The sequence below is a fragment of the Idiotropiscis lumnitzeri genome, chromosome 10 (genome assembly GCF_059441095.1).
Source record: "Idiotropiscis lumnitzeri isolate Australia: NSW breed Sydney's pygmy pipehorse chromosome 10, RoL_Ilum_1.0, whole genome shotgun sequence".
NCBI classification, from domain to species: domain Eukaryota; kingdom Metazoa; phylum Chordata; class Actinopteri; order Syngnathiformes; family Syngnathidae; genus Idiotropiscis; species Idiotropiscis lumnitzeri.
In genome coordinates, this window is record NC_142400.1 from 17,577,060 (window position 1) to 17,721,238 (window position 144,179).

The 144,179-nt window shown below is 40.0% G+C and overlaps 4 protein-coding genes across 8 annotated transcripts; 2 read left to right on the forward strand and 2 right to left on the reverse strand.

Annotated features, from left to right (window-relative positions):
- Positions 1-14,233: 14,233 nt before the first annotated feature.
- On the forward strand, positions 14,234-21,707 carry prss35 (serine protease 35). Its single transcript, XM_088307818.1, has 2 exons — positions 14,234-14,590; positions 19,397-21,707. The coding sequence occupies exon 2, from the start codon at positions 19,415-19,417 to the stop codon at positions 20,684-20,686; it is 1,272 nt and encodes a 423-aa protein (XP_088163944.1). The 5' UTR covers positions 14,234-14,590; positions 19,397-19,414; the 3' UTR covers positions 20,687-21,707.
- An 877-nt stretch (positions 21,708-22,584) lies between these two features.
- On the reverse strand, positions 22,585-63,270 carry snap91a (synaptosome associated protein 91a). The gene is made up of 28 exons (XM_088306466.1): positions 62,485-63,270; positions 44,728-44,870; positions 44,203-44,278; positions 43,773-43,875; positions 43,009-43,102; positions 42,751-42,862; positions 42,389-42,495; positions 42,260-42,301; positions 41,746-41,807; positions 40,471-40,483; positions 40,220-40,389; positions 39,906-40,000; positions 39,351-39,365; positions 38,963-39,157; positions 36,091-36,168; positions 32,961-33,203; positions 31,893-31,976; positions 31,528-31,596; positions 31,094-31,258; positions 29,688-29,750; positions 28,603-28,824; positions 27,240-27,437; positions 27,133-27,151; positions 26,541-26,631; positions 26,341-26,427; positions 25,067-25,204; positions 24,551-24,647; positions 22,585-24,237 (listed from the first exon to the last, which is right to left on the reverse strand). The coding sequence occupies exons 1-27, from the start codon at positions 62,612-62,614 to the stop codon at positions 24,567-24,569; spliced, it is 2,895 nt and encodes a 964-aa protein (XP_088162592.1). The 5' UTR covers positions 62,615-63,270; the 3' UTR covers positions 22,585-24,237; positions 24,551-24,566.
- Positions 63,271-64,886: 1,616 nt separating this feature from the next.
- Positions 64,887-100,525, reverse strand: dop1a (DOP1 leucine zipper like protein A). 4 transcript variants are annotated; one of them, XM_088306468.1, is made up of 38 exons: positions 100,380-100,525; positions 99,203-99,398; positions 95,921-96,102; positions 95,666-95,836; positions 92,517-92,706; positions 91,988-92,086; positions 90,635-90,734; positions 87,542-87,651; positions 86,794-86,908; positions 86,576-86,696; positions 86,378-86,497; positions 85,861-85,978; positions 85,057-85,086; positions 83,955-84,209; positions 81,437-81,965; positions 80,761-81,044; positions 80,537-80,689; positions 80,355-80,455; positions 80,005-80,270; positions 77,757-79,881; positions 77,291-77,402; positions 76,927-77,109; positions 75,867-75,992; positions 71,493-71,627; positions 71,249-71,304; positions 71,034-71,138; positions 70,685-70,751; positions 70,140-70,284; positions 69,811-69,890; positions 68,607-68,716; positions 68,179-68,328; positions 67,719-67,780; positions 67,185-67,337; positions 66,954-67,090; positions 66,793-66,848; positions 66,313-66,477; positions 65,881-66,010; positions 64,887-65,470 (listed from the first exon to the last, which is right to left on the reverse strand). In XM_088306468.1, the coding sequence occupies exons 2-38, from the start codon at positions 99,338-99,340 to the stop codon at positions 65,174-65,176; spliced, it is 7,476 nt and encodes a 2,491-aa protein (XP_088162594.1). In that variant the 5' UTR covers positions 99,341-99,398; positions 100,380-100,525; the 3' UTR covers positions 64,887-65,173. The 4 variants fall into 4 exon arrangements, with proteins under 4 accessions (XP_088162594.1, XP_088162595.1, XP_088162593.1 ...); XM_088306469.1 differs by having other exon boundaries at positions 87,542-87,624; positions 100,191-100,525; XM_088306467.1 differs by having other exon boundaries at positions 100,191-100,525.
- Positions 100,526-100,799: 274 nt separating this feature from the next.
- On the forward strand, positions 100,800-118,235 carry ube3d (ubiquitin protein ligase E3D). Of its 2 annotated transcripts, XM_088306856.1 has the most exons (10): positions 100,800-101,053; positions 102,584-102,795; positions 103,155-103,242; positions 105,725-105,947; positions 106,726-106,798; positions 106,879-106,957; positions 107,421-107,529; positions 108,823-108,971; positions 112,328-112,466; positions 117,579-118,235. In XM_088306856.1, the coding sequence occupies exons 1-10, from the start codon at positions 100,944-100,946 to the stop codon at positions 117,597-117,599; spliced, it is 1,203 nt and encodes a 400-aa protein (XP_088162982.1). In that variant the 5' UTR covers positions 100,800-100,943; the 3' UTR covers positions 117,600-118,235. The 2 variants fall into 2 exon arrangements, with proteins under 2 accessions (XP_088162982.1, XP_088162983.1); XM_088306857.1 differs by lacking the exons at positions 112,328-112,466; positions 117,579-118,235 and adding an exon at positions 111,857-112,295.
- The last annotated feature ends 25,944 nt before the right edge of the window (positions 118,236-144,179 follow it).

The window sequence follows — 144,179 nt, forward strand, 5'->3', positions numbered from 1 at the left end:
TGCAATATGCGATTAAATTGGTGGGACTCAATGTGATATTTTTTCCCTCGGGCCCTTAACGCCTGGTGTCCCTGCTGACATGTACAAACAACAAATTGTGTTATACACTGTTGCTTCTTTAACCGTTAATGTACAGTCGGTCATCTTGAAAATCCTAATGTGACGGAACCACTTTAATTCACTCATTATGTAACATTATTACCTTTGTTGGGTCGAATGCAAAAGTGTTTTCACTGATTGCCTTCCTGCTACAGTATATGGTGTTGTCATATGTTCAGAGATATTATATCCTGACATATTTACGGTTAGAAAATGTATTGAAACATTTCTTCAGGTCACTCAGATGATGCTGGAGGAAAACCTTTGAATTAATTAAACAGTATGTGTTGTTTTTACGAGGTTTTATAATCGTGTACACTTTTGATCTTTCTAACGTTCTCACTACTAGTTGTTCTTGCAAAGAAGACATTTGACAAAAATAAATGACAATTTAAAACAGTTGTTTGTGCTTTCATTATAATGCAATGGAAACGCACATATTTTGGTTTTGCATTTGGAAATAATCCTCTTGCCAGTTTTTTTTAGGGCAATTCATCCTCCAAAATGTGCCGCTGCAGCAAACACGGCATCTGGTTGTGCATTTTTGTGTTTATCTATGATGTCATGCAGTAGGGCTAGTCTTGTCGGTCCGCTTTAGGAAGTAACCCGCCACCATGACCACAACACTGAACTCCCTTTGTAGATAAAAAAGTCTGCACTTTACCATAAGCACTTCAACGAGTGTCAAGCAGCATTTCTCTATCGTCTGAATGTCTGGAAACACACTCTGCGGCTGGATGACTGAGTCAAGCATGTTGTTAGTAGTTTGCAGCGATAGCCTTTAGCTCAACATTTAGCCTGCCTCTCTTGCCGCATTATGCTACCTTGAATAGCACTTCTTCAGTACTTAGTCCATTACGGCTCATTGCTTTAACGGTACGAAAAGTTCTTATTTGACAGTGCTGGAGCTGCTTCTGGAACGCAAACAAGTTAAAAAAGTCTAAGACGGCTCCGCCAAGTTACTGATAGTAATCCAACGTCGAAAAAAAAACACTCCACTATCATGTTATCTTTGAGATTGTGGTGCAATACTGGTATGCTTTTATTTTGGAGGTCTAACTTTACCCACTAAAAGACGTTTCATATCATTGACAATCGGAGGGTCGTGTGCCTTGAGTTCACCTTCATACTCAATTACTACAAAGCACAGGCAATGAGATACTCATCATGGCAGTCGGAAAAACACGAACGTTAGACTTCATGACTGCAGCCCGATTTTGTCGGGGACAAAAGGAGTGTCTCAAAGTCGATATTGAGTTGTCTTGACGCATTTTAACCCGTGAATTGTGACATACTTAACGGTTGGTCGTTTGACATCTGGGATGCTTCACAACCACCACAGCGAAAGTCTGGCATTTCAGAAATTGTGTTCGTCTTGTCGCATAGTGTGAGATGTCCTACATCATCCTTTGATCGTTTTTTCGGCATCGACCAATAAAAAGACAGAGAGCCGTTCTACTTACGACAAGAGACTGGATGTGGCGTGGACATACATACTATCAAAATGGCAAAAACAGGAATGGACAGTAGGGAGGAATTATTGGAAAGTATAGCGAGGTCATAATGCCACCCCACAATGGAACTCTGCTTCTCGTTTGAATCCCTAGAAAATTGAGTGAGTAACAAAATAACAAAAATAAAATTATTGAGAACCATATGAGCCTTAAGCACATGGTTGCCCCTCCTAGTTCCAGCTGCCTCTACTGCCTACTGAACAAAAAAAGAACCTGAGCAAACTTTGTACATTCTAGTTGATGCTGATGAAAAGGATTCATTAACATCTCATTAGACATAATCACAGCCAGATTCTGTTTACATGTAGCCTAACCCCTGGAAAAGTTGAATGGCGGTTAGTACTTGTTAAAGGGGATAGGCTGGCAGGCAAATAGGTCAAATCCTATGAATTATAATAGGATTAAAAAATTTGGGGGGGAATATTATTTATTTATTTATTTTAATCAGTGAATAAGACCAGACCGCAAACACAAGGGGGTTCACTGTTCTGAATATGCAGGTTATAGCAGTAGGGTAATGGGTAATCTTAAAAGCCAAGTATAATCTTTATGACTTTCTGATAAGATGGAAGGAGCTTGTCAGCACAAAACGACAATGAACAGTAACCACATGGTTAAGGTTACCTGGGTCATGAGATTTATTTAAAATATATTTTTTGTCATGACTGAACAATATGCATTAACCATTGTTTTCTGATATTTGAGAAGAATTTGAAGTTATCAATTAATAATTTCAGGAAAAAAAGATGAAAAGACTAACTAGATTATCCAGATAGATAGATAGATATAATCTATGTATTGTTGTATGGATTGTTTGTATAAATCTTCACACACAAACACAAATGATCGGTGTGGAAGGTCATCTCCAAGTGTCAACTTCGCAGATCTGCGATCTCACTGGCCAACTTTACGTCGTCCGCCCGAGTAGTAGTTGTTCATGTAAGTTGTCATGGAAAAGGCGTGTAAAGCAAAAGGAGAAAAATCCATCCATCCATTATCTGTACCGCTTCTCCACACGAGGGTCGCGGGGGGGTGCTGGAGCCTATCCCAGCTATCTTCGGGCAGTAGGCGGGGGACACCCTGAACTGGTTGCCAGCCAATTGCAGGGCACACCTTAAACGAAATTAGCATCTTCAAAAAACAAATCACTGAACTTAATTTGGGACACATAACCGTAAAGACAAAAAACAATTTTGAATGCATCAAAAATCATTGTCTGTGAGTTCAAATGCTTACCAAGCAAAGCCAAAGCCATATACCAACATACACCCAGAAACTTCTCCGGGCCCGAGCTCATCTGAGAACGACTAACGCAAAGTAGAAAAGTGTGCTGTGGTCTGGCAAGTCCAAATTTCAAACAGTTTGTGGAAATCATGGACATTGTGTCCTCCAGGCCAAAGAGGATACGGACAATTCTGTTATTGGCACAAAGTTCAAAAGCCAGCATTTGTGGTTGTAGGGGGGGGGTGTAATTTGAAAGAATTCCACCTACAAAGCTTCAACAATTAGTGTCCTCAGTTTCCAAATGCTTCTTGAGTTTTGTTAAAGGAAAAGAGATGTGTGAGCACAATACAAACACATGCGTTCCAGGCGTCAAATTTAGTGCAAACAAACAATAACGTTTTTTTAATCTGATCATTAAATAGCTTGTCTTTGTTGTGTTTTCAATTGCACAGGAATTTTAATTTAATTGTTTTCTGTTTCCTTTTTGTTTTACACAACTCCCCAACTTCATTGGATTTGAGTGACTTTGTGCATTAACATGACATTTACGCAAAGACTGCAAGTATTAGGTATGTTTATTTTTAACGCAATGAACAGGAGTGAACAAAATGCTGATTACAGACCTTTTTGTTTTTTTTTAACAGCTTGAAATAATGTTCCAGGATGGGCATGAATGGATTCATAAAAAAAATGTTCAACAAAATCCAAATGAAATGCTTGTAAGACACAAGCACAATTTAATGCTATGCCCATGTAATGTGTCTTTTACTCTTGCTTTTGTGATATATTGAAAAATAGAATCAGTGACGAATTAAAAGCTCTGTTGATGATATTGATGACTGTGCAGTCAAAGGTGATGAGGGAATAAAGATTAAAGTACAAGGCAATAAGATGAGTTACATTAAAACAGTTTTGGCAAGTACTCAACTTTTGGCAAACTCTTTGACCTACCAATTTCTGAAATGATTTTTAGAGTGTGCAGCACAAAACTAAAATGGTTTACCTTCATTTGGATTCCCCAGAACAACCTTAAAAACCATTTGATTCATTCCTAGTGGGGGTCAGAAACAAATGGCAATGTTGACCAAACCAACATTTCATCGCACAGAATTCTTTTATTGAGCCAAAGCTTTTGTTATTTGGTCCTTATACAGAGCGGACTCAAAAAGGTGCGGCACATGCTTCGGACCTACAGTGGCCTACAAGCAGAGGAAAGGGTGGCTGGATTTTGTGCTGGATTCTGCAAGTCTGCTGTCACACTTTCTTTCTTTCTTGCTTTGCTCAAGGTCCTTCCAGGACCTTCCCCCAACCACCCAAATCAATGAGCTCTTTCATTGATGTCTGGTCATAATGTCCCACTGTTTGAGCCCACGGATATTTGGCAAGGTTGGAAAAATAGAGAAGTTTAAGCTGCAGCTTTCCTGTCTTGCATTATTAGAGAAAGCCGAGTTGACATGTAGTGTGAGAAGGAGCTTGACCAGAATGGATCAAGCTTATTCCAGGAAAACCTGAACACGTCCTTTGGACAAGCCTAAACCTTTGGGCAAGCCCATTTCGACCATTTTAGAAAACTAAATTCAATCAGTTGACATAGCTTACACAATAATACAATAAGGTTGATGTTTATTTATATAGCACTTTCACAACAGCTGCAACTATAATAAAACGCTTGCTCTAAAACAATGTAAGAAGAAATTGATGTCCTCCTGGGTGTTGCTCAAGCATTTGAAATATTGTCTCGGTCAGGTCACAAACTTGCTTGCTCACATGCTGCATTGCTTTTGTTGTTGTTGTTGACTTGTCAATGTCATCTAGTCATGTTTGGCAAAATGTAAACACATCTGGGATGTGAACAATTCTTAAAATAAAAAATAAGTATCTTTATAAGGAGAAACCACCCATGGAAACATTTTTACTGTGTGCAGGATTGCCCTCGTTCCATCAATCTGTCGGGAGGGGTGCGGATTTATGGCCTGTGTTGCCAAAAAACACATGACACACAACTTAGGATTAGTTATTATTATTATTATCATATATATATATATATATATATATATATATATATATATATATATATATATATATATATATTATAAAAATATATTAAATATATTATAAAAATAAAAAAATCAAATATATTGTAAAAAAATCGAGTATTATAATAATGGTTCAGTATTCTAGGAGGTGCATCTTGCCCCCGCGTCTGTCTGTTCCATTCATGTTGGAATACGTCAGTATGATTTGGACACTTTTAATAATAATTGTGTCCACAAATCAAGGTGTGTCACACAGAATGAAGACAGGATGAAATCACCGTGTTGTGAGCAGGGGAGGTTTTGCAAAACAGAACCAAAACACAGTTTGAACCTCAGTGGGCCTCAGTTAGACCAGAGAAAAAGATAATCTTCTCAACATAGTCACATTTTAAGGATTACTAAAGCATCAAAAAGGTGGGACAGTACTGCAGGAAATTTCCTGTTTTCTCCAGGAAATAGGAAAGATGAAGTTAGTTGTAAAATGTGTTTACTTCATCTTTTTGACCCCAAAGATGGTGTGTCTAAACCGTCCACCGAAGGCCACAGACAATGCTGGGTTATTTATATCCAGCGCATTGAGTCAAGATTTTGATTTAACACGGGGTAAAAACTAACCCTATTGATGAGATAACTCTACTATGAAATGAGTTACCAGGTCAGGCTTGTCTTTCTGATTTTCCAGTTTTGTTTGTGCTATAAAAGATTTTGCTATCACACAACTTCTTGCACAGTATTTACCTGTCCCCTTGTGATTCCGGTGACGTTGAATGAATGGTTTGAAGTGAAATCAGAACGACTATGAAGCAGCACCAATGTATCTGAAGCGGGAATTCTTCTTTGATTAGATCAGTTAGCCATCTCTTCTACCTAAATCTATCTGCACCTTCCTATTCTCTCGTGTCTCAAGTTTTGGCAGGGTAAAGTGAATTGAAAACACCTTGACTTTCCAAATCCTCTCTATAAACAATCAGGGATACATGTCGTATTTTGCTTGTCTAAACAGTTCTCAGGTCTCAGTGCAGACATGCTGCAGATCTGTTAAACATGGCTTAGGAAGAGACATGAATTCAGGATAAAATGTGACTTTGCTTCACCGACTGCAACTCCCCTTTAAATGCTTGTTCGAAGTGAAGGTTCATTCAAGAGTAAAAACGGCTTGCATCTTGGTTGCAACCAACATCTTTTAAGCTTTGCCACAATTTGGGAGGGAAAAAGCTTCTAAAGTTGTACTCGACATCAGTGCACTATGTCACGTCTTGCATAACATCAAGCATTAAGGATGAACTCTGTTTTCCTTTTGCTTTTGCGTCAATTGGAGTATTCCATTCGAAGGACAAGAATGTGGAGACCTCAACATCACCATCCTCTCCACTCTATGCTAAACCTCATTGTTTTGCCTTCAAGAGCTACAGTACTTCTGGAATCATCCATCACCTGCTACTCTACCATGGAGCCTCCACATTATTCAACCTCACGAGGAAGACGAGAAGCTTCTGGGGGAAGCCAAAGTGGTGCAGACCCTCAGCAAGACCTTCCCTGAGCCAAGACAGACTGTTGTCTTCTGCGAAAACTTCTTCCCTAGTTACAGCCTGCTCAAAGATGTGGAATCCAATCTGCATCGGCACAGCTTGTGAAAACTGCACTAGTGGAACTGCCTTGATGAAGGACTATGAGATGAACAAGAAAAGGTGAAGAGAATTAGACGACAGATCTTCAGAGGGGACTGTCGCGATCAAATTGTTCCAGGTTGCTCACTGTTTCTTGAATGTCAAGAAAAGAACAAAATTTGATCGACCTCCTTCCTTCTCACCACCACCACTGAAGAGAAAATGTCTGAACGCAGTCGCTCGTCCACTGCAGGATGTCCGTTATGACAACATGGGGCTTTTGACTACAGTGATGTCAGAGGTCATGTCTGTTATGTGTCAAGGGTCAGAGCAGATGCAAGTGCGTGAAATGCACTATCTTTTTCTGTCTGAAGGCAAGCAATCCAGCTTTGCAGCTTACTACTAAAGGACACCTGATGTGGCTTAAATCATGGCACAGGTGTTCAAACTATTGCATTTTATGACAAATTTCTTTGCCTATTTCTTGATTGTGGCCAACTGAGCATGCTTCGTGTGAAAATTGATTTGGAAATTGCCAATAAATATTCCAAAAACAAGATTCAACACAACTTGCCATATTTTCTAACCAAAATGCATTTTGTCACAGTTTGGCCAGCGAAGCCGCTTGTAACAGGTTTATAAAAACTTCAATTTCAGGTATTTTTGTTATGAATGTGCATGTTTTTTATATTATTTATGTCCATAATAATAACCAGGAAATGCAAGGAACAAATTCAATGAGACTTTCTTAGTCCGGCCATTAAAGGGTTAAGATACTCTGAGGGTTTCAGACGCAAATGACAAGCTCATCAGTCATGAGGAGAACCCCGCATCCACAGATATCTGGAGCGTGAAAAAAGCAAACAGGTAGTTTGCTGAGTTGCTGGTTATTCTCAATGTAAAAAGGATCTGTGGTGAATATTTCAGATGCAAGCAGGCGTGTGATGTGGTGTGGTATTTTTATGTTTTTATTGCCACAGAAAAAGAAAATATTGGCAGTCAGTGTAAATACGCACACACATAAACGCAGCCTCCCAATTTGAAGTCAAAAATACTAATTTACATGTCAAAGCACTCTCACACTTTTTAGACACTTTTGAACTTATACCTTTGCTTCAAAGGTTAGCGTCTTTTTAGCTCAAATGCTTCTGCCATTGTGTCACAGATAAAAGGCAAGTAGAGGTGGAGTGAGCTTTGTTGGAGGCACAGATTTGCATTATCTTATCAGTTTATTAACTTTAAATTCTAATGAGTAGCCATTAGGCCAAAAAAAATCAGTTTTGCTATTTTTGTCATAATAAACAAAAGGCTGACAGTGTCCTGTTATGACATCTTAGCTCCGGATGTTGCAGTATCATACTTAGGTGTGCAATGATCACAATTTACCAGCTAATCACAATCCCGGATCTTTACAAAGTCTGGGCTGCCAATCCATTTTTTTCCCAATCACAATTTTTTTCCATAACATACACTTTCAATTTTCCAATATTGTTATGCATGAGGTAATTCTCTCCAATAAAAACGAAAAGCCTCTTAGTCAACTCAACAGAGGACAGTGGTTAACTTTTTAAGACCACTGTGGAGGGCGATGAGATCGGTGTACAAGATTGGTTTTATTTTAAGGGATTGGTCGCTCACCAATCGATCGTAGCACCTTTAATAAAATTGCATAGTCCCCACTTTACCACGGCGATCCTTTTCGATACTGCCCTCGATCTCACAGGTTCATCTGTAAAATAAATTCTCAATGTTCACTGACTGACTATTCACACTATTTTGCTCATTCAATCACGGTTTGCAAGCTGCTTTACCTCAATGACTCCTCGGTTGTCATGGTCCGTTCCGTCATGTCTTGTTTTTGTTTACGTTTTCTCAACGGGCGTGGGGGCGTTCCCTTCCAGCGCGTGTCGTGTTGGCTGGAGAGATGCGCCCACCAGCTACGCACCTGATGCTCGTTGACTCATTTACATTAGCCTACTTAAACGGCCGGCGCTGACTGCTCGGCGTCGGTGCATTAAACTTTTGATGTCACGGCTGCTCTTTGTCTCTCGGTCACGCTCAGCGCGCATTAATCTCTGTCATTGTCGCTTGCTCCAGTCCCTGTATCCAAGTCATGTTTTGTTCTGTCTTGTCGCGTCTTGTTTGTCTTCGTTATTTTGCACTTTGTTACGTTTGTTTCTCCCACTACCTTGTTTGCCCTACCCTTTCATTAATTAAATTCCCTTCAAGTTACCCTCGCCTGGCTTCCCTGCATTTTGGGTCCTCTCCTACCTCCTCCACCCGCGGAGCCTAACATCAGTTTTGAAGTGAATTTCAAACTAAACACCTGGACTGATGTCGAATAGATTTATACTGTATATAAATGTTTAACTTGTTGTAAGTGTAAAACTGCCTTTATTTTGCTTATCAGCTCCATTATTTTGGTAACACTCAGGCGCACTGTGGAGCACTTCATGAAAAATCTGCTTGACATCAGTGTGTCCGCAATGTGATTCTAGATATGATATAAACATTTAGATGAGATATTTTAGATTTACAATAGATAACTCAATATGCATACTTACTGAATCAATAGACTTTAGATGTTTATTATAAATGTGAAAGCTAAGTCAGACTTTCTTGTGTTTCCTTTATAGTGTAAGACAAAAGCAACATATCCCATCAGGCTGTGCTTCTATAGAACGAGGCTTGGCTCGTAACATGGGCCTTCAAGATCTATGGGAGACTAAAACAATACCATCAGTTGAGCATAAAAAATGGACACAAAAAAGCTTCCAGATCAAGTACAATAGCAGAGACTAGTACATTCAGAAAAGATACAACTAATTACTGCTGAATAATCTCAGAAAATTATGCGATTGCTTTGATTATTTGTGTGTGTGTGCATGCGTGGGTATGTGCATGTGCATGTGGGTGCGCGCGCACGTGTGTGTGCGTGTAAGGTAAGGAGTTCCGTCATATCAATGGTGGTCTGTTTTGAGCAAAGCAGTGCTGAGAGTTGCTAAAAGACCTTTCAGTTGTCAAACTTGAGCCAGTGGAAGGGAACTGTAGCCCACTGCAGGCTTCTGAGTGAGTTTATTAGAGGGGTCTGTGCAAGGTGGATGGCCTTTAACGTCTATGCTATGCGAAGAAAAGGGTGTGCTTATCATTTTAATGAGAAAAAAATAGACTCTTTTAAAAGTTGTGTTCATACAAAATGTACAACAATGAAATGGCAAAGAGGATTGGGTGAGTGTCACGATTTTCTGCAGCTCACTATGTCTCCGATAATTAGGTATCGCCCACACCTGAGCGCAAAGCGAGCACTTCCCATGAGGGTGTGACACCGGGCACAAAAGACCCTCTATCCTCAGTACACAGGCCCGACCTCTCAACCAAAAATATTACTCACTGCTTTTCTCACAACCAAAGGCTGCAAGCAGAGACTTGACCCCCTCTTGTTCTCTTGCTACCTTTGACTTTGAATTGAGGTGAAAATGGAAAAACAGGATGTGAAAATGTTTTTTCACAGTAATGCTCACAGTCTTTGTAAGGATATTGCTAATTAAAATTCTCACTATTAGTAAACACAACTGAAAAAAAACACCAATCTATTGAATTGCATACAAAATCCATCAACATTCTTATGAAGATAATCTTGTGATTCTTACAAAGCAGACATCACAAACATTTGGAAATGAATGAAATATTGTTTTGAAAAAAACTATAAAGTTTACTTTACTTTGATCAAATATTTAAATTACCTATTAGTGATTATTATCAATCGACTCACTTTCTGCCGGTGCCTAGCTACAAAAATACCAAAAGAAAGAAAACTACGCATGAGCGCAGTTAGACTGTGCTTTGCGCTAAATTTGCTCTGGGCACAAAAATAGTGTCCCTAAGTTTGCAATACTTGAATGAATAACTAATTGCAACACCGCTCTAACTGAACCACAATAACATTAAAGAGGTGTGACACCACAGTCACATGTGTTAATTATAACTGCAACAAAGTCTGCTGACAACGCCTCCGCCAATTCTATAATAGCAATTTGTTGTTTGAGAGTACTATGTTAACAATTTAACTCATTCAATACCATCGACGGATAAATACGTCAAAATCCTTTTTTTTTTTTACTGGGCTGGTCGTGAATGAGTTAAGTGCACTAACTATAACATTCTTGCATGAGACGTTTAGTTCATGTAATTTGCACATGCAATGGCACATGTTGCTCAGAGGCACATTGCTAGCATAATCATAGTCTGTTTTCACCGCAATATTTCGTTATGTTTTGTGAGACCTTCTCTAATGGAGGCCTACCTGTTGCGATGTGACAATTGTTATGAGTCTCTCTCTCTTTCTTTCTTTCTCACTCTCTCTCTCCCCCAACAGCCAATCAGTACGTTTAATCGTAACTTAAGGAAGTCCATCACCAACACAAAATGTTTTTTGGTTTTTTTCCCCTACTTTAAAAATCAATATATTTTCTAATTGCCATTCAATCCCTTATTAATTATATAATAATGTCTACAGTCGGAGTAGAAAAAGTTGCTATCGAGAGTTGAAATAACATTGCCAACAACTCTGACACCAATTCAGGAATAGATACTTTATCTAAAACTTACAAGGTCCTGGTGTTCTGCTCTATCACATGTCCTCCCTCGCTTCTGATGATCTGCAGCAGTTGGGATAAATGCTTGTCCAAAGGAGACAACAACTATGTCTCCAAGGGGACTGCTGGAAGTCATGCATACTCAACTTTGCTCTAGGGGAAAACAACAATAATTAGAAAAAAGAGAGCTTACAGAAAGAATTTAAAAAAATGTGTGAAGATAATTTCTCTAACAAAAAAAATGTGATCAAACTTCCATGTTTAATGAATTTCTAATGAATGATTTTAAAAGTTAAAATCGACAGGCCATCTTGATTTTTCTGTATATTCTAGCTCGGATTTTGATTTTTTTTCCTTTTGTTCTGACAAAATCTAAATTCTGCCATGAAAAGAAAACAAGATGAACCCCATCGCGATATTTCCCAGCTGTTATCCATACAGTGAAACATTTGCTCACATGTAATGAACTTGCATGACACAAACTTCTATTTTTGTGAATAGCGTGTGCAAGTTGAAGTTTGATTAAAACGTATATTTTCAGTTTAATTGCCAGAATCAAATATACATTGAAGTAAAGAAAAAATAAATACGGAAATGGTCTTTCACACGTATCGTGCTTTTTCGCCTTTAAGGCACTCAAATACAACACACTGACTTCCACTTGAGCCCCTGATGACGCAGCAGCTGGAGGTTCACTATATTGCTCAGGGACACTTCAACATGGTCAAAGATGAAACTAACTACCATGCCATACCTAAATAAATAAATAGAATAAAGAAGATTGAACCATCTACATGAATTAAAATGAATATTTTAAGTAAAAAAATCATTAAATGAATAGCAGCTTCCTTATACTTGGACAGAAGACTTGTTACATTCAAGTGAAATTCTACTAGTTCACATCTAGAACGTGACTGGTTGTACTAGTAGTGTACAAATGTCACCTAGAGCACAGTTTAGCTTCACTGATAACAGAACAAAGTATGTGGCTGTTCAACCGGGGTGCACTAGTCGATCTACTTGTGCGCTGAAATGTCACAAATGCATGAAAATTAGCAACAAAAATGCAAATAGCGAGCTTGAAGAATATATTAGCACAGGATTGTGCAGTGTAGCACCTCCACACGGGGAGTAGCATCATGAGTTTTAACAAGCTACATCAGGTGGGCATGGCCACCCAAGTCTTCCTGACCGCTTACTTCCCCTCCCAAGCATTTGCGCACGCACAGAAGCACTCACACTATCATCAGGGGTAGAATATTATAAACAGATGGCTTTGAAGAACAGAGCCAAGTAAAGGATTCTATATAGGTCACTTTCTAAATGACATCATAGGAGCCTAATTATGTCTCATGCCAGATGTACCACATCGCGTGCATTTTTCTCCCCCTGAATGAAACAGTTCGCGTTACATACAGCAAATCAAAGCAATGCTGGTGCATCTGAAGTTGGAGAGCAACAAGATCCTCATATTCACTCAACGCAGACTAAAACAGATGTACTGCTCAATGTCAGTCATACATGTGTGCTTCATCTGGTAAAATGCCACAAAATACTTTTTCCAGATCCCCACAACATTTCAGTGCACCTGCTCCCCTTCCCACATATATCATCACATACATTAGGGGTGTATATTTAAATTGTGGGTGCATACATATTTATGAATACACATATATAGTTCACAGCTGCATGGAAACAAAAAATAGAGACCCCCTACTCTTTCATATGAAAAAAAAAGCTTGTAGACGGACGGATACTGAAGAAATTGTGATAATGTTTGTCTTAAAAATATTTTAATGTCACTCCCGTTACCTGTCACTATAGTGGAGGGTGGGATGGGCTGGGGGGTCTCCAATTGCCAATGTCACATGGGCGACCAATTACTGCATTCGAAAGGGAGGAATTTACCTGTTAATGTCATGCACGAATTCCTGCTAGTCAATTTTTGTTTCCGCAATGTCAAGTACAAAGCGCAGTCGTTCGTTCTGCGTCTCCAACCAACCTGATTTCGATGCAAATGAAGGATGCCACTCGGAAAAGACTATTTCCATCCCACAATGGCGCACAGAGGGTCAAACGCTACGGTACGCCCAATTCTACCAGCGCAAAGTCTAGCAAAATATCAAAATAAAGAAAATTCCACCCATGTGCACCGTTAGACTTCAATTTGCGCTAGACCTGTGCTAGAAATGAAAATATAGCCCCTTAGCTTTCATTTTCCATCAATTTACCTCAACAACATGATAAAACGTTCATTAGGGTTAAACTCACCAATCCCACTCAGCAATGTCTACGTCACCAAGGTGACAGAACGCAAAACACAAAAAAAGAACTCCTCCACAGTTCAAATATAACTTTAGATAACTCAGTTTGCCTTTGTTTTCTCTTTTTTCTTAACAGTGTAGCACCTCACAGCTTGCTGTGCACCTTCATATTTCATGAGCAAGAATGGGTAAAAAAAAAAAGGGGGGGGCGTAATTCTGGTCACAAGGGTCATCCATTCTTCAATTTTAACAAACACAAACACAAAAATATTAACAGCATAATGAATTTGCAAGTTTTTCTACTTGCTTTTAAACCATATTGATTTGATTTTTTGTTTTTGCAGTGAATGTATTTTTGTATTAACTGTTCTATTCAACACGCTCTTACTTTATAAAAGCCTATTTTGATCACAGTGATAATATTATATGGTTTGGTTTAATACTTTTGTGTATATGCAATGATTAATTCTTTTCCCTTTTATGTGTCACTTTTAGAGTAAATTTCAACTGTGAGTGCCAAATCGCTTATAGCAAACACGCTTTACCTCTTATTTGGAGAATTGCAGAGTAAGAGCGAGCGAGAGAGAGAGAGAGAGAACAGAATTACTTTAAAAGTTACTCTGTACCCTTCTTCAGCAATTTGTGCAGACTTATTTCATAATATGGATGGATGCGTCATTGTAGACTGAATGCGAGTGTTTCTGTCCACACAATTGTATCACTTCATTTAGGGGGGAAAGAGTAGCAGATGTTGAGAATGTAGGAATTCAAGTCCATAGCGCCCCACACTATTGTTGTGAGACCAGTGGAACTAATTCCTCCAGCCAGAATGAGGCTTCAATATGCTCCTGTTTTGTGCCTCGCTGTGCAAACCGCACACCATCACATCTCCTCTCCTGCTGAATACAACGCCGTGGCTTGCTTGGACCACTTGCTCTTGCCCCACCCGTATGTGAGCAGAAGGCTTTGTCACCGGAGAGAGGGAAGGAAGAAAAAAGTATTTTTCAGATTGTGCTTGCCTCAACCCCCCCTCCGTCCCAGCCTCCCTCCTCAGCATCAAGTGCTTTCAACTTTCTCTGCAGCCACTTAGAAGGAGCAATGAGGAGAGAGGAACTGTCGCCCCGCTGATGCCAGGACGTCTGGGATGAAGTAACAAACGCTTGCTTTTAAAAGGACGTCCTGTGTGCATCTTTTAGGAAAAACAAACAAGATATTGCGGATTTGTCATAGCCATCAATCGGATGCAAGAAGGTAGGGCCAGTATCTAATTTTACTCCTTGTGACGGAACAATCCATCTTGTTTGTTGGGATATTACTTTTAAAATCATTTATTCTTTCATTTGAACAACGTTCGTGTAATTACAGTTGTTTCTGTTTCCATTGAATGGGTAGTTGTTCCCCGACAGATCTGCACCTATTAGAAGTGTAATACTTTTTAAATATTTATTCACACTTTTCATGTATTGTTATTACATTATAATGACCATTCGACATTTAATCAGAGTTGCGTGCATAGTCAATTTTCATACATTTGGCAATAAAAAAACTTGCAAATGCTGCAGGTTTTTATTTGACTTATAAAATATTTTTTAAAATATTTTTTATTTTACCCATTGTGTAAAAGTTCAATATCCTCTTAAATGTTTTAGTTGGGATAAGTGGTCACGTCGGGTAAAGTCTATTGCAATAACTTGCATGTTGACACGCGCTTTGACCAGTCTGTGTAGAATTACGCCCTCTGTCGGTCATTAAGTGTACACGACGCCTGGCATGATTGCGGATGGAGAGAGGGCACACAAAGCCGCTCAGCTTACTTGGGTGGAAAAAAATTGAACTCCAATGTGAGGGCTTTGTGTGACTAAGAGTCATGGTGGCAGCATATCAGTCACTTTCCACCCTGGTGAGTTATTGCAGACTTTCCAGCGATTTTTTTTTCTGGTGATGTCTGAATCTGGCTGAGGGAGTGTGAAGTTGAACAGACACCAAAGGTCATTTTAGTCTCAATTATCAAAGCTATTGTGCAACTCTCCGGGGCTGGTTTTATTATCCTTTGTTTTTGGCTGGTTATCTTGGCTTTTACATTAAAGAGCTGTGTGCTTCATGTCAGCCAATTCTTCAAGATGAAGCAGTTTTATTGGTACTGTGTTCAAGTTTTCTGCGTTTTTTGGGGGGGATTTGGTCTATGCCTGGAATTTCAGGGACTTAAATCAAAGTGGTGACAGTATTAAAAATAACTTAAGAAGTTATTGTTGAAAGTGGTACAGAAACTTGTCATCCCTGGTGTGATTTATAGTTTTTTTTATTTAAATGTAGTACATATTTTTGCAGCTTTAACTGTCAAAATGCACTCCCGTCCGTATCTGTACAGTCTTTATGAGTGTTATGATAGTGAATATAAAACCCTAAAACAGGTTCAATAATTTTCCAGTTTTGTTATGGGGGAAAAAATAATTGGACATCCAAAACACATTTGAGCTTCTGTACTTTTGAACAATTTTAACCCTGGAAAGAAACTTTAAGGTGTTTGGGTTGGTGAGTTCATTGCATCTCATCAATGAACATGAGGCACTGATGCTGACTTGCAGCTCATCGGAATACTGCACTTCCATAAAACTGAAAAGGAATGTGTATTTGGAAACTGCCTGGTCCTGCCCCCATCCCCCAACCTACCCCAACTCACACCACACCGCACACCATCGGAGGTTTATCCTCCAGCTGGAAAGTGCAGATATCAGTTGCCTGCAGCAACATCCAAACGACTTTCTCCTCATGCGTTTGGAAGTTGTCTGTGTGACTTCATGACCACAGCGGCGCTGACGAAATGACATTTTCCAACTTTGCAGTTAAACTGCTGGATGGAGTTAACAGTACCATGGATCCAAAGCAGCATTTCCTTTCTTGGGTTATCAGGAGGAATATAGTTGTATCAGTGCCATACCACGAGCAATAAACGCGTATGCTGCACATGTGTCCTGTCATTTATTGACACGGGAGAAGAGTGGTGCTGAGGAAACCAGACGTGGTCATAACGAAAAGAGAAGGTTAACCATTGTGGCAAACCTCCAAGCCACTGTCTTGAGCTCATTCTGAGAATCATGGTTCATTCTTACCTCAATGTTAACCACAGCTGTGACTCAAACTCCATATAAATCTCTTAACCATAGAGCTGATGCAACAACTTAGCAAGTGGCCAGTGTATCCATTATGCTACCAATTATTTTGTGCAGACTTGCAGAAGGCTGGGAGAGATAGTGTGCTGCGGAACTCCAGGATCATATCGTCGATGTGCGTAAACTGGAGGCTGTGTAGAACTCTGGTACACACCGCCCCCTCCTGGCCAGAGATGGAACTCTGTTAAAGGCCGCCAAATTCCAAAGAAACCTTGTTATTCTCCCACGTTCTGGGAAACTAAATTAAATTAAACGATATATTTTTTGGGCAACTCAGGTGTAGTTGCAAAATACAAATGATAAAAACTAGAACAAAAATAAGTGTCAAATATCAACACAAATTTCAAATTGATGGTAAAAGCGATGGATAGACAAAATCTGTAGGATTCATTGACAACATTTCAGTGCAACATGTATGTGAATGTGAACATGTCCAGGGTATGCAACAACTCTCAGATGGGATGGGGTACACCGGCATGTGTCATGTCATGTGTCATTATCCACACCACTTATCCTGTACAGGGTGGCGCGAGTGTGCTGGAGCCTATCTCAGCTGACTACAGACGAAAGGCGCACTACACCCTGAACTGGTCGCCAGCCAGTCACAGGGTAGACATAGACACCGTCACTGAGTGGGAACTGAACCCACGCTGCCCGCACACAACTCGGGCGCGTGTACCACTACACCATCAGTGACTTACACCTGCATGAAAATACAGGCACAGCTTCAGCACTGCACTGTGAGGCCATGCTAACCAGTCGCCCACCGTGCTGCCCGCGTGATATATTATAAATATATTTTGAAATCAAATAAAATGCTGGAGGGGCTTACCTGGAGCACCCCAGATTTGTGACTGGGCTATAGCACTCCCTAGCGCCAACACTGAGAAAATGGATGGATTTAAATAAGGCATTTTAAACGGCACAAAATGACAAAAGTGAGGTGACAACACGGAAACAGTATATTTTTCTGAAAATGAAAGTATTTTTATGACTAACATGCTGTGAAGGACGCTTGTCCTTGACAGCACCCCATCGGGCTGCAAGCATTCTGTCGACCCTTACCACAATCTGTGTCCAACTTTCAATATGTTCGGATTTCCAATTAATGGTCTCCATATGACATACTGGAAATATAATATTTAGACAGTTGCGTTTTGACTTAAGAGTTTATTTTGTTCCGCCACCATGCTGATAATTCAGATTACTTCTATGGCAAGTCAACTTTCACCACTGAAATGCCAGCTATCTTTTCCAACCCCTGAAAAAAAACAATGTCTTATGTTTTTTTTGCTATATGTTTTGAACAAAATAAAAACACTGTGTGAGAGAAAGAACACGTGACACGTGACAATTTGTGAAACCTAGCAATATTCGTGTTTGTGATATGTTGGTGATCAGATGTTCTTCCTGTATTAATTGCTCAATTTCTTTCACTTCTTTGGAGTGGTGGATTGTTTAATGTTAGCAGTTCAAAGAAAAGGAGCAAAGTACTTGAAAAAGACTTTGAATGAAATCGTTTTTCAGATGGGAGATGGATGAAATGAGGGTGAGCGAAATGTTTAGCTGAACATTTTGACAGAAGTGATCGAAACGTCCATTTTGACATCCATTCTGGGTGAACGGGGGTCATAAAGCCACGGTAGCACGTCCAGTGTATTCAGGGGACCTGAAAATGATCGAATTGACGTTGAGTGTCTCAGCCACAGATGTCTCAAACTCTGGTCCTCGATGGTCGCTCTCCTGCATGATTTAGATGTTTACCTCCTTCAACACCACAGTTTCAAATTACCAGGATACTTATCAGTCACCCGCAAAACTTTCTGATGAGCTGATCATCGGAGTTTGACACCTGTGGTCAAGGTCATTGAGTGCGAAAGTTGTGGTCAAATGATGTCCTTCGCATAGAAATCAGTGGGAAGGTGCAGTACCACATGTTCCCAGAAGAGGGACTCCTTGGATGGTTAACAGTATTTGGGTTTGGGTCAGTCGATAGAAGATTGTGGACGGCTAAGGGTATGTTTCAGGGTTAGGGGGAAGTTGATAGAAAGCAAAAATAGGATGCAGCTAGACGAGACTTACTCCAGCCAAAAATAGGCTAGACATGCCTATGACCAAGCTCACTATTTTTGATTTTGTTTGGAGCAGATTTTACTTTAATTTTGCAGTCAATTTTCACTCGTTTGACCACACACAATTTCAGTTCTGAGTGTCAAAGTGTACACAAAGTGTGGTAGTAACTCCAATTACAAGTTTAATTTCTTCCGTCCCTGAGCTCCTAACGCAATTTACGATCATATTATATCACCTATTGAAATGAATTGAAATTCCTTTTATCTGTTCAAGCCTGAAATTAAAAAAAAACGATTTAATGAACACAATTAGCACTGTATTGTATTAAAAACCACACACGACAATAAAACTCAATAAACTTAATAAATAAAACTCAATAAACATGTTTAAGCTGTTGTTAAAGCTGTCTGGAACGTGTTACGACCAAAATGTGAGATTTGGCCTTCTGTAGCTGATTTTGAGTTGATAGGAAGAATTGTTTAACACGTGATCACTTGCTGATGCATTTTTATTTCCAACTGTAATTAATTATGAAACCGTAATATTAAATGCTCTATTCTTTGAAAACGTTAAACAAACAATGTGCCAAACTCACGGCCAAAAAAAGTAGAGTGCTCTTTCTGTCTACTTGCAGACCTGCAAACTGATGACTTCACCTTACTTTGTATTAATATACAGATGCAATGGGACACTTAACGATGAACTTGGTGACTTATATGTACGTACATGTGATGCTACTTTTTTTGTTTTTGTTTTGACCGACATGTTGGAATCTTCCAACACTGTAACATTCTCCCCTTTGTTTCAATTTCAGAGCCAGGCCCAATTCACAATGGGCCCTCTACACCTATGTGTGCTGCTCCCAGTGACGGCGTTGGTTGTGGCGGCTGTCGCTGCCGAACTGCCCGCAACTGTTGACGACGAGTACACTTGGCCTCAATGGAATTTGCCTCTGGTAAGGAAGAGGCGCACTCTGCCTCTGAGCAGCCCCCACTTCTCAGCTCATCCTAAATCGGAGGTGAGCGGAACGTGCGGGATCGAGTGTCAGCGTGGTCTCCCCTCACCGTCCCTGGATGACCTGGAGCAGCTCCTATCCTACGAGACGGTTTATGAGAATGGCACACGCACGTATACCTCAGTGTCTGTACAAGGTCTCAACGAGGTGACGGATCGGTCCAGAAATGACACCTCTCGCTCCCGTAACAAAAGAGAGGTGTACGGCACAGACACCCGCTTCACTATTTCTGATAAGCAGTTCTCCACTAAGTATCCCTTCTCCACTACTGTCAAGATCTCCACGGGATGCTCTGGAGTTCTGGTGTCACCCAAACACGTGTTGACCGCTGCCCACTGCATCCATGATGGAAAGGATTATTTGGATGGCGTTCAGAAGCTTCGTGTCGGTATTCTTAAGGAGAAATCCAGAAAGGGGAAAGGAGGCAAAGGGAGAGGAGGGCGAGGGAAAGGCAAAAAACGAAAGGGCGATGGCGCTAAAGAAGAAGTAAAGCAAGTGGAAGAAAAGGGAGGCAGTCGTAAAGGAAAGGAAGGAAAGGGTAGAAAGAGCCGGAGTCGCCGCAGTGCGGAAGTGGAGAAACCCTCGTTTAGGTGGACCAGGGTCAAGAAAACCCAAGTGCCCAAGGGTTGGTTCAAAGGTGTGTCTGATGGACTGACTGCAGATTACGACTATGCAGTTCTGGAGCTGAAGCGAGCGCCCAAAGTTAAGCACATGGACCTGGGTGTGATCCCCTCAGTCAAGAAGCTCCCTGCAGGAAGAATCCACTTCTCTGGTTTTGATGATGACCGGCCGGGGAACCTGGTCTACAGGTTCTGTTCTGTGTCTGAGGAGTCCAATGATTTGTTGTACCAGTACTGCGATGCCAAGCCTGGCTCCAGTGGTTCTGGAGTTTACATCCGTCTCAAAGAGCCAGGCAAGAAGAAGTGGAAGAGAAAGATCATTGGGGTCTTCTCTGGTCATCAGTGGGTGGATGTTAACGGGAATGGGCTGACACAGGATTACAACGTTGCGGTGAGGATAACACCTCTTAAATATGCCCAAATCTGCTACTGGGTCCACGGGGACTCAAGCGAGTGCCAGGTGTCCTAAGACAACACAAGAGTCCACCACCCAAATCCACTTCCTTGAAACCAAAGGTTACCCAGTGTTCTCGGACCCCCCCAGCTTTTGTAACCAACATGGTGCCGGTCTCGCTTCCTGCCTGTGCCTCCCCCCACACTCATCTACAAACACACCAACACCGCCATAAGGACTCAGTGTTGACAACAACAGGAACTCCGTAACGCATAAAGAGAACTGTGGCTTTTCTAATTTATTAAAAAAAAAAAAACTGAGAAAAACATATGTCTTTGAATTGTTTACAGATCAGTCCGATCTGCAGTTTTGCTTTAGAATTTGTTGTCAATTTTTCACTTTTCACTTTCCAAAAAGTGTATCAGCTTGTCTAAATGTCTTTTTTTTTTTCAAACAAGGCTCTGAGAGAGACTTGTCGTTTGGAAGTTCTCACTGGAGAGATGGTGATTGGCTTCGACAAGACCCAGAGCAGAAATTTATGTAAACTATATTCCACAAACAAACTACAACATAGAAGTAATGAATAAATGGATGAGGAACTTTTAACAAGCTGGTGTTTTGCAATGTGTATGTCTAAAAGTTGTTGTACGTCTGTAGCATTCTATCACTTTCTGTCCGAACAGAGCTCGTTCTAATGGACCTTAAATTGAAACTGACACGCCAGCTTTTAGTAGCAGTGAAATGTTTTTTTTTTTTAATTGGTGTGCACATTATTGTATTGGTGCTAATCCAAAATACATGGTGCTAATTTATCGAACTATAAGCTTTTTTTTTTCCAAGGGAAAATGGAGCCTACTACTGTAACTATGATTTTGAGGCTGTTGTGCTAAAATTGGACTGAGAATTTCAATAATTTACTTGATAATTTAATTGATGATTGATATCTTACCCAAAGAGTTTAATTTGACCACAGACATTAGAATATTGTTTAATACTTATTACAGCAAATTGTAAAATGAAATGAAATGTTTTTTTAAATGTTGCTGATGTTCCCATTTTTTGCAAAAACTAATAAATACCAAATTCCTATTACTAATGAGGCAGATTGATGGACCAATAATTTAATCCGTGTTATTATGTGTGTGTGTTTGTGTTCTTGGCGATAAAAAAAAATCTTCTCACTGATATATGATATATAAGTGCACATAATTGGGCATGGGTAGGCGCACATTGACAATTACAATTTCATGAAAAAATTAAATCCAGCAGTCAGCATGGCAGACCTCACATGTTTGTTGGGTTTGTGGTTGAGCCTCACACACCCCTGAATGAGAACAGTACATAGAAATAATGTGTCACAGAATCTATATTTTAAACCCAAACTGCGAGTTTTCCCTTTCAACGTGGGCCAAACGGTCAACCAGCACGTTCACATCATTCATTGAGGTGAGAGTTGTGGCAGAACCATGTCCTGAGCCTCTGACACTTCCTGGCTGAGAAGAACACCATTGTGTTGGAGCGAACCCCGACTGACACGGCCTGGCGCCGTGTGATTTTTTTACCCCCATTTTTCCTAAGCTCAAGGGGCTCATCGAGGGGGATGGATCAAGATGGTACTGCAGAGGATCTCTGAAGAATCCTTCCAGGAGTGTATGAAGCCTTGTCGGAGAAGGAGGGGAAAGACTTGAGAAGGATTTCTTTGAACGAGAAAACTTCCTTGGATTTGAAACATATTTTTTGGAAAAACAGCCCTACAATCTTTCTTGACATACATCATACGCCTAACACTACCGTATTGATGGTACAATTTGATTTGAATAGCATATCATTGTACAAGTAGTGTATTGAAACTTTTATAGCTTCCAGCTGTTGAAACCCAATACTCCCTCAAAACAACCTCCCTAAAGCGGCTCTTTCAAAAATCACGTAAGATGCATAAGTATGCTAATGAGACAGCAATGAAGGGAGAAAGATGCAGTTCAATCCGTCGTTTATTGCATCTCAGAGGGCTTACATGCACTGGGAAGGGACATCTTACACAAAATAAATTAAACAAAAATAAAACTCTTATAACTTATCCATGAAAATGTTTAGTCTGATATCTTTTGTACAACCTTACGCTTGAAAATGTCAACTCAAATGACAGGGGGGATAGTTGACTATTTCGAATTGCAAATAGAATGTAGTCCAAATCCATGTCAATACACACACACGCACACGCACGCGCACAAACCACAATAACAAAAGATAACATTGGTCAAAACGTTGTCGACTATTCTGCCCTGCTCACATTATCAAGATATCTTACAACGGAACTACAAATCCTTGATGCCAAAGAAAATCATTGAACAAATTGCAATAACTGTTTCAAAACAGTTGTTTATATCCAGAGAGTTGGAAATTGGGCTGTCAAATACAAAGGCAGATCACTTGTTTAAATGTAAATTGTTCCATTATATGAGACTGGCCAGAGTTTGGATATATGCAAAACATTGTTTTTTTTTAAAAACTAAACCAAACAAAATAGAAAACAAAACATACAAAAAAAATTAGGTTTTATTTCGCTCCTAATTTATTGGTCTCCAAAAAGATTTGATAGGGATTCAAAATAAATAAATAAATGAATAAATAAATAAAATAAAATAAAAAAGCACACAAGCAATAAAAAGTGGAATTGTTTCATTGATGGGCAGTTTAAACAACTTCAATGATAAATAAATAATGCCTTTTCACTGGAAATTTGATTTGGATGTAAGACTTGTCCTCCAAAAGCAAAACAAAATATCACCAACAGGGAGTCTTGCCTTTCTTGAGCCAAACCTCATTTAAGATAGGACAACTGACACAAAATAGTCACATGGAAAAATAAAAAAAATTAAAAAAAACCACAAAGCCTCAGTTGATGTTCCAATGTCTCAAAATCACGCACATTTTTTTCATAATATACAATAAAATCATTTTTTTCCTCCAAATGATGACATAATGACACATGACTCCTCACAATTTCATGTCAGATTCACATTGATATTTCTCTTCAACAGACGTACAGTACAGGATAGAGACGTATTCGTCAAATTCACCAGTGGAGTTTATGTACATCAATTAGGACCTTTCTGTAAACAGGACACAACAATAGTTCTCCAAAAACTACAGGGACTTCATTAAGCACGCTCATCCAATTAGAGCAGAACAAAGAAGGGCTCCTCCCACTTTACAAGGAGTCGGGGACAAGACTGGGTGGAGCTTAGGACATCAAAGTACAACCATCATTCAACACATTAAATCAATCTAAACACATATGCCTTTCACTTTCACTCAAGAACATTTTCAGAATTTTTTTGTGAGATTTTGCTTGAGACAAAAAGTTGAAAACATCTACATGAGCACGCACTTGGAATTCTTTTCTCGTAAATATTCAGATACTGTTTATAATCCGCTATGGTTCACTTTCACAGTTCATCACACAGGAGAAGGTAACAGAAAGTAGATGGATGACAGAGGCTCTTATCATGTTGAGAAGCAGACAAAATAGCGAGAGAGTGGCAGAGCCGTTGGCATCTTGGAATCTTGACAGACGCCGGGTAAACGATGGGCGCATCCGACTCTGAAGAGGAAAATATCTGCGTCTACAAAGACAGGACAATCTGCCCTCATCATCTTATTCGAAGAAACATAGTACAGGGTATTTTCAGAGTGCTCTTATATGAGGTAAATATGGTAGACCCAGGCATGCTTTCACAAATCTGAGAATGCTCATGCAGGTATGCAAAAGAGAGTTGATAGAACAAAGACTGTCTCTGTTACTTATTTTTGTATTTAGTATTTATCTATTAACTCCGAAGTATATGTTATACATGTGAAAACTTTTCAACGCATGATTTGACTTGTCAGTCGGTGTCTTAATATACGTATGCCCACAAAATGGCGACTGCGACATACCTTTCTTTCATTTGTGTTATAAGAAGTCTTTCAGATCGAGATCTGCCAGAGGATCCTTGGGCTTTTTGGGACTCTGGCTTGCAGGGCCAGGAGAAAGCTGTGAAAAACCACAACAAAAGTTGTCCAGTCATGTAATTATGGGCATCATTACGTACAAAAACGCTCTATGGTTTTGATACATGATACTGGAGAGTGAAATTACTTCAGCTAACTAATTTGCATCTTAAATGAATATAACTGAAAAGCAATTTGAAAAGTGAAAAATATATTGTACACCCAATGTGTAAGACAAAAAAGACATTCATTTTTCTGGGCTGGCAGTGAAAGAGTTAACATTCACACTGGACTGCTCAGAAAATCAAATTGTTGTTTTCATTATAATTGCAGTAAAGTAAAGAAACGTTTTATGATGTTTGGCTGCGGCACGAATCATTTTAATTACGCTAGGAACAATTGCTTTGAAATTCAAATGTTCATGCTTGACCTTAGTGGTTCCACATTGTTGTGCGTTCTTACCGGCGCTCCTGGTGCCGCAGCTCCTCCCGGTGCTGCTGCAACCACCCCAGCAAAGGGAGGTCTCATCATGGACTGACCCATCATAGGTTGACCCATCATGGGCTGCATCATGGGAGCTCCTGGCCCTCCTGCAGCAGGCTGAACACAATTTATGTACTTACACTCCACTCGCAAGAGCGCCTGGGTCATGTAGTACAGTATCACCATAGGAGTACGAGTATCTCAAAGCGCAAGAGAGATGTAGTACAAGAGAGGGTGATGTGGACATATGTGATATGTAAGTCCCGGTATGCGATAGGGTTATATTGAAAAGTTCTGGTATTCCCTCCCTCCGTTCTGGTGCCCACTTAAAGCACTGCTCTTAATGATAATAATGTTTTGGTATTGACCAGAGTTTAAGAAATTTGTCACATATGTTGGTAAAGGTGTGGCACACTTCTATATTCACTCTACATGGCGATCATCACTCAGTGCTCCAAAGCAGAGGTAGGAGGGCTGAAGTGGATCAAACCATTTTTGAAGCAAAAGTGGGTGACCTGTATTTATAATGTTGAATTATGTTTCAACTTTGTACTCTGTTTTGTTTTTATTTTTATTTCTTTCTTTATTTCTTTATTCACAATTTTTTAGTTTGTTAAAAGCAACACACACACACAAAAAATCTATAAATATCTCTAGAATTTTGGTGCTGTTTTTAGTATCTTTAGAGGTGCTTTAGGGGAGTATTTCTGCTAGTGTGCTTGGGGAGATGTCTCCTTAAAATGGGTTAGATATGCCTATGGTACTTACCAGAGATGGGCATTCCGTCCCACGGATGGAAAGGTCCATCCGCCCATCCCAGACGGACGGCCTTTTCGGGACGAGAAGTTTTTTTTAAAAAAGGACGGCCTAAGCAAGGACGGAAATGGGTTTTCATCCGTCCCTTTAATCGACCTTGACCGGGTCTGGTACCCGTGGATGCCCATTTCACTGACTGAAACACGCCCAACTTGTCTGGTGAAAAGTAATGATGGACGTGCTTTAAAAGGACTAAGACGGACAGGGACGGGGGATGATTTTTTTTTTATGAATAAGGGCAGTCAATGACAGAAGGGTTTCCAAAATAAGGTACAGTGTACATATTTTTATTACAATTCCAAATTTGTTCGTACTTTTACTTGAGTGCAGGAGTTGAATCAGTAGTTCTAATTTTTCCAGTCTTTTATCCTCAACTATCTGAGCTTGTATTTAGGTAAAGAGTATGAGTACTTTTGCTTCCTCTGGAAAATACTCACCATACCAAAGCCAGGCTGCGCACTCATTGGTGGTACCATTGCTCCACTAGGGGGCGCTGCTCCAGGTCCACCAGGAGCCACACCAGCCTGGTGGGAAATTCAAAATCATATTTTGTAAAAGCACACATGTTGTCAGCTCGTGTACATGCACAGGTGGGATATGAGGTCTGACTGCAGATTACTGTCAATGTGGTTCTCACCATGGGGACACCTGGCGTGGTCCAGCTTGTGGGGGCCACGTGAGGGGTCCAGTTGGCTCCTCCAGTCAACTTCTTCTCACTCTGTGGGTCTCTACAGGAAGATTATTATTAGATGGACCTATGAATTATTTATACTGTCCACCGCCAAACATGCATAACAGTGCGATAATGAATTAAAAAACATGAATGAAGAAGAAATATTTTTGCACACTGACGTGTGTGAGAAAACAAACTGCATTAAAATCAATTAAAAAACCAAGTGAGTTGTGATTTTACTTCATACTCAATACTCTATAGAACGAAATTAAGTTCCCGCGAGTCAGGCAAAAGCTCCCTTTCGGTAGATGTAATTTGCGGCAGATGATCTATTCTTTTTCTGTGATTTGTGCATAAAATCGTAAATGTATATCTGTTTAGTTTTCCATTTTGGGTTTCTGAACAAATATTGGCAAAACAATGTTGTTCGTTAATTCTTTTTAGTTTCCGTTTTGTTCGATGAAAAGCAAATGAACGAATGAGACACTGATTCACCCTGCACGCAAATACAGTATCGAATGATGTTAAAGAAAGCAAAAGCAGTGAGCGTACTTACTTTTTTTTCATTCCAAGGTCTAAAGGGAAGAAATAAAAAAGAAGAAATGGAAATTTAATTTGAATGGAAATGAGCAATGGGTCCGTCCCATCATTCAATAGATTTACCTCCAACCAGGTTAGCCAGTGAGGAGTCAAGATCCCCGGCAATTGTTTTTGTTGGGGGTGGAGTTGCAGGTGGAGCGGCTGCAATGTTTTCAACTGTGACGGGAGTTCCCATGCTCCCTGCTGCACTTCCTGTCGTGCTTCCCCCGGTGCTCTGCGGCGTAATGGCGGGCATCAGCAAGTCACCTAATCCACCAAACACTTGAAGAGAGGGTGGGAAAGGCACAACATTTAAAAAACACAGATTACATGTATGTTAATCCTCAATCGAGCTAGAATGCAGGCTTTGGTCTGATATGAAACCCGACAGTATAAGGTGAGGGAAACAACCCATTGAAACAGCAATGTTAGTCAAAGTACAAAGAGTGGGACCATGTTTGAAGATTCCAAGGGGTAGCAACAGCAATAAATTGGCAACATGTACACCCCAAATGATATCTACTTATTTTTAAATAGTGCACTGATTTGTGACCAGGTGTCACAATACGCTCCTTACGCGTAGAATTCAGTGTTTCCCTTTGCTTGTCACTGTCAGTAAAAAAAGACTTGATTTTAAAATAAAGAGCAAACAAACATAATACAAAATATTGAAGGATCTTCTGATCCACAGGGTTTATTATTATCATAATATTATGATCTTCAAAATGAACTATTTGGATTTGCTCATTGTAATCATTGCAACTGATGGTTTCGACTTCATTGCAATGTTATACTGTAACATCATTCTCAACTGAATTTTTGATGGCATTTGGATATATATCAACACTAGAGATGACTGGGGGGAAAATGATTCCACAAACAAGTATATTTTGTCTCATGCAGGAGACACTCAGGGATTATGATTCCATTTTAAACATGCGAATAATTCTTAAACAAGGGGCAGACTTCAAAAAGTGCAGATGCTGCAATGCACTATGGAGTTCAACTCACCAATTACACATTAGTAGAAGCAAACAAGAAGAAGCCAGCAGAGAGGAGGAAGTGAAGATGAAGGAGGATTTGGGAGAGTGGGTGATGCAAAAGAGAGCATGTGTGAAGCAGAAGAAAGCACAGCATGTGTGAAGGTGCCACTTTGAAATAAGATAAGAGAGAAATCCGGTCTATCATTGAGACACAGCCAGGGTGAGAAGTTAAGCAGTCGGCAAAAGTGGTAGAAGCATGTCATTCTATGTCATCTTCATCCATGCACCAGACAAACTCTCAGGAATAATTACAGCAGCCTTCATGGCGCTGACTGCGAAATTTTCATTGTAAAATACAGTTTTGCACATCGACTAGCAATTAAGCAAGATTGTTTAAGTGATATCTGTGAAGGGTTTACATCACCTGTTTCTGAGCTAAATGAAAACCTTTCAATTCCACTTACTTGAAGCATCAAAGCCACCAGAAGGTGCCGGTGTGGTTTTTGCAGGTTCCGCTGTGGCAGGTACCAATGGTACAGCTGGCACAGGTGGTGTCGGAGAGGGAAGTGAACCCAGAGTTTCAAATCCCGACTCAAGAAGATCATTCTGCACCGGAGCTGGAGCTGGAGCCAAGGCTGGGGCCAGGGCTGGGGCCACGGTGGGTGCCAGGGTGGGGGACATGAGGTCTAATGAGCAGACAGACAGGACTGTGACCACCATTTGCAATTATTTCCAACCTTTGACTTTTTTACATTTACATTACATTAGAGAATTTGCAAGCCAATCACAGTCCGCTCGGATAATGCTAATGCATAATGGGATACTCAGATGAGCTAACACATATCATCTCATGTGGTGTTGTAATAACACATTAGGGAATGGGCATTTGAACACAAATGGTGCAGCAACACTCATAGGTAGACAATACAACAATTTTCACAGGTATATTTTCTTTTTCCTCAGCGAAAAACATCTAATATTTTCATTTAGAGTGGTTTTGAGGGTTCTTTGTGCCTGCATGACTGTATTGTATTATGCTGCTGCCCGGTCGACATGTCACGCAGCCACATTGGATTAATCAAAATGACACAAACTGTTTCATAATTTATATCATTTTCATTACTATATGTTGTTGTTGAAAAGAAACAATAAAATATTCTGTAGTGTTCATTCCTTATCAAAAATGGCATTTTCTATTCATTTTAATGGGGAAAAGTGCTTTAAATTACGAGCTAGGTCAAGGAACAAGCAAAGGTATATTATTCAAAATCAGCTCACGACAATGATGCAAGATATACAATGGACCTCAGCATGCTTGTGGTTCAGCACCCTCAGATTTACCTATTCAATGACTTTTTTCAATATTTAAATAATATATTTTGTTTGCCTATTCAAGATTTTTGGGGTTCCAAATTAAAAAAAAACTTTTTTTTACTGTGATCAAAATGTTAGTCAATTACTTGTGAATTTTCATGATTCGGACTGGCCTGGTACCTATCCCTTGAATAGCGGGTCTATATTAATATAGTGTAACCCCAAACAGTTGTACCTCCCAGCAGGTCACCTCCAGGAGCAGAGCTCTGCGTCTCCTCCACAGAGCCACTAAAGGAGTCTGGAGGGGGAATCAGATAATCCAGAATGAAATAGAGGGTGCAAAAAAAGAGTGAGAGGTCAACACAAATAATTGTTTCAATTTTCAACATATTCAGGTAGCTATTTAAAGAAATTTTTCACTTTATATTGAATACGCTAACTACTGGAGGAAGCAACAGTTGATCATTATCTAATTTGTATTGCAGAAAGAAAGTCTTTCACAAGAAATAAGGAATGTGAATAAGCAACATCATTTCTGTGATTCATCACCTGTTGCTGTTTTGCATAATGAAGAGTTTAAACAATAAGATCACTTCCCTCAAAAGCCTTGCAACATATCTACTTTTTCAAAGACCATCATTTTAACCTGCTTAAAACCAAATGAGCTCATACCACCAAATGAAGCCTCTTTTCGAAACTTTGTACATTCGTAGGTTGCACATGCTCGTAATAAGGGTGGGGGTATTTCCGAATGTGCGCTCATACCTTGCTCAAACAACACCTTCAAAACATTTCAAGTTCTCGTTATGCAATCCACACGGTGCTGTTTTATCTTGCAGTCATTTAACTTCTCCCAGGTCCGTACTGGCTTTTTAGATTAATTCCCTGGATTTATGGCTGACTTCTTGATTTACCCAGATAATATATTAATTATGTGTGACTTTAATATTCACATGAATGCCAAGTTGGAACCACTTAATGCGATGTTTCAGACAATTTATACTTTTGGTTTCACGCAGATAATAGATAAAGCGATGCATAAAAATTTGAAATCTTTAGATTTATTACTAATTCTGGGTTTAGCTGCCTCAAATGTATATATCAATTCCATTATTTGTATTATTTGAAGACCTAGCTGCTTTTGTCCTGACCATAGTAAAAGCTGCAATATTCGTTCTTCAACCACCACTGCACACTCAACCGCTTCCTTTCTTTCTTATAGTGGTCCGTTTGATGATCTCACTAATAATTTCAATGCTGTTCTGTTAAATGCACTCGACTCCACAGCACCAATCTGATTTAAAACTTGTCTTGGAAGGCTTACTCCGTGGTTTACAGATAAAAAGGCGCATACTCAAACAATCACGTTTGAAACTTGAGCGCAAATGGCGTGCGACTAATTTCAAAGTTGCTAACTTGATTGGAACAAAATCCACCCAGTTAGGCGGAACCTCTATTAAAGAATGTACATTTTGTTTGTATCGTGAAATATTAATGCGTTTGTTAATTTGTTTTAATGTTCTGTACATTATTCAAAATACTATGTAAATGTTCATTGTTGAAATTGATCCTGTCAATGTTGAGGTAAACAGAATGCTAAATTATTTTAAGAAGAGTGTATGAGGGCAGTGTGTGACATACCTAGCAGGTCAATAACTGGGGTCGGCTCGGCTTTGGGTGGAGAGGAGGCCTCAGTGGCAGATGCAGCATCAGAAGCTGGTGTTGGAGCAACAACAGGAGTTGGAGCTGGATCTGCAGCTGAAGTAGGCGCAGGAGCAGGAGCAGGGGGAGATTCGGGAGCAGGATCTGTAAATGAGAATGAGTTGAGACAGGGAAGCAGACAAATTAAGGCTCATTAATAGAATACTTTAGTATGTTTTTCTGTGACTGCAACATTATTATCACGGCAGGGCTAGCATTCTATAGCAATGAAGCAAAGCGAGAAAGCAGGCCTTCATGCCTCTTTACCACCTCTTTTAATCAGGGCTGGTCATGACGAGTGGAGCCTTGCTGCACCCTTCATGAACAGAAGGAAAACGTAAAAGAAGCCATTAAAGTATTGCACCAGAACTCACCAGTGACAATGTCTCCAGATGGAGCCGGCTCTGGCAAAGGAGAAGGCCCGCGTGAAACAGCAGGGAGGTCTAATTGACCAAACCAAGCAAGAGGCAGAGTGCGAGAAAGAAGAAAATGGTGGAGGTCAAGGAGCAAAAAAAAGTATTAGCATAGCAGGTAGAAAACAGCTCAGGTAAAAAAAAAAAGCAGCCTAAGGGACAACACGATGCTTGTGAGTTTCATGCACAGCTCGCATATCACTATGGGGGGAAAAAAACAAGACGTGTAGTAGGAAAGGACTACATATTTGAAAGGAGTGGAGTTATGGTCACGAGAAGAGATGAACAGGTTTCACACACAGACACACGTGTATCAGCTCCAGTACCTGCACCAAAAAGGTCTACGCTAGGAGTGGTAGCAGCTTTGGATTCGGTGGTGGGACTTTGCTCAGGCATAGAATCAAGCATATCTAGGACACACAATCATAATACTGGATGGACATTCAGATTTCAAGTCCAGCGCAAACACATAGCAGAGAGAGGTCAGATGATATTGAATGTAATGTAAAAAAATTATCAGATTATAAATCACGGGAAATAATGAGAGCTTCCTACTTATTTAAAAACGTTCTTACTGTATTTGTGAACTATTGGAAATTCCCAGGCTTAATCAAACACACGACAGTCAACATTGACATGGACTGTTTAGGCATGACATTTTGTTGTGCACTACAACTAATGTAATATTTCATTTCATTTTCATGCACTAAAGGGCAAAATGTACAAACTATTTGTCTCGATCCAAAACCTTTCACATGCAGGAGGAGACTCGTCTAAATGTTGGCAGTCTCTGTTAGTAATATGTTATGAATTGCAGCAAGTGGAACAATCTCTGTCGATAAAGAGGTAGGAATAACCGACGAAAATCTAGAGAGGTGAACTATGGTTTTACTCCCAAAAGAATTAAAAATATTTTTTGTGCTCTAGTTTTAGATTAGTGATGCTTGTTTTAATGCCCAAAGATAAAGAATGAAGGAAAACGTATACATATTGTTCCCCACCATCCACAGGTAGCGCAGAGGTAGCAAAACACTACTTTTGTCCAAATTAAGTCCCTGCACTCACTTCATACTTCATACACTACATACTTTATTGGCACCGAGATGTCATAGAATGGTGCCGTAGCAATACTCTTATTGCATTGGCCTGAGCACAAAAACATAAATGTGTGAATTTTTTAGCGAATATGCGTCAGTAGGGCTAAAAAAATGTTGGCAAACACTGAACCACAAATTTGCATGGGTTCAACTGTGTAGAAATTTGAGACGCGAAGAAAGCTGTTCTTTTATCACTATTTAGGCGTCATCAAGCAAAAGAAACAAGATCAAAAATTATCAGCGTCATAATGCATAATGAGTGAAGGGGAGAGCAGAATGAGAGCGAAAGGACATTACCACCAAAGAAATCTAGAGTCGGAGCGGCTGCAGACTCTGTGGTGGTGGTGTCTGTGGTGCTAGTGGTGGTGGTGATAGAAGGGGTGGGGGCAGCGGCGGGGGCGGCGACAGGGGCAGCGATGGCCGGCGCCTCACTGGAGGTGGGAGGGGTGATGGCAGTAGCGCCCGTGTCGGAGGGTCTCATTGCAAACAGGTCCAGCCCCGGATTTATGTCAGCACTCCCCTCGGTGGTAGCAAAAGGGTCTTCAGCAGGTGAAGGAGCAGGGGGTGGAGTTGAAGGGTTAAGCATGTTTTGATGAGAGAAGAAGGGAAGGGAGTGGAGGATTAAAACATGAATACATCTGTGAGGCAAGGTGTATCTTAATGAAAGTTGGAAACCGTGAAACAAATTGTACTATGGTACAAGTTGTGCCCCGTTATGTTTTATAATTAGATGACAATTAAAATAATTATCAGATTTGAAATGAAAATACATCTTTTTTTCTAATCCTGACAATATGAGCACATGTAAATGCCAGTTGATCTTTTCTCTCATATTCAGCCTTAAAACCAAAGCCAGATGTTTTCAGTCAACAGCAAAAATAAAAAAACTTGACTCACTGTTCCTACTTTACTTTTGAAGGTGAGAGTATTATCAAGCAATGGCTAAAAAGAACAGTTGGGTAGCAGACTCTCATTCATTCTATATCTGCCTGCTGTTAATATGCCACACAAGCCCAGAAATATAGTCGAAAGCTTGGAAATTAACAAAATGATATTATATATATTATGTCATGTCATTATCCACACCGCTTATCCTGTACAGGGTCGCGGGAGCCTATCCCAACTGACTACGGGCGAAAGGCGGACTACACCCTGAACTGGTCACCAGTCAGTCACAGGGCAGACATAGACACCGTCAGTGAGTGGGAACCGAACCCACGCTGCCCACACATAACTCAGGCGGATATACCACTACACCAACAGGGACTATATTATATTATATTTTTCATATTATATTATATTACCGTATTTTTACGGCTGCATCAAAGGGCGCAACACCAGTTGAGGGTGCTATTTCCGTATTTAATGCATATACTAGGCGCGCCGCACTACAAGGCGCTAGCTCAGCTGCCTCGCGCTAGCTCAGCTGCTCGCGCTAGCTCAGCTGCTCGCGCTAGCTCAGCTGCTCGCGCTAGCTCAGCTGCTCGCGCTAGCTCAGCTGCTCGCGCTAGCTCAGCTGCTCGGTGCTAGCTCAGCTGCTCGCCGCTAGCTCAGCGGCTCGCGCTAGCTCAGCTGCTCGCGCTAGCTCAGCTGCTCGCGCTAGCTCAGCTGCTCGCGCAAGCTGATGCCAGCTTACCAGGGCCCAATCCCCTAAGGAATCATTACCAGAGGTATCACCCCGTTTCAATGGCAGATGTCATGAAACTATTAGGAATCACTGCCAATAACAACGACGCTAATCAATAAAAGGAGTCTTGGCAATAATCTATTAGACAACGTCAGGGGAGGGACTTCACTGGTCACCACACTCCTTAGAGTCATAGTTTCAAATCAAAACCAAAAAAAAAACTCAGCATTCAAGCAAACTATGAAACAAAGAAATAAGATTAACACAAAACATGTATCTCTCATGCCATCTATATACCCAAAAGAAATAAAAACAACACAAAAAGATTATAGCAATGGCTTCTTGGGAGCCACTCAGACTCAGCCAATCACATGGCTGTTTAGAGAGATGTGCTGTTGTGCTTTGGGCTTTTTGCAGCCTGTTGTCTAAACCTGGGACGTTTCTTGCTCGCAATAACATAAATGATAAGACAGACTACAACATTGTGGACAGCTGCCCTTTTGTCCAGCTTTCTCCAACACCATCACCCAAACACCATAATCACATAAGTGGCTTCGATAATGGTTGGATAATAATAATAATATGTTGTAAACTAAAATATTTGTAATATTGAATGAAATGAAATGAATTAAAGACATTTACTAGGGACCCATTAAAATAAAGAATTTTTGTTTTCCAGTGTTATTGAGTATGTGTTCGGATTTTGGAATGAAGGGGGAAACCAAGCTTACGAAAATAAAAATTATATTATTCATGCATGCAAAAAAGAGAAGAAACATCAAGTTTTATTTGTCTGGAATGCCCTGTGACGTTGTGTCCAACGTCCACTGAATGTTGGAATTTAGAGCATGCTACTCTGTAATGCCACAGTGGTGTGTTACTCGCTTACCTACCTTATGAAGTAAAACAAAACGTATAACTAATAATTACACGAGATAGCTGATATCATCAATTATGTGTCTGACTTGGAAAATGTGTCTGTCTTTCTGATCTGGAGATCTAAATTCAAGAAGAGTGATTAATTATGTGGGTGAAAAATATGACTCTGAGGTACAAATCCAGAATTTTTTTGTGCAACCCAACACATCAGTAGTTGTAGCATATTTTGTCACTTTAAAAGACCGATCATGGACTTAATGAATGAGAGGACACGCCACCCCCCTCGACACCAGTGCCATCTGCGCCCATGGTTCAGTGAGGTCGATTAAAAGGGTTCTAGGTAGTGGACTACCAGATAAGAGTTATTAGTTGCACTACAGTATGTGAAGGTTATCTGGAGAAATTTAAAAAGTGAGGGAGAAATCCTCGATTGTAAAAAAAAAAAAAAAAAACTTTTTGTCTTATTCATTAAAATTACCTGACAATAGGAAGAGTGAAATGATCTGTGAAAAATAATCTGCCTTCAATGGCTCCATCTAAGACCTCTAATTTGACTTTTGGGAGATCACACACCTGAAGAAAAACAACTTATCAGAGGCATAAGTCGTAACTGTGAGGGTGTCCGTCATTTGCTGTGTGCTCATGAGCAAGAACGAACATAAATCCCATCCCTTGTTTCTCAGGAGCTGAGCCGAAGACTAGCAAAGAGAAGTAGGCCAAAGGGACCTCAGACAGTAGAGGATTCAGAAGCAACGCGGGATGAGCAACCTTTCTGCATGGCAGGTAACATTATGCCTTTTTAATAAATTGGACCCACCAGAAAAAAGCTTCTAACATATTGTGTGTGTATCCGTGCTCTTTATGAAAAAGAGTAAGTCTGGAGACTTGTTTATGCAAGAGGCAAGATAGTTTTTCACACACCAGATTCACCAAATGCATCCGTAGCAGGACCCGCAGCCACAGCGGCAGGACCATCTCCTGGGGAAGGTGCAAACGCATCTAGGATATCACACCAACACACGACCAAACAACACGTAGAGAAACAGATGGAATGGACAAACAAAAAATGGCAGGTAAGTATCAGGGAAAGGCAAATAATACAAGAAGTATGCAGCCCAACACTTATTGGTTTGATTGTTTTAAGGGGTGGGGCTGCATAATGCTGTATCCGGTGAGATGAGGCAAGTTGTCACAAGTTCCTTGTACTCTGTGACAAGAGGGAGCATGTTAAGTTCAGGGAAGGGCAAGGTTATTTTTTTTTTTTTTAGCCAAAGATACTACAATTGGTCTTTGGATTTGGCAGGAGTGATTGTGATGTTAGAGACGTTCAAGGCTACACCTCGGATTTTTTTTTTTTACTTACAAATGCCTTTTAACCAACCAGGATCCGAATGCCCAAACGGAATGAAAATGCTCCATATAAACACCCCAATCTGAATAAAAAGGTTGAATCCAAATGGAATTTGATTCAGATTCATAGGGGTGGTGTGTCCCCTTTTCCAGTCCGAACAAGTGTCATGTACACAATTCAATCGGAATGGCCAGGCTGCGTCCGGTCTTTGCATGTTCTGTTTTAGGGTAAACGCGTAGCACGTTATCGTATACGGACTTTAATATGGCAGTGTCTTACCAGAGCTCGTTTGCAAAGCAAGAACTATTTTTAAGGTCTGGTAACTCAATTTTTATCAAGATGCTGCATTAATAAAAGTGTAATAAAACAATTTCGAATACTGTGATAAATAGTTGAATGAACTCCATCTTGATAAATCAAGTGACGTTTACATCGATGTTCGGAGGTCACACAGCTGTAAAACGGCCGATCAGATTAACAGGGTGGCGCACGTAAACGGCGGATTGGAAAAGATCACGTCGCATCTAAACAGGTGACCAGAGATCTTCATTCGGAAGGATTTCAATCAGAATGACAAAAAAGACTCCATGTAAACCCGACTGTCCTTCTCCTCCTCCACCTTCTTATTCGTGTCCTTCTTCTTCTTCGTCCCCCTCTTCTCCTTTGTCTCATTCCTCTTAGTCTCATTCTTCTTTCTTCTTCGAGTGGGTCTCTTGACGCGTTCTGAGGCAATTTTTGTCCTTTGTCCATTTCACTGAGTAGGTTGAGATTTACTTTTGGCCATCACACGCACGAGGGCCGGACTAAAATCGACTTCTGGCCTCCCTTAATCGAACTCTGCCAACCAATGTGTTGGCTGTGAACATGACATGGCATTGGCTAGCCAATAAAAGCTTAGAAAGATTGAGATGATAAAGACACGTTACTCTTCGTATTTAGTTTCAGGTGTGTCTCAATTCTCAAGGCGTGTGTGTTGTGACAAATCAATTTTTTGGACCCATAATTGTCATACTGTTTTTTTTGTTTTTGTTTTTTTTTTATTCAATTAGATTTGTTGATTTAAGGATTAAAAAAGCTTTAATAAAAGTCCATATTTGTTGATGAATCATTGAGGGTGCTAGCAAATGGTGCAAAGCAGCATATCTGAAAAGTGTGAGTCATCGTAGTACAATGGATTCATTGAAGCATAATCAATGACAGTTAATGTTTTACGCCTGCTGGAGTAATAGTAATGCAGATTTAGCCAAAAAGAAGGACACGTAAAATCCTTTTGGTGACTCACATTTTTGGGATACACATATACAGTACATGATATAACGGTTGAATTTGTTGGTCTGTGCAACAAGCTGCATGACACAGGAGCATCATGCCAGCACATATGTGCACAAAATCAACAAACCATGAGATGTAAGATATTGGATAAAAGGTAAGGGTATGTATGAAATATGTTTCTCTTGTATTTCACCATAAACCCAGATGGCCCAGGCATAAATACACATGTTTGACCAGCAGTACTTGCCTAACGACAACAATACAAGTGTTAGCTGGACATTGCACAGGACGGGTCACCAACGTGGTGCCAGGTAGCTTCCAAAGGCCACATAAGCAGACCACGAGCCAGTTGTAAAAATAGCTCAGCAGTGATGGATTATTTATAGACATGATCAATTGAAAATATTAACAGAGATTTATAGTAGAAAATAAAGCGTTGCATATTGATATATTTCCGAATGATTTTGTGAAATTATTAACATGATCAGTGTCTTCACATGAATCAAATGGATTAATGTATTTCTAATAAAATAATATAATTAAAGGTAATTTGAGGAAATTTGTTATTTCAGAAGTGTGTATTAAAGTGGTAGCACTTTGTACCCAGAAAGTAGCTCTATGTTTCAAAGGGTTGTGGTGACCCCAGCTGTAGAGTATAAGAGTACATTTTGGTGCGGAATGTGTCAGAAAGCTTGGTCTCAGTGGCCCAATGGCTAAGAACAAAACTTTGAACTAGTATTCCGAAATGCCTTCGATGATTGTTCTTCTGAAGAAGGCACACTTGGAACACGAGTGCTGGAGCAGTCAACTCATGAGCAGTGGGCAAAAACAAATAACAGCTGAGAGGTGAAAAAAATCTGATGGAGTTTTCAAAGTTATTTGGCTGCAGTTGAAATTTGTGCAATAAACAATCATATTAGGCCAATTTCACTGTTTGTTTTTAAAATAATTCTGTTGTGTCCAAAAAAGCAATGTGTGATTTTCATTAGTTAATTGGGTTAGTTAATAATTCTAATGAAAAATGAAAAGGTTTACGTAATAGTTGTTCCACATTTAGTAAATATGTGGAATATTTCTTTTCATGAGAGATTCACAGCTCTTATCATTACCACATCATTAAAGCCTGGTGCAGATGAGCCACCCAGCTGTCGACAATTTCGACTGACTAACCTCCGAAAAGGTCGATGTCTCTAACTGAAGCAGTGGTGGGAGCTGCGACAGGCAGCGAGGTGGGTGCTGGCATGGCGGGAGCAGGAGCAGTGGCGGCTGCGGATGCAGCCACTGCAGAGGCAGGTGCAGCATCCGTAACAAGCTCTTTCTTTGCTTGCTTTGCCTCAGAAGCGTTGTTACTGGCCACGGGAGTGGCTATATGAATGATGCCAAAAATCCACAGAATTACACTCAGTCGCAACCCCCAAAGGAGAAAAAAAAAGGAATGAGAAGATGGGAACAGAGAACATATTTTCGGGAAAATATTGTAATAAAGAGAATTTAGAAATCTGAGCTGTGAATATGGAGATTTATAATACTTGTAGAAAGAGATCATGAGATTACTCACCATCGGCCAAAAGGTCTGCATGACAAGAGACAGAAAAAGAGTTGACCATAGCTCGATGAGTACATTGCAGTAAAACAAGGACGGCATTTGGTAATTGTTAATTAATGCAAAGCCAACATAATGCAAATTGATTTGAATAAAAAATGAGCAGATTATGTGACATCCAACACTGTCTGTACATACGTTTATACAATGTACTGGATTAATGCACCAAAATTTTGGCTCTAGGAGCTGTTTTGTTCATAACCAAATCGTGCCGCCGTTTATTGACACGGTCCCACGTTGCTTCGCCACTCCAAGCGTGGCCATGAGATTTCATTTTTCTTTTCATCTCTTGATTTCTTTGAACTTCTTTCTGCACTTCTTTCAGAATTTGCCAGATTGTGAACAAGATGGTGTGTGGTTAAGTGGTTAGGTTAACCTTGCCAGTCCCACGTTTAGAATTTCCACACAGACATACATAAAAAAACATCCGGGATGCCAACGATGCACACTGTATATGATATTAAATGGATCTTAGGAATTTCCTTAAAGAACTAATAATAATTTTCTCACCTCCCCATCCAGTTGTAGTTGAAGGTGCTGCTGTCCCACCAGCTGAGGACGAGGACATTGGATCAAGGTCCAACAGGAAGCCATCATCAAGGGTACTACACCCAGAAAAGAAGGAGCAGCATTCAGCTATTGATAGATGTTATGAAAAACTTTAAATAAATAAATGAATAAATAAACAAATGACATCGGAATATAATCCTCAAATTAAATTCCTTTACACCACTGAAAGAACCAACTCACATCAAATTCGTAATAGGATAAATTCAAATTCAACGTTCAATAAATATAACACAGGTTCTTTAAATGGCACTTACGTGCTGGCGGTAGTGGTCGGAGCTAGAGTTGTGGGTGTGACAGAGGGTGGTGGAGGCTTGGCAGGCGGCCCGGGGCGAGCAGGGGGCCCTCCGGCAACTGTGGGTGGTGCAGGCTTGGGCGGTGCAGTAGATGGGGCAGTAGTTGCTGAGCTGTTATTGGCCGTTGTATCCTGTTTACAGACAACAAGGTAAACAACACAACAAAATTTTACATTAACGCACCGTACTTCATGTTATTAATAGTGTCTTACCTTGGTGGGTGACCTGCAAAAAAATAATAGTATCCAAGTTAGAAAAGAGACAGTGACACCATAATAAAGTATTCCAAACACAATTCATTTCGGAAACATCCGTATTAGATGTCATCACATTGAAATGATAGCTCATTGCATCTTAGACTCATTTCCACTTGAACTCTGCATTTTCTTATGCAGGCAAGTTGGAGAATGCGACAGTCGTCCAGCCTGTACTACTTTATGAAAGTGGACACTGGGAGGAAGTAACAGTAAATGTCACTTGGCACACCTGCACAGTCCAACAGCTGTTTAATAATTCAAGCATTGCCAGAATGATAATAGTCAGTGTTCAAAGTTATTAGCAAAGTAACTCAAATATCAATAAAAACTTTTTGTCATTGCAAAGCAACATTCACTTGGATTTCATTGGATTGTACATGTTTACCAAAAGCACTGATGGTGTAGTGGTACACTCGCCCGAGTTGTGTGCGGGCAAAGTGGGTTCAGTTCCCACTCAGTGACGGTGTCTATGTCTGCCCTGTGACTGGCTGGCGACCAGTTCAGGGTGTAGTGCGCCTTTCGCCGTAGTCAGCTGGGATAGGCTCCAGCACCCTCCCGTGACCCTGTACAGGATAAGTGGTGTGGATAATGACATGACATGACATGTTTACCAGCGGCTTTGTGTATATGTCACTAATAACAATTTCAAAATTTGGATACAATTTTTTAATAATTTGCCTTGTTGAAGCACATTTTGAACACAGGAATGACTTCTTCAAATGTAACTTTTATACTGTAAAGTGAAGAAACATAAATCCATTATCTGATCCGCTTCTCCTCAGGTGGGTCGCGGGAGGTACTGGAGCCTATCTCAGCTTTTCTTTGGGCAGCAGGCGGGGACACTCTGAACCGGTTGCCAGCCAATCGCAAGGCACACACAAAGACCAACAACCATCCACGCTCACACTCACACCTAGGGCCAATTTAGAGTGTCCGATCAGTGAAGAAACAATGTTGGGGTGGGAGAGGATAAAATATAAACAAATGGAATGGTTGAGTACTTCTAATGACAAAGAATACTTACTTATCCTCTCTGCATTTTATTGGGCACAAATCACAAGAACATCAGATTAAATATTTGGCCACCCAAAAATGAACAAATTGGCTAAATTTGATCAATTCACCAAGTCATTGTGTTGATGTGCAAAGCAAGCTCAAGCCAACTACAATCGATCACTACTGTGTTGTCCTATTTTTTTACCATATCAATAAATAAGCACAGAAACTTACGGCTTCTTCCCTTCCAAAGTGTTGAGGTGAGTCTCAAGTGATTCTAAAAGACTTTCTGGAGCCTGTGGGGGTAAAAGACAGTGGAAGAAAGACAAAATAGAACAATTTGGCTCGATTTACATTATATGGAAATCATGTTATTCGTGTGTATATACTGTATGTCATTGTGCATTGTAAAGAAACAGATATAACAGAAAAGGGAATAAAATGTTACGTCAATGATGTTATTCCTCATTTTGTGCTTTGTTGTTTCGTCTTTTGGTCCTATCATACATTGCACTATTTTGGATGGATGTTTTCAGCCCTACTTCTTTCCTGTGTCCAACCAATCAGCTCCTTGTCTAACTCGACCATAAATCCATAGTTCACCTCTTGGTGTTATCCTGTATGGCATGGTTGATCATTCCTTATTTATTCTTTTGTGGAGGGGTGGTAATGTTCGGACAAAAATAAATGAATCAATTTCAATTCCTGTTGTGTGAAGTGCACCCACCCAAAGCGCTGGCAAACTTACTTGAGTGAGTTCAGGAATGTCATTCTTGTCTATTCCCACTTGCTGGAAAAACAAATAAAACATTTAGCAGACAGCATATAAGAAATGACCGCTAAGCAGCTCAGTGCATCGTGCACATCTGCATCTTACCTCTGCAATTTTGAAGAATTCAGATACCCGAGTCATGCGAGTCAAAAATCTTTTGTAGATCTCGAGTCCATCTTTGCACTGGCTTCTCTTCATCTGGAAAAATTTCTCTGAAAGACACATTTGTGGTGATATAAGAATATAGAATACATGTACTATATATAGTGGGTGTGATTTGTTTTTATTTTCTGGCAACAATAGTAACCTTCTGTGTGCTTAATGTGCTGTAGGTCATAAATCCTGACCCAGTATTAACCTCAAACAAAGAGGGACAAATTCTCTACATAAAAGTCAGGATTTGATTTAATGGCTAGTTAAAAGACATTTGTTGACAAAGAAAGTCAAGTTGAACAGAAATACTGTACCTAGTAGATTGATGATGCCATCATTGTAGCAAGCATATAACTTTATCAGGTCTTTGAACAGCAGAAGAAAGCAGGCATTTATCACTCCATTGTTTAATTCTGGTTGGTGTACCTTTGGACAGAATTAAAATTACAATTGATGAGGTGAAATAAAGGTTACGTTGTGTGACTGGTGAAGAAGATCACTTTAGAGATAAATGAGGCACAGATGCCTTATTTTATTTTGCTCACTTCTCCCTATGAGTAAGTTGGACTCACATCAAAATCCAGCAGTGCGTCAATCTGACCCTGCAAGATAGGCATTCCTTTCAGCAACTTCTCGACTGTCATGGTCCTCATTGCTCCTTCAGCTCTGCGATGGAAAGCATAAATAACATTCCTTGTTACAATAGTTTGGAACTTTTTAAACAGAGGATCTTAACTTCAGGGTTACTCATCCCCCAATTTCAAGCATACAGTACCGTGCAAATAATTGGCATTTATAAAAACAATCTGTGATAATGATACTCATTTGGCAACATTTGTTTGAAACCACAAAATATACCGTTTCTCCACTGAATGCCTCACATTGAAGCCTAAAATGAGCCACAGACATATACAAGTGCAATTTGCCTTGCTTTTTTTCCCCCAAAAAGTAACATTTGTGTTCAAGGCTCAAAACAACTGCACCTGGTTGCTGGTTGTCATGGCAAAGCAGAGCTTGTGTTGTTCGGGGGCGCAGTGAGCAGAGCCTCATTTGTACAAGATAGAGCACCCCCCCCCCCCTGAACACTGAGTGAAAACCATTTGCATAAAGAAATATTCTAATTAAAGGGTCATTTAAACCTTGATAAAAATGAGCCTCTACCAGTCTTAGTTTTCACCACTGTATCGAAACTCTTCTGTGAGATTGCACAGTATAATGTCTAAACTGAATCCATAATAAACACAAACAGCAGCAAAACCCAAAACTTTCAAGGCTAAAACCCTCTTAAAGAATAAATGAGGCACGGTGAAGAAATGACAGAAATGAGAAACTGTACCCTTTCTTGACTCTGACAAAATCGAAAGACATCTGTCTGTAGGCGAAGGACTTCTCATTGAGATAACGGCTGTAGCGTCTGATAAAGGTTGACATATCATAGCCTGAGGAAGACAAACACCCAACCACATGATGAATGCCCATTAATACTGGAGGAGCGGGGTGACAGCACCGTAACTCACAATAGTACAAATAATTAAATAGATCGCAACAGTTTGTGATGGTGTCGCTTTAGAAATATAAGCTTGACATACTGCTAGACATACAAGTGTGTTACACACAATCTGTTCAAAATATTTATATACTGGCAAGGCATTTATTTTGATTATGTGTGGGATCAATAAAAGTAATAAACACAGATTGGGAATTGCCACATAGAACTGAAAAGAGCAATTGGAAGATGAATCAACAACAATTTAAGAAATACGCACCATGGGAGCCTGTTTTGTCCAGAAAGTTGGCAAGATTGAACAAAGAATTCCTTGATGAAAGGAACTGCAGAAATTTCTGAAATAGCACACAGACATCATCAGCACAATGTACACGGAAGTATGGTTATGTTCAATGCATGGACATTTCACACATCATACGTCAAATTGACTTTGCAAAGAATAGTGAAATAAAGCAATGGCAGTTTTTGTTGAAACTCCTTGTTTTAGCTGTCTTTGTTTTTTGCTTTGTTTTGTATATAGAGACAAAGAGAGAGAGTGTAAGAGAAAGAGTGAAAGAAAGAGAAAGAGAGAGAGGAAGAGAGATAGAACAAGAGGGAAAATGAGAGAGAATGTAAGTGGATAAGAAATTCGACAGTTAAAGATCTTTTTTTTTTAAACCTGTTGCCAACAGCACATACAGTCTGTTAGATTGCGTGGACAAGCAATTTAGCCCCAGCGATTTACGATCTTACAAAATCAGTCCTTTTGTTTCTAAGACTGGAATGTGCACGTGTATATTGTCACCTCATTGCCGTGCACCATAAGGTGGTGTGTAGTAATCAGAGCCTTGAAAACCACCACCCAACTGGCATTGCCCGCCCTCTCTATCAGTGTATCGGCCATCTGAGGGACGCTCACACTGGAGTCCTGGGAGGCCTGGATCAGATCTGGGAATTAGAGAAGACTTATTATTTGGAAACCTTTTATTCAAATCAAGACACATTTAGGGGATGGAAGATGAATATACTTCACATACTGGAAGGTGCCAGAATAAAGTTAACAGGGGATATTCAATCTTGTATGTATCATAAAACACGTACTTGAAGACCTTTACTCCACTGCCAACATTTCCAATATGCCAAATGACTCAGTTAAAGATCCGGGCTTTGAATCCCTACGGGAACATCTTTGTGTAGTTTGCATCTTTTCTCCCTGCTTGATTGGGTTTTCCTTGGGTGCTCTGGTGTCCTACTACATCCCCAAACCAGTCTTCTTCGTTATGACTCGAAATGGTCTATTGATCTCAATGTGAGTGTGATTGATTGTCTATCCTGTGATTGACGAGCGACCAAGCCAATGTTTACAGCACTTCCTGACCAAAATTATTTGGTATAGACTCCAGTTATCCACAATCCAAATAGGTATGAGCATCATAGATTGAATTTCTAGATGGGTGTCACTTTGAATTTTTTAATTTGTTTTTAATTAGTCAATAATTTCCTCGTGTGCTGAATTTCCTCGTGTGCTGATTTATACCTTGTATTGCTGTAACACTCAATTTTCCCCTGCGGTTACCAATGAAGAATTATGTGATCTTTTCTTAATAGCACACTTGCCAGCACATTTAAGAGAATTCTTTGTGCCTGTGAAAAGCCCGCTTAATGTGCATGCATCCCGCTTAAATTATCACAAACCTTGTCTGGCAATATCTGTTATCAACTCAAACCACAGTGCTGCGCTATTTACAAAATTATGTCTTTGGATGAGCGATGTACAACCATTGCCTGAGGGGAACAAATCTGGCTGTGGCTCTGTTCATTTATGAAACATGTCATTACCATCTGCAGAGGGACAATGGGAGACTGACTGCAGAGAGCATCCAAAACTGCATTACTACAGTCTCTATTATTAATGAAGTATTTTCGCTGAATAATCTGCACTGCACTAACCTATAAATCCCTGGTTTCAAAAGACATTTTGTCGGGAAAATATTTGAATAAAATATATTTATTTTAAGTGCAGAAACGTCAAGACTCCCTAATATGTAGACAAGTGGGAAGTATAATATTATTTAAGGTGGCGTTCAATGATATAGTGATGACTAATAGACCCAGTACTGACAGTATATGAAACCACTGATTTGTATGCAGTATTATCAGGCCAAATCCTCTTTTACCTTTTCAGTACTTTGAAAACCATTGGTTATATGTGTAATCCCAGGTGTATGAAAACAAAATGTGATTAGTTAAGCCATTGATTATCAATGTAATAGTTTATCCATCATCGATTTTGCTTTGTTCATCCCGCTCAGGTTCACAGGCAAGCTGGAGCAAAGTCCATTTCATTTTGGCTGAGCGGCAGGATACGCAACGCGCTGGATTGTGGTTGTTGCAAACAAAATATGTTCAAGGTGACTTTTTTGTCAAGCCGACAAATGGACCATGTCGCTTTCAGCATGGAGCGATGATGGTTGTACATACCCCGTCTTCTGTAGTGAAACCGCAAATACACACCCATACGACACACAGAATAAGCCTGCCAGGCTTGATGAGTCAGCAGGCTGCATCGTCCCACACTTCTCCTGTGTGTGTCTCACTCTTTATTTCACACTGACGCTGGCTGACTGTGGCATGGATTAATCCACCCAATAACACCCAATGTCTGCATAAATTTGTGCCACACCATACTGACACACACACAATAGCACGCAAGGTGTTGGTATAACCTGGCATTCTGATTGGTCAACTAGATATGTGCACTGTAATTGGTTTCTCCACAATATGAAGTCCTCTTCACGCTCACGATTTTATTCATTTATTTTTTTTAAATATGCGCTATGATACTGACGAAGCTGGAAGACGTGCGTATTAGTCAGCCACCTCCTACAAAACATATTTGACTGTATAAGTTCAAAACGATCCAAACTTTTCAACGTTGCTTTTCACCGTTCGCCATTACACAAAACGTATTCATGTTCAGTGGTTAGGTGATGTCATTTTTTTTTTGTTTTGATTTAATCTTCATTACAGCAATGGGCATGAATTTAACACACTGGAAATGTATAACGACTGAAATATTTTGCAATAGGCTAGAGCACAACAAAGAAAAAAATGAAACCATAATGCAATAGTTTGGTGGTTATGACACAGCCAAGCTGCGTTGTCACGTATGGCGCTCGGAACGTAAGCAGTCACGTGATATTAGCAGAACAATACAAGTTCTGAAGCACTATTTTGAATCAGTGTGATTCAAGATGGACGCAAGCTTAGAGGTTTCAGGTTTATTTGACCCTCTAGTTATCTGTCATTGTTGTTGTCAACGATGGTGGTTTGTGCACAATCAGACAAGAACTGGGGTAACGCGCAAACCACGACAACGCGTCAACCAAACTGTGACAACTTCTTTTTAGTCGCATTTCAGGAAAATACGCATATATGCTCTCCACATTGAATCGTAAGGGGCGGCATTTTCAGATCTTTCCACTCTGGGGTCCGATTATTAAAGTGATCATTTACAAGATTCTAAACTTCTGTGTGAACAAAACACCCAAACAGTAAATAACTTGTGCAGATACACTGAAACACTTTCTCGTGTGGAAGTGTAAAACTGCTCAAATGTTAAATCACGGTAATAAGTATTGTAATTGAGAGAGATAATGCTGCTGTGATTGCCGTTGCTCATTATTTGATTTACATAATTCACATTCTGATGCTTTTTATAGAGTCAAATAAATATATATATTTATATTTTATGATCCATGACTTACAAAGAAATTAAAATTGTTAAATTACAACAAAGGCAGTTATCAATTAGGTATACTCATTTTATCCTCAGTTAACCACACCGTACTAACAATTGCGTCAAAAAATAAACAATAAATACATTTTGGATCAAAAAGGGACCATTTTCACCCAACTTTCCAATTTTGGGGTTTGTTTTGTACAAAAAGAATACATGGACAACAACAAAGAAAGTTGGGTGAAATTGAACCACAGTGGATCGGTCCCTTTTTTACTCAATTTGGGTTTGCATTAATCCAGCTGTTTTTATCGTAGTCAGTTGTATTAAATATGATCACAATTTGCCGAAATGTTTCTTCAATTGGCAAGAAGGTAAATGCCGGATAATAATATATGGGATATATATGGGATATTGCTCAAATATTAAGTGCTCAGTGTCAAATGTTTTCTTCTGCGCCTTCTGCGTCCAGCTCTGCTCTCTGTGGTTACTTTGAATTTCTGGATATTAAGACTCTCTGTTTTTCCATTTCCCTATCGTGTCTGCTTCTGGGTCCAAATTCTGCTCTTCACGTGACACATGGTAATTGTAGGGTGAGTCCATCCAGTGACATGCAGAGGAAGTCAACTACAGATAACTATAATAACATCTGAACCCAGATCAATTACAATCACGTAGTCTGCAGCAGTTGTCTGAACCCACAGCTGAATGTGATTTCACTCTAGCAGGATCGTGTTTCTATCTGTTGTAAAGCGTGAAATTGTTGACTGACTATCATTTGAATGTAACCCAACTTAAATGATAGTCGAACTTGAAGCACACAGAGAGTTGACTTGTGACACGAGTAAGGATATTTTTAAATAACAATTGAAAAAAAAACATTTTCATTCACGAAATAAAATAAAAATGAAATTTCTTTTACAAAAATGAAAACTTAACTGCATTTTAGGTGTCTGAAAACAACTAATATTTAAGGCGAAAATGTCCTTTGTTTTTTTTTCTTTGGCAATCAATTTAATACACAAACCTTTTTCGATAATATTGCATGACTGTTAGCCGGAAGAAGATAAGGAAGGTCAAATTGTTTGCTAGGAGTTCTACTCCTGTTATAGTGTGTCGCACATAAGTGACATCTTCAATCAGCAGCCAGTAAAAAAGCTAACAGAAATCCGAGGAGATGAGTTTGCATGACATTTTTTTTGCTGGAATAGCTCCCTTCATTTGATTTATTTAGTTTTTTTTTATATATATGGGGTTTGCTGATGAAATGGTTAACGAACAGCGATCGCAGTGTTTACATACGAATCCAGACCTAAGGCCCTATATATGAACTTTGACTTTATAAATAAAAGATCAGTGTGGATGCTGCCATATTACTGGAACTGGACATCATCAAAAGAAAAGAATAGCAGACTTGAAGGCTTTGCTTGATAGAGGACATGCTTTACAGACTTCTGCTAAGTGCTTTGGCAAACGCTACTGCCAGTATTGATTCGCCAAACAACGCGGACAACCACTCTGCTTCCTTTGCTGACAAATGTGAAGCAATAAGTCGTCAGTCGTGCCGATGATATTTTGAGGGGCACAAATCTGAGTCAGACATTGCTGTCTACTTTGTTAGGATCTCTGTTAGCAGCAAAACGGAGATGGGCATTCTGTCAGTGAAGCCCGCCAATCCGTCACAGATGGATGCTTGTTTTACTGACAAATGATGGCAGACGGCAGAAAAATGACGGACGAAGCATTGACTTGGGTTTTCGTCTGTCAGTGTACTCGTCACTAACTGGGTCAAGTACCAATGGACAGTGACGGACACCCGTCAGTTGGCAGTCTCCTTGTCCAGTTATTCCAGATTTTCTCCACTTGATCATGATGGTCTGCTGTTTTCAATGCTATAGTGAATGCCTTGCCTTACAACCATCACCGGGCATGTAACTACACAAATATCAGGAAAAGCTGACAAAATGACAAATGGCGTGCGCTTATAAAGCATTTTATCACGACTATACGATGCCCAAAGTGCTTTGCATTGCCGCACATTCACCCATTTACACACACATTTATAGACTGATGGGCGGCTGCTGCCATGCAAAGTGCTGTCAGGCCTACTGGGAGCAGTAGCTTGCCCAAGGACACTCCAACAGCAGGCACTTGGAGCCAGGATTCGAACAGGCGACCCTTCGGTCACTGGACAACCCATTCCACTGATCGACAAATGCCCCACTAGAACATCTGAACCTACTAAATGGTGGCAGACGTGTGCTGACTACCGCTTAATATGAATTTCAATGTGACTGACTTAATTCCGAACAATTAGAAGAGGGTGTGCACAATCACATTATCCCAATTGTTTATTTTTTTACTGGTACTCTTTACTAAGAACTATATTTTCAGTGGTGGAAAGAGTTCTTAAATTATTTATCTTGGTTTTACGTCACAAAAACGTGCCAATGAAACATAAAAGCCACTGATGTTTGACAAAACTGTGTGGCTGACTCTGACTGCAGATCATCGCAAAGATTTTTGAAGTTCTTATGCTACGTTGACACCAGATGCAAAATAAACTGTGGCATCACATGCCACAAATTTATTTTATATTCCCTTCATTGGCATTCATATATTGCATGACGGGCATCCCAACAAACTGTCCAGGAGGCACTTTCTTTTTGTGGCATACCTGAGTGAGTGAATTGGTATCACGTGTGGTCTGTGATTGTGCGCGGTGCAATGTCATAATTGATGCACCTAAATTATAATCAACTGCTGTAATGCAAATCTACTTACAAAATAAGCCAACTCCTTTGCTGGTCCTTGCAGTATCGCGCAGGCCCGATTGAAGAGCTCGCCTGCTGCCATTTTGCGTCACAGTGAGCCATATGGATTGACTCTGTATGGGATCACGTTGTGCAAATGCTCCGGTGTAAATGCTGCATTAAACTCATCCAATTGTGCATTTGTGTTTCATGCACTTCGGCACCAAAGAGTCTGTCCAAAGCATACTGTACCCACAATGCTGGGAGCATAAAATAGTCTGTCAACTTGACTCAATGATGAACATCCTTCAACCATTTGCTGAATGCCAATTGTTTAACAAGACCACTTTCCTTTGTTTGTAGCAGCCAAGTTGAGCAAGGCTCTCTATGGTAGCAGATGTGTTCTGAATGGACCAATCATTGTGCAGTAGGCTGGATTATGAGATCATTCAAGGAATGACAAATAGTTTTGTATTCCTTCACAGATATGATGCAAGATCCTGGTGCTATTTACACTGACATAAACCAGAACATAAACACTGAGAAGTGCATCACAAATGAATGTCCAGTGACCACATGACCAAGTATAGGCACTTTAGAATAACAGTTAATCAATATTGTAACAAGTTGCAAAATCTATATTTGTAAACTTAACAATGAATGAGCAATGTTGTCCTTATATTTGCACCAGTATTTGCAGAGGCAATAAATACTGTATGCAGTTCACTTCCTCACAGGTGCAAACTTCCACCACAACAAACGGACATGGATAAAATGGACACAGCAGCTATGACTCATACACGCACACACAGGCCCAAAATTATGATCATTGCATGAAAATTAACAGTGCATCTTAGAGTACAGTGCAATTGTTTAGATGCAAACAGATCAGAACAAAACATTGAAAGGTTTCCGGATATTTGAGTGCAGGGAGGCTGATACAAGTCATGCTGCATGAGTGATGCTTTGGTGAGTTACACATGAATGGACCATGAAAGCAAACAGTTTATTTATAGCTCCTCTCACCCCCAAGCAACACACAGGAAGAAAAAAAAACACCCAGAATGCAGTGTGCCCCACTGCCAATTTGGTGCGCCAGCTAAACAACAGTGGAGGTTGGGAATGACATCCCTGGAAGAAACTCCATTCTACAGGAGGTGGATAACTAAAGTCTTAAAACAGAAAAATCAATAATGAAATCCGGAGATCATAAAATAGGAATGCTCGAGATCACAACACAACCAAGCTTGGCTCTACCTAGCAGAAACATCGATTGAATGAATCAGAACCTACGCTGTGGTGCTCGATGGGAAGGAAGAAAGGTAAACATCTACTGGATGTCTAGACTAGGGATGGATATAATAAATTATTTGATTGTGTGTTAAGAATTCTGAAAATTGTGTGGAACTGAGTCTTAAATCACATGTTGAAGTAACTGAGACAAAATGGAGTGTACTACTTGCCTGCAACTATCTGGCGCACTGCTAAGGATACAGCATGAAAGGGTAATTTTTTGTTGCATAGGTATTAAATCCATACTTTTTTCTAGTCAGGTCTATTCGGGTGACATTGAGCGAAAGGCGAGACTATGCAAGACTTTCCTTTTGACAGGCCCAGGAATACTTTTTCAAACTTCGATGGGAAGAGTTTTCAAGTCAGATACCAGACACCGTTTCATGCGTAAAGGAAACTTGCACAAATAGCGACGGGGAACAGTTCTCACCAAATAATAAACCAAAGCTAACATTTTGTGCGTGAAGGGAACTCGACGGTCACAACAAATGGGCAACTTTTGATAATATGTCCCATTTTCACAAACCCAATGACGAGAAGAAAACCCTGTTTCCACCCAGTTTCGAACTGAGGATCTTTTACGTGCAAGGCGAGTGTGATAACCACTACACCATGGAAACAGCTCTGCGGCACCCTGGCCTTTTAATGGGCCTGGAAGTCCATTTAAAAATGCAACGGGATGACGCAGTACAACAAAAGATAATCTTTCGTGTGTGAAAGGATCATGCAAAAACAGCGATAGGGAACAGTTTTCACTCAGTCAGAAACCAAAGATATCCTTTTGTATGTGAAGGGAACTCAACTGCCACAACAAATGGGAAACTCAATAGTGTACGTCATTTTCACATACCCGTTGACAAGAAGAAAACCCGGATCCCATCCAGGCTCGAAGTGGGGACCTTTTGCGTGTTGGGCGAACGTGATCACTACTACACCATAGAAACAACTGTGCTGCATATTCCTTTTGACAGGCCCAGGAATATTTTTCAAACTTCGACGGGAACTAACTCAGAAACCAGACACCGTTTCATGCGTAAAGGGACCTTGCACAAATAGCGACCGGGAAAAGTTCTGACCCAATAATAAACCAAAGATAACATTTTGTGCGTGAAGGGAACTCGACTGTCACAAGAAATGGGCAACAGTTGATAATATCTACCATTTTCACAAACCCAACGTGATAACCACTACACCAGGGGTCTTCAATCCTGTTCCTCGAGGGCCGCTGTCCTGGCCGTTTTCCACCTCTCCCTGGTGCAACACACCTGAGCAATCGTTATCTAGCTTCTGCAGACCTTGCTGATTATCTGATCATTTGAAACAGCTGTGTGGCAGCAGGGAGAGATGGATGTTCTACAGGACACCGGCCCTCGAGGAACAGGATTGGGGATCCCTGCACTACACCATGGAAACTGCCAGGATGGCCGAGTGGTCTAAGGCGCCGCGTTCAGGACCCAGTCTCCCCAGGAGGCCTGGGTTCGAATCTCGAATTTCCCCATTGTGGGACTAATAAAGGGAATATTATTATTATTATTATTATTAAACTGCTTTGCAGATCCCTGGCCCTTTAACCGGTCCGGCAGGTCTGTTTGAAAATGCAACGGGGATCACCCAGTACGATACCAGATAGCGACAGGGAACAGTTTTCTCTCAGTCAGTAACGAAAAAGAACATATTGTACGAGAAGGGAACTTGACTGACTTGACAAATGGGCAACTCTTGTATCATTTTCACAAACTAATAAAAAACCTGTTTGCACCCAGACTCAAAATGGGGACCTTTCACATGTAAGGCGAACGAAAAAACCACTAAATCGGGGAATCCGCTTTTCAGGACCCGGGCCTTTTAACCGGCCCGTCAAGTCTGTCTCAAAATGCAATGGAGACCACCCAGTGCGATACCAGATACACTTTCTTGTGTTAAAGGACCTGACACAAACCCGATGACGATAAGAAAGACTTGTCCCCACCCTGGATCACACTGGGCACCTTTCACATGTTTGGTCAACGTGATAACCAGTACACAATAGAAACGGCTGTGTAGTATATATTAATTTCACAAAGCCGATGACAAGAAAAGAACGCTGCTTCCAACTAGTCTCGAACAATAGACCTTCCACTTATGAGGCGAATGTGATAACCACTACACTATGGAAACGGCGGCATTCACATGCCTTTTGACTGGCCCGTCAAGTCTTTTTCAAAATGCAATAAAAGCTCAATTCTAAAACCAGACACCCTTTCATGTGTAAAGGGAACTTGCACAAATAGCGACGGGGAACAGTTCTAACCCAGTCATAAACTAAAGATAACCTTTTGTCTGCGAAGGGAACTCGACTGCCACAACAAATGGATAACTGTTGATAATGTGCATCATTTTCACAAATTGTGTTAATGAAATATGAGTTAAGCAGAAAAATTGGTCATTACCTGTTTCCAGAGCAACTGTGATGTCATTTTCCATCAACAGCAAATGGCAAAATGGCAGCCCCTTCAGATGGACAAAAACGGGTGATTTTACTGCTTAACTCATATTTCCCCAAAGCAATATTAATCAGAATGCCATGTTTAGATTCCATCCATCCATTATCTGTACCGCTTCTCCTCACTAGGGTCGCGGGGGGTGCTGAAGCCTATCCCAGCTATCTTCAGGTAGTAGGCGGGGGACACCCTGAACTGGTTGCCAGCCAATCGCAGGGCACACAGAGACGAACAACCATCCGCGCTCACACTCATACCTAGGGGCAATTTAGAGTGTTCAATCGGCCTGCCATGCATGTTTTTGGAATGTGGGAGATAACCGGAGTACCCGGAGGAAACCCACGCAGGTATGGGGAGAACATGCAAACTCCACACAGGATGGCCGGAGCCGGGATCGAACCCACGCCCGATGCTGTCTCTCACTGTGAGGCCATCGTGCTAACCAGTCGGCCACCGTGCCGCCCTCAACCAAAACAAAAAACTAAAATTAGCCCAAAAACAACAAACAATTAGAAGCCGCACACACTATGAAATGAAGACAAAAAGACTGCAAATAAATGATTACCACTTCATTTTAGTTTCAAATGTAGATCAGTGCTGCTGATAGTGTTTGGGTTTGCAGAGTAGTCTTTGAAGGCCATGACTGTATGAAATACAGAAAGCAAATATACATGCTCCTTCAAACTAGACTGTAGATTAGAAGTGGATATCGCTGGGACGTTCAATATATAACTTCCGGATGCATACGCAAGACAATATCACATTTAAATCTTGACATCAAAATTCTAAAAGGATCACGTCTCATGAAAAATCCATAAATTGCAGTCACACCTCTTCGGTGGCTGCACGAGTTTTCACCAGTTATGCAGGTGTGTGTGTCAGAGGCCTAGACGGCCTTGAAAGTGCAAAAGAAAGGTGCGTAAAGAATGAACTTTAGCACCAACGGGAGAATTTGTCCCTTAAGGTGTTAAAAGCACACATTTTCTACACCGCTTAAAGGGGAGTTGGAGCCTATCTCAGGTGACATTGGTTGAAAGGTCGCCCAAATCCTGGACTGGTCGCCAGTTCATGCGTGGGCACATATAAAGCAGGCAAGCATTCACACCACTGAGTGGGAGCGGAACCAACACTGCAAGTCTGTTGACAGAACCACCACATGGTGAGTGATTACCATTAGAATCATTGCAAAAAAAATACTATTAATGAAATAAACAACACTCTTTTTTTGTACAAAATAAATCCAACTAATTAATTGAAAAGTAAAACGTCCGCTTCGGTTGATCAAAGAAATTTATATTTACTCTGAACTAGTGCACGAGCATTCGATATTGCTCACCTGCATGACATTAAGGTCAAAGCGACATCTATAATGTAGTGTGAATACCTTTTCAATTAGACAAGGAGTTTCAGGCTATGTTGTGAAATGGGCTGAAGAAGACACAGTGAGGGGAAGGAGGAAGGAGTAACAAGAGGAGCTAATGGCTGTACTGTATATCAACGAGACGCTGTTCTCAGATCATTAATCTGGAGACACTGCTGGGAGGATCGTGAACACCCACACAGTATTCGACAGTACAGAGAGACAGTTGGATGCGCACTCGAGCACACACTGACCAACCTCTCCTTGCATTCCTTTGGTCACTGTAATGATGAGGGAGTGGAGAAGAGAGGAAAAAAAAAAAACAGCTAAAAATAAATAGCTAGAAATTGCTGACCAAGTGTGATTTCATCAGAATTCAGCCATAAAAAAGACAATCATCATTATTTGTCAAAAGGAGAGATGTCGTCAATCACATTTTATCATTGAAGTACATATTTTATTTTATGTGTACTATGTTGATTATAATCCCTCAGTGAATAAATCCAGGTGTCTACTAAAGCAAATGGGCTCTATATTTGTTCAGCAAAAAAACTGGCATATCTCGAATTTTTATGACGCACGTCTCAATGGGCTTATTTGGAAATTTGTTTCATCTTTACTCCTTTCCTTATTAACATACTTTTTTTTATTTTAATACAACAAGCTGCATCCACTTGCACGGAACTACAGAAATAACAAAAGTGGGTGTAAACCGCCTCTGCGCAGGTTTAAACAGCACCTTATGCCAAAATTAGAGCCCTATAACTCATTTCAATTACATTTCACTCTCATTCTGGACTGTGGATGCTAATTGTTAAACACCAAACAGAATTTTTAAACAAAATGACCGGCTTTAAACTGGTGGCTATAAAAATAATTGCTTTGTGTTAGTTTGCCTGTTGACATTGAGGCAAACCACGCAGCTGCTTCGACTATGAAAATTATTATGGATGTCATAAAGTAATTGGTGTCCATCTGAATCCAGCAAAGACTGTATCAACAGCCTTCCTACATTAATGGTAGACAAATATGTGCAACAGAAGTGTCATGTTCTGTCAGCGCATCGTGTTACTATGCAAACTTCATCCAAAGGAGATGCTACCCAGAGTGCATAATCATCACTAAACTATCCTTCTATCTATTTTCTATATTGCTTGTCCTAATGAGGGAGACAGGTAAGATGGGAGGTATTCAAGATGATTTGGGCTGTTGGCTACACCCTGGACATGTTGCCAGCCAATCGCAGTATAGCTAAACCCAAAACATACATGAGTCATAGAGCTAGGTATATAAAATCTCAGAATTTTTACAATTTTTTTTCCGATTTGAATCTATTTTACCCTTCCCTAATACCAAATAATCCCATGGACATTATTCAAAAGAAGTATTGCTTTTTTTCCTTCTTATTTCACTGAGGTTTTGAAACAATACGTATAATAATACAACAATAAAGGTTTTTTTCCACAGCATTAACTCACAAGCAGAAATAATTGAAATTTCGTTCTTGTAAATATTTTTGTCTTCACAGGTAATGTGACAATCAGCCTTTTCTCTTGGAATGCAACGCCCCTTTTGTCAAAACATGCCTGTGAAAGCAATACTTAAGAAATTAAACATAAACAGTTCAGAAATATAAGATAATGAACGGTCAAACTCCACGTCTTGGCTGGACCCCATGTCTGTTGTGAATCTCCAAGTCACTTGTCTAATTTAAGAGTATAGTACCGAAGTTGCAAGGCGACCTCTGAAAAATACTTGCGGCTTGGAAACATGCAACTTGGATTAAAAGTTTCCAACATGTCACTTAATCACTGTTTTACAAATGCATAAATGGGCATTGTAGTATCTTTGGCAATGTTTAGTGTGACTGACTCAGTGATTAGCTTCCATCGGGCTCCTTTCCTGCCATACGGAAAACAATGCTCAAATAATTTCACCCAGGTTATGTTTCTTAGTGTGAATGCATGTTGCTAATTTTTTGAAGTCGTCAGCTAGGTAATTGGAAAAGTTGCTCAATTGGCAACAATGTCTGTGCTTAATGACCAGCTTTTCTCTGTTTGCAGCCATTTTGTTAGTGCATGCAATAACTGTCACCAAGAAAGTGCCTTGTACTACCCCCCCCCCAAAAAAAACATAACCTAATCAACAATGAGCAATCAACTTGATTATTTATTATTATTATTATTATTATTATTATATATTTTGCATTAGTGTAGACTACAGCGTGCTGACCTGCATGACAGGAAGTTGACAGCGATCAGCACTGTTAAGATATATATTTTTGGCTTTTTCTCACTCAAAGGTTGTTTGAGTGCCGTGCAATCAATGGCATTGGCAAAGAAAGGTAATGGAGTGCCATTTTAAAAAAGTACATGCAACCTATAATATGAATGTTCCGGCAAAAATAGCTTTAAGGACGACAAAAATGAATCACTGCCTCCACCAGTGTGGTATCTAGTGATAGCCTGTTTTCCAAACTCAGGGATCTACCTGTTGTGTATCTGGTTTATTCTTCTGTTCCATTCATGTTTGGGTCCGTTATGACTATTGCTGCTTTGCATGCTCATTGTATATGCGTGTGTGCGCTTGTGAGACAGAGGATCAGAGAGAGGGCGATGTGATGTCTAGCAGATGTATGAGAACAAAAAAAAAATTTTGTGAGGATCGATAATGCAGGCTGGAAAAGGTGTGTGGGTTTGCGATGTTGACATTGAACTAGTCGATCTTGGGTGGTTGGCCTCTTGAAATCTAGATCTTTTGGATAAAAAATGTTGAACAGTAGTTGGGAGAATCCTTAAAGAAGGCACTACTCACTATGTCCATTAAGAGTCAAATTTCCGATTATTGGCACCAAACCACAACATGGTTTTAAATCGCAGACGGTTTCAAGGGCATTCCTGAACTAACAAAAGACATTCTACACATTACACTTATTGCATGAACGTTCACTTAGTTATTACTTCAGAAGCCATGTGTGTATTTGGTTACAACCCACTTTCACGCATGCAAAAGTCCCTACTGGCACAGCTTTCCACATGCAATTTATTTTCGAATGTAACATTTCATCGGCACACAATCATGCATAATGGATGCAAAATAACAAAAAGATTATTGCTATGGAGTAATACCTTCTAATGGAAAAAGAATAATATTGCCAGCGCATCTCACATTCTATTATTTGTTCAGGCACACGCACTAAAGAAATGATACACCGGCGCAACTTAAATGGAAAAAAGCAGAGTAACAATTTGTGAGGAACAAGTTCTTTCAAGTCAGACATCAGTGAGTAAATGGCACAATTATCGTCAAGATGGATAACACAATTCCGTTAGCCATTACAATAACTTAGCCTTTCCTAAGCAATTGCCACAAGAATTATTTAGATGGATAACACAATGACTGTAGCATAATCAACATAATAACATAAATGCAAGAATTATCTAGTTCGATAACTGAATAATGGTTAGGCTTATCCGAGATGACTTTTGGAACGAGGCCAGGTGCACCTGAACTGGTCATTTTTTTGTTGCAATGAGACACGTCATCGGGTAGCAGACTGAAAAGTCACATTACCTTGAATGCACAGTTAGGATTGCGTTGTACACCCCGGATTTGTGGCCAGCCAATTGTAGGGCATACATTAAAAAAAAGGCATTCAAACTCACATTTATGAAGTCAAAACCTATATATATATATATATATATATATGAGGATTAAATGAGTAATCGATAGGATAATCGATTCTAAAACGATTTGTTAGTGACAGCCCTCCAACATACTGATGAATAATAAATGAACAGAATTTGTATGCTATAGTTTATGAATAATTATCATCTTATACCAGGGGTGTCAAACTCATTTTTGTGGAGGGCTATGGTTTCCCTCAGAGGGCCGTTATGACTGCGAACCCACATAAAGGTATGATCACTTTGCGTTATCACATACACAGAACAAATTGATGGAAAGCCAAATCAGAAGTAATTGTTTGTTCAACAATTTTTCAATTTATTTTAAAAGCGGAGGATTGGTGACAAATAAATGGCAAATATCACATCTCAATGTTGTTAAAAGTGAAGAAACAGGAAGTTGACGCACATGATTTGCCCTTCGCGGGCCACATAAAATGAGGTTGCGGGCCAGATCTGGCCCAGGGGCCTTGAGTTTGACACCTGTGTCTTATACGCTCCCTCTCTTCCACTGTTTATGTTGGTTCATCACCTGAAAGTAAGCCCGCTAACAGCAGAGAAGGTTGGAACAGAATGGATGAAGGCCTATCCCTCAGCGTGTGCCAGAATAAGCAGGTGTCAAATTGCTCTGCTTTTCAAGCAGTTTGTATGCCCGTATCTAATTGTGCATTCTAGGCAACTTGACTTTTTTGTCTGCAACTGATGAAATGTGTCATTGCAGACAAAACATAATTATAATCATAATGAACTTCATGGAGAAGTTGTGTGCTACAATGAATAGTGTTTCTCACTGAAAAAAGGTTTGGTTCCGTTTCTCGTACAAATTTTAAATAAAATCAGAAAATGTGGTTTAACTTAATCCACACTAATTAAATTGCTTTCTGAGACGTTATATACCTTGTGATTCCATTTATAGACTCATGTAATCAAGTGGTACAAACATGACAGTGGTCTGAAAACCTGGCATGGAATATTTCTAATATATATTCTAGCAGTGTATGTGTGGAACAAGAGTTTGACCAATGATCAAGCATGGAGAAAAGGAAAAGAAAGCGTTCCAAAAACGTAATAAATATAAATCAAATGAAATGTTACCAACAGGACCCTCCCACAACTTCAGGTAAAATGTAATTTTATATCATCATTATTTTACTCATAATTCACTATGAAATGCGTGTTTTCTTAAATGAGGCACACTCACACTCGCATAAATTCATACATTGCCTTGTAAAGTTGCTGCAGAAAAAAACATTAAAGAACAAGAAAACCGGAATAATTGAAAGCCAACAACCATTGGAAGGTATCCGTTTCTCAGTTCACGTTACTTTGCAGACGATATGCACTATTTTGAGGACCGTTAATTCACCCATACAACACAATTCTGCTGTTTCACGGTGTTAGGTCCGATATGCCAAAAACTGCAAATTGATAAGAAAGATGTAAGAGAGGAGGGTATAGCAGTTACATGAAAGCGTTGTCTGAAGCAAACAAATAATTTCAAATTAAAATTAAAAATCAAATTGTATCATCAAATTTCTTTTTAGTTGTGCAGTTTACTAACCTGTCCCTGGCCAGTCTTAATCTAAATCTTAATTTGCACCTGGATTATCGCTATTCTTTTTTCAAGGCAGGATATCATTTAACTCAAGACTAGGGCTAATGTGAGACTATTCGAATCCATACTTAAGAAAGCAATTTCAATAAACCCTGGATTAAAATGTCAATTATCCTAGAACTAGTCTTAACAACCGAATGTGTTTTGCTGAGGTGGGACCGGAATTAGAGCGGACAGTGGAGTTAAATGCAATGATGTTCTGAAGTTGCAGATTATGTTGATATGAAAGAAATGTTTCAGAATCCCTAACTGCACATTGGGTAAATGTCAAGATGGATAGAATTTCATAGGAATCACAGTGACAAAGTGACATCACAATGGCAGCGCTCCAAAACAAAGCCAATGCATCTTTCATCATGACTTTGAATCACTCACAAGTTAAATTGCATTTTTTTTAAATCCCTCTTGATAAATTCATCCATCCATTATCATGATAATTTTTTGCACCGGTCAGATGGAGCCGACCGAAGCTATCTATGGACTAGAAGTAGACTGGTCGCCCGCCAATCACAGGACACATACCAACAAATAACCATTCATACACACATTCACACCTAATGACAATTTATTTATGAGTTGACAATGCTAAACCACAGGTTTTGAACAGTGAGTTCGTGTTTTCAGTCTACAGTCAAAGCAAAATAATTTGCCTCACTTTTTGTACGTTGAGTGTTTATCAAGTCCGAAAAACAACAATATCAAACGCACAATGTTTTGAAAGAAGAGAGTTTAACAGGTACTGTATGTACTTTCTGGATGGAAGCCACGTGAACAAATTGCATTCAGGTTTTGCCAAGTGAAATTTGTTGTGTCATGACTCAATGCGATTCATTAGTCTGATGTCGTTTCTTAGTTTGACACATTGATTAAGAGAGTGATTTCTCTCTATTGATTCAAGTTTCACAGCTTGACGTTCCTGACATTTCCCAGACTTATTTTCAGTGCTCTTCTTCATCGCCTCACATGGCTAACTTTGTATACAGATCATCAAGAAGTTTAGTCTTAGTCTCTGTAGTAATAGTAGTAGTATTAGTCACGAATTAGTCAATCGGAGTGATGTGTTGTGTTTTGTGGGGTAACTGGAGCTGTACAATACGAATGAATGTATTATGACACACCTCTTAGATTATCAGTGTTGGGGCTACACTCCACCTGTATGGTTTCGTAGTGGTTAGCATTTCTCCCTCACAGTCAAGGGGTTCTGGCTTTTCTCCAACTCCGTCTTCCTCCCCCATTCCAAAAACATTCATGTTAGGTTAATTGAAAACGAAATTGCCAATAGATGTTTATGTGGTTGTTGTTAGGTGTGTGTGTGTGTGTGTATGTATGTGATGTTCATCTTGAAATAACACCACTTATAACATTTTCAATTATGTATTCACTTGCACCAAAGCAGCACGGGACAACATGCATTCAGCAGCATTGATAAGGTGTTGTGTACAGTATGACCATAGACTGTTCGACATTTTCAATTTTAGTGTAAGACGGCTCTAGCTTTGAATGCTGCAGAATAGATCCATGTGATGACACACAGCTGACTGCATAGGGGAGGCAACCACCGTGACTTTGGTGCATGGCCTAATTGCACATGATAAATGGGTAGATAGAAAGATGGATAGATAGATACATTACTCACATTCCAGATGTTTTTTCTTTGGGGCTGTTTGTTCATGTGTGGTGGATTTACACACAGCTCGGGACACCTCCGATCCAGTCAAGCTGTACTGGGCCGCGGCGATGCGGTCCGTAAGCGTCTGACCCGACATCTTCTCCTCTCAGTGGAGTCCACCCTCAGCAATCGAGTGGTCCAACCCCCCCACCTCCACTTAAAAATGAAGAGCAGCCTCAGTAATCCCAGCTGCTGCCCTCTAAGTCAAACACAATTCTTTTACATAACAATGGTGGAAGCGACAGATCAGTCCAAGCATGCGTCTTTCTTAAAATAAAAAATAAAAAAATACATTTCACAAGACGCTGTGAAATACCACCTCAATAGTGTGGATATTCAAATGAAAAGATCACCTTTAATCTTTTGCTCCCGAGCTATTTTTCAGCCTGTGAGACAAAATGCTCCTCTTCGGATGATGCTCTTGAGCTTCCCCCTCCTCTCAGTCTTCCAGCCTCCGGCTTAATCCTCGCAGCCTCTCTGACAGTCCTTGTTTGAGCAGAGGAACATTAGGTCCAGGCTGGCAGCACCCCCATCCACAGCAACGTTTTTCCTCTTCCTCCTTCTCCACCTCCTACTCTGGACGCTTCCTCTGTGCTGCGCCCCCCTGCACGCCACCACCAAGCCCCAGCGACGCACGCTTCAAACACCGAATGTTAAGCGCTCGCGTATTTTTTCTATTTTATTTTATATTATTAGGGTCGCATCCGCGTCCTCTTCAGTCTTATTTATTTATTTTTGCATTTGTCGTCACGCCCCGCCCTTTCGCCGTGTCACGTGACAGTGTCGTGCCAATGCCCAAACTGCCGCTGCCTCTTTCTGCCATCGCGAGAACTGCGGCAGACGAGGACAGAACGGACGTGAAGGGTTAATGAAGCTAGCTGACATCCTGGCTTGATGCTGGTCACATGAAGGTGATAGGGGGCATCCCTTCACCCACTCCTCGCGACCATGTAGCCGGTACCACTGTCCGTGGTGCTGAAAGTGTCCACGCTTCTTTGTTCGACCTCTGTGGCATTTAGATTTGATGGACTGTGTAGTTAGTAATTTTGTAAAATGTTATCACATGTAAAGTTGCCTCACAGGTCACTGGTCCATCTGGCTGGACACATCACTCACATCACATCACATGACTGCCGTACTACTAATATCTTACAATATTTTTTGTTGATATTATTCGAATATATTTTCTATTTTGTGACTTTCAGCTTTTCACATCTGGGGTTACCACAGTCAGTCATTCATATTATCTATGTGGTAGACTGGCAGTTTATAAATTTCATACATTGGATGTCCTTTCCCGACCCTACATATGGTGTGATAGACTGTTTTCAGGAGAATTAATTTACAACCCATGAGTGATGGTGTCATATGCACACTTGCATTTTGGACCTATATTGTTTTAAGGGTAGCGTCACTCCACACATCCAATTGCTCAGTTGTTTCAAATCAATCATCTGGTAAATAAATCTGTTTCTAACAGTTTAAAAAAAAAAAAAAAAGAAAAAAACATTGCCAGGCTTTGTGAATTCCTAGCCAAAATTAATTCTGCCAGTTGCATGTTGAAGCATACCAATGTGCAGTTTTACATTTTCACTAAAGTAGTGACTTGTTCATTAGTGCGGAACTACTCTGCATCATAATCAGATGTGTTTCTAATAGTTTGCTTTTTTTCTTGTATAGGCGCTTAAATAAAGCTAAAACTCACTCAGCATTTTTGAAACGGCAGACCTTTTACTTGCACTCTTGTACTGGGTTTAAATGAAAATGACTGGGTAGATTTACTTAGTGATGTGGTCAGTAAGCAGAAGGCTCTCCAGAGTGTCCTGTTGGAATCCAACTTTGATATTAATGCATAATCCTACTAAACTAACACATGCTGGATCTTCATTTGTCAAAATTGTTGCATATCCTATAGTAAGCCCAACCAAACGACCGTGAGGGGTGTAGGGCGAATGGGGGGGAAATTGAATTTAGTTAGTGTACACTACAGCTTGTGCACCCTGTAAGTACAAGTTTTTTACATTACTAAAACTTATTTTCCTTGAAATACGTTGGCCCGAAACCTGACACGTGTTGATAGTGTAGGTTAGATCTCCGAAATGGGGGTATGCTGTAAGAGTAAAACGCCACCAGTTACACATATCTGCCGCCTACAGTCTGTGACAAAATAAATAAGTAAATAAAATAAAAAGAGTCGATCGCAGGAGTGTGTTATCTTGAAAAGTACATTAGATCTTGGGCATCCCTGATTTAGAGGGTGTTTTAAGGTTTAAACCTGCTTACTGCTGATTTTAGCAATGTTCCATTTAGTGGTAAAAGGCTGGAAGTCAGCCAAGCATCAGTAAACTTCAAGTCAAAGGACAGCAACATCGAATGTGGGCCGCTCCTGTTAGAAATCTTTATTAAGTCACGTCAATATGGAATGGCACACCATCTTTTCTTGGTCCCACAGGACAAACATGAAATATTAAAAGTCAGCCATCAAGGCTTCTCTCTTTGTACAAATAATTAAAATCAAATAGCTTTTGAAATGTAAAATAATTATAAATAGCAAAAAATGTACAAATCATTTCCCCACAATTGTATTCCCTTGTTGCTGTTCTACAAGTTGAGGTTTTTCACGAGTGCTGATCAGAATGTGTAAATGCGTGTGTTTTCACGTCTTGATTAGACCTTCTAGAAAGTCCTTCTCTACCATTTCCTCAATGTTTTGTCGAGCTCGACTCCAGAACACTTTCTGGCTCTCCAGTTTGTGCCCTTCCTTTTGACAAGGACCACGGTTGTGGGTGTAAGCAGGACCTAGGCGGCTGCTCGCTTTGCTGTTAAACACCTGACTGAGCAGGTTGAAGAAAGGAAGCAGCTGTTCCATGCTGCGGATTACATAAAGGGTTAGCATGAGGTGGCCTGGCTCCCAGGAAAGTGTTCGAGTGGAGCAGTCGTCATCCGGATTTTTCTGTGGAGAAGATGTCAACAAGAGTACTGAGAGCAGTGCAGAACTGCCAAGGTCAAACATGTTTCCTGAGAGTGGCTAGAATGTTCATGCTCATCAACAGCTTATTGTTGTCAGTACACTTACAATGATGATATAAAGAAACAAAAACAACACTCATGTATTCACAAATGTAATGTTTTCATTGCTACATTGCTCCACTAACGTTTTCAAAATCAGTGACGCAATTTTTGCAATATGCTGATAACACAAGTACTGTGAATGTGTTCAAATGCAGGTTTCAGCTAAGGTAATATTTAACAAGATGAAAATGTGTTCTGCAGTGGTGGACTTTATACAATTCCAGAGAAAAAAAAACTACTTTCACATCACGCTCAATCAATACGTTTTTGTCAAAAAGGAGGCTGCTGTACCTTAGCTCGCTTCCTTAGCAGCTTGACTAGTCGGACCACGTAGGGTTTGAACTCCCGCTGATGAGTGCCCTGCCGTCTCACCTCCATTCCAGAATCGTCCGAGGCTTCAGGGATAAAGGCCCATCGGTACCTGGGATCAATAAAGACAACAACAGACTAAAATACTAATTGTTGAAGCAGATTGATAAATTAAATGACCAGTAGCAGTAGCACTGTTGCTGTTAAGTGATTTTAATGAATTACACCCTTTCCAGCAGGCCATATTTACCCCAATTACCTGATCATGACTGAATCTTCCATTTCATTATCATACACAGCTTCCATTTAATACATACTCAATGAAACCTGGTCAGTCAGTGAAGGCCAGTTGGGATTTTATTTTTTGACTCTGTCTTTAAAACTAATTATAGAGTAGGCTTATAAAGTACTGACATTTGGAATTGAGGAAGGCTTTCGGGCGGCAGGGCCAAGGCCAAGTCCAGTAGCTTGCAAGCTGATAGATAGAGGTTGAGCCAGCGTTGGCTGTTGTAGGACGTTGAGAATCCATTCCCTCCGGAATAGGTGGTTTCCAAACCGGCCACAGAAGGCCCAGATGTCCTAGGTAGGGCCAGACAGGATTAGTAATCAGAGTTAACAGAGATGTGTCATTATAGCGGAACCCCAGTTCTCAAACAAATCGGTTTACAAGCGATTTTTAGGGACAAATACTGCTTCGGCCCACAAACTATGCTTCATGTTGGGCATCTGCGTCGGCGACTTGGTTCTCGGGCTGTAAGAGATTAATTCTATTCCCATTCATATTTGTAAGAAAAAGTGCTTTGGTTGGTGAACAGAGCCTCAAAACTAAGTTCATGAACTGAGGTCCCACGATATTCAGAGTTTACCTGACAGTGATAAGTAGCAAAAATGTACCTTGATATGTCCTCATCTGCAGTCAGCTCTTGCTCCATCAACAGAAACACCTGAACCTGAAAAGAAACAATGTAGAGATTAAGAGATGGACAATAAAGAAAGACAATATTCAACAATGTCAGCGAGAAATACAATCTTTGGAGACAGCATTGTGAGCTCACCAGTTCGGTGATCATGGTAGGCCACAATGAAGTGAGGTGCTGAGGCGACATGCGGAGCAGCAGCACCCTGAAGAAGAGGAACACCTGAGCATGGAGGATGGGCACCTGAGGAAGACGCAGGCTCTCCACCAGGCGCTCTGAGAACACATGCAGTGAAATATGTACATTAAAATACGACAAACGTGAACAGATGACAAAATCAATAGTTCCCTTACTAGAGTTGTTCATTACCTTGTATGTCAGGGAGGTATTTTTGGTACTGGTCCACTTCACTACTGTAGATTGTGAAGGCCAGGCGCTTGAGCAACATGGCCCTCTGTTCCAGCTCAGCATCTCTGTTGGTGAACAGACTCAGGGAGCTGCTTTGGGCTACAGCCACACGGGCTGAGATATGACGCAGAGACAGACAATATTCTATTTGAAATCATAACCACAATTTTTAAAGTTTTTCTTAATTTATTATGAAACACAAAACGGTTTGGCCATAATTTGTTACTGTAATTGTCTCAACATTGTGTCAGGAACAAGAATTATCCCCCCCAAAAAATTAAATATCATCGTGGCTTATCAATACATCTAGACACGGAGTGGAATGTTCCGGCCTTCAAAGTGTGTAAAGAATTGAAGAAAGAAAATTCCAATGGTTTTTATACTCAACAAATGGAAAACAATCACAGGCTTGTGAATGCCAGTTTGGTCGTCAAAAGTCTCAATAAATTATAAGCAATTTTAACAGGTGTTGCGAAATTACAAAATAAAGCATACTCATAAGATCTCTGAAGGTGGTCTTGTCATGGGTCATCAAATGATCAATGATTGCCCTCCAGCTGAAAAAGAATTACACATAGTAATTGTAGTCACAAAGATAAAAAAAAAACAAAAAAAATGTTTCCTCTATGTCATGGATTAATAATGCCCACATATTTCACTTCGCTTAAATCTCAGCTCTACTTCTCTACTTTGCTTTTTAAATACTGGACATGTATGCATGTAAAACAACAATGTATAACCATTAACATTAAGTCAACATTGTCTCTGGAAATAAATGTGAAAAATCAACTATAGTATATAGTATAGTATAATAACACTGTAAATTCTCTATAGACTCCATTCCTCATTTTGTTTTGTTTGTGATGCACGCTGGTCTCAATCTGAGGCAGAAACACAAACCTAGAATAACACATTCATTCAACCGTGGTCCAGATTGGCTGTCTCTCTTACTCACTGGCTAACACACGATGAGTCCATCTGGAAGAAGGTGTGGTCCATAAAGAGGTCAAAGGCCTCCTTTTTCCAGGCCCGACGTGTGTACTGGTACCCACTTAGACTGCTCAGCAGCTGGATGCAAGCCCGGTAGCTGGGAGCATTGTGAGCGCTGACAAGGGGAACAAGATAATGAACTTTCATATACAGAAAATATAATCCAGACATTTTCATTAAGTTTGGCATCTTGTTTTTTCCTCTACTGTGTTATTATACAGCAAAACAGTGAATATTTGTTACCTATGACAGCGTCAGATTTTTCATATGAGTTACTGGAATTTCATATCATTTGCCACTTTTCATGAAATCGATTCAATGTTGAAAGCAAAAACACCCAACAGACAATTCCAAATCATTGAAAATCTGAACAAAAACCAGACTTCTACTTACCTGTGGTTGCGTAAGTAGGGAACTACATAGTGCATGATATTGACCAGCAGTGGTATTACCCGCTCCTTCTCATCACTGTAGAACACCATGTCCAACAAGTGAGCCAGCACCTGCCGATGAATTCCTGTCAGTCTTACACTGTGTATATACTAACGTGAACATCGTCGCGTAAAGGGGCAATCTCTCTGAATATGATTTGATCTACCACATTCAGCTGATTTAAATCAGTGCTGAGACTGTCAATGCTGCAGTGGAAGCCAACAGTATTCCAAATTGCACTGCAGCATTTTGGAGACACAGTGAAGTGCAAAGAATAAATTACCTTATGTATAAACAGAAGTGGAAAACTGTGACAAAAAAGCTGAAACCTGCTGCATCGACTCTCTTGTATAGCTGGAAGGATGAGGTCAGTGATTTGTCAGGCTCGCTTCAGAGCATCAAGTGGTTAGATTTATAGACCTCTTAACAATTATTAATGAGTCCCACCGCTCCAGGGTCAGCAGGGGAAGACTCTGGCTTCTTTACAGAGAATAAATGGTATTAAATAAAAATGGGATGGAGGCTGTTTATCAGCTGTGAGGAAATCAGTTGTTTAGGTCAGCTAAATTGAACTCGTTTGTATCCTTATCATGGTTGTAAATGACCTTTACAGGGGAACATGCAAAGTCTCCTGCAGAAAATTATGATAGCATTCGAGGATGCAGCCGAACACAGTAACTCGAACGTTTCTGATCAGTAGAAAAACAATTAAATACCGTACACACACTTGGAGCCAGATGGGCACATAATTAATTTTGTGTGGTTCTCAAATGAGCACCATAGGTTGTTTGGCAAAGTAGGGTGCGGTCATGATGGAGTTACTCGGAGAGCGAGGTAATTTTAGGGAGTACGTGGTGGATGAATTTTGAGAACTACTGCATCAAAATATTGCACAAGTCTGTGTTTAATATGACTTCTGGATTTACTAGATCAAAGTAAAGGAATAGAAAAAAAATAATCAAGCCACCGCAGAGAAACATTACTAAGTATTATTGGTAAACAGTTTGAAACAATATGTACAAATGAATAAAATAACTACTGTAGATGGTTACATGTGAACTGACAGCCTGAAAAACAACCGTTGTGTAAGGATCGAGGTGAATTACAGACACGCACGCACGCATACACGCACACCCCCACACACACACACACAAAGATATTTTACCTCAGCCAACAGCGTGAGGGCATGAACGCTGTAGACAGATGGGGTGAAGCTGGATGCCTCCATAACTGTGAGCATTAAATCTACAAAAAACACATGGAAAAATATTACCTGGGGCTAACGTGTTCAGGAAAAATGTGTAATTCATTCAAAGTTTCATATAAAGAAATCAGTATTTCTTATGAACTTTTAGGTCCTTTAAAACTACTCTTTTTTTATTCCCCAGACTATTTTAAACTTGCTTTAGCTGGACTGCACACAACAGAGGACTCAGAATGGTATAAGAACAATGGCTGACAACCCAGTGTGCTTCATGAGTATGAGAGGCAAACCTTCGACATCTGCTTCAAGGTTAGTTCCGTCCACAACTATCTGAGGAGAGGCCTTCACTTCCAAGTTTCTTCTTAGCCATGTTGTTTGCTCCAAAGAAGAACCTGCGATTGTCCCAATGGCCTCCACCACTTTATGTGTCACATCCTGAATACCATTATATATAAAAAAATAAATAAATAAATAAAAACAGCATGAAAACAATGATTGTACATAGTGGATATGAAATAAAACCAGATAATTATCATCAGTTGGGCGGAAACCTATTCCAGATTTGGTCAATATTTTATTTTCTTTACAAATCAATACTATTCGTCAGTACTCACATGGGCCTGTAACGCTTAACAATTGTGTACCGTAATCCAAAGTGTTGAAAATGGCTTGATTTCTTAGGCGATTCAATGTTAATAGCTTGACAAACACGTGATTCTATTAATCTCCTGAAAAGTGAAGGTTTTCCAGACACAAGGATTCCGCCCGACAGCAGTGACATGTTAGAATCAAATTAAATAAAACAAAACAAAATGAAGGGAACCAAAGATATAACCTGGAGCTCTCGCTGATCCTTTTTACTGTCCAGATTTGGATTCTTCAAAATGAATTCATTCAGAACACTAGAGAGTAAAAACAAATAATGGGATCATGTAAAATATCAAAGGGTGAACCAAGGTTAAATCTCAACAGCCTCACACCGACATACATACTGAGTCTTACAAAACTACGATGTATAGTGTAATGACCAAATGCTTTTTTTTTTAATTTATTTATTCATTTTTAATTGTACAGCACTTTGAGCTGCATTTTGTGTATGAAAGGTTCTATATAAATAAAAATTGATTCGAAGTTTTAGTAACAACAAAAATGAGTGCAGTGAGTGTGAAGAAAGAGACACTAACCCAAGTATTAAAAACTGTCCTGGGGCCGGCAAGCCTAATTGCACAGAGTCCTTTAGCAGAGCCAGCAGAGAAGGCCAGCTATCAACTAAAGTGGATACAGGGATCCTGCGACAAAACGAAAGCAGCTGTTTGAATGTGTAAAGCAACAAATTCACAACTGATGTACAGTATTGTTTAAACACATTCTATACTGATGTTGAAAAGTAAGAACTCACCTTTGGACATATGCATAGAAGAACTGCAGCATACAGACCTCCAAAGAAAGGTGTTTCTAAAAGGTCCCAAGCAATGTAATGAATGACCATGTAAAAGCGAAAAATGATTGTTGACAAAGTTCAAAGTTTCGCTCTGAAATAATTGACTGCCTGAAAGTCCTTTACCGAGTTGTTAGTGAACCGGATTCTCTGCGAATGTACAGGTGTATGCCTCGTAAATGAAAAAAAGTCTAAAAACACAAACCTTATCCTTTGCAATGGCCGGAGGCTGCCTGAGAACCTCTTTGACTGTGTGAATGACTGTTTCAGTGCGCATGGCACTCACTGAGCGAACCAACTCAACCAGCAGCAGCTGTTCATCACTGGCCACAGGTATCACCTGAAAGTCACACAGAACCAAAACAGAAGCTCATACTGCTGTTACAAAAGTACAAAGAGTTATCTTTTAGTAGTGTAAACGAATACTTTGCAGCAAAGCAACTTTTCTTTCAGATCTTAAATGTTTTAGGCCACCACTCAATATTATAGGATATATAGGATTTTGTACCGCAGTATTCCGCAATATTATATTGGACACTGTATTTTGTTTGTGTCCTAAATTCAAGTTCAACTGCCTTCAGGTCTCTCGTAGCTGTGCCACGGCCAGCGGGGTGATTTAAAAAAAATATAATGAAGATGTAATTACAATGCATTCAATTACCGTATTTTCGCAGTCATAGGACGCGCTGCCTCAAAGGGCGCAACACCTGTTGTGGGTGCTATTTCTGTCTTTGAAGCACACACTGGGCGCGCCGCCTTGTAAGGCGCTAGCTCAGCTGCTTTTAGCATAGCAATAGCTTGGCTGCTTGCGCTCACTCAGCCCATGGCAATTCACTTTGCCTCAATACCATAAGCAATCGCCACATTTCAAAGACAGTTGCTATGATACCATTGACAATCGCTATCAATAACAATGACTCTAACCAACAATAGGTATCATGGCAATAGTCTACACGACTACGTCAGGGGAGGGACTTCACAGGTCACCACACCCCTTAGAGTCACGGTTTAAAAAAAAAACAAAAACTCAGCATACAAGCAAACAATGAAACAAAGAAATAAGATTAATACAAAACATGTATCTCTCATGCCATCAATATACCAAAAAGAAATAAAAATAACACAAAATGATATAGTAATGGCTTCTTGGGAGCCATTAGAGCAATGCCTTCTGGGAGCCACTCAGACTCAGCCAAATCACATGGCTGTTTAGAGAGATGTGCTGTCATGCTTTGGGCTTTTTGTCTGTTGTCTAAACCTGGGACGTTTCTTGCTTGCAATAACATAAATGATAAGACAGACTACAACATTGTGGACAGCTGCCCTTTTGTCCAGCTTTCTCCCACACCATCACCCAAACACCATAGTCACATAATGTATAAGTCATGGTCACTTTGAAGCATAGATGACTCACACTTTGTCCAGCAGGGTGTGCTAACCCCGACATCGAGTTCATGTCCGTTAAATGCCGGCCTTATTTTCTCCTGAGGGAGCTAACGGTCGTGATTGTCACAGCTGTTTACATCCCTCCCGACGCTAGCACTAGCACGGCGCTCTCGCTACTCGCGTGCGTCATCAATAAACATCAGCGGGCCCACCCTTGATGGCGTTCACGTAGTAGCGGGAGACTTTAATAAGGCCAATTTAAAGACTGTACTCCCAGAGTTTCACCAGCATGTCAAGTGCCCAACGAGGGGAGACAACACTCTCGACCATGTGTACTCGAACATCAAGCACGCATACAGGGCCCTCCCACTCGCCCCTCTCGGCCAGTCAGACCACCTGTCCTTGCAGCTCGCACCTGCGTACACCCCTCTCAGACGCAGATTCAGGCCCACCACAAAGACTGTGAAAACCTGGCGTGATGACGCCATGAGTGAATTACAGGACTGGTTTCAAGACACAAACTGGGACCTCTTTGATCATCAGGACCTTGATGTCTACACACATTGTGTACTGGACTACATCAAGTTCTGCATGGATACTGTGTCCCTACACAGGACTATACGGACCTTCCCAAATGCGAAGCCCTGGATGTCCAGCAGGGTTCGCGCTCTCCTCAAGGCCCGGGACGCTGCCTTCAGGTCAGGCGACAAAGCCCAGTACAGGGTGGCCCGTGCTGACCTGAGCAAAGGCATCAAGCTAGCCAAGGCAATCTACAAGGGGAGGCTGGAGGCCCACCTTGCCAGTAACAGACCACGGGAGGTGTGGCAGGGTCTACGGAGCATCACCAACTTCCGTGGCGGCAGCACGGCCTCTGTAGACCCGAGTGCATCGCTGGCAGAGGAGCTTAACTGCTTCTTCGCTCGCTTTGACTCGCCCCTCCTACCGTCACACCCCCGCACGTCATGCTCCAACTCCCCCCCACTCATCGTAGAGGAACACGATGTGAGGCGCGCGCTCCTGGCGGTTAACCCCAGAAAAGCTACTGGACCCGACGGAATACCAGGCAAGGTCCTCAGAGCTTGTGCCCACCAACTGGCACATGTTTTCTGCAGGATCTTCAACCGCTCCCTGGCTCAAGCAGTCATCCCCTCCTGCTTGAAAACTTCCACCATTATTCCTGTCCCCAAAAAGTCACCAGCCGTCCACCTGAATGACTACCGTCCTGTTGCTCTCACACCAGTCATCATGAAGTGCTTCGAGAGGCTGGTTCTCCAGCACATCAGGGACTGCCTTCCTCCCACTCTGGACCCCTACCAGTTTGCATACCGGGCTAACAGATCCACTGAGGACGCCATCGACACTGCTCTGCATGTTGTGCTGGGCCACCTGGAACAACAGCAGAGCAATGCAAGGATGCTCTTTGTGGACTACAGCTCGGCATTCAACACGATCATCCCAGACATCCTCGTCGCCAAACTGGACATTCTCGGCCTCCCTGCCCTCACACGCATCTGGATTAAGGACTTTCTGACCAACAGACCCCAGACTGTGTTGCTCGGCCCCTACACGTCCTCCACCCGCATGCTGAGCACCGGTTCCCCTCAAGGATGCGTGCTGAGCCCTCTCCTGTACGCCCTCTACACCTACGACTGCAGCCCGGCCCACGGCAACAACACCATCGTCAAGTTTGCTGACGACACGACAGTGGTCGGTCTGATCTCGGAAGGTGACGAGAGACTGACGGCTTGGTGCGAGGACAACAGACTGCAACTCAACATTGCAAAAACAAAGGAGATCGTCATCGACTTCAGGAGGAACAAGATGGTGCCGCCTCCCCTCTGCACCGAAGGTGTGTGTGTGGAGAGGGTCCACACGTTCAAGTTCCTGGGAGTACAGATCTCCGATGACCTTTCTTGGACACACAACACCACAGCAGTGGTAAAGAAGGTCCACCAGCGTCTGCACTTCCTGAGAGTCCTCAGGAAATTCAACCTGGACAGGAAGCTGCTGCTAGCCTTCTACCACTCGTCCATCGAGAGCCTGCTGACGTACTGTGTCTCCACCTGGTACAGCGGCTGCACTGAGGCGGACAGAGTGAGGCTCCAGAGGACAGTCAAAACAGCGCAAAGGATTATTGGCTGCCCTCTCCCCTCACTGTCGGACATCTACACCGCCCGGTGCCTCAGAAGGGCTCTCAACATCGTCAAAGACAATACCCACCCAAACTCACACCTGTTCGACCTGATGCCCTCTGGCAGGCGCTACAGATGCATCAAATCGAGGACCAATAGACTTAGAAACAGTTTCTTTCCGAGAGCCATCACCATTCTGAACTCTCACACACACACACGAGAGCACCCTTACCTTGCAGAACAGCATCGTGATGTGTTTTTATATACCCTATTCAGTACTAAATTCCATTGCACTCTCTTATTTATTTATCTAAATTATATATTTGTCTGTATTATTGTTGTATTGCACTGGAGAGAGGAGCTCTCTAATCTCGTTGCACTCTTGAGTACAATGACAATAAAGGGATTTCTAATTCTAATTCTAACATGCACTCCGAACAGCCCAATGAGTAAAAGGGTCGATGGTCGCGAGTGATACTTTGTCCATATAATGAGTGCAGTCGCCTTACAAGGCGCTGTGTTAGTTTAGGGGAAGATTTGGGACTTTTAAGTGCGCCTTATGACTGCGAAAATACGGTACTTAATTTTCCTGCAATAATTCAGAGGGTTAAATGCATGCTGTTGTCATATTTATGACATCTACCACACATGTCTGTGGAGCTCAAAATTTGTCGACCTGAACCTTTATCAAATTCATCAAAATACGTTAAATTCCCTGCAACAATACTTCAATGTGACTCCAAACTTTGGCGAAATCAATACATTACATAGACTATGTAAATCGGTCTTTGTATGACGTGGTTTAATAAATGTGTTAGGTACTACACATACAAGTGGCAGCAAACTGTGGACTGACTGTCATTTTGTAGAAAGTTACACAAGATTAATTTTTCTCAAAGCAGTTTTAGGCCCAATCCTCCTCATTTGCCTTTAAACATTAAAATGTGTGTTGAACTAGCATGCTAAAAAGTGCGGTCAAAGCAGCTAAAAAAAAAACAAAACAAAAAAAAAACAAATGTGTGAGTAAAAATACATCGTGCATTTTGTTTTAGATCACCAACTTTATTTCTGACTGGAGTCTTGATCTGCTTCCTTTCATTCCAAACATAGGCAATGGCCGCCATGAAGTGAGCTCCATGGTTCATGGAGATAGGGCCGAGCAGCTCAAGGATTTGCTGGCGAATTTTCTATGGATAAGAAGCAAGCGAGGAATTTATGCTTTATATCATCTGTGAACTTTGAAGAAAATTGTATTAGCAATATTAGCACCAGTATACAGTATAGCAAAATTGTGCCATTACATAAATAAACTGTCGCTTGGGAATGGTGTAAATTTGATGGTAATGGAAAAGTAAGGAATATGTTGAGCTTTCTGTGAGGAGCAAGCACTTTTATAAAAAATATACGGAGAGTATTAGTTCCCCCGCCCCCCAAAAAAATAGACTGAGTATTATTTTTTTTTAAACAAACTCAAAATATTCCTCAAATAACGCTGATAAACACTCATTATATGTTCTTCAAGAAATACTGTGCGAATTGTGAAAAAGAAATCTAGGGAAAGAAAATGGAAAACGTGACAATGCCAAACAGCAGGTGCCCAACCACAAGTATGCAAGAGTCAACTGTATTGAGTTAAACTGCAATAACAACATTCACCTTTAAGATGGCAGACATAGCTTATTTGGACATACACCGGGACTTATACTGTCCTATACTACATGAGTAGGCCAAATATATATGTATATATATATATTTTTTTTTTTGCTAACTTGGAATGACGATATGCAGGGCAAACACAGTACCTCAATTTTATTAACATTTTGAGTGAGATCATTTGTGAAATAAATAGCCGCAGATGTGAAAGCAGTGGCATTTTTACTCATTAATACACACCTTCCACTACAAATTTATAACCAATGCATTGTACAATTAACATTAAATCTTTATGATTGTATTGACACATTTGAATTTCAATACACCCGAGTTGTCAGACACCTCAAATGTTATGTGGATCAAATACTCAAAACATGGTCTTAAGTCATCTGTCATGAGGTTACACGTACACACAATCACACACACACACACAGACACATACACACGCACTATTGTACTTTTATGTACCTTAGTGGAGCCCAAATTGATGTTGGTAGTGGAAGCAGCAGAAGCAGCAGCTGGCTTCTCAGAGCTGTCAGCATGATGGAGGACACTCCACAGTAGGGTGACAGAGGACATGATTGTGTGGAGAATGGACAGGATGCCTGAGCGAGCCTCAGCCAGGTACTTCTGGTCAACACTCACGTGCAACTGACAGGCATCAGAAAGAGACTCAGTAATGTTTTAAATACTTAACTATGAACATTGTTAACCGTACATTGATATTCATCATACAGCGAAATCAGGAAAATAATTCTGTGTTCAGCATTGACTTGGCGAGAAGGTTGTAAGGTTTGCAGTACTTTAATTAAGTAGTCAACAGAACTCTCACCTGGTGGTATTGGGAAGTTGGATCAAGCAGGCAGTAGTGGATGATCGCAGTGATCCCCTCCAGTACTGTCAGTAAGAGGTCAGGAGGAATGCAGAGAGCCATCCACTGTGGTCTACAAAAAAAAAGAATGATTATATGTAAATGGGTTGGAACCCAATTTAGTAACTAAATATGGTTCCTTCACTCAGTGGTTGACTGTCCATTTTTTCATTCCAAGGTTTAAGGCGCCATCTAGTGTTAAAAACCTGATTTACATGTGAAGATGCAGTTTGTTGAGTGGGATAGCAAATGTTTAATTTCTAAACTGTATATTCTAAAAATTGTAATGTTTCTTGAACTTGATACAACATGAATTTAATATGCTTGTGTATTTTTTTTTCTCAGCTGTAAAAAGCGTTTAGCCACATTCGCAAATTAAATAATGTATGCATTAGAAATATTATTAGTTGTGTATAATTCTTAATACCTTGTATCAGTAATCCCAGTCTCATAGCGGTACTGATGAAGAAGATTGTCCAAGTTCCTGCAAAGTTGCAGAGTGACTGATGCAACCACCCTTCTTAGAATCCTTCGCATGTATGGCAGTGTGGCTGTGATGAGTCCAATCCACTGAGGGTGCATTTTACACGCATGGTGTTGATGCAGTGCCCTGATCACGGCGCACAAAAACATGCCTTGAGCTGTGATCGGCTGTCCATGAAGGTACTGTAGTGATGTCATTGGCTGCTGAGGGTTGACATGCTCCACATCTCCACCTAACATCTCAAAACCAGTTCCTGTGTTGCTGCCTGCTCCTATACCACCGGCCCCTCCTGTCGCAGGTTCGCCGCCTTCTTCGACCGGCACCAGAACTCTGTGCTCAAGGACAACAAGGCTCTGAAGCAGTCTCAGTAATTGCGACTGGACTGCACTGCAACTGTCCATCTGGTCCTCTGACAAGTTGATAATGCTGTCCTCGCACAGACCTTCCTCCACTGTGGACATGTTTACACCGGCCGCCTGTTGGTCATGCCATTTCTGAGCGCTGAATATGGAGGAGAGCAGGCAATGGAGAACCACCTTCTGAACTTTACATTTAGACAGGACATCATATATGAAACTAGCAAATCCCTTTGCTGAGCCTCCCGTGACTTTGGCAAGCTCATTGAAAAGAAGAGTTAGGACCTCAATACTGGTCAGCTGCATGGCCCGGTTCCCAGCCAAGTCCTGAGGGCCTGCTGTCACATGAGCAGAGTAGAAGCTTCTTAAGAAGTATAGACAGAGTGATATGATGATTTCAAGATACATGGCACTGCGGAATGAGTGCGAGTGGGAGTCTTGTGGGATGGGGCAATAGAAGTCTTTGCCCATGACAGAGACCCTGTGACGAGCTAAGAGGTTCTGGAGCAAAGATAGTTGGGGCGTGTAGGTGTTGTTGATGCTGGTAGTGGAGATAGCACTTACAAACCCTGAGGGAGCAGACCTCAGCATGGCTGCAACTGCTGAAAGTGCATGCAGGGCCCTGGAGGAGTCATATAACTGGAGATATAGTAGAACATGCTGGTAGAGAGGATGGATATTGACGCGAGGTGGGGCGGATGATGATCTACGTCCTACGACACTAACACCTCCAACATTCCCACCTGAACATCCAATGGGTGAGCCAGTGTCACTTTCAATTTCTGATACTTCACCTTCCCCACAGCTATACCAGTTCTCCAAATCTAGGCTATCTCCAAAGAATATACTAGGAGGTTGTGCTTTTTCAGCTTGGCTTGCTGCTTTTCTCTGCCTCTCCTCCGCTTTCCTTTTGGACTTTTTTGTCTTAGGCTTAGCCCCTGTGGATTTGTCGGACAGTTTCTCCATGATTTTGCCTTTAAGGCTAAGCTGAGTGCTGCTATGGCTACGTTTGCGTGCTTGAGCGTTGTCCACCAGCAGATTCTGGTCTGAAATGACTGGGTCTGTGTTTTCAGGTAATGTGACAATTGAAGGTGAAGAACTGTGACGGATCATGCCCTCTCTGTGCCGCTCTTCCGCAGCTACATCAGTTGAAGGGACAGAAAGGAATTCTAGAGTTCCTTCGGCCAGCATTTCTGGCAGCGTCTGGTGATTGGAGCTATGAGGAGGTCCGCAGTCAAGATGGAGACCAGTGGATGTTTCTGAGGAAGTGCTCTCTGAGTCAGACTGAGGCCAGTCTTCTGACTGAATTGGCACATCAACAGACTCCTCAGCTACTAGAATCAGAACATTTTCTATAAGATCATTGACAACAGAGAATACAGTCTCCTCTAATGAGTCTTCAGATAAAGAATCTGAAGAAGCAGGCTGCTGGTCTGTACCATTGGATGCACTGTTTACAACCTCTGGCTCATCAAAACTTTGACTTTCCACTGGAGAGGAATGAGAACCAGTTGATTCAGAGGAATGGGGCTCTATATGTTGACCATCCGGTTGAAATCCACCAGTTAGTTGTAAATTCTCGCTGCTCAGACTCAATATAGACAGACTGTCACTCAAAGGGTTAACAGTAAGACAAAATGGCTCCATGTCACCGACTTCAAGACCTGGAAAATCTCTCTGTGCCATCCTGTCCACTTGCATATGACTGAGGTCTAAGGACAGAAATTCAAAACAGAGTAAAACATTACTGTAACAAAGCAATAGAAAGGAAAGAAATGGTTAATAATTTCATATGAAATTTATAATGTGTACAAAACTAAAACAAGGTTACTCACTTTCACTGAAGCCAGAGTCTCTGGTGTCGATAAGTTCCAATGGCTCTTGTTCCGGCAGGCCAGGAAAGACATGGGCCCAGTGGCGCTGGGCTTGGACTTTTTGAATGGAAACTCGATGGGTCTTTGGGTGCAGTAGAAGAAGAAGGAGGGGCTCTAATACCCGAGCAATGTCATGTCGCTGAAGGACCTGATTAAGCCATGCCCGGCCAACTGAACTCGTACAAGGATCCCAATAACTCAAGCTGTCTAGCATGATAAAAAGAGATCTGTCGGGGAAAATAAAAGATACAAAAGCCCAAAATTTAGCGGAATATCAAGAGCATTGCAAAGGCAAATGCATTTGAACCAACCTGTCAAATGTGCGATTAAAAGGAGACGATTTTGTCATGTTTAAATCTCGTGTCAAATGCCACAGCACAGAAAACTTCACATGGGCCTGTAGCCGAACTCTCTGAAAGAAAATATACTTGAGCATGGATTTCATAGAAGGACGGTATTTGGCTGAGAATGAACTGATTTTCACAGCACTGACCTTGTCATGGTGCATGAGCTGCTGGCTGATCACATCTTCACAGATGCTGGAAGAAGGTACGAGGTTGTGGAGCTGATAGAAGAGCTCCACGCTTCGTTGATGGTGCTGCGGTGTTCCTTCACTCAACTGATCCCACAGGATTAGAGCCACATTCTACGCACAAGAAGATTAAAGTTGGAAAAATTAGGAGAAAAGGCAAATGGTTGTTGCGCTATAACTACTACCTTGAAGAATTCTGTCTTGTTTGCGATGTACATAAGAATTCCCTGAGTGAGAGGGGGCCTGATGACGACAGCCACTCGACCTTGGCTGGGACTCATAGGCTGGGCAGAGTCAGAGTTGCCGCTGGATGCCACACTCTCTGCTGTCACCATGGCCACAGACTGGGTGAGTCCCACAAGGTCCATTAGCAAAGAAATGGCCACACCTTGCAGACTAAAGTCGCTAGCTAAGCACGTGGCATCCATCAGTGTCTGCAGCCATACCGGTAGACAACCCCGCTCGCTGTCTGTAAATATACAGGGGAATATGTTAATATAATACATATTTAATGTATGTTGTTTTCACAAGCTGTAATTTCTTTAATACACCGGTTTAAGTTCCTTTAGATAAAGCCAATGACTACTACAACAATAACATCAACTGTTACTGATTTGTTAATGAACTGTTTAGCCAGTAGTTTTGCTGTGTGCTTAAGGTTTTTAATGTTTCACCTTTACACATTTAAAATTATTTCCGCATTTGTTTTATATGTGAAGGTGAACTAAATAAACAAAAGTGCAGTGAGGAGGTGCCAGCCATAATGAGTGTAGTTTCATGTCTGACGTAGACATTGCCACTAATGACTTCTGAGTAGTATCTCTAAAATGTACACTGATGCAAAGACTCTATGAAGATTACCAATTTCTTGCTCTTGTGTGGGTGAGGCCTTCTGGTTTCCCTCTGCAATGTACACTGGAAAACTGGAACACTCCAAGAACAGCTGGCAGGCCGCCGTAAAAGCAGCAACGCACGCCTTCTGCACCATCGCAGAGTCCAAGCATGACTCAGTAAGGTCAACATGCTCAAAATGTGGGCTCCCCTCTAATACAAGGCTTGTTGACTGTATCATCAGGCCTCTGTCCTTTTCGTCTTTGTCCACTTGTTCAGAAGTTATATGCAATGTAATAAGCCGAGAAAGAAATTGCTGGAGGTTTTCCAAGCAGCACTGCATGACTGTTTTGTCCACAGGTTTAGGTTGCGATGGGCCTGAGGAACGAATTCCTGTTTTATGTGTTGGATGAGAGTGAGGTGGTTGTTCTTTATCAGGGCCATTCTCATGGTACTGGATAAAGTCTGTGAAGCAGCTCTCAGATGTGCATTTGGGATGATTTTCCACATCTTTGAACCCCTCCCCACGTCCTTGTGTTTCTAGAGTCACAGTAGGAGTCTGCGGAAAGACCAAGAATAGAGAGAATAACACTTTAAACATCCCTTCAATCCCTCACATTTTTACTTTGTTGCATTAGAACTACAAGCACACGGGACAGAAATTCACATAATTTATCAGCCATGAGTTAAAGCAAACAGTTTATTGTTTTTTTTTGTTTTGTTTAGTTTTTTAATGTATTCAGCCCATCACTCCTCTTGGTGAGTAAATTCTAGTTGGAGAAACAATAAAAACAAAGAAGTGCTACAACTTTAAGCAGCTGGCCACAGTGCAACAAGTTGTAACAATTCTGTTTTTCTTTTAACTCACTGGGTGCAAAAAAGTACCCTGGGAATCATCTTGATCAAGGCAGCAGGCACATTTTGGAGCCTGGACTCAGGTGGCATGTAGGGTAGCACATCATCCATATGCTCCTCAGGGTGGGGGGCAGGGGTGTGTTACAAGTATTTGCTGATGTATGTGGCATGTTTTCCACTCTGTTGGAGATAGCTACTGACTATTTTATTCTTCTCTACTTCCAAAGAGAGTACAGGGGAGCTGGGCTCAGCTGTTGGCCAACTATCATCTTTCCCTCTACTCCGTATGGGCACAGCTCAGTCCGTGTAGCCTTGTACATCTCTGAACATGGAACAGATTGACTAAATCCTTACATCATGCCACAGTGAGCTTGCACTTAAAGAACAAGAATGCTGGGTAGAGACCAGGAGGACAAGGACAGCTGACGTGTAGTCAAGTCTTTTGTCTGAAGGGATCACGAGATGGCCGGGCCAGTGGTGGGACCACAAAGTCAGAAGCAGATTATCAAAACTTGAAATATGATTGAACTGATCTGAATTTGTTTCATTTTTGTCTGGGTTATTTTTTTGTGGCAGGATGGGGAACCAAATGGGTCAAGACACTTGAACTGCGATTAACAGTTAAAAAACATGTTTATGAGACTTCACCTTTAAACTGCCAGCAGACATGAATAAAAAGTACTCTTAGCCGTTGGGAGTGTTTATGACCAATAAAGTATTAATACAAATAATGAGGGTCACACATGTAGCTCAAGGAGGCATAACATATTCTCCACGACTATCTAGACATTGACAGAAAGAGGGAGCGAGCGGCAGAGCATGAGAGAGAGCGACTCATAGTGGGCAAAAACACGGAAGCGATGAAGAAGGCTATGTGAAGAAGCAAGCGTTTAATTTGAGCAAAGGAATAAAGCGCAATAAATAGAGCCATTTCTACAGACAGAATCTATATTTATTTTTTGTATTGGTGTAATCAAAAAGTAAGAGTAAAGTATTTACTTTGTATGACTAATATTACGGTATTAGAATACACTGCTCAGAAAAAAAAAAAGAACTTAACCGGCAACTAGTTACGGTATCTTACAACAAAAATAGCTACTATAATATGATGAAAAAATATACGTTTATAAAAATATTTGTTTACTTTTAGAGCTCACCGTGGGTTGAAACAAGTATCCCCCTCTATACAATTCATTTGCATCTCTGCAAAGCCACACAGGCACACATTTCCTATTAATGGACCGTCTTCTTGAGCATTAGGACATTAAAAACAAAACAATCTAGATGTCTTGGGACACATCTCAATGACAATATGAATGGTCATTCAGGAGCTTGTCTAAGCTTGCCAGTTTCCTGTGAAGTTGTTTTCTGCTGCAAACATGACCTTGGCGACATGCACAAAACATGGTACAGCGATGACTCGGGGCTCAACAATAAGTTAAAACACAAGAAAATGTGAATGATTATTATACTCACCTGTGGTTGGATTCTTATGAAATCTACATATTTATATGTTTATTTATCACCGGAAATTAAGTACTAGTTAGTTTAGTTAGTTTGTAGCAAAGTATTTTAGATGAAATTATTGATTCTGAAAGGAAACAAGATTTTCTACAAAATTTCAGATGTATTGTACTCATTTATGGTAACAACTGATAATTGGGTGGAATGTCAGTGCATTTACAGTACTCACTCTATTATCACTTTTTGTATCCTTTGTGGAGTCTGAAGCATTTCCGCAGCTGGAAAGGCCCTGCACCTGGGGGCTTGTGGGCAGAGTCAATGGTGACACCAATGGTGGTTGTACTTTGCTCAGGATCTTGGAGCAGAGACGCAGGCAGTGAGTGAGTTCTCCAAGCCTCAACGTCTGCAGGTGACAGGTTAGTGCAGCCACCATACGCAGCAATAGCTGAGGAAGATGCTCTGTCTGGATCTCGATGTAGGTCTCCTAGAATAAGTGACAATAGATATAAAAATGTCGTCCATGTCACTATTCAAAATTTATACTGGAGGTCGATACAATACTCTGACAATGTTTTGAACAGCATGTAATGATAAACATTGACATCACAATACAGCCGTAGTATAGATATATATAAAAAAAAAGTGACCATGAGTGTTGGGAGTCTTTATGGTGAATTAAAACAATTAACAAACAACATTAGTACATGTATTTTCTCAGTTTTGGTTCATCCTACTCACTTGTGTTTGGTTTTTTTTCAATAAGAATTTTTCATTTAATTTGTAATAACTTCTATGAAGAATTTTCAAATAAGTTTCTAACTTCTTATTCTTATTGTCAATTTACCTCTTTATTTCATACCTTATAATATCATTTGAGCAGGGAGGTTAAATGTTACAGTACAGTAACGCAGTACTGTATATTGGTTTAACAAGCAAAATATTACAAAATGTGAAAAAAAACGGACAAAGGAATATACAGAATGAACAAAACACAGCTTGTATTCATATTTCTTTAAAAATATGTGAGCAAGACAATGGCATAAAACTCCATGCAAGTAAGAAACCCAAGACACACTGGGCAAAGATTTCATTGTTACAAGATCCACACCAAATATTAAGGATGAGTTCCGATTGCATGAGATTAGTTATTTTCAGTGCTTCTTTTCCAGATTCATTTTGGAGTTAAAAGTACAGTGGTCATCCCATTATTCAGAAAAGATCTCGCAAAGCTTGGTAGAAATAGAGGCCTAATGGTGGGATGTTGCAGAAATGCTATCATAGCCAGAGTGAAGCAGGATGAGGTGAAAAAGCAGGAAAGAGCAGTACTTTACCTGGCAGATTACCCTCATGCTTCTAGTTGGCTTCAGGGAGAAAGAGCAAATAGTTTGAACAGACAGGAGCAAGCGGAGCTCAGGCCACAGCACACTAATCACATTCCTCTCTTGGCAGAGACCAAAACACACATACACTTTTGAAATAGGGTAATAAACAAGGATTTCCAAACTGTTCGGATTGGAAATACAGTCGAGACATGCAGATTTCTAAACTGTGCATTGGTTTACATATCCGCGTTATATATTTTTTGCAGGGAAAAAGACACACAAGTATGTTTGTGCTTGTGTGGAGCGTTTACACACCTAAGAAACAAGAGTGGACGCACAGACATCAAAATTAGCTGTAACATCCCAGGACCAAGAATTGATTGTTCAGGGTAAGGAAGTAAGCAAAAAAACAGTAAAGGATGTGAATGAGCTTCAAAGGTGGGGAAGATGGCGAGACATATATAAAGAGCCCAAGCAGAGCCAGGAAAGAAGGGATGTCAATGCATGGAGAGTAGCTGGACCACAGAGACAGAAGCTAAATCTGCACATTAAGGGAAATTAAACTTGAGTTAACAATACTGAAACAATGAAGGGAAATTAAACTTGAGTTAACAATACTGAAACTGCACAGAACATATAATTCAAATGCAACAAATTAAAGAACATTAAAAAATGAGTTCCATAACAGATTTTAGCAGTACATTATGGCAGCTACATCAAAAATGAAGTAAAGAAACGAGAGCGATGAATGACGGTGTAGGAAGGCCTAAAAGATAAACAAACAAACATACAACACAACAGAAGTAAACTTACCAAGGAAACAACATCCAACAGGAAATCAACTAGCTGACAGAACTCCATTAAGGAGAGCTCTGGGGTATCTAAACTCTCAGCATGCCTTGGAATACTTGTTTGTACATTCAGTGTCGTCCTATAAAAGAAGAGAGACATATGTTGCGTCTGTTGGTTGATAAAGACATAAATGCAGGTAAAGTGAACTTTTACAATGATTGTCATGAATGCAAATTTGCAATTTTGATGTAAATCCACCCATTGTGGATCTAATAAACGTTATCTTGTGTCATCTTTTCAACCTGTTGCTCAAACAGGCCAGTATTATTACTACATTAGATCGCCGTAAAAGACCCATTTCATATTAAATTACATTTAAAAAAAACAAAAATCTATTGAATGTAAACAGAAAGTCACTGCACTGCCTTCCTCTGAAATGAGGACAATTAATGACATTTGGCATCTGTATTTAAGTCATAGATGAAAGAACTAGTAAGTTATTCATGTAACTTTAACACAACAAATACAATGATGTGACCTGCAGCACTCCTCAAACCAGCGAGCAATATAGTCCCACATGTAGAATGGCTCAAAAGAGTTGAAAAGGAGATTGGCTGTTTTAATCAGTTCTGCTGTCTTCTTGTTCTCCCGGAGTTTGCTAAAAAGGAATTAAAGGGAAAACATTAGCCGCATACTAGCAATACAAAATATTATGGTAGTGGCTGATTGAACTAACCTGCTAAGATGTGTGTGGTCTTTGCTGAAGGAACTCTCGCTTTGGAGGTCCAATTCGGTTTTGCACTGTGTGTGCAAAGTACGAAAGACTTCAATAAGAACATCCTCTAAGATGGCGGGACCTGAGAAGAGAAGCATACAAGACACTAGTTAGACACCGGGAGAGCAGCAAATGTATTTACAGCACTAACTGTCCTGTCGGTATGGACATATTGTTACCAAGCTCTGGTTTGTCAAGCAGACTGATGAGGATGCGAAATGGCTTGAGGTCATGCATGAGAATGCTTTCCTCTTCTCCGCCCCGCGCTTTGCCCTGCAATATCCCCACCATTGCCTGTAAAGATACAAAGAAGAGAAAAATTCAACGCACTACTTGGTACCTTTTGTTTTAAAATTTGGAAAAACAAATTCCACTATTGTACCCCCCCGCCTCTCATTTTTGTTTTTATTTGTGTTCACGCTCCGTCTGCCACATAATGAGCTGAAGCCTGCGAAAAGAGTCCCTGTAGTGCCAACCCTCTCCCAATGGATGGAGTTCCAATAACTACCACGGAACAGATGGCGCAGGGGCAAATGACAAAAACAAAAGTACTTTCTAAAACTAAATTTGCCTTCTGGTTTCTCTGTGCTATATGTGGTCAAAACCCTGGAGTGCCACAGAAGAGCACATGTCGGGAGACAGTTAAAAGACTGCGAGTGGACTTCAAAGAATTAGCTGCCAGCAAAGGAGCAGAAGGAAGCATGAATTACGAAAAATCCCAGGAGGCTGTATAATGGTGGAAGATAAGTCATAAAAGAGATGAAGGGATCTGGCAAACAAAAATAAAAATATCTAGATCATAAATAAGACACATCTGCCTAAATTAGTGGCATCCCCAATGACACAGACAAAAGTCTTAAACATGGCCAAATCCTTTGCGACGTGACTTGCTTTCATCTGTATTACATTCAAATACAAAAGCCCCACCTGGACAAGCATGTCTTTCGAGAAGGTGTTGAAATAGTGGCTAGCATGCTCTTCTGGCTTGCTCTGTCGAGTGGCACGGGGGCCTGTTTTCACCCCATTGTTGTCAAAACCTATAAAAGAAAAAAAAGAAAAACATAAAAAAAAGCTTTTAAATAATTTATTAAGGGAAAACTAAGATTCAAAGATACCAGGCCCCATGTGAAAAAGGTATTTGCCCCTGTTGTTAAATCATGAATTAACTGTGGCCAATACAATTGAGTTCATTTTCACTGACCCCACTCAAGCCTGATCAACTCCAGACCTGTTTAATCAAGAAACTTTAGAAAGGGGAACAAAGCCATTTTTAAAGCTTTTGGACTCCAACGAAACGGGTGAGAGACTTTATCCACAAATGGAGAGAATATGGAACAGTGGTGAACCTTCCCAGCGGTAGCTGGCCTACAAAAATAACCCCAAGAGCACAGTGACCACTCATCCAAGGGGTAACAAAGGAACCCAGAACAACAATTTAAGAACCACAGGCTTCCTCTTAAGGCCTTTGTTTATGACTCAACAGTATGGAAGAGACGTTGAAAAAAAATGTCAAAAAACACTGCTGATCAGAAAAACACAAAGGCTCGTCTTACTTTTGCAAAACACATCGGAATCTGAATGACTGTGGACTAACGAGATGGAAGATGAACTTTTTGGAAGGTGGGTCTAAAGAACATCTGTTGTAAATGTAAGACAGCATTTCCGAAAATGAATATGATGCCAATGGTCAAACATGGCGGTGTTAGTGAGATGGTGTGGAGCTGCTTTATTTCTTTAGGGCCTAGTTTGATAAAGAGCAGAAATCATTGTTTCAAAAGAAAATTCTGAATGGTTGGCCAACAGTTCATGACCTCAAGCTGAACTGCACTTAGTGCTGCAGCAGGACAACGATCCAAAACACACCAGCAAGTCAACTTCTGAGTGGTGTATCAATTTAAAAAAAATAATGAAAGGAAAATCTACATTTTGATTGAAAAGCTGTTTCATGACTTTAAAAGGGACCTTCAGGCTCGAAAACCTGTCGGAGTTGCTCAATTAAAGCAATTCTGCAAGGAAGAGAGTGACAAAATATTTTCACAGAGATATGAAAGACTGAGGGTGGTCCAACCAGTTTTTAGTTGTGGGGAAAATGTACTTTTACCACATCGGGCCTTGTCGCTTTGAATATTTTTTTTCCCCTCAAAGAAGCAATATAGGGAGAAACTAAATGTATTGTAAACTTGACACAATTCAGAGAAGCTAATGGTTAACAAGACTTCCAAATGTGAATCGAATAAAATAAATAATTCCCAACAATTTAAAATAAGGAAGCAAAAATATATATATATATATATATATATTTTATTTTATTATTATTTTTTTTTTTTTTTTAAATCGAGACCACCTTCCACCCGCAAGACAGTGTGGCCATGTTCGCTGAAGCCGACCTTGACCTGTTGATCAATTCGCTTCACCCATACACGTGTATGTGCTAGTGCCTACGTCAGCTACAGGCTGAGGAACGTGTGCCGTTATGTTTAACAAACAGTCATGAGTGTCTCTGTTCTGTGGGGATTCTTGGGACCAACACACAACAACCTTGAGTGAGGCAGAATAGCCAGATGGCTAACTGCACTCTGTAGTAGTAGAAACAGGTGAAGGTTTTATGACTAAGTAACTCAAAATTGCAATGGCTAACCACAGATGAAATGAGAGTGGAGTCTCGTTCAGTCTTTTCAACACTTACTGTATATTCAAACATATTTAATACATTTAGAAAAAAAAAAAAAATCACAAAAATGCCTCCATAGGGTCATTAATACATACAAGTACAATGACAATAAAGGGATTTCTAATTCTAATAAAGTAATTTAAAAACTGCAAAAACTACAAGAATTTGACACAAGGGCAAATACTTTTTCACAACACCATACATGTGACAGAATAAGAAAACCTTTTCCACAATCTTATGGCAGCGAACACTCACAAGAAACCACTTAATGGCAATGTGTGTGCGCAAGTGTTGCAGGACAAAGAAACATTGACTGAAAAGCCACAGGTATACACAACAGGATGTGGACTTCAGGGTTGTGTACTCTGACCATTCATTACACATGCTCTAAGGGAAAATAAAAATGAAATATGGACTTACAGCAGCAACAACTCTTCTAGGAAGTCTTTGTACAAGATTTGAAAAGGTCTTTCCAGAAGAGCATTTCTAAGGTCAGATGTAATTGATGATTGATGAAGAGTTGGGCAGAAAGACCCACTAAACCAACTTCGGATTTAGTCATATTTAAAATGAAGTCCAAAGACCTCTATCCATTTAGTATAGAAGTCATGTTTGGAAAAACAAATGTACTGAAAGAAAATGTTCAAGTTCACACTGCCATTTCAGATGAAGAGGTGTTGAAATACTGATGTTGCAAGCATAGAAGGTGCTTTAAATTAAACTCAAATGGAGCTTGATACAGTCATAGCAATGACACTCACCGGCATGTTATCCAAGTTCAGTTGCAAACAAAAGAAAACAAAATACGATTATGGAACCTGAACCACATTTTCAGCATAAGGCACATTGTTTGTACATCAGAAATTGTCACTCCTACAACGTGTCATGCAAAATGCCTTGTTTGAGCCGGCATTGTTTAATATAAAAATCTGTTGGCTCATGTTAACACTGAATAGTTAAATAAGGTGCTCATCGAGAATGCGAGTTCACATCAGATGGGGAAGTTAAGTCAGAAATGTTCTGACAATAATATGTTATATGTAACCCCACTAGCCTAAACACAGCTTTTTCCTGAGTTTGGTCAGGCGACATTCACAAGCTGTGATGTGATTGGTCATTACCTGAGCAACGGCGATGTCATTTTCAGTCAGTGGATTTTCCCACTTAATTCATATGCCACAAACGTAATGGTAATCAGAATACCAAATTTAGACTAGTGGTGGAACATAAAACAGAATATTGTAAAGAAAATGTTTGAATTGACTTCTCTTTTAAGCATACATTTGACATTTAAGCACAATGAGTGTGAACCTGATATATGGGCTATAGTCTGTGTGTGTATTTCGCACCCAGCAGCCATGCGTAGAGTCTGCGGTTCAGGGACATGTCTCTTCTCAAAACCACATGCAAAGCAGCTGACAGGATCCGTATCATGTCAGGGCGAGTAGCCTGAGCACAGCAGAACAAAGCATTGGGACTGATTTGTCATGTATGTGATACTATATAACCAAGTACCTAGTAGAACCCCTTCACACCGCAACCGACAATGTGTTTTGAAGTTTCTAAAACTTGTCATATTGTCACTGAAAATACCGCAAATGAAAAACACAACCCAATCAGAAATAGTACCATAATTTCTCAAATTAATGCACATTTTGTTCCTTAGAAAAAAATAATATGAGGGATTGGAAGAAAGCAAACTTTTTTTTAGACATAACCCATGTTCCCTCTAATTTTCCATGCATCTGAACATTCACACAAACTCTCTGAGCATTCCTTGGACCGCCGTGAGCAACGTGAGACATGCACACGGAGGTCAGACCTGTATCGCACCTGTCAAAAACCTGAGACCATAATATAGGTACAGTATGTTACAAAAAAAAGTAAAGCCACCGAAAGATCAAAACAGAGCAATTATTTAATAATCGCTAAACTACGATCAAGTGGAGTGTGACATGAGTGACGCTTTTCATCACAGTATGAGAGTATAAAAGAGGCTGAAAAGCTAAACTCAGTGTTACAAAATTTACGAATTACAGTAAGTGTTGGGTTGTTTCACTTGTGAGTTACTCATCAAGAATGTAATCCTTGACTCACACACTGAAACATACAAGTTTTTTCATTCACTTTTTGTAAAAAATGACCGTTGCCGTCATTTGTATAAAGGTGGGTTCCAAACATGGTAAGAAGCATTTTCCAAAACAAGACTTTTTCGTGACATTGCCATTTTTACGATGACCTTGAGTCATCTTCAGAAACACTCATAGGCGCATATCCGGGACTTTATTTCATGACGTGATCATGAGATAACACCAAGAAGCGGAGCTAAACAGCGAAAGCTGAGAGGAAGGTTTGAGTGTTTACAGCCAAAACAGTTAATTAGGTAGGTAAAATAACTATTTATGCTTTAAAAAAAATGCCTGAACACAAGAAAACACAACCTATCAAAATATCGTACGACTAATACTTCAATTTTTGAACATGGATACCAGCAAATTGGGGGAGCGCAAAATACATAGGAAGAGAAAAAAAATCTGTTTTACGAGCAGATTATACTCGAGAAATTATGGTAAATGAAACAACTGTACTTCTACCTGGCACTGAATTTGATATTCAGATCTACTTGTAAACTATCTATCTTACTGCAAGTAGAACAAAAGGCCTGCAGTTTTAATTCAGATGGCATCATCAACTGTTCTCACCTGGCTCATGTGGAAGGGGAAGCAGAAAAGGATCAAATCTAAAGTGCTTCTCTGCACCAGCACACTTGAGTCCTGGACTGATGTGCCGACAGCCTCCACCTGAAAATACACAGATGTATTGGCACATTCACGATGGGCATGATTTCATTAACTGATTGCCAAGAATGCTGATCAATTTTATTAACCTATGGTAACTTTGTTTGAAGAGGTTATGTCGAATACTACTGTTAAATAGAATTGCAGTATTTGAAAATAATTGGAAAACGGTAATGCCTTCAGTGGTTGATATTTCCACAGAATAAAGCTTTTATTGTGTGAAAACAATTTCATCTAAACTATCAGTAACTGCCTCACTCAATCATAAATAGCCCGCTCTAAATATCTCTCTCCATCTCCCTCCCTCTCTGACACCCAATGATCTATTTTCAACACTGCTTATCCAATTCAGAGTTGCGGGGAGCTGAAGTCTATGCCATCTGACTTCGGGCGAAAACGAACGCGTAAAAAAAAAAAAAAAGTGAACCCGCACCATGAGTTCAATGTCACTGCCCATGACGTAGAGCTGGTCCTCCATGGAGAGCTTGCGGTTCAGGTGCAGCAGGACAAAGGAAACCCCCGGGAGACGCACAGCGGGGCTGGTAAGGATGCTGCCCCATAAGGCACTGTAGAATGCCGACTGCTCCACTGCGACTGCAACCTTCTCCAAAAGGTTGTTGGTTCTGTAGCAAAGATACAGTGCTTGGGTCAAATGCATTGATAATATACTGTAATACACATTGCCAAAAGACAAAGGTGGAATTCTTACTGGCGTTATGCAATGCAATTTGGGCATAGCACCATGACCAGTGACCACATGTAAGTGAAAGGATGTAAATTCTAACAAGTTGTTTCCAGATAAATGGCTTAAGAAGTTGAAATGTGGAACATGTTATTTCTCTTAAAACTATCAGTTTAGTGTCAGAGTTCCTACACCTCCAGGTAGGGCTGGGCGATTAACCGAAAATTTACCGTTACCGAAATTTATTAGAATGACCGACAACATTTTGCCCTTGTCGGTAAATTCGGTGTCTAAAAAAAAAATGAAAAAGGAAAGTCTTTTCTGTCTGCGGCAATGTTCATGCCTCTTTAAGTCTGCTCCAGCGCATGTAGTCACGTGACTCAGGCGCTGTAGAAGAATGTAAACACAAGACGCGTTCGTAGCTGGCGATTCAAATTCAGAAGCGGCTGACACGGCTAAAGACGAAGTAACGTTAGTTGAAATTGGTCTTGTCGCGCTTGTCCCAAAAATAAATTCGACATCTGTCGTTTGGAAATGTTTTGGGTTCCATAAAGACGATGTTTGCGCAAAAGAACATGAACTACAAAGTGCGTCGTAAGCACCTGAAACAGCGCGTCCAACCTTTTCTTTTTCACCACCCACAACACAACCATGCTGTTGACTTGGAGCTTGTGCTAAAAGTTCAAAGTGAGAAGCAAGGTTGGACAAGTGACAACAGCCCACTAACGGAGGCGAAACCATACGAGAGAACGTCTCAGTGGTGGACGGGATAGCCTAGCACATAGCTAAAGATAGAGCTCCTGAAGTTACAGTGGAGCGCACAGGATTTAAACGCCTCAGGAAAGCAGCCGACAAGAGGTACGAAAATATTTGCCGCAAACCGCACTTCCCGATATGGACAACATCGGGACGGGAGCGGAGACATGTCGAGCATTTTGCATCCACATCCGACTTGTGGTCGAGTCGCAACATGCATCCCTGTTTGAGCCTGAAATGTGCAGTACATAGACGACAAGTGGCGACTGCGCACCGGAGTACTCGAGACGGCACATTTTACTGATGAAGCACACGCGTTTGTTTGGCACTGGCATTCCATTGATTTTTTTTTTTTCATTTTATTTAGCATTTTGTTTACAGGCGACTAGTGCCTTTGCACATGGCATTATTTAGATTGTTTACAAGATACCTTTACACAAATCTAAGCATTTGCAAATGGCATTACACCATCTCGGCACAATCTATTTGCAGGAAAAGATTTTGTGAGAGGTACCCTTTTTTTCCTGTTCTTTGTGACATTGTTCAAGTCATGCAAAGCAAGCTATTTTGAATGTTTATTCAAATGATTTTTGTACTTCTATTTTTCATTGAAAGTAATGTGTACCAGTTGGTCAATAAAAAAAAGCAGTTAATATGCATTTTCTGCATTTATTTTGATTTTGGTCCTCAGGGGGAATTTATCGTGCATTTATCGTTATCGAGGTAAAATTGCCCAATTTATCGCGATATTGATTTTAGGTCATATCGCCCAGCCCTACCTCCAGGTATGTATTCAGTCATTATTCCGGAATTATAAATTTTTTAAAATAAATACAAAAAAAGACTATTTAAAATATCATGTTTCATATATACAGTGAAACCCCGCTACTTCGCGGTTCACCTTTCGCGGGTTCAGTGCTTCGCGGTTCTAAAAAAATATTCAAAAATTAAAAAATTTTTTTGCCCGGGCACGATCGGGGCTCTCCATTCGCTCCGCGGGGGCATTGTAGTTTCGCCGAGCGGCACGACGGGGCGCTGGAGCGGTTAGACGGCCGGCGTGCACCGAAGAAGAGCGTGGGCGAAGAGGAGAGTGGACGAAGAAGAGCACGTTCCCCCGGGCACGATCGGGGGCGACGTTTCGCGCGGTTCGGACCGTACCAGAGCTCCGGCCGGCGTGCGTGGCAGTTAAGCCGAAGAGGAGCACCTTTCGCCCGGGCACGAGCGGGGCGGAATGAAACCGAGTTCAACCGAACGGAGACACGCTTCGGGGGAGCAGGTCCGGCGTGCGTGACAATTAAACCGAAGAGGAGCACCTCTTCCGCCCGGGTACGAGCGGAGGGCGAGGCTGTCAGTTATGAATGAATAAATGAATAAATAAATAAATGAAGAATGCCACCTTTCATTTCACAGGGCACACCGGACGGCGTACCAGCAGGTAAAAGTCGAAGTAATTAAATAAATACAAAAAGAAGTAATTGAATAAATACAAAAATAATGGCTGGGGAATAAAAAAATAATAAGTTTTAATAATGATTTGTTTTTTTTTGTTATAACATGAATTTCACTCTCTCTCTACCCGTATTCTATATGGTGTACTGTATACAGGGGGGTATACTGTATACCTGTATAGGTTTTTTTAAGCATTTTTGAAGGGGCGCCGCTACTTCGCAGATTTTCAGTTTTCGCGGGTGGTCTCGGTCCCCATTAACCGCGATAATCGGGGTTTCACTGTAATGTATGCTTCAAGATTTTCATGATTTTTTAAATGACCTACGATGACTGATACACCTAATATTGAGGCACTTACTTACTAATGCACACATTGTGAAACAGGTCAACTTGTGTAGGAAGTCAAACGTGTTTCGTTTCCCTCCTCTAGCGATTGCCGTAGGTCTGAAACATTGGTGACCAAAACATAGCTAATTCAAATTAAACTGCAGTAAATAACTAGCCACCGGAGGGTGCTGCAACTGCATAAATAGAAAAGTGGCTTTTTAACAGATCTTGCTGCTATTAATATCGTGACATGACGACAAGAACAATATGAAGGAAATTTAAATATCACCAATAGTTACATTCCTAAATTATTAGGGAAAAAAATGGCAAAAAATAAATAAATCTAAATCCCAGTATACGTTTCTCACCTATCATAAAACTCTGATCCTTCCTCAAGGCCAGGCAGTACTCCAGTGAGGAACCCTTGTAGACCAGGCTTCAGGGTCTTGCCCAGAGGCAGGTAGTAAGTCTCATAGAGGCCCAGCAACACAGGCTTCACAGACATGGCAGCATTGGTGAGTAAAGGGAAGAGCCCAGAGCTGCAGTGTACAAGTTGGTGTGACATTAGTGACCATGTTCAGTATATCGGTAACTTCAATGACACCGGGAAAAGAAACAATTACCTATAAAGAAATAGGTCTTTGGCCAGCCTCTTGGGTCCAATGATCTTGAAGATGATCTCATAGGTCTCCAAGGCCTTACGGTGAACTCCACTGGGCAGGGCAGGATGGAGGCACTGGGCTAACCGCTTGCCTATTGTCAACTTCTTGGGAACCACTTGATATTTCGCATTGTTCTGCAATACCTGAGAGGACAATACAACACAAATCTTGTATTGTCATCTGTCATCAGTTCATATTTGTTATATTTAGGGAAGGAGATAAATTCCGTGTTTAAGAAGTGCAGTCCACTTGTAGATGGATTAATGCTCTCATGTTTCATACAACATAAAAAGTTTGATATTTTGAAGGGGTAAATCCACTTGCATTCAAGTTATAATCTGCACATTAGTTAGTTAGATCTCTTACAGGTTTACAGTACAGTAAACGTATAACACAGAGGTATTCAATTAAAAGTCACAGAGGTCCACGACTAAAATTTCTTCCAATTAAAAGGTCCGAACCAAAGTCCAACTTCCCTTAATGTTTAACCTATGTTCACATTTTTATATAGTTTCAATAATTAGTCATTTTCAACAGAGCACACTTATATACTAAATATTTAGCAATGTTCCCATTAAACACGTTTGCCAGTCAAACAAATATAAGGCGTTTATTTCACATTCAATAAAATGTGGCGCCAGGAACCTAAATTTGCCACTTCCAGAAAAAAACAGTAAATATCTCCTGCAGAAATATATCAAGTGCTAAGCATTGAGTTAACACCTTTTACCTTTTTTTCTTAAATCAAAGAGTTATCAGCCTAATAAAAACGGAAAGCCTAATTATCCAAGTAAAACAGGTCAACATGTTCAGTACACAATCAATAAAAATGGGATTGGGATTTGGTAGATTATTTCACACATCTGGGCTTTGTGTTTTCCTTTAAATAATGTTTGTGTGACCGCATTTAAGCACTCCTTCACAACTTCCCCATCACTGAATGTTTTTTTATGTTTCCTCAAAATCCATGATACTTTTAGTGAACATTCGTTTGCATGCCGGTGGGCTGTAAACGAAAATGTAAACATCTGTTATACTGCACTCGAAGTTCGATATTTTTGCGTGCGCTCACCTCAAACTTCAGCGGATAACTTTGCACAAAAGGGCGGTGCTTTGTTTCGTAGTGGCGCTTCGCAATGTTGCGACGGTTTCGGAGCATGTGATGCACTTTGGTTTTGAATCGGCTGCAGCCAGAACGAAACTACATGTCTCCATCCATTCATTTAAAACAACACGCATCGACCTTGCTAACTTTTTAGCAATGCATACTGTCAGCAGCACTCTCTTCCGGTCTGCTGTGCAATTGGCAGTGGATCGTAAACAAAAGATTTGATTGGCTCAAATCAGTGACGCCTTTTCTGTATTAACTAGAATTACAGCGCCAACGTTTGCGCCCTGAAAAAAATTAATCTTAGATTGGTCATGGGTCCGGACCGCGGTCCGCCATTTGGTGATGCCTGGTATAACACATCACACCTGTGATAAAATTATGTTGTCATGGTGAATGCTTACATTTACAAGACGGCATGTTGATGTATTTAGTTAGTGTAAACCTACATCTAATATAGTTTTTTGTGATAAAGATGACTTACCGTATTTTCCGGGCCATAGGGCGCTCTTTAAAGTCCCTAATCTTCCCCAAAACAAACAAAGCGCCTTGTAAAGCGACGCGCCTATTATATGGACTAAGCATCACTCGCGACCATCAACCCTTTTACTCATTGGGCTGTTTGGAGTGCATGTTAGCACACCCTGCTGGCCAAAGTCTATGTCCTCTATGTTTCAAATTGACCGTGACTTATACATTATGTGACTATGGTGTTTGGGTGATGGTGTAGGAGAAAGCTGGACAAAAGGGCAGCTGTCCACAATGTTGTAGTCTGTCTTATCATTTATGTTATTGCAAGCAAGAAACGTCCCAGGTTTAGACAACAGACTGCAAAAAGCCCAAAGCACAACAGCACATCTCTCTAAACAGTCATGCACATCTCTCTAAACAGCCATGTGATTGGCTGAATCTGAGTGGCTCCCAAGAAGCCATTGCTGTAATTGGCTGAGGCTGAGTGGCACCCAAGAAGCCATTGCTCTAATCTTTTTGTGTTATTTTTATTTCTTTTGGGTATATAGATGGCATGAGAGATACATGTTTTGTGTTAATCTTATTTCTTTGTTTCATTGTTTGCTGAGTTTTTTTTTGGTTTTGATTTGAAACCGTGACTCTAAGGAGTGTGGTGACCAGTGAAGTCCCTCCCCTGACGTTTCTAGGAGACTATTGCTAAGACACCTCTTACTGGTTAGTCATTGTTATTGGCAGTGATTCCTAATAGTTTCATGACGTCTGTCATTGAAACGGGGTGATATCTCTGGCAAAAATCCCTCAGGGGATTGAGTCATGGTGAGCTGGCATCAGCTGGCGCGAGCAAAGCAGCCGGACTAACGTGAGCAGCCGGGCTAGCGCCTTGTAGTGCGGCGCGTCTAGTATATGCATTAAATACGGAATTAGCACCCTCAACTGGTGTTGCACTCTTTGATGCAGCGCGTCTGGTGGCCGTAAAAATTCGTTATTTGTTATAAAAATGTATTGAAAAGGACCTTGAAAAAATAAATTGCATACTACAGCACACTTTTTAGAGGAAATAATAATTCCATAATGTTTCAGCCCTAGCGAGATCCTTATTAAAGTACAATACAATGACTACCACTCATGAAACTGGTGGAATTTGAGAGAGAGAGAAAAAAAAAAAGAACTCTTAACAAATGTATTTGAGGTGGCTAAAGGTCTCAGAAATATTTGGGTAAAATATGCCAATTTCTATAAAAGTCAAGGCATCATTGTAAAAGATTCACAGCCCCCTTGTGTTTACACCATGGACCACTATGGGACCACGGACTCCTGGTTGAGAAACATTGCTCTAGAAGTGACACCACTGCTGACAGTAATGGCTCTCGTTCAGTTTTCAGATCCAATGTCTGCTCGTCACGTAGCGTGTGCTGTGGTAACCATTAACATTACATATTGTGGTACCTTTCAAAGTACAAGTTATTTCAGCCAGGGGTCAAATCCAGGTTCAGAATATAAACCTTGCCAGTTTGGCTTCAGACACAGGTGCTTCTACTCAATCGGCAGGTAAACGAGCTGTTGAGAAGCACCTGTGGCTAAAGACAAACTGTTGAAGGATTTGTGTTTTTGAGTTGTCTACTTACGAGCGAGTGCACTGAAAAATTACTAACTCGAATCATTACCTTGTTGAGCTTGCCCAGAGCAGAGATGAGGTCTGCCCACTCACTTGAGTACTCAAAGTTCTTGAGGGCTTTATCCACAGCTGCCACATAGTTCCTGTACTTGGAGTCACTGAGCAGCTCCACTTCCTCTGCATTCATTCTCCCGGGTGGCTATTGTGCTAATGTAAAACACCGGGCATGCATGGGTACATCACACCTGTGCCAAAGCCACACAAGGAGACAATAAAATAGCAATTGATTAGTTATTGAGAGTTACTAATGGTATCTATGACGCTAGGCATGCATGGTAATGACCATAATATTTTGTTTTGCTTTTATGACTCAACATTAGGCAGGTCTAAGAGAGAAAGTAAGTAAGATCCTGTTTCTGATATCTTCACAAAGTCATTCCAAACCAGTAGTTGAAAAATGAAGATCCACTAAGACTTTTAAGAGGGCGCTAACATTGTTATTGCAGTCCGGGTTGGCTGGCGAAACTAATATAAAATTAAACCAAGGGCGTACTCTGCTGGAGAATATGTAAAATAGCACTGATTCAAAATTGTCAGTGCAGTATTTATGCACAGTGGACGTCTCAAGTTGCCAAATCATATATTTGGAATCACACAGAAAACACACGCGCAACATAGTCACAATAACGTCAGATTAATTTAGTACTGGAGTTAGGCAGATGGGTGGGTCCGTTACAGAATTATTGACATCATTTTCACCACAAAAATTAATACAATGTGATTAAGTGGCTGTTATTGACACGACCTAATTTGGAATTTGGGTTTGAGAACAAAAGGCTTTATACACCCCGTAAAAATAAACAGCGGTAACGAAACGTGCCATCAGCTGTTCTGTGCGTTCAGTCCCAAATGTACAGTAGGCTCTGTTTACAGTAATGGATGCTATGCTAGGCTAACACCCAACTGTTTTAGCTCGAACATATTTGGACACTTAACACATTCAATTACGGAAAGCATTGTTAGAAGAAGTAGCTTACCGTCATAGCTTAAGTGGGCGAGAGGTGTCATTCAAACATGAACCCGGTTCGGTGGGTAAAATGAGCTATCACATCGGTAACAACGCTAGCGCTAACGTTTGTTACCAGCTTGCGAAAAGGATGGAGAGGAAAAGCCCGACACCTTTTTGACAACGTTTGACAATGGCTGCATATATTCTACATATTCACCCGTTGCTTCTTCCCGCTGTGTGCTAATCAGTCACCAACCATGAGATCAAGATCGGATATACAAAGGTGGTGGAGTGGCAGCTCCCAGACTGCACTGCAGATTCGTAGCACATCCAACCGTGCATTCAACCCGCTTTTCCGCATGGAGGTCTTCCGTCTTTTGTATCCATAAAGTTTATCATCGTTATGCTAACACAGGACGGAAACAACAAATAAAGTTACCAAAATACAAAATATTGTTATACTCGCACAGTCGGTTAAGAATATCTCAAATTGCTGTCATTTATTCGTGGGTGTGCATTTAGCCATATTATGTAGAAAACTTAAATTCTATCTACTTTTACAGTTTTGTGATTGGAGAATTATAACATTGTCATACAAGCGTTAATGTATTACTTTGAAAATTTTAAACGGATGTTCTTGTTCATGGATGGGCAACCAAAATAGTGCTCCATGAGCTCACGCTGCAGACTATCTGTAATGCTACCAGAACAAATAATTTCTTGTAAGTGCGTCTTTAACTTGTTTAAAAAAGGGTTTTAACAGTCTGTAGCTAATATTTGTATGCAGCCTGTAGTCTCTATGGCCGATTTGGACATGCCAGCTAAACCGCGCGGATTTGGAATGTTTCTCGAATTAAGAAAAAGGCTTCAAAGTGGACTTCTAATTATCGGGTGAGTACTTATGTTGATAGCGTGGTTGTTTTTTTTCTCGCAGTAAATCAGCTTTCTTCTACAATACAACATCATTCAATTACACAAACTATGCTAATTGTTGACGTTTTTTCTTGCTTATTTTACAGTTAAATGATATACTTCATGTACGTAACTTGCAGACATAGTTAAACACATTTAGTTGCAACCAGGATAATACCAAATCAGTTCAATGCAAAATATGATGGTGAAGTTCCACAAGTGACTTTTTTAAAATATTCTATTTAACAAAATATTCAACTCTTAAACACGTTTTTAATTTGATCAGGGGCAACAGCAAATGTTTCAGATAATTGTGGCATCGTATGTAGACTTTTCTTTTTACACGTATTCAAGCTACAAAATTTAAAGGGGCATAACCGCGTCTTGCTCCACTTGATACATATTCCCCCAAAAAATCCCTCCGGTAGGATCCTAATTTTACTTTCATATATGATTGTTGCTGCATTTCTCGTCTGCTAAAGCAATTCCGCTAACTTGAAGTTTAGGCAGTACTGTGCTAACTTTCTGATTGCTTCAGCTAGATTTCAGGCTGCCTGTTTTAAATACAAGATTTCTGGTCTCAGTGATGAGGTACAGTTCACAAATAAACAAACTTGATGGGTTAGTTAATAGTTACTAATATACCTGTACGTGATAGTTCTTCCTTTTGCATGTTAAGATTAATGATCCCCATTCTTATAAAACATTTCACATGCAGTTTTCAATAATTTCCAGCCTTAGTCATATTTAGTCATTTTCAATTTACGCTTTTAACAAATATTAATGCTTTTCAGTACTTGAATAATGTGCAAATAAGGTAGTTTATTATCTTGAACGTGTAAGATAGTCTTTTTAATACAGGTGCTTAATATACATGATGTCTTCATAACGAGGCAGGTTTGTATTAGGGCTGTACGATATTGGAAAGATATGCAATATGGGTGTTGAATGTTGTGATGGCGATATTATTGCATCATTTAGCATACCTAAAGAAATTGCATTAGTATTATCTAACGAAATAAATATATTTTTCATGAGGCAAAGTAAGTAAGCTCAATGCATTCTTAGATAATTAAATGTAATAACTTAATGTTAGTAATGCCCCTTGATACTGTTCACCTATTGGATAGCAATACACATTTAATGTTGCATCTGATTGGTCAAAGTCAGTTAAAAGCATACAATTCCTTGAAACGTATTGGATGTCATTGCGATTCGCATATTGTACGGACCATTATTGCGATGATTTTTTTCAAATAGATTCGGTAGCCTTAGTTTGTATGCGTTCATATTTCATTATGCCAAGTTTTAGCAAAGAAGACAAGCATTAATTCCCATAAAAATGTGCTGCAGTGTTGCATTTTAGTGGGTGAAGTTATGATCTGGGTCTTTAAGATGAAGGATGTAGCAAAGTGCCATGATCATAATTAATGTAATTTTGAAGTCTCCTTTGCTTTTACAGCTATACTGTAGCACAATGTTTTAGCATCTTTCCTCTCTGCTGTCTAGGAAAGATGTCGCTGTAAACCCTGCTGACGTGGCTGTGACTGGTGGAGATTCTTCTCTTCACATCCGGACCCCTACAGGCGAGGTGACCTTAAATTTGCCACCAGGAGTCTCCTATGTGGATGAATCCTGCATTCTGACTCCAGGGGGAGAATCCTGTGAACAAGAGCTCCATTTCAGGCTTCGAATAAGTGTTTCACATAACAAGATTGAAGGTACTGTTGGCTATTGGGAACGCCGTCTATAGCAATTGTTATTTGTCGGATGTACTACCTAATTGACTAAGACAATTAAAGATTCTCTTCATAAACATCATGTAGCAACACCTTAAGTTAATTTTATGAGAAAACTGTACCTCAGAGTGATTGATCTTGTGAGTTCTACATCTGGCCAAACCTCCAATCAAACCTTTTTTGAATTTACAATTTGTCTCAATACATGCTCGCAGTTAACTTCAGTCATTGTCCTATCAAAACTAAATTGATTTTCCGCTGTTTCCTTGCCTTATATTTCAACAGTTTCCTTCTCTTTTCAGGCTACCATCATTTCACTTTGTTTTATTGTTTCCCTTTAGATTCCCCAGACATCATCACGGCACTGCGAGCTCAGGAGACTTATTGCTTCTACTGTCAGAGTTGTACGACCAGGCTGCTCGAGGATAGGTGAGGAAAAGACGAGGAGGAGCGGGGATTGGAAATTTGTACTTATCTCTGGCTTTCTTCATGGTGTGACCCAGCCTTGGTTGTGATAGCCGGCCACAGGAATAATAGATGGGTGGAGCAGCAGCTAAAATTGTCAGTTGATGAAAAGTCACTCTGACATAAGGGTCTGCACTACCTATTAAAAAAAACAATTGCTCTTCCTGCCTTTAGGTGATTCAGTGGTATTGGTCATATTGCCTTCAGACTGTAGTTTTCTCTGGTCCGCAATGTGATGTGCTGAAAATCACAGCGCCTGCATTATGAAGACCTTTAGCCTCTGGCTATGTTTCTCAGCAGTGACCTACTAAAAGTTGCCATACACATGTTTTTTCCCCACTCTCAACAAGGGCAAGTGGGCGCCGAGTTGTGAATAGAATTCCTATAAAGCGTGCAATTAAAACAACATCATGTGTCACCACAAAATGCAGTAAATTTAATCCTCTGCCATAATAAGGTTGCTGCTGACTGTCTCTCTAATGCTCCATTAATCACTCTGTACTTGTTTTACTGACATTGTAATACGTAGTTAATTGCTATCCATAGAGACAATTGGGGCATTTTTTAATTTGGACTCTTATCATCTAACTCTGAGATTTCTTCCCCACTAATCAGAGATTTTTCTTCATTGTGTGACACAATGATTGGATTTGAATTCACTGCCTCAACTGTACATTAAATATTCAAATGTCAGTCATTTTCCGCTGGGTAAAATTACACTATTAATTTAAATGTTGTGATTGCAGCTGCTATAATATTAGAATTAAATATGTAGGTATTGTTTTTCTTCCACATGCAGTTGGATTGGAGACATAAGGTCAAGGTTTAAGCAAAATAGCATTGCCGAGCAGGGTTGACATCTTAGGCAATATTCTCCTGTCCTATCCTCAATGTGTCACAAAGTAGCCCAAGACAGAGCTGGGCCCCTTCACCTGTTATTATTGGCACCCCTGGTTAAGAGAACCCAGGTTGCATAGGTGCTAAAGTCCAGTCCAGGGCTGCAACACACCTGATTCAAATGATCAGCTCATCAGCAAGTTCTGAAGAAGCCTAATAAGTAAATTCTGAAGAAGCCTAATCAGTATCCTGCTCATTTGAATCAGGTGTGTTGCAGGGAGAAATGGAAAACATGCAAGAAAGCAGCCCTCCAGGGCCGGAGTTTGACACCTGTGATTTAGAGAGATTGCAAAGAGGAATGGTCGAATATCCTTCTTACTGTATTTTAACATCTTGTGAAACATTATAAGAGAAGATGACATTCTGTTTTGTTGTCAAAAGGGGTTTGTATAATGTTATAACATCAAGGCTGCTCATTGTGGCACACATGATTTATTGAAAAATAATAATTTCTTAATGTGAGTATTTTCCCCCTCACTTAATGAATTAAAGGTTGGCTTTTCCCTGTTTATTGTGATCCTATATTAATTAAAAAAAAAAATAAAAAAAAAAAATTCATTTGAATCTAAAGCACTCATCTTTACCAGGGGTGCCAATAATCGCGGAAGAGAGTGTATACCGCCTGCCAAGCAAACCAAAACCGTAGATATTCCGCTGCGACCGCAGATTCATAAAAGCTTTTCAACAGTGTCCCTTGTTTGCTAAAAACCATCAGCCTCCTAAAGGCCTTTTTATACTCCCACGTACGCATGGGCGAGAACGGCCGCATTGTATCATTCGGCACATCTGTGTTTCCTCTGTTCCTCATCCTGCACACATGACAGAAAATGTTGCTGCATGTAGAATGCTGCGCGTCCTCTCTCATGATTGGTTTGTTTAGTCACATGCTGTGATGATGCAGTCCTCAGCAAGACTGTATTTTGCCAAACTATGTTGATAGGCCACCAAACCTCTGGGAATGTCCTTTGGACAGATGACGAAACTGAGACTTTTTGGTAAGGAATGGCAATGTATGCTTACAGATGTAAAAATGAAGCAGACTACAAAAGTACAATCTATTGTGGAACATGGGGTTGTTGTTTGACCTTCAGCGTAGTCCCTTCTAATTAGGGGTTGCCCCTGCGAGTTACTCGCATGATCTGTTCGGCGCAGATCTTACACCAGATGCCCTTCCTGGTGCAACCTACCCACAACAGTGGTTGGGAAATGGCCAATAGCATCAAATGTCTTGATGAGGGTCCCAACCGGATGCTACAAAGTGTCTTTGTGCAGTGCAGGCACAATTAAATTGCAAGACAATCATGGCATTCTGGATAGAAATAAGCATCGGAGATGTTGGTGTCAGTTGCAACTTGCAGTTCAGTGATCTTCCAAAAGGATAATGACGCCAAATACCTCTTGAAGGTTACAGAGGTCTCAGTTACAATCACAAGAATTGTTTGATTGCAGTTTGCAATTTCCAAAATTAAGCCATGTTCTAAACTTACCATCTTCCATTTTCGGAAAACGACCTTGAGATGAATTTTAAGTAACAATTCTTTATCTTCAGATTGTTCAAGCGAGTGCTTCCCCTCCCAAATGGCAACTGGAACGCTATTGTGGACGATTGGTGCTGCCATCCAGATCCTTTTGCCAACAAGAAGATGTTGCCCCGACCTGATGATTGTTTACTGGGCGACACGTTCTTTCTGGTCACCAGGGATGACAGCTGTGAACAAACCCTTCTCCAGGAAGTGAGCCCTGCTGACTCACGGGATAGTCAAGATCCAAAGGTGAGTGATGTGTAGCTCAAAAATGTTAGCTGAGGTAGCAGGGATCCAAAGTTGTTAGACCAGCATAATTCTAGGCTGCGTTGCCATAATATACTGCAATGCTCAGGTTTTGTAACAAAGTAACTGAGTTTGGATTATTAGGTAATCAAGTCATTTACATTTTTTAGACCACTTTGTGCGTAGTATGCCTACACAATTCAAAAAGCCTAAACAGGCAGTAAAAATAAGGACTGCATTTTCTTGGCATACTACCATTAACGTGGAGTTGTTTGGCATGAGTAAATATTATATCCTTTGCAATGAAATAAGAGTGATTAAAACAACTCAAAATAAGTGCTGAAGACGTTTAAATAAATTTCCAGTGCATGCAATATTAACTGTGTACATTGCATAAAAGGGAGGGGAGCATTGATGATGATGATGTTGACATTGATCATGCACTCTTGAGGCAGTCTCATTATCAGCCAAATAGGTTCAAGGACAGAAAGAAAGTGATGAAAACCGCAGTGGATGGTTGAAATTACAGGTTTAATGGACCTTTTTAAAATCCTGTCCCACACTGGCACATTTCTCCCAGACAAAATTGCATCAGCGAAATTAAACTCCTGCACTCCCTGGACAAAGATTAATATCTCTCTATCTGTTTGGAGAACAATTGTCTTCCTTTAGCCTAGTTCCAGTGGGAAAATATGGGTTGGTTTCCTTTATGACTGTCCGCAGAAAAATGCTGGGTATATCGTGTTAAAATGTTTTTGCCGTGTGCTTCCATCATGAACAGAAAACTTGCCGCAGACTGACGCTTGTGTCCTGCATGAGCTGTTCCTCAGTTCTGGGAGAGGCACTGACACCGGGTATGCTTTCGCTGAGTAACTGGTCATCAATGAAACACAATCCCCAGGTTTTTATGAGGCGCCCTTGCTGTGACTTGCAGAGACCTTGAGACTGTACATCACGCAGGTGGTGGTGGAGTCCAGTGTCGGGGACAGAAAGCCAGAGTCTTCATTTAGCAGGTAGGTCCAATAGCTGGCCAAAGGGGAATCACTAGGAAATTCTCAGTAAGTACGTTGGCTTTTAAATGTGAGGAAGGCAGGAAGAAATATACAGTTGCACTCAGCTCTGAGGGATTGTTGGATTCTGAGTATCTGGTTTATTTTGCCCCTTAAATCAGATTCTTACCTACAAATAAGTCATTTTTATTTTTCATGTTTTACACATTCCTGAATTTTACTGAATCTAATACTAATAGCTGATTAAATTGTAACTCTGAATAAATATAACATGCAATAAAGTCTATTTTGCAAAAACGTATACGTAGGAGAAAACGTATAAATCCTGTATCCGATGGATAGGGGATTTTTTATTTTTTTTGCTGGACTAATGACATTTTGATACGTGGCAATTAACTTTCAAAGGCTGTGATGTTAAAACTAAAAATATTTTTAAATATAAGATAATATACTTTGTTTTGGACAGATCCTGCTTCCTACAGAGGACTGTAGCAGCAAGGCTTGCAGCACTTTCCAACTCTATGAGTTCCTTCCACTTTTCTGTCCAAACACCGAGTGAAAAAACATTCTTGCTGGTAAGAAGCGGATAGAAAGACACTGAAATATTTGACTCAAGTAAAAGTACAATTACTTATTGTCTTTAATGCTATGATTACATGACTATTTGGAGCTTAAGTTAAGTTCCGATGTTATTTTCCTTCATAGGTTCTGCCATTGAAATCAGTTTCCTTTTAACTGCAGGTGGCAGTAGTGCTCATCTAGGGGACAGGACTAGTCAGTCTCTACAGAACCGCCTGCATCAGTGTTAGATTTAATTTGGTAACCTCGTTTTGCTACAGTTCAACCTTAGAAAACATTCTCCAAATGATGCTGTGCAGTTTTTCCACAACTGTGAACTACATGTACAATCATATAATATCAACACACGATACATTTGATTGTGCAGTTGGTTTTAATATTGGGGCAAGTCAGTCTACAAAAAAGAACAGCAAACATTAATTTCTATAGTTGATAATCAATTGATAATGGCAGTACATGCTTGAATTCTCCCTCTTATTTATTTTTCTCTGATTATGACAGGTTATTTATTATTAGGTTAGGTTATTATCAGTTATTTATTTTGCTCTCCATGACTTTAGTCAGATCATTTACATGCTACATGTCGAAATTATTCATGTTCATGACTCAAATAGAAGTAAAGCTATTAGGTTTTAAGAAGCTTTCTGTTTAAAGATGAAGTATCAACAGACGCTTTTTCCTCAAGTACAAATGTTAATATAGTGCTTTCAAAATTACTGGTAGTATTAGATTAACTAGATATTATTATTATCCAGTATGGACAAAATGGCCGTCTGCGTCACAGGGTTCTATTGTACACAACCACACCTCAATTTCAAAAATAAAAAAATAATTAGAAAGGCCACACTGACTGTTGAAAGTTATATTAACAAGCTAGGAAATTGATGCAAATCAATATGCAACCCATATGCAACTGTTTATATTTTAAAAAACAATGGTCACCTCTACAACATACCTCAGAAATCACAAAGTCCCATCACTGGGGAGCTAACTAGAGCAGGCCTGAGGGCTACTCATGTGGTCCATGGGGGCTATGTTGGTGAATCCCTGAAATTTAATGAGCTGATTGATCAATCAAATGCACATGAAAGCCAGACAATGTGTTTACTTTTGGCAGGATAGTTCTAATTTATTTTGTATTTAACCATTTTCAAAATTACGATTCGACAATATGTTGTTTTTGTTGTTTACCCAATGTGTATCGCAATCTTGCTGCGTGACAAAGAATGGGTAAAATGTGATTCTTTGCACATCCTAAATGTGAAGCGATGTGTCTGCTCCTCTTGCAGCTCTGGCTGCTGAATAGCGATTCTATCACAGCATCAGTCCCAGAGTGGTCTGCAAGCACAAACACTCATCACAGTCCATCACTGAGGACTGCAAGAGCTCTCAAACTCCTCTACATTGCCTGTTCTCATATGGGGGTCCAGCAGCAAGAGTAAGTAAATACAACATGCACATTTCTCCTTCAGTTTTCACTCCTTCTTGCCTTTATCTTTCATCTTTTCAGTGCATTCGTTTCATCACCACCTGCCATAACGGAAAGCAATGGATGAAAGACTTCTTTGATAGATTTTGTTTACGTAGTTTATGCTGCGCAACAAAATATGAGCAGATTTTTGCAAAGGCTGAAAGATGCAAGGTGACTCTTGCAAGGAGAGATGAAAAATAGTATATCCTGTACTGATCTGCTAATTGTGGCGCATAATTATTGTTCAGGTGCGTCAAGGGATGGTTATAATGTACTGTGCATATATCAGTGTTCTACCACCGTGACCTCTGTTCAGGGACTTTGGGGATCTGGATTCTCAGATGACTTTGACCTTAAAGGGACACTTGGATGAACTTTGACACTTATATAATAGGTTTGCATGTAAAAATGACATCAGTATTATATCTTACAGGGGGTAGCAGCTGGGCATGGATCTTTGCATGTGCGAGTGTCCTCCCAGCTATCATCTTTGTCCCTCTGCCCACTTCCACAGTTCCTCATTCTGGTATAAATCTGCCACATAAAGGTTAATCCTTTTGATATGATGAAATGGTCATTGGGAGGGGTGTCTACATGAAATTTGGTGCCACTTGATTACCGTTTTTGGATGTTATAAGCAATGGAATTACAATGATTTCCAATGGCGAGTTTGTAATCTGTGCCTTCAAATGACTCTGAGCGAAACATTGAGAGTGCGCAGGGGGGCGTCGCCATATTCCTCATTAACAGTAGGCGTTTTTCAAGTCACTTATTTCCTAATTTCTCAAAAATTTATAGATAAAAAAAAAGAAAAGAACTCATTTCAGTTTCCTGATCAAAAAATATATAAACTGTGCTTGTTTGTGAAAAATGGGCCAGCATGGCTTTCGACCCCTTTAGGGATCATCTAGCCAGGATGGTCCATTTTTCAACAAGAAGCTCAATTTATGTATCCATTTTTGTCAGGAAAATTAGATTAGCTTGTATTTTCCATTTTGTGGGGGTGAATTTTAGCTCTGATGTTTTACATGCATACATATTATATAAGTGCCAATGTCAAGCTCAACCAAGTGTCCCTTTAAGGTGGGATGCACCATGGACAATTCACTATTCAATCACACGATTCACATAAACAACTATTTACACTCACATTTGTGCTTTTCAATTCAGTCTTCAATGAACCTAATACAAATTAACAGGATTCATCAAGCACAGTCAGAACATTTGACTGAGAATGACGTTTAATATGCGCCACTATGCTGCCAAAATAGGCCATTTTTCTTAAAGAAACATTAAGCAGTAAACTTTCAGTATCGCTTTTGGCAGGGCAGAACAGTGGCCAATCTGGTATAAGCACCATTTGTTTCACACAGTGACACACATTTTCTGTAATGAGTTAATACTGTATATTACTTTGTGCATGGGTTGCATTCCAAGACATAATGTTCCATATTTTTTTTTGCAAATGAGATTGCCTTCAAATGTCTTTAGTTGTCACTTGGAATGCACTTGCTCAATTTGTTTCGACCACTGTGACTCTCTGTGTCCCTTGCTGTGATGCATTAGGAGGATGTGGGTGGATGCTCTGCATGTGGGTCTTCGTGTTCTGTATTTCAGCACCCCACTGGAAGAGTCTTCAACCCTCATTATTTTCATCTGACTCAGCACTGGTCGTTTTTTTATCCACTCTGCTCTTCCCTGTAGCTGAGTGCAGTCAAGTCAGAATCGGGAAGTTATTTCCAATGTTTTGACAAACTTGCTGTCAAATAGTAACAAAAGTCACATGAACGCTGTCTTTGCAGGAACGCGACTATGTATTGCATGTGCAAAATGCAAGCATTTACCAAATGATTAGCGCTTCAAGGAATCTTTTTAGCCAAGGCATAAAATAATGTGTCACGTGATGGCAGATCACAATGGCCTTAGATGTCCCTTTAGTTTTTTTATTTATTTTTAACTAAATGAGCAACGCTCTCTCCTTGTTGCTCCCAAGTAATGTTGCCTATTACCTCAATGTTGCCTCATTTAAGCTTCACATGTGAGAGTCATGTTCAGTGTTCACCAAAATTAAATTTTGCAGGGCACCCATTTTGTAATCACCTAACAAATGTCACAAAAAGTATGAATACGAAAGTAATGATGATGATCTTGTCTCTTAGGTCCCCGAAGTGTCCTCACTATACTATCTGTGCCTGTTAATTGAACACATTTCTGTTATATTTGCAGGAGCTATGACGACACATGAAAACACAGGTTTATTTTTGCTTCTGACATTCAATGGAAGAGCTTTTAATTGTGCTTCCTTTCACTTTAGGCATTTGTCATCAATAAGATGAACAAAGATATTTGTTATTACTAAAAACATTTCAGAAAAAAACAAGGTGAATTTGGTCAATTTCCTGGTGCATTCGTCATGATCGGTCATGGCACACTCGTGTGCTGCAGCACTCTGGTATGGAATCGCTGGTCTTGTTAAAAAAAAAAGCGAATGAGTTGCCAGAAAATGACAAAATTCCACACAATCATCCAACAAAATCCAGTGTTCTTACTTTCCATAATAATGTTACATATAAATTACATAATTTACTTATAATATTTTACTTGCAGGCTTTCGTGACTCATAATTAGTCCATTAGTCTCTATATCAGGTGTGGGAAAACTACGGCCCAGGGGCCACATGCGGCCCATTAAATATTTTAATCCGGTCTGCCGAACTTGAAAAAATTTAAATTGAATAAACCTTGTTAATGTTTTATTTTCTAAATACTGTTTTTTCAAAGACATGTGTATTATTGTAATGCTTTTGTTCACTTTCATTTAAAATTAAATGTAGGTTTTTTTTCTCCGATGAGGTGAGGTTACCAAAACACTCCATCCAGCTGCTCCTGGTGCGACCCTTCTGTCAAATTTTAGAACCCATTGTGGCCCGCCAATCAAAAAGTTTGCCCACCCCTGCTTCTATATGTAAAAACTAATTAAAACATCCTTTTAGTAAATACATAATTGGGAAATCCACAAATGGCAAACATGCATTTTCATTCTGGATCAACACCTTACATCACACATACTGACGCAACATCAATCTTTCCTTGTTCAGTCACTCTTCATACACTCTGCACAGGCTTGTGCCGATGCGACACACAAGCTGGTCATCTATCTGCCTTAACGTCATCCTTGTAATTCTGCAGTTTGTAGTTAAAAATGGCTCTATTAAAACCGGCATGGTTCATCATGAGCTTTATTGCAGCTATTTCAGGCTTCCTGGATGTACTGAACATGACTCTGGCGGGTAACATAAATCACTTGCCCTTTTTCTGTTTTAGCGTCGCCACCAACTGGGAGGTCAATGCCACAGGACACTCCGTGGTGCTCCCTCTGAAGGTGTGTGAGGAGCTGCTGCAAGTGATTGAAGACAGCAATGCTGCACTTCCTGCATCAATGCGTCACATGAGGGCCTATAAGGTGAGACATCACCCTAAGACGCACAAAATTACAGTTATGATTCGCATGCTGGGTGCTTTTGAACATTCCTCAACTTTTCTTTTTCCACCTGTCCCGGCTTTTTTTGAACATGTTGCAGCCATAAAATTCCAAGTTAAAGTTTACTTCCTAAAAATAATAGTTTATCGTTTTGAACATGAAATGTCTTGTCTTTGTAATGTATTCAATTAAATATAGGTTGAACGGGATTTGCAAAGGATTTTATTCAGTTTTTTTATATTATTGAAGAAATTGGGCTTTTACATATGACAGTATAATAAATTATTATAAAGGAGCTCTACCTCGGAATTAAATGTTGATGTTTGAGGATAGTAGCAATATTGATATCTGCACTTGCATGATGACTGTGGTATGTGAGACAGTTGTGAAACTGAGAAGGCTAAGCCCACAAGGTAGACTTGGGTCATACTATCTGTCTGGCTGCTGGAAATGGTTCCAGTGGTAGTGAGTAGTGTGATGAAACACGTCCTGGTTGTAGAGGCCTGTTGGAAAGTCATTGGCAGAGGACAGGAATGTAATTTGATCATACAACCATCTTCAGTTACTAGAATTAGTTTACGAGTATCTAAGATCCTGTATGAAATGGTTGGGAAAACACTGTGGTACCCGCAGTGTCAGAGACCAGCATGCAGCCAGATGGCTTTTTCCCGGCATTGAAAATGTTATCTCGACAGAATATGACACAACAAACGCAGGCAGAGGCCTATAGTTTACTGTTTTGGTCCACAAACGGTGATCTAGTGATGCAAGCGTATGTTATTGACTGCTATAAGAGACTGGGGTTTGCATGTTCTCCTTGTGCCTTTATGGATTTTCTCCAGGTTCTCTGTTTTCATTCCACATTCCAAGTTACATTTTGATAAGACTGTCAGGACTAAAGTTTGGACTCCTAAAGAATTAAAAAAAAAAATGGTCTTGCACTGCCTTTGGATTATTTCCAACTGGAGCGACAGTAATTTACCGTAGTAATCCCACAGGACTGTTTCTGTGTCATACAAGGGTCATATTAGTACAATCTTAACATGGAAATTACACATAGCTACCTGACATTGTTAGTTTGTCTATAAGGCATTGTGAAAACTGCCTCTAACGGGCAAGGATGAATGATTACAAAAAAGAAAATAGAGTTATGAGCAGCTATGAAGGGCCCTCTAATTCCAGGGCACTTTGGCGTACTGGCCCATTGGAATTTGAGTTTAAAAAAATGATGGAATGTTAAACCTCTTACGTATTTTGTTTGTTTTTTTTATTATTATTATTATTTGCCAGGCCTGATGTGTGTGCAAAGTTCCATGAGTTTTTGTGCATATATAGACCCTCACAATCAGTATTGTTTTTTGGGGGGCAAAATGTGCATTGCCATGGCAACAGAGTTTCATGAAAACTCACAAATTTTGTGTTTTCACATCATAAAAGCCTAAACACTCTGTCCAGCAAATATGAAGTCGATCTGGTTAATCGTCTTGGGAATAAACAGCATAGATTAAAACATGTATTTATTGTAGCCAGTAGCCGCTACCACAACAATGAAAAATAAGTTCATAGATGTATTCAGGCCTGGATTCTCATCAAAAGCCTGACATTTTTAGATATGATTGTACAAAATACTTCTGCTGTTGTTGTCATGATGATGCCAAATTTCAAAATAATGGATTCCTTTTAGGTTGAGCATATTACTCCAAAAGACTTTCTTTTTTTTTTATAGTTCTTAGGATAATGCATTAACTTCCAATTTTCCATAGATCTAGGTGAACCATACAGCCGCGGCTGCTTTGTAAAAGACAAAATTAGGAGGTGCTACTGAGCAATTTTGAAAAATCACTCGTTTTTTTTATTTTTGTAATTGTGCATGCCGGTATAAAATGGTTGGTGTGGTGAATTTTTGTTCATGTTTAGGTCGCCAAAAACGTGATTAATTTGCAGAATAATAACAAAAGAAATTCTGGCTCGCTCAGATCCAATCGACTTGAATACTTTTAGCGCGTCTCAAATCTTATGTTAACAAAGTCATCCTCACCGAAACGTCCCCAAAAACAGCACAATTCTGGTTTTGAAATGCTTGGGAATTTGTATAAGAAATGGATTTTGGTGGCATGGGACCTTCCTGGAAAAAAACATTGGCAGGTAAATTGTTTCGTAGATTACCACATTGCTGAACCAGCGGAACACAAACAATTCAATATCAGACCTGCACGAGCATGTCACTGTAAGGTAATTACACATGTTTGGTTTGGCGTGCTTGCTAGATAAATATTCTTATCCGGTATTATAATGCTTTGCTCAAAGTCTGTCGGTCCCATGTGAAGATGTCTTCTTGGAACAGTCGGAATGGCATATTTTGGATAGTTTTGCTCTTAGCCTGTGCTCTGGTTTGCAATCATAGTTTGATTCCTAGTTTGTAATTTGACAGTCTGACGTCAACGTAATATACTTGAATTTTACACTAGTTGCTTCATCAAGAATCAACTAGTTTGAAACATAGAACGTAAGTTTTTACTTGAGTACATACTTGTACTGGAGTAAAATCTAGGCCAAGTCATCATACTTTTACTTGAGGTTGTCATAGTATTTCTTGGAACCGTTTCACCAAAATTAAAGTCATGACCCGGTGTGTAGTGATAAATCATTGCCACATTTTATTTTGCATGCTAAATATCAGAGGTCATGACCTAACTGCACCTTCCATATAATACACCCACTCAAGTTTTTTTTGTGTTGCTTCCAACTTAAATTTCGACTTGTTTGACTGTTTTTACTCTCTGCAAGTGGATCAAAGATTGGACAATAACCAGCCTGGTATGCGTTTTTGATTGTCTCTTGTTTTGTGTGCTCCACACCCTCCATTCCTGGACCCTCCAGTGTAATGGGGTGTAAAGTACTTTGCCTTGGTGTCTTTTAGCCCTGAGCTCATTAATTTTCTACTTCTCTCGCAGACAGCGATGGCATATAGGTTAGTCAGAAAAGGGTAACTTTTGTGGATGTACGCTTAGGTCCACAAATATTTGAATCACGACAGCTTTGTGGTTTTACCCTTTTAACCACTACAATCAACTTGTGTTGGAAGTGTATGGCTTTTATTATGTACAGGATGCAGGTTACCCTGCCTCCATTTTCAGGGCATCCATAGTATTTATCTACTGCTTGCAGTCCATTTCCTTGTTGCAAATAAATATGGATATTATGTCAGACATTGAGTTGGCATTAGGAAGGAATTTGTCTGTAGATATAAACATGAAGTCCTGAAAGAATTGGCAAAAATCTTTGACGTGGCAAAGTCAACAGCCCACTACATTAACCAAATCAAATAGCTTGTTCGTCTTGATGAATTTTTTTTTTTTTTGTAATTTTCATGTTTTTCCATTTTAAATTCTAATAAGAACAACCTCCACAGTACAGGAACTCCAAAACATTAAAACAACATGAACGATTAAAATTTATCAGGGGCAAAGGACAAAATAGGTTTTAATATATGGAAAGCCTTGACAATCCAACACAAACAAAATTGAAATTGCTACTATTTTTCCGAATTCTTGTGACGTGCTTGCTTTTTTGTTAAAAATAAAAAGTTCCGTGTTATAAAATGTGCTCTGTCATCGCCGCCCCAGAAAATACTGAATTCGGTTTAACTCCCCATCAATACCAACATTTGCAAAATGCCCCAGTTAAATCACTAATCATTTGTTGTCTGACCCGATGGAGATTTGTGCAGTTAAGGACCATGAATGAAATGTTCACATAATATATAAATGTTTTAAAGATAAAAGATAAAGATGTCCTTTATTAGTACCACAATGGGGAAATTTGAGAGTTTTATTAATGTTAAGCAAGCTAAGCCAAAGGTGCTGTTTGAATGCCTCTGCTTGAGGGAGTGGAATGAATATTGAACAAGATTCCCCAAACCTTTTCAGCTCATAACCAAAATTAGAAATGTGGTTCCATCTTGGGATCATAACTTAGAAAAGTATGGAATGTTATATGTTTGAAAAAATGGACAAAATTCTGGCTACCCAGAAGTACAGAAATAACTTGAATTGGACCACAGTGATACTAAATGAAAAAAATGTGAAAATTGACTTTTTGAAATTGAATTTTCTCTGATACTTTATTTTTTAGCTGTTGTCGTTTTTGTCTGCTTTCAAACTCTTGCTCGTTGAGATTCAGATTCAATTTAAAGTGTGTTTATAAATAAATGTCATTATTATTGTTATTATTATGATTATTGTCCAGTTTCTTATCTCATTTGGCCCTCCCCTTTGGACCACCATGTTGCATTAGTGCCGTGTTTCTCAATTATTTTCTGTTATGCGCCCCCCCCAACCAGAAGTAAACAATTCACGCCCCTCCACCACCACTCACTCTCCGCCGCATGGCATTCTCATTGTAAAATAAACCTACACCGTAGAGTTAATACTCACTGTGCACAATAGGCAATGAGAACACCACTGCCAACTACTGGAGTGGATGTGCAATTACACTTTATTGTAGTACAGCACAAAAAAAAAAAAAATGTTCCCCAGGTTCACATGCGCCCCCCTCAGCATCACACCGTGACCCAAGGGTGGGATTTGAGAAGCACTGCATTAGTGGCAACGCACCTCCATTTGCTGTCTGTTATCATTTGTATGAATTATCATTGATGCGCCTGAGTGGCGAGCAAGCATTGGCACAGGGACATAGAAGACAGGGCCTTGAGTGAGGCAAATGCCCTCATCCATCATCCCAGTGTGGCGCCCTCGGTGGAACACAACTATTGTCTGCAGCAGGCAAACACCCAGGAATAGCAGATGGAGCAAGTGAGGCAGGATCGTGCTTAGTTGATTTGCTTCCCGTGCTTTGTTTTGTTAAATGTGTCTTTTTGAACTTGTGAAATCACTACCACCTGTGGACGTTTTATTTGAAGAACCTAATTGCTGATAAAATGTTGCGATGCTGATTAGCAGTCCACACCTCACCAGTGCATCTGTGCTTTTGGGAATAAAACTTTAGAGGAGTTTTTTAAAATGCTAAAAATACATGTGTGTGTGTGTGTGTGTGTGTTCAGAACCTAACCAGTTCTCTTCCTGTTGTCCTCAGGTGGCTTATCTACAATTGTGAATGCTCAGAAGAGTTGCCGGGATTGGGAGGCCCGGTTATGTTCCTCGATGGTCAACTCACAGCTATTGAAGCAGCTGAATCTCATTCTCTTTGTTCAAAAAGATGTGATTTGTGTGTATTTGTAAAACGCCTTCCAGTCGTAGCCATTAAATTATAAGGCATAAAATGACTATTAATTACTGCAGTAGCGTTAGAACTACAGTTCTTATTTGTGTCCTATTTTTTCCAGTCTTGTATGTGTTTTGTGTATTTGTCATTTTCAGTATTGAGTTTTGTATTTTTCTTCAGTGTTTTCACCCAAACAAATTAAAATGTAGATTTTTTTTCCCCCTAAAAGAAACAGCTCTTTTTTTCTGCCCATCTACTTGAAGGAGTTCCTGCTTGATGCTTATTTTAGAGACACTTCAGATGCAGTGCACAGCAGTCAATCCCCTACTTGAGGGTAATTACATCTTGTGGGATAAGTGTAGAGTTTTGTGGAGTGGTGGTTTATTTGTCCAGTGTTGATACATTTTGTGAGGGTACGTTTTGTTGGAAAAAAAATCAATAGTTTAACGTCAAACTTGTTTTTAAAAGTCTTAATATATCTATGTTTAATAATCAGTCACTTTGCTTGGTTGTGAAGCGCACAAATGCAGTGTACGCTATATGGGCTATTGAGGGATATTTTCTCAGTAAGTCGTTGTGAAGTTCTTTCGACCAGTCCGCAAATCTAAGTGGATAATGGTACTCTTGGATAGGTTTGGTGAAGAGAAGAGACTAATCTTAAGCTCATCAAGAAAACTTTGGGATGAATAAAAAGTTAAATTGTGTGCCCGGGCTCTTAAAATTCTTGCTCTTGATAAACAAACCTAAGTTTATGTAGACAACTCCAAATGTTTGTGTAAAATCCAAAATGCAGAAAAATTAATACAAAATATGAGTGATGACATCAGACAAAAGATAAAAGGTAGTATGTAAATGAGAATAATAAACGCTACATACCATTTAGTTGTTCTGAACTGAGCTGGTGTTAAATATCGGTAATTTCAGAAGGTTTTTTTTTTCATTTCCATTTAATGGTCGATGCACCTCTAATGTGCCTTATTTGGATTAGATTTAATGGTCTGTTCCTTCATTCCACCATTCTGTCGTTCTATGACAAATTACACTGCCGGGACATTTACAGTCCATCTGTTTATGGTACAGTCACATCAGCAGATTGATTTCATAATTTCCCATTTCAAAGACCTGATTTCAGTCTCAATTTAATTCATAATTCAATTTCAGAATTGTATTAAAATTAGGATGCAACTGTAACCAAAAGCTCATTCCCCTCATATTTTTTTCAGCGTGTTCCTGCAGTTCCATCTTTTATACCTTGACTTCAGCAATTGCTGTCCCTATTTGTTCAAAGATTCCTCGGATGAAACTTTGAAGATACGTGAGTCTGTACATTGAATATGGAAATATTTCATGCATATTTCACAAATAGACATTACATTAAAGAGTTGAGAAGCTTTCATGTTTCCTGCAATTGCATTTTTGACAGCTAAGCATTTGATTAGAGGCTAATTTTAAAGACAGTTGGTCACACAACCCTTTGTTGTGCCAAGGCACAGACACATTTTCAGCAGAGGGTTGTGAATTTCTGCAACAATCACTTCAAAGATTTTCTTTTTTCTTTTAACTGAAACATCTTCACTGTATGCAACCTGCATGCCAGTTGAGTAAAGCCAAGAGGATGTGTTCCTAGTACCTACTGGAGCTTAGAAGCACCCTCTTCTACTTGATGTGTGAAAATAACAATTTCATCTACATGATACACCTGACCAGAAAGCATATTTGGTGCATTCCCGTATCTATTTTTAACTCCTCTTAGTAGGAAGAAGGCTTTATTTTTTTCCTGCCTCCGTTTGCATGCCGAGATCTGCTGAATGCTGATGCGGCAGGTGACAATTACTCGTAAAAACACAGGACTACGGTGCTGGCCTTGCTGAGATGGCAAAGCAGAGCGTAACTGGGCTAATTAAAAACATCCGGCGAACTGTCAAGGGCTTCTCATTTCCTTTCTGCCCTTTCTCCACGAGTGCATATGAAGCAGGCTTTAAATAACCAATTTGTTTCAAGCATGATGTGCGGAGCTAGCGATAGCCACAATCTGATGCCTTGAGGCCTTGCAGGTAAGCTTTGTCTTTATACCCTTGATGATAGAAAGGGAAGTGTCAAATTAAAAGTTGTGGGGTAGCACACTGGTGTCTGTTGACAGCATGCACCTCATTAGCCTGTTCAGACAGTTGTGAAAAAATCAGCATGAATAACTGCTTCTGTATTTTTTTTCCTCCCCCAATGTTTGTAATGCCGGTCAGTGGAAGGGTTTTTGTTTGCTCAACTCCAACTGCAGCTAAATTAGGGAATTAGGAGAAGCAGTTACTATGAGTGATAAAAGCTTTGTGATTGTAATCACCCCCATGCACAATTTAATTAGAGCCATTATAAGAGATGTTTAGTTGTGATTGACATGTCTGTATGTTTAACTCACAAAGTAATTATATTATGGCTCACTTTGTGATGCAATACAATTGTACATAAGTGAGAACTACTGTACAGCTTCAGCAATATTTAAACTAACAGGCTCAATCAAAACTGAGCTTTATTACTTCCACTTAGCGTTAGAGCGTAGCGGCAACAATGTTTTTGTGCTTGTAAGTTGGTCAATTATTTATTTTGTTTGCGAAATTTCAATGTTTATCAGGGTCTGGCACAAATGCTGGAGGGAAAAGAACTTTATCAAGGTTTGTTAACACACTTGTGCTGCTTATCTATAACAGCCAAGCACTCCAAATAAAATATTCAAAATTTTAAATATCCATTCATCCATTATCATGGCCGCTTCTCCTCACAAGGGTCACAGGGATGCTGGAGCCTATCCCAGCTGTCTTCGGGCAGTAGATGGGGTACACCCTGACCTGGTTGCCAGCCAATCGCAGGGCACACAAAGACAGATAGAAAAACAACTGGTTATTTGATTTATTTATTGATTTATTTTTCTAAATAGAAGCACCAAAATTGTGATCCAGCTTGGTTTTCTTGTTTGCCATCTGGAACGAGTAAGGAAAATTCTAACAACAGTTTGGGTTCCAATTTTTATTTTGAAATAAAAAAAATCTAAGCTATAAAAACGGGGATAATTTGGCCAGCGACGGTAATATTTGTGATGGCAGAAGAATGTTGCTGGTACAATGTGCCAACTAGTATGGCTTCCAATTTTCAGCTGTTTATTTGGAAGAAAGTGGAGCTTCATCAATGCCTCTATTCTCTCCAAGCAGGTGGACAGAAGAGGTGGGGGTTGTCCTTATATAGAGCTACGTGTCGTCAGCGTACCAGTGGTAAGAAACCTTATATCTGTAATGAGGTTAAGAGCAGGTAAAGGCTAAAGAGGGTGGGGGACGAGCACGTAACCCTGTGGGGCACCAGTCCAATGGAATATTACCGGTGGTGGAGGAGGATGCGGTCAACTGCGTCTGTTGGCTTCTTCTCAAGGACTTAAAAAAAAAAAAAGGTTTTCCAGGGGCCTAGTCCAAGTCCAGACTTGAATCTGGTTGAAATGCTGTGGCATAACCTTTAAAAGGCCCTTCATGCTAAAAAACAATCCAGTGTTGTTTAATTAGTAATTGAATAGTCAGACTAACTATAACCACGGAGAAAACGCTTGTTTTCGATTTCTGTTACTGAGGGTGGCCAATTAGATTTTGGAAGCAAGTACCTTTTCAGACGGAGCCAGGTAGCTTGGAATGTTTATTTTCCTAAATTAAATGACCTTTTAGGAAAGCATTTTCACGTTTGCTTAGGTTATCTTTGTCTGATCTGTCTATCTATCATTTGTTTGACGGTCTTAAACATTAAAGTAGGGAAACTATGCAGAAAAAAATAGATTTTTAGAAGGAGGCAAATCTTTTTTATGGCAGTGAATAACCAATTCCACAGGTCACAAGGCTAATAGCAACAGTCTGGGGGGAAAGGTGTGGAACAATGTGAGCGCCAAAACGAGCCACAAACACTTGACCTAAGCGTGAGAAGAAAAAAGGGGAGAAGGCTTTCAGAGTCACATGACTATACAGACTTGCATGAGTCACTGGCACGTCACGTAAATTTGTAATTACATTTTATTACCTGCACGCGCGTAGGAGTGATCATTCAGTGCTTTAAACATCGTCTCTGGCAATCATTAGGGATGAAAATGAACTGGAATTTCGCCATTCCCAGACCAATGAAGGTGCTGTTTTGCAATTCGTTTTGTGCATTTATGAAATTTTCTTTCATTTATACTAGTTTTTTTATTTACTCTCTTATATAATTTTGTTTCTTTGTTTATTCTTTAAACATATGCACAGAAAGCAGACTATCAAATAACTTACTGGTTCAGTGCTAAATTATAATGTGTATGTTTTCCATGGTATTCATTGCATTTGATTGTATTCCAAATTAATAATTCTAATATCTTAATTTTCCTGGATTCTCCTATCTTCAAGACGTTTGGAAGTCTCCCAGTCAACCTATTCCTGATTGAGTGGAGCTCAGGTAGCTGACTTATAGATGTCACCATAGCCAGGATTCACTGTGGGTTACCTCCCACTTAACGCTTTGTAAAAGAGCCTGACAAGGAGAGAAACAACTCTGATCTGACAAGTCTGTCATACGCAATAGACTGCCGAGCCTTTACGGATCTGCAGCACTTTTATAGGTCAGTACTGTGTAAAGTGAAAGTGACAGCTTGGACATTCCACAGAATGACTGTACTACTGTACCAAAGATAGAATCAGCACAGGCTGTCAGCCCATATGAACTGTGGTTCTTTAATTTACTGGAAAGTATTTGAATGTTGACGTGCAAGATTAGTGAGGGAAATAACCACACGTAGGAAACAGTTCACAAATTTCTGAATTTGAACAAATGAATGAAACTTATTAAATTACCCAAATGATTTGTCAGGAAAGGTCAGAGATGAAGAACGATACAGAACGTTTTACACTTTTCGGAGTGTTCGTTATTTTGTTTCACTAATGTAACCTACTAAGTGATTGATATCCCAGCAGTTTGGCCGAGGCTGCTGAGACTGATGAGAATTAGTCATTAGAGAACAGTAATCTCAAGATCAATGTAATATTTGAAGAAAAAGGACAACTTGAATTAGGACCGTGAAATTAATCAAAATCCAATTATAATTATGATTATTACACTGAACGATTACAAAACTAGCATAATCGTAAATTGTTTTTTATATAAAATGTAACTCATTGTACAATGTCTGATACCATTGTTAGTACACGTGAGTTCAACATTTGTGCGTTCTACTGAAATTGTTTATTTAAATGTTACAACAGTTCTATGGCAATGTATAAGTGTATAGTAAGTAAACTCCAATGCACTTTTATATATTTATATCTATAATTTGCACATTTTTTTACTTAAGAAAACAACTTATTTCGTAAGCAATCCAATCCAAATGTAACTAAAATAATAATAGTGTTTCAAAGAATTTGATTTGTCTTTATATTATTTGCATTTAAAATAAATGTTGTTGCGTTCCCCCATTTCAATTATTACTAAAATAACCGTGTGAAATATTTTTTTTCATCATCGAGCAGCCCTAACTTGAAATCGTTGTACTATCATAGGATGAGTTTTAACTTGCCAGGATCTTCAGGTGTCCGCAGCTTAACACCGCTATACTTTTGTTTTGCAACTATGTGCCGATTAGCGCTAAACACAATATGTAGGATGCATTGTCAAAACTGCTTTATTAGTGTGGCTTCGACATGATAAGTAACACACTAGCCTCTAAAAATAATGTTGTGATGGTTATTTATATCCTACAATACTGTTTTAGTCAAGCTTGATGGGTTATCTTTTTTTGCAAAACCTTCTGCAGTCCCTACGACATTAGGGGGGGGGATCCTATTAAAACCACATATGACACCAAAAATATGGAGTGATCACGTCAATGAGAGCCACAGTGTGAACTTCAAATTGGATTTTCCAGGCCTTTGCGTCTGCTAATGTATTTTGTTGTTTTTATTTATCCATTTTCTTTTTACAGAGACAATGATGTGTGAGATTACAATGTGGCCACTGTAGAATAAGATCTATTTGAGAGAGGTCAAGCCATAAAGCTTGTTTCATCTCTGAGAGGAAATGAGGCATTAGATTGAGTTCCTCTTTTAGTCACCCAATCCTAATGGGTCATCTATCCTTAGCGTCCTCGGTCATTCAACGAAAGAAGGATCACAGAATCGTTGTACTTCTCCGGAGTCACTCTGGCGTTGAAACGAAATGATGACACTCTTATTAAGTTATTTATGTCACTACCCGAGTTTGCACAGGATGTTTGGATTTGAGGACATTGCACTTTAGACCACACCGATGTGAGTATTTGTTCTAAGCTTTCAAGATGACACATTTAGACCGTTGTACTCCAGTGGGGATCTTGATAAAATGACATTTCTTTTACGGTTAAATGAGCCTTTTTTTTCTTTTTTCTTGCAATCATCCCTTCCAAAGCCACAAGAATGTACAGACAAAATTCTCCTTTTTTGGTACATTACCAAAGTTACAACTGAAATAAATGTTTATCCAGCAGGCGCAGGAATCAAATAAACAGAATTGGGAGAACTTTATTCTGCACATTTCACGTCTGCTGGCCACTATGCACTATTCACGCTTAATATACTGCTCCTTTGGCAATGTCCGTTCGAGGGCTCTGCTGCTTCACGCAGCAGAGCAAGGACGGAAACGTTTGGCAGGAATATAGTCAAGGTCAGACACATGCACACAAAGTAAACCAAAATGAGCTGGGTCAGGATTATGAAAGATTTGTTTTAACCTTTTCTCCATTAAGTCTCCTGTTTACTGAAAAGCAAGCATCTTTGGAAGAAAATCAAAGAAAAGTAATCTGCGTAGCTTTTCAAATAAAAGAACAATATTACAAATGTATTCTCCTAAAATGTTTTTTTTCCCTTCATAAAATTACTTAAATAACATTATTTTCTCTCACTTATATTGCAATGTCTTAAAATGAGTTTTTGCCGTCCATCCATGAGGGTTGTGGGTGAGCTGCAGCTTATCCCAGCTGACTTTGAGGCGAGGGGCAGGTTCAACCCTGGACTGGTTGACAGCCAAAAGCAGCGCACCCCTAGACAAACCTTCGCGCTCACATTCACACTTATGGACACGTTTTTGGAACATACTAGGAAACCTGAATACCTGGAGATAAGCCATGCAAGCCCCAACCACAGTACACTGTGTTGCCCATTGTAATTTTGAATATGTCTTTATTTTGATTGTGGCTCTAATATTCCTCTATTGGTCACTGAATGTTCCACTTAGTTACTAGATGTATCACGTATCGTTCCAGTAGGTCTACTCTGAATGTATTCTAGTATAATATTAATGACTGCACGTCAGAAATGTGCATATTGTTGGAATTCCGATAATAGCATTTAGCTGAAAGCACAGCTATGTTCTGGATGGTTCTTAGGCATCATTACAATATCTTGTCCTCCAGTCTCAGCAATTGCCTCATCGTTAACAACCATTGCCAGCCCCCACCTCTCAAGTCCCTCTGTAACGCCCTTCATCTGTGCTTTCGAACAAGACCACGGAGCATATCATTGGAGCGTTGCGGCGCTCATTAGTTCTTACTTTGGTATCAAAAAGACTTGGCAGCATGCCAAGCTCTAGTCAAGCATGTGTTAAGCCTTCAAGCGGGCCTTGGCCCAGAAGTCAACTTGCTCTTGGGGAAGGCTGATGCAGAGGCCTCAGCAAAAATAAAGCTATGACAACTGAGAACAGACGTCTAGAAAGCCTTTCTGCAATACACTATGCAATGATGGTGACCGTGCAATGACACAGAGAAAATTGCTTACAGTTGTTAGTAGCCCATCATATATCGTACAGTATGTCACATATACTATCACGCACTATATGTTTGGATTGCCGGTTGCAACACAATTACAGTCCTGTACATAAATCCTGCTTTGTAAAATAATTGACCACATTTCATGGAGAATTTTCTGATTGGAAATGCAATAGCTGTGCCCCAATTCAGAGGCTGCACTTTGAAGGACATTTATGCCATAACACCATATGAGGGCTGTCCCATAAAAGAACTGACTTTCGTTTTTCCCGATCAGGAGTTGCCACAGTGAATCACTCACATATTTGTTTGTCACTGTTTTTACAATGCGTGCCCTTCCTGACGCAATCCACCCATTTTTTTTTATCCTGGCTTGGGATCAGCAGTGGTGAGGAATTTGGTGAAAGCTCTCCTATCAAGTGGAACATTAAACAACCAAATAAATCCTGCCTATGTCTGAAAAGGTGTGTATGGGCATGTTAATCTGCATTTCACCCCACCCGTTGTGCAACAACGGGGCTTATTTAAATATTAACCACCCTCACACCTATCGTGTCCACCTATTATGACCAGCTATTAAAGAGTTGCACGTTTGGATAGACAACCATTTCCAATCACATGCACCCCTAAAGTCACTAAGCAATAATCAACCACACAAATAAAATCTATAAAGGCAAGCGCAGCTCTTTGCTTTGTACACAGACTTACTAATTTGAACTACGGACCACCAATTGTCAAGCTAATTAAACCAAAGTGAGATCGAGAGAGCACAATTTTTTTTATTCAGTGGCAAAGAGTATATTAGGAGTCACAGCACATAACTTTGATCTGTAACCGTAGAAAGAAAGTGTGATGGTCCTGTCTCCGTAACGCAGACTGAGTGGAAGGCTTTCGTCTGACAGACTGGAGACATTTTGAGCTGACAGCCGACAGACGAGATGGAAGACTCGTTGGAAATAGGAGGGAAGGCTGGCGTTTCTACAAATGCTGCTGCTTGATTGCTGCTCTCCAGCCTGGGAGATAAATCAACTTCTGCATTGGAATCTAGAGATGTTCCCTTGTTGTTTAGGAGCCAGAAGCAATTACATTTGTCATTTATAAAAAAAAAAATGTACTGAGGTATAACAAGGTTGTAACAGGTTATTAAAGTACTGTATTTAAGATGACAGAAATGGGAGTGATGCAAGCTGCTGACTTGCGATTTGAGTTAAGATCCGAATGACAGATTGAACAAATAAGGAAGAGAAAGTGATGGAATGAGTGTGACAAAGGCAAACCAATCTGTCACCATTCAACAGCTAAGACAAATTGTTCAATCTGCACAGATTCATGTCACTGCTGCATCACTCAATGATTTTCACTACACTTTCACTTCAGTTCAGTCATGACATTTGGCAACAATTATATATATATATATATATATATATATATATACACACACACACACAAAGTAGAACCTCAACTTCCCATTTGTAACTTCGAATGTTCATAAATCGAGGCGATATTTCCCATTGAAATTACTGGAAATGCAATTAATCTGTTCCAACCCTAACATTTTTATATTTACCTTTATTTTTTGTCTAGTATGTGGTTAAAAGTAAATATAATGCTATTAAAAAATGAAAACTGTAATAAAGAAATAAAACATAACTATTTGCTGTCATTAACTTTACCAGAAGGAGGGAGGTCCTAATTGAAAAAGAGTCATCATCCATAGTAACATGGAAAAAGTGCTCGCTGTTATGTCTGTTTCTTTTCTAAATCATTGGTTGATGTCAGGGAGACTTGCTTTCATAAAGTGTCATTTAAAATAATTCTTTACAAATTCCTTTTGATCATTTTTATATATTTTTTTTATTGTCTCACTCATGCTATCACCAGCAAGTGCTTTCTCATTTGTCTGTCTAATAAAAAAATGAGAAGAGCACTGATCTTTATGCTGATTTTTGACGAGCACTTCCATTAATACTCCTTTTAGCAGCTTCCATTTTCTAAGGAGCCATTCTGACTGTTTCGCGCTTTATTTATGTGTTTGGCAAAAGTTGTGGTTGTCAACCGGGGACATGCTTCTGCATTTTTTGTGGCCACTTATGACATCTGTGATTGGATGAACGTAAGTGGAACTTCCACCTAGCAACTTAATGCGAGGACAGCTATCATTCGTTCTCTGAATTATACCAGACGCTACATTTTAATAAATAACATACACATTTTTGATAGATTTTTTTGGGGCAGAAAATTTAAATGATTTTCGGACATCACAAATGCAATGTGATTTGTGATTGGATGATCGGGGCTATTGTATACATGCTGTTATAATGGAGCACTAATTACGGTTCTTCTTTGCTGACACCGGTGGTAAAAATACTAATTGATTCAGGACATCATGTATACCAAACTGCAAACTGTACTACCTTGGGGAAATATGTCTTCAGCAGGTGTCCTCAATATTGTGCCTGTGGGCACCAGGTAGCCCTCAAGGACCACTTGAGTAGCCTACAGGCCTATTCTATAAATAGTTCACCAATGACGTGCATCCATTTTTTTGTGTGCTTGTTACCATTCAAAGAAAGCAGCTCCACTTACCAAGTAAACTAGTATAGATTGAAAGTATGACCTATTGAAGGTATGACCTATTTATAGTGTTTGTGGAGAAAAGCTACCGGGCGAAACGACGACGACAATATTATTTAGCCCAGGCAAATTTGTCACAGGGGTGCATATCAAACTGATACTGTGGTATTAATTAGTACCCAAGAAGTAGCTCTCAGTTTCAAAAAAGCTGATGACCTCTGGTCAACAGTTAGAAGAATTATGCTTACTGAGATCCGTTTTTTTCCCTTGATATAGGGCTAAAGGATTACTTGCATTTGCATTATATTTAAGATTTGATAATCGCAAAGATGCCATTTGATAGGTCATTGGGGAGTGGAGCGAAGAAGTTCAGAGCGGCAGCAACCGCAATACTGTAATTAAAGTGTGCCGTGCTACCTGCATGTCTTATTCGGTGAGTGTTCTCTCACACAAGTCCTTAAGTTAAGTATTGTAGTATATTTTGCTGTTGATGTGCGGGTCTGGCTCAGCTCCCCTCCGGACGGGTCGCCAAGCAAGGCTGGATTGGTGATGGAAAAAAATTCTGGCACACACCGGTGGTTGGAAAAAGATTTTATTGGTGTCAAATCAGCTTTCCCAAAAGAAAGGTGTCCCCCTCTCGAGCCTTCCCTTCTTCTAGGGAAGGCTAACGAAATATATAAATAACCAGTTCTCCCTTGTTGCATATTCATTCTCATCCTGCTGCCCATACATGGCCATCCTAAACCCTCAAGACGAGAACAGGTGTGGACTCCCCTGATGTTGCTCCTTGGCGCCATTTTCCATCCCTTGCCGTGTCAGGGACCCCCTGTCAAAATCCCTGACCTGACATAAACTATGTTGAGGCCCAGCGCATATTAGGGCCGTAACTCACTGTATTTGGGGCTCAACATAAGACTATGCATTCACCCAACCAACAGTTGGGACCAACAGCTGCGCCATGGTAAGAGTAAAGAAAATAATTATTAGCTTCCATATGTTAGAGTGTATGAAAATACACTACAGTATGTAACACGTTTAAAAAAAAAAAAAAGACAGTGTTCTATATTTTGCGTTGTTCCGGCTGCTGTTGGGTAGACAAGAAGTGTCTGTGTGACAGACCTGTCATGTGAGCCCCCACGGCTGTCTGATATGTGCCACTCATGACTTCGACGTACGTGTCTGATGTTTGCGGACACGATAGTGTTGAGCGCCGACCAATCAAGACATCCTTTTGTCAAATGATTTGACAACGACAGCACCCTGCCAAGTTTGTCATATTAAGGGATGAATTTGGCTACTTAGGCCAGATGTTATGTCATCCGATTTCTTTCTTACTTTATTTTCTACTTTCTATTCCTTGATCTAGATCGGGGGTCACCAACGTGGGGCCCGCGGGCCCCAAATAGCCCTCAAGGCCCACATGATCCTGTTCTAAATAGCTCAATCAGATTTATAGAGATAAAGTGTTGCATGTTTATTTTATTTTGATTGTTGATAATGATTGTAAATCATGAACGTCATTAGTGTCTTAACAACACTAGTATTCTAATAATTAATTATTAACATCTAACTTATTTCAGTAGTCCGTGTGAATCAGTCCCCAAATAGTCGCTCTCACTTTCAAAGAGGTCCAGATCAGAGGCCCCAAAACCACCGGACCGCGGCGGGCCGCACAGATAAAATAAAAATAAAAATTACAGTACTTCTGGTTTATTTATTATTTCAAGCTAAAAAAATATGGATCACATAAAACACATGTATGGAAGCATTTTGGCAACTTCAGGTGAAACAAGTCCTCAAATTAATGATAGAGGATTTTTTTTCTGACTCTTGTCCTGACTCCGTCATTTCAGACAGACATGTCAAGGAAGCTGTAAATATACTCAACAGACACGGCACCTTGGCAATTGCTAACTTCAAAATAAAGTTTAACAAATACTACATTGAGTCATTGATGCCAATGCAAGAACCTTAGTAGACTTGTATTTTGAAGTTGGCCCTCATGTTAGCGAAACCGCTACTTTGTCGCAGTTTTAATTTACATTGCATAGTTGCCAACAACACCAACACAACGCCATCCCGAAATCTTATTCATTCGCTAATTAAGGATGCTAACAAACCGCTAGTTAATTGCGCCGTCATTGTATGACATGACACAAATCTCCGGCGTTAGTGGCTACTCCTGGCTAGCAGCACGTTGTTAGCATTAGCATCAAGTGCCAACTCCCCACATGTTTTTGTGTACAATAATCATACTGTTAAATCAGGTGGATGGCTCATCTCACGCAATAGATTCATGAACAACATCTGAGAAAAGGGGGCCTTTTGTGTATAATAGAAAAAGTATTGAGTTCAGCTCATGAAATGAATGGGAGCACAGCAAGTGTTGCTTTCATATTTTTGTATAGTATTTTCTATATAATGAAGTTGTAACACCCCCTCACACTCCATCTTCTATCAATGCTTTTATTATCTGAAATATTAAACAAGATGCTTTGAAGACTATGAAATGCAGTTGAAGTTCAAATGACAATCGTTCTGCTTTTATTAAAGCAGCAAGCTGTTGATAAAACCTGTTCACCATTAGTATGTTCGTGTTAATGCTCATTGTGGTTGCTCGAGAGCCTTTAAGTTTAAGGCAACAACAAAGCCGTGAACATATGTTCAAATTTATCAAACAAGTCACAACCAACCATTTATAGAGCAACAACCTTTTGAGCTGAAGAGAACTTGGTATTGGATTCAAGTATTTTTGCTACAAACACAAAAACAGCATTTTCATAGAGACGTAAGAAAAAAAATATTCAGCATGTTTATATTTTGGACTCCCCTTTCTCTTGGGGAGCTTCAAGCGATTGTTGCAGTGGATAAGGAGTATTTTTGTTTGTGTACCTGACCTGACGAACCCTGTGGCAATGCCTTCCTTGCAAATGCAGGAAAAAGTGCACACCAGAAAATAAAATGTAGACTAGGGAGATACGTGATCCCCACTGGCCAAACAGAACTCTTTCCTGTCTGCATTTTTGCCAGGTTCTGCGTTACCCATAGTTTCTTGCCAAAGGGAGGCCTTTTGTCATTTCCAATATATTCCTTTAAACCTCTCTTCACAAGGGATTCGTCGTGATGAGTAAAAATCTAGTTCTCTGAATGGTTCCAGGACTCTGCACATTATGAGTCTCTGAGGCATTCATGTTTTGAGGTGGGAGAGTCTCATTTTCCAGAGCTGCTCCTAAATTATAGCTCTCTGCTCACCAAGGTCTCATAGGCAGCTCATTCTGGGAGACGGGAGCTTTTATTCAGCATCAGGGTTTTGAGAACAAAGACTTCCTTTGTCCCACAGAGACGACAGGTGCAATGGGAGGACACTTTGACAAGTTATGAATATCATCTCATCAAATATGTCCAAAAGCTTCATCCTTCCATTTTCGCACAAAATGTCTTACTGCTAGTGTTACATTCAGATTTAAGCCAACTTAAAGGACAGATAATGGACTTTTTATTTTTTTTTACAATTTAAAATACTTCCGAGATCGCTTAATTAAAGCTTGAAATAAAATTTTACATTCATTGGTCAAACTACACAAAGGATAATGGTATACTTAAAAGGATCATCCAGCAAGGATGCTCCATTTTTCAACAACAAGCTCAATTTATGTATCCCCTTTTTCAGGAAAATGACATTAGCTTGCATTTTCTGTTATCAATTTGTTTTGGAGAAATCAGTACAAAACTATAGAGTTTAAAAATGCCCCCTGGAATGAGCATTATGACCACGCCACCCTCCCCGCCCTCCATGTCCTGGTGGGAATCACGGGAGGGACCGATCGCGATTTTGTCCATTCAAAGTCATTGTAAATACATCACTAATGTCAAAATAACGAGGGCAAACAGCCCCAAAATGTATATTGCCAAACGCAAACCGATTCACCTTTTCATGGCTGACCTAAAATAGAATGAGAAAATCTTACGTGCACTTTCTGACATGTCTTTCCTGTCACCAGGATATGCAAATACAATACATTCCAATTAGCTTCTTGTATCGTTCATTGTTAGTAGGTTGTTATATGTTATGTTTTAATCCAAAAGCATTATCTTGATTTACTTTTTTTTTCTCATTAAAGCCAATGAGGGAGTACGCCTACGCCGCTCATCCGAAAATTATGTGTTCAGTGCGGCCACACTCAACAGTTAATCAGCCTCCTTACTGGACCGCTTCTGCTCTAAAATGCTCAAATTCTGTCCATTCATCCATTAATTTTTCGCACTGCACATCTTCACTAGGGTTGTATGCACGCTTGCTGGATGTTTTCAAAATCCAACTTTTCACCAAGGAACGACAACCATTGTGGTCGTGAAGTTCGTTATCCAACATTGGCACTCACGAAGTGGCCCTAGCTAAAAGCACAGAAAAAAAAGACCGCCTCCCGCGTTTGTCGATGAGGTGTTTATCCAAAACACATCGGACCACGACAACGACAACTTCATGAATCTGCTGCAAGCGGTGGCAGATGAACGTACTCTACTACATGAGTGACAACAAGCATCCGCAGCCCAACGTCGCAGGCCTGAATGGTAAGACGCTAATTTCGCAGTGTGAACGTTGTCTGTTTAGCAACCAAAAGCTAATTGCTGCCCTGAACAGGACGAGTAATTTTAACACACCAAAGAACCTACTGTTGTTCCCCATGTGGGTGGATATAAACATCCATGCCCGGCTGCCGGTTGCCTCCTGTCCGAAATACAACTAGTTGGGGTTCGTGAGCATATTTTTGATCTTGCCCGCTTCAGCCTGTGTAAGTGGAGAATTGATCGGCACAGTATTTTAACTGCGTGAAACATTTGTGTTGACCCATCTCCCATCAAGCGTAATTTGTAGCTTTTGTACGTCCGTCTAACAACTCTAGTGTTTTTGTGATGCCTCCTAAGACTGTGAGTGTCTCAAACTGAGGATTGTAACGTAGCATCCGCTTGCCTTTCATCTTCCTCTGCCACTGCTTGTTATCTGGTATCACTTTTATCATTCGTAAGGCTCCATCATCACTGAACAATGCTGCTGGAGAGCAGAGCAGGCAGAAGACAAAGCTTGTCCTCATCTTATTGTTTATTGAGATGCAGTGGCACATATAGGGAGCACGTAAATATTATCAACGCTCAGCTCCTAGTAAAGCACTTACTTACTGGCCAGTGCTGTGTTATGCAGTCACAGCTGATATATTGTTGTTAACACTTCACGATGCTCTTTGTAACATCAGTGCCCCAACGCATTGTGGCCTGTGGCTCAAGTCTCCTTGGAACTATTTCAGCTTTAGTCAGGCTCACGTCTGATCAAGAGAAGATAGGAATCTTACTTGCAAATTCATAGTCAAGTTTTATTTCCTCAGATTTCACTCATTGGTGTGCAACTACACCAAGTATAATGCATTTCGCTTAATAGGTGAATGGTACAGAAGCCATGTCTTCCTAATGCAGCTGCTTGTCTTTTACCTGGAGCTCTCACCCCAATCTTGGCCTCTCTTCATGGCTCACAGTTCACTTCAGAGTTTGCTTTGAAATACTTCTGTTCATCTTCAAAGCCTTAAATGACCTCGCCCCAGTGTACCCACCCGCTGCCTCAGGTCTGCGGACCAAATGCTGCCGGAGCTACCGAGGACTAAGCACAGCCTCAGGGGGAATCGTGCCTTTTCTGTTGCCGGTCCTTCACTAGGGAATGACCTCCCATTAAATATTATGCGAGCCCCCCTATCTGTCCCCTTTTAAAACCTGATTGAAGACATATTTTTATTCTTTAGAAGACATATTTTTATTCTTTAGTTTTTTATTGTTTATGTTTTTTTAATTTGTGTTGTAATTTCCTGCAAATTTATAATAGACCATATGGAAAGTGATTTGTTACTCCTCCAGCTGTTGTGAAATGCGCAATTGAAATAAAGCTGTAATGTATTGTATTGTATAATTCACACTGCACATTATATAAATTCACTGGTTGCAACTCATTAGTTGTGTTGGTCTCTCTGCATGAACCTCATACCCAAGCTACATTTTACACAGCTGGAACAATCAAGCTCAATTGTGATGAATACAAAAAAAAATGCAAGATAAATAAACAGAATTTTCAATGCTTGGGAAACCCTTGTCAAGAAATATGAATGAATAATTTACAAGGACTTATTTCTGACTTTTCTTTTAATGTGTTGAGTTTTTATGGGTGGCATAATTTTGATTGCAGCATGTACATCTGTAAATTGTCACTCACCTGTGAAAACCACTTATGTCCATTTTTTTCTGATTCTTTTTATTTTTTTTCATGAATGGGATTTCTGCATTACAGAAAAAAGAAATGCTACTCTAAAGCATTATTGTTGTGTAGTACTGTACAAAGACCATCACTCACACTTGCATCTTTTCAGTTCCCCGTTGGCACTGCAGTCATTTTGAGGTGAGCAGAGTCATGCAAAGAAAAAAAATCAACCTGGCTCGTGTTTGTACGGACTAAGGATGAACCTACATTTTTGGTGATTTTGTTGAGGAATTTATTTTTAGTATTTTAGTCACAATGGTATCATCATTAATGACCTATGAGAAAACGTTTTAAAATTGTCATCCAGTTCCAAACAATTTAATTGTTTTTAGCGTTGAACAAAAAAAAAAAGAAGTTAGAGGTGGATCATATTTTTGTATGAACTACAATTTTTGAACGTTTTAAATATTGAGTACTACAGCAAAGAGACTCGGAATATAGACAATGACATATCATCAAATTACTTGAGAAAAATCCTAGCTGAACAGGAGAGACATTTTTCAATTTTTCCTTTTTTTAATATGGCCTAATCATTTGTAATTAACTCACGCAATTGTGACACCCCCGTTCTGTATGTGATTAGGTTAGAATGTCAGGGGAGCATCAGAATTTATCTTCTGGGAACCATAAAAATATAGAAATATCTTTTTATGTCAAAGTCTAAACAGAAGTGATGGACTGTCCATTGCTCATAATAAGTCAGGCAAAACTCAAGACGTGTACCGACACTTCATCACATTTCGGATGTGTCAGTGATTTTGGGAACTAGAATTGACACATAATGCCACATTCATGCTTTCCGCTCAGAGGGTTTACAAAACAAATTGTCACATCAAGTTTTCTGCTTATGTTTGTTCCAAAAATGTTGAAAGGATTTCAGAGGGAGTCAGATTGATTAATCCTTCCTGACCTGCTCCTTTTGTACACTCCAGTGAATTGTTGGAATTGGTTTCTCACAAATTGGATTTTCGACCTAAAATATTACGTCGATACAACAAGAATAAGGAATAAGAAAGACCTGCTTTTTGATGCTCTACTGTGGTTATGGGTGGAAGCCTGTTCAAAGAGCGGGACTGGCTCATGAAAAGTGGGGTAATGAGAGTGATTTTAATTTTTCAAAGCATTGTCTTGACGCTGGAAAGAGAGATATCCTCAAGTATTATCTACATGTGACGTTCATGTTTCACAATACTTCAAGAATGTTACATTTCATCTGCCGCGAGCTGTCTGCATGTGCTTGAGTCTGATTCAAAGTCTGTCATAGGCCTGCACTCTTGCGCCAGACTGTTTTGCTGCTTCGGTCACTCTTCTCATTTCATAGGAAGAATAGAAAAGGACAAGATGGGCTGGAAAGAGGACGACCAATTTGCTTGACGGATCCGGATGAGATTATAACTGGAGTTGTGTGACTCAAAGCAATTTTATAGTCACTGAAACCGCCGAGCACACTCAGCATTAGGTATATTTGCAAAATTAAAATGAAAACTAAAGCGAGAGTATCATGAATGATGATGATGGTGCATAATTTTGATAATTTAATGAGGAAAATAAAAGCAAATCTTAGTGTGATGCAGTGCCACAGACCTACATAACCACACAGAGTCCAAACATTTACAACATTTGAACAGTGGATTTCTTTTGCCAAATCCGTTTTGTGTTTTTTTTTCGTTAAAATTTATGATGCCTTGAAAGACTACTTATTCCCCTCAACCCTTTTCAAATTTTGTGACCATACAATAATCAGAGGTGGCCACGTCAGTGAACTTCCGTCATTCGTAAGCGACAGACTTGGATGTCCGTCATCGTCAATCTTCATTATTTCACTCCCTGCATTTGTATTAAGTCCCTGTGTTAATACTTTGAGCATAGCCACTTTCTCTGCAATTACAGCTGAAATGCTTGGGGGATGTCGCGACTGAAAGTTTTGCCTGCACTTCTTAACAAAATAGCTCAAGCTCGAAGATGAATAGTCTTCCCATTCCCAGGTCTTTTGTAGCCTCCAACATTTTGTCTTTCAGGATTGCCCTGAATTTTGGCTCATCCATCTTTGCATTAGCTTTGACAAGCTTCATTGTCCCTGCTGAATAAAAACATCTCCACAGTATAATGTCACCATTGCAGTGGGGATGGAGTGTTCAGGGTGAAGAGTACTTTGCATTTAGACCAAAAAACTTCACTCCACTTCTGCCTTATTCGACCAAAACACATTCTTCAACCTGTTTACGGTGTCCCCTACATGGCAAAGGAGACCTCTTATGCCTTTACTTTCTTTAAACACTTGTCTTCTTTCCACTCTTCCATAAAAGAAAGGTTTATGGAAGGCATGACCTCCACTTGTCCTGTGAACAGATCATCGCACTTGAGCTTTGGATTTCCGCTGAGTGACCAAGAGCCTCTTGGTTGCTTCTCTGACCAGTGCTGTCTTTGCTCACTCGCTCTCCATTTTGGGCGACAGCGATCTCTTGGTAATTTTGTAGTATTGCCATATGTTCCCATTTTCAATCGATGTGAATTGATGGTTTTTTTTTTAAATTCTAAGCATGCTTTAAACCTCTCGACTTTATCTGTGACCTGTCTGGCGTGTTTCTTGGTCTTTGTTGATGTTGTACTCGTGTTCTCTACCAAAATCGCTGAGGCTTTCGCTGAACAAGTGTATTTATACTGAGAATAAATTACACACAAGTGGACTCAACAAAATACCCAGAAGTTTGTGATTTTAAGGTTACAAGACGTGGAAAAGTTCAAGGGGTATGAATAAGTTTTCATGGCACTGAATATCCAAGCGCTAATGTCTATGCCTTCCTAGTCTTATTTATTCCACTTGTGTCATCACGGCTCCGTTAGTCAGCTCTCTCCTTCCACTTGTGTCTTTTCCAGGTGTCCCTCATCCATGTTTATTTGATTTACCGCTCACTTTCAGTCTTTGCCTGGTTGTTATTTTTAGGGGGTCTGTTCTCTGTAATTCTTAGTGAGTTTTATAATGGTTAATCCTGGCGTTCAAGTATTTTTATTTATTTACTTGTAAGTGATGAGTGTGCAGAAGGAGGGAGGGTAAATCTCACCTCGCATATTTATAACTCCAAATTCCCTATGATAATTGCAGCATTATTGTTGCTTTGGCCACTTTGTACTGAGCACCTTTGACAAAAATGTATATACTGAACCACTGAACACTAACTGCCTCGTTTGCCAACTCAGCAGTGCCTTCCTTAACATTGGGGACTCATGTTGACGGGTTCGGTAAAGTGCACAAACCGGCCAAAGAAATTGAAAATTAACTTGCAGGTTATTTTGGAGATGCTCACGAAGTGGATGTGAGACATATGTGGTCTCAGGATTATTTTTTTTCAGTGTAACTATCATACACTGAAAAAAGTCCTTTAATTTATTCAATTTTCTTTTATGAAATGTCACGTCATTATCCACACCGCTTACCCTGTACACGGGAGGGTGCTGGAGCCTATCCCAATTTACAACTGGCGTAAGGCGCACCACACCCTGAATTGGTCGCCAGCCAGTCACAGGGGAGACATAGACACCGTCACCGAGCAGGAACTGAACTGAACCCACGCTGCCTGCACACAAGACAGGCAGATGTACCACTACACCATCATTGTGAAATGGTTACGTAAAATGAAATCATCTGGATCCATTTTTTTTTTTTTTTTAGACTCGGCCACTAACAAAATATCTGTATCCAGATGATTTTATTTTGTGTAACCTCTTAATGAAATGAGTCAATTCAACATACCATTTTTTTCAGTGTTCAGTATGTTTTTATTTTTTTTTAAATATGTGTTTCCCTATTCTTGCGCAAAATCATTAAGTTAATTAGGGTCATGAATGATAATAATTCAATAATATAATAAAAAACATATTTAAGTAATTCACAGAGATTTGTTGTTTTACAATTTTGTATCAAACTTGCAGCCATTTCCATTCAACTGTACCCAAGAAGTATCGTTTTCCAAAAAGTTGCGTTGTTGTTAATGTTGCTATCCCTAAATTTGTTGTCATTTTACTTTGATAGATGTTATTCCTTAACTGCTGAACTAATTCCAATCCTCACACAGTTGTTCACAAAGCGGTAAATCTCACCCTGACCTTGCTTGTGAACAACTCAGCCTTTCGGAGATGCTCCTTTTGGACCCCGCCGTAACACTCACCTGTTTCCAATTAACATGTTCACCAAACCACCTGTGGTATGTTCCAAGCTGCCCTCATCTGTCTCAGTATTTTATTGCCGACAGGCATCAAATTCAAAATGAGATCATATTTGCAAATGTAAAAAGAGAAAAAATAAAAACAGTTCATCAGGTGGAACATTACATTTCTCATCTTTGTGGCGTATTCAATTGAATATAGATTGAAAAGGATTTTTTTATTTTCATTTTACAAAACATTTGCTATACATTTCCAAGATGAATTTACAACAATGCGTGGTATGCTCACAGTACACTACACTTCATTTCCCCTTTTCCTCAATAGTTTGATGAAAATATGCAGTTTGTTTCTGCTAAAATGTAAAATATAAGCAAAGTCTGTATTATATAACGAGCAGTAAAGATGCATGTTAAGAAAGTAGATTCCTGTTTCCACTGTGAGTACTGCAAAAGGAAGAGCTGAACGCCTCAAACAGATTAATGGCAGGAAGAGAACTGTCATACTCGCTTTGGACCCTGTTAGACAGTTTCTTCAAGGCCTGCTGAGCATTCTAATTTAAAGAAAGGAAAAAAAGAGTACACACTTTGAAAGAAGGATGTTTTACCATATGACCTTGTACAAGTCTCACAGGGTGGTAGAGTCAAGCTCCTTCAAGCTGTCTCCGATCCCGCTGTTTTGCTGCTGTGTCACCGAGGTTGTTAATCACTACGACAACCCGCACTGCTCTAAAATGTTTTACCAAGCATTTTATAGTATTGCCTGAGGACCATCACATGGCATCACGTGCTACAAATACGTCATTATGTTTGTGAAAGTCCTTCTCTCAGGGGAATCATTGTCGTCACGCACTTAAGTGTTTGTAGAGGAGTAAGTGTGGGTTAAAGTTTATTTTGAAAAGTTTCACATGGCGAGCTAAAACAATAATTTCACCATGCTGTCGCAGAGATAGCAATGCTTTGCTTTTAATAGCATTTTCAGCGTTATTTTTAACCATTTTTTTAGGGCTGTAGTTTGTGGCGGTGGAACTGCACTGTCATATAAAATGATATTTTTCAATATTTTTGTTAGAAAGGAAGAATACCGAATACTGTAAGTTGTACTAATAATTGTTTATTTATACACATTAAATTTATACTGTAATCGCTATACTATATTAAATGTAGAATGGACAGAAATAAAAACTGTGTCATCTTCTGGATTTAGTGAGATTCTCAGTTTTTACAAGTAATCAGTCATGCAACATTCCCGCTAACGATGATGTAAAACTCTAATGTCAAACTTCATTTGCTGTTACGGTTCCAGAATGGTCCGGAAAAGAATCAAACCCTAGAAACGAGAAACTCAGAAGGAATTGAACAAAAAATGGTTTATTGACCAAAAATGTGCGAGAGCAAAAAAAGTACAACAGAAATACACTACAAAACCAGGAAAACGAGACGGACCAAAAACCCTTGCAAAAGGCAAGGATAACAATAACGTAAATTGCTTACCGTCAAAAGACAAGAAGGCCAATAACCCGAAGAAATGAAAACTCACGAGGCTAAGCTTAATAACCAAAAAGAACTTACTATAAAAATGTAAACACAAGGCTAGATCAAAACGTGGCGCGAAGAATAGACGTTTCAACACTTGAGACAAATTCATGAGCAAAATGAGGAATAATTCGACACTGGTTTTCATCTTGGCAGTCCTTTTATACGATGCTAACTGAAAATCATGACAGGTGTGCTGCTGGATTGAGGACCTTCCACTCTAGCTGGAACTGAAAACAAAAATAAAACAGAGACATGACAATGTCGTCATTTAGTCAATGAAAAGTTGTCAGTAAGCCTGAACAATTTGTCATTTATACATCCAGCATTGGTTCACCAAAGAAAATAGACTTATTCTGATTTGGGGAAATGTTGGGAAAAAAAATCCCATTTAGCGCTCCCGATCAGACATGCAAGTTTAATTATCTGGCTCTTGCGTCATTAGAAAATAGATGCAACAAATGATCTCATAATTATTGTCTGCGAACCAATTGCCAAGTATGCTGAAATAATAAAAGAAAAAAAAACATTTCCCCAATGTGCATTAAAATAAGATTGGATGCACGGTGACCTACTGGTTAGCACATCTGCATATTCTCCCATTGCTTTGCGGGTTTTCGCACTCCATAAACATGCATCTTGGAGTACGAAGTCAACATGAATGCGAATTGTTGTTCATCCTTATAGCATGTCCCGTGACTGGCTGGCAACGTGTGCATGGTGTCCATCCTGTCTCTTGTCCAAAGTCTGCTGGCATAGCCTCTTACTCAACTGCAACCCTAAGGAAGACAAGTACTCTAGAAAACAGGAGAAAGGAATTCAGATTTGCAGTTTTTTTTTCTTATTATGTGAATTAAGATGAATGTCACGTGATATAATAAAAATGGCATGATTATTGTTGCATCAACTAAGACAGCCAGCCCTTTTCAACAGTTAACATTGGGCAATAATTTGTAAAAGTGACACTCACTTGTCTTGATTGTCCAATGATATACAACCCCAATTCCATTGAAGTTGGGATCAATTGTAAAATGTAAATAAAAACAGAATACAATAATTTGCAAATCATGTTCAACCTATATTTAACTGAATAGACTAACAGCACAAAATATTTAGTGTTCAAACTAATAAACAGTATTGTTTTTAGGGATGCTCATCAAACACCTGTTTGGAACATTCCACAAGTGAACAAGTTAATTGGCAGCTGGTGGGTGCCATGATTGGGTATAAAAGGTGCTTCCCTCAATTGCTCAGTCATTCACAAGCAAAGATGAGGCAAGGTTCACCTCTTTGTGGACAACTGCATGAGAAAATAGTCTTCCCTCAACGTACAATTGCAAGGAATTTAGGGATTTCATCATCTACGGCGTGTTAAACTCATTTTGTCTGGGCCACATTGTAGTAATGGTTTCCCTCATAGGGCCATTATGACTGTGAAACCATGTAAATGTTTAATCCCCTCGTAATATTATTACATATATCAGAGGTCCAAAATCTTTCCTCCAAAGGCCACAGAATAATCGAAAGCTGCACGGGCAACTTTATTTAATTTTTTTAACTTTAACTTATTAAACGCAGATAATCAATCAGGCAATTACATATTGTTTATATAATGTGGTTACTTTGAAAGAGTGCTACCTCAAGGGTTTTGGTTAAAGGTGCAAGGCAAATAGCGGAGGATATATATATTTTTTTTAGGTTTGGGGGTGGCCTATGGCGCTGTATTCCACTTTAATTGATTCACCCCTCCACTGAGCAGCAGCTAGATCCCATCTCTACATTCAGAACCAAAACAAGAGCAATTGGTAGAAAGCTGACCATACAATGAAATGATGTGGTGGGCCAGATATGACCCCCTTGAGTTTGACACCCATGTCATTCAGGAATATTGAATAAAAATAATGCACAGCAAAACTGCATACTTGATAAGCAAATTACTGTATTTTCCGGACTGCAAGCCACTACTTTTTTCCTAGATTTTGGACCATGCGGCTCATACAACGGTGCGGCTTTTCTGTGGATTTTTCTTTCACCGGTAGGAGCGCTCTATAGTACAGAAAATACGGTAAACTTGATTTATTTATTTTTTTCTCTTGGGTCTGTTCTGTTTTGTGCCATGTTAAAAGGCACTGTTTTAACAATCTGTTTATGTACCTTTATGTGCATTCACAGTACAAAATCGTTCTGTACATGAAGTAAACAAAACATTTTTTTCAACATAGAAAACTGCGACTTATACCCTGGTGCGGGTTGTATATCGTTTTTTTTGTTGTTTTTTTTTTTTCACAAAAAAGAGTTGCTGCCTAATAGTCCGTAAAATACAGTATTGAACATTTTACTCTAACTCTCATACTTATTTTGATAATATATACAATATTATACAAACGTTTAACACAGTATACAGTACAGCAGAGCTCACCAAAATTGTGCTTACATGCAGCCACAAAAACTACATGGGTCTGCTAAAACAAAAAAATGCTCAACTGTGAGATTTACTAAAAATAAGAACACTCGTAGCGATGGAAGTAGTAGCTCTCAATTTCATAAAGGGTGATGACCTCTGCTATGCACGAGTCATGGTAAGATCAATACATTTTCAGGTATTGATGAGACGAAATCCTCTCTCTACGCAACGGTTTTGTTGATGGTGTACAGAGGACATCACAGGGTGCAGAGACTATCTCTAATTCAGGGTAGAAGGTGTTATCTCATCTCTGATCAGGTTTCCTACAACTGAAAACAAACAGCAGCAGTTAATCTAATAACTACAGTTTGTCTCGTCGCTTCCATGCCAACAGAACAATGTCCTCTTCTAATAATTCCAATTAGTCTCGTTTGATGTCAAAGTGTGCTTGTTCTTCGGTTAATACCAGCTATGCAATGTTTGTTTATATAACATATTTTTTATGAAACTGTAATCACCATCCCTACTTTAACACGGTCATATGTTGTACCTCCATTGAAATGATCAAATGTGACCTAAATATACTCCTCCAATATTAAACCATACCAAACCAGGAGAGGGAGGAAGCTTTTGTTGTCTATTGAACCACACAAGCTGTTGGCCAGCAATCTTCTTAGCAGGCATGTTGAGATATCAGTCAATTAAAGAGACAAATATGCATAAAAGCATCGGATGGCAATCAAATGAGTATGTGCACACAATTAATCAGTCTTGGGCAGTTTTAATGTGCTTTGGGGGAGCCTATTCCTCATGATACAGTAAAATAAGCACACTGGGTTCCGTGTTTACTGCAGATGCACAGAAATGGCATTAGAGACCAGCACATTGATCAAATGTACTATTGAGCTCTGGGAAATGGACACAAAAATTGTCCGTGCGTGTCTTAACTTGTTGGAGGTGGTCACGCATCAATATTCATGTAGGGTGGAAATGTTTTTTTTTTTTTATTCCTATTTTTACCCACCCAAGGGCAACAGATAACAACTCTAAAAACTTAAAACAGCCGTCAAGAAAAAAATATTAGCAGTTTAATTACACAGTCTTTGTTATAATAATTGTTATTAATTATATTGCCACTGAGAAATTTGCAACCTTTTTTAAACCGAGCTGGGCAGTCTGTAGCAGGGGCGTAATGGGCCGGCCCTCCAGATGCCCATTTTTAATGTGGGGGTCGTGGGGTTGCAAATTTTAAAAAAGGGTTTGATTAACAAAGGCCGGAAGTTGATTTTAGTCCGTCCCACGAATCGGCCCTCGTGCATGTGATGAACCTATTCGCAAAATGCAAAATGCCTCAGAACACGTCAAAAGCGCCACTACCAACTGTTTGTGTATGAAGAGACATGAGAGCAGTGTGCGTTCAAGCGTGCCTGTGTTTCCTTATTCTGAGATCACGTAACCTGCGCCTACCACCTACTACCGGAACATACCATTACAAGAGGGGGGGGGTCAATACCACAACCAATCCCTAAAACACTAATTGTGCATACTTACTTACTTTGGGCACGTTCATGGTGAAGAAGAAAGAAGGAGACAAATAAGACCATAATAAGACCATAATAAGGTATGCGGATTTGAACAGCAAATTAGCCAGCTAATGATGTTTGAAGAAACCCCTGACGTTAGCATCTCTTTCGTGGCGGTGTCATGCGTGGAT

Excerpts from the sequence above, each read along its gene's own strand:
- snap91a (XM_088306466.1), bottom strand. The coding sequence starts at position 62,614 with ATGTCGGGTCAGACGCTTACGGACCGCATCGCCGCGGCCCAGTACAGC. Across the intron at positions 42,302-42,388 it reads AATTCTTCAAAATTGCAGAG|CAAGTGGGAATAGACAAGAA; the intron begins GTAAGATGCAGA and ends TTGTTTTTCCAG. Across the intron at positions 33,204-36,090 it reads GGATGCATTTGGTGAATCTG|ACCCTTTTGCTACCACCGAG; the intron begins GTGTGTGAAAAA and ends CACCTGCTGAAG.
- ube3d (XM_088306856.1), top strand. The coding sequence starts at position 100,944 with ATGCAGCCTGTAGTCTCTATGGCCGATTTGGACATGCCAGCTAAACCG. Across the intron at positions 105,948-106,725 it reads GGGATAGTCAAGATCCAAAG|AAAACTTGCCGCAGACTGAC; the intron begins GTGAGTGATGTG and ends CATCATGAACAG. Across the intron at positions 112,467-117,578 it reads GTCACATGAGGGCCTATAAG|GTGGCTTATCTACAATTGTG; the intron begins GTGAGACATCAC and ends TGTTGTCCTCAG.
- prss35 (XM_088307818.1), top strand. The coding sequence starts at position 19,415 with ATGGGCCCTCTACACCTATGTGTGCTGCTCCCAGTGACGGCGTTGGTT.
- dop1a (XM_088306468.1), bottom strand. The coding sequence starts at position 99,340 with ATGAATGCAGAGGAAGTGGAGCTGCTCAGTGACTCCAAGTACAGGAAC. Across the intron at positions 80,456-80,536 it reads AGCTCATGCACCATGACAAG|AGAGTTCGGCTACAGGCCCA; the intron begins GTCAGTGCTGTG and ends ATTTTCTTTCAG. Across the intron at positions 67,091-67,184 it reads ATACCTCCCTGACATACAAG|AGCGCCTGGTGGAGAGCCTG; the intron begins GTAATGAACAAC and ends ATGTGTTCTCAG.